The sequence below is a fragment of the Micropterus salmoides genome, unplaced genomic scaffold (assembly GCF_014851395.1).
Source record: "Micropterus salmoides isolate LMB-PRFRI ecotype aquatic unplaced genomic scaffold, ASM1485139v1 Ms_hic_scaffold_22, whole genome shotgun sequence".
Lineage (NCBI taxonomy): Eukaryota > Metazoa > Chordata > Actinopteri > Centrarchiformes > Centrarchidae > Micropterus > Micropterus salmoides.
In genome coordinates, this window is record NW_024041373.1 from 1228742 (window position 1) to 1358928 (window position 130187).

The 130187-nt window shown below is 41.1% G+C and overlaps 2 protein-coding genes across 11 annotated transcripts; one reads left to right on the forward strand and one right to left on the reverse strand.

Moving 5' to 3' along the window:
* Nucleotides 1–62156: 62156 nt before the first annotated feature.
* LOC119917200 (serine/threonine-protein kinase VRK1-like) lies at nucleotides 62157–88597 on the forward strand. 7 transcript variants are annotated; one of them, XM_038737363.1, is made up of 16 exons: nucleotides 62203–62323; nucleotides 62445–62498; nucleotides 63145–63279; nucleotides 64089–64144; nucleotides 68104–68173; nucleotides 68959–69046; nucleotides 71061–71096; nucleotides 71169–71277; nucleotides 71474–71566; nucleotides 72472–72604; nucleotides 77639–77759; nucleotides 78910–78968; nucleotides 81212–81390; nucleotides 85091–85234; nucleotides 87534–87734; nucleotides 88001–88597. In XM_038737363.1, exons 3-16 carry the CDS (start codon nucleotides 63150–63152, stop codon nucleotides 88325–88327), a joined length of 1746 nt encoding a protein of 581 aa, XP_038593291.1. In that variant the 5' UTR covers nucleotides 62203–62323; nucleotides 62445–62498; nucleotides 63145–63149; the 3' UTR covers nucleotides 88328–88597. The 7 variants fall into 7 exon arrangements, with proteins under 7 accessions (XP_038593290.1, XP_038593291.1, XP_038593289.1 ...); XM_038737361.1 differs by having other exon boundaries at nucleotides 62445–62492; nucleotides 63126–63279; XM_038737359.1 differs by having other exon boundaries at nucleotides 62204–62323; nucleotides 63128–63279.
* Nucleotides 88295–112300, reverse strand: fancl (FA complementation group L). Of its 4 annotated transcripts, XM_038737367.1 has the most exons (15): nucleotides 111915–111981; nucleotides 111527–111557; nucleotides 111348–111406; nucleotides 111073–111133; nucleotides 110517–110573; nucleotides 110069–110166; nucleotides 102444–102540; nucleotides 99557–99625; nucleotides 94817–94967; nucleotides 94523–94606; nucleotides 91380–91425; nucleotides 90524–90605; nucleotides 89603–89719; nucleotides 88839–88910; nucleotides 88295–88430 (listed from the first exon to the last, which is right to left on the reverse strand). In XM_038737367.1, exons 3-15 carry the CDS (start codon nucleotides 111389–111391, stop codon nucleotides 88395–88397), a joined length of 1014 nt encoding a protein of 337 aa, XP_038593295.1. In that variant the 5' UTR covers nucleotides 111392–111406; nucleotides 111527–111557; nucleotides 111915–111981; the 3' UTR covers nucleotides 88295–88394. The 4 variants fall into 4 exon arrangements, 3 of the variants coding, with proteins under 3 accessions (XP_038593295.1, XP_038593294.1, XP_038593293.1); XM_038737366.1 differs by lacking the exon at nucleotides 111527–111557 and having other exon boundaries at nucleotides 110078–110166; nucleotides 111915–112296; XM_038737365.1 differs by lacking the exon at nucleotides 111527–111557 and having other exon boundaries at nucleotides 111915–112291.
* Nucleotides 112301–130187: the final 17887 nt, after the last annotated feature.

Here is a 130187-nt window from a genome sequence, read left to right on the forward strand (position 1 = left end):
CCACTTGTACTGCTTTACCTGGGACACATTGGTTTTCCTTTAGGCATACATTTTTTGGGCTGTATTCAACATTTAATTAAGGCATTTATTAATCGTTCGTTGCTGCATTCATTGCATTTGTAGTTATTTATGGTTGCATTTGTTCATTCATTTGTTGTTCAGTAATTATTAGTTTTGTGTGTAGTTATTAGTTTATTGTGTGTGTAGTTAGTTTAATAAACCTTTCATTTAGAAAGGACCTGGTTATGAGTTTGTATGTATAAATGTGTGTCATTGTACACAAGTCAGGAACTCTGTAGGAACCTTCAGATCGAGACAACATTGATTGGCTATCAATTTCCTGTTTTTAAAGGGTGGTTCCCTGAGGTGAATTTATAGTGACTTCTGTTATTTAATGTGAATACTGATTTCTTCTGCTCAGCAAAGTTCACCAAAGTTGTACTTAATGTGATATAGAGTTACGTACACAAAAATTGAAAGAAGCAGCTCAGCAAGAAAAAGTAAAGTTTCTAAAAATATTCAGTTTCCTGAATAAAAAAAAGACGGGATAGCAGCTAGCACGAGTTGAGTACAAGAAGCGACACCTGCTGCTAGCAACAGCATCGCGCAATCCAGACAGCATCTCAAAAGTGAGAACAAAACAAGATCTAACCAAGATGTTGATTTGGACAACAACTGCAGCGCTGCAAGCTTTGTGACTGTGGTCTCTACCGAATGATCTTTTTCTAAACTGAAACTTATAAAATCTTAATGTTACCTGAGGAGCTCAATGGGACAGACCCGTTTATCTGGACTTGCCGCTCTATCAATAGTGAATGCCCGTGCCTTCCAGCTGGGGTTTAATTAAAAACTTTGCACAGCAAAAAGCTCGGAGATGGCACCTGTGATGTAAGTAGAGCGTGTTTATTAATTATTTGATTAATAATTAATCTAGCCTTAACACTTGTGCTTTGTGTTTATACCTTTGCACGGACATGAAACATTTTGTCAATAAGTTCAATGGTGCATGTCACCGATCAAAATAATTTTTGTGTGTCATTGTGCGCTGTCACCATAGGATCATGTTTTCATAAGTGTGAAGGTGCACTGTAAGCTGTTATAGTTTTTCTGTGCAGTGCGTTTCACTGTTACGAGTTGTTTCGAACATGAGTGCTCTTACTTCTGCTGACATTATGTTACTCTGATTGTGATGGGAAGGCCTGCTGTGACCATCTTGCATTGAGGCTGTAATGCATGAAACTGTAATGTTTGTAATTAAAGTCGAAATGAGCAGTGGAGATATTAACGGAATGCCATTTTGACACGTGTGTGACGTGAGGCTATTTCATGCCACCCCTGCACATGTCAGCCAACCCATACAAATATCTGGAAACGCCACTGGTTATTATATAGAATTGTAAAGGGCTACATAAATGTAGCAGTAGTTAATGATCTTTTTGCTGAAAAAACGTTTGTCACATGTAGGACCTTTGTTAACATACATTTCAAAATGCTATAAGACTGGACTGAACTTGTTGCTGAGTTTCATAGACACTGTAAGCCTCTGCAGGAGGATTATATAGCAGCATGAAGAAAATTCTTACACAGTACCCGATGGAAAACTGCCAGGGAGGGTGATAAAAAGAAAAGAAGAGAGAAAGAAAGCAAAAATTCAAAGGACTAGAGAGGGATGAAAGAGGTAGAGAATAAAAAGGAATAAAACTAGAAAGATGGAGGAAGTGGTGATGGGAATTACAGTGCAGAGTCTGATGGGTTGGCTAATCACCACTTTTCCCTGCCTAATGTGGAGCCCCTGTGGCAACAGAACATGTTTTATTCACTAACTTATTACATCCCAGTCCACACTCACTGATAGTTAGCACTTAGCACTTAGCACAAGACAGCACTGGTGCCAAGAAGGAATGTCTTCACAAGCTAACAGCTAAACATACACTGTGAGAAATATTAGATAATATGAGCCTTCACCTACATATACAGTATTATGCTTAATCATTAAAGTTACAAAAGCTTTGCAGCAGCAACCAGAAGTGGCATGTATACAGCACATATACTGTGTATATACGTACATGTTTCTACCTTTTATTTTAAGCCTCCTGTAACCTTAGTTATCCCAAGAGATAGATTAACAGTGTGAAAAACAACTGTGTTCCATAAGTGTTTTTTGGCATTCATAACTTACACATGAAAGGCAAAGCATGTTTTGTTTTGAATTTTTTTTCTCTCTCTTGGCACAACATTCATTGCCCTTCAGCATCTGAATGGGACTTCTAATTTTGCATTTATTAGCCAATACAACCGTCATTTGTTTCTGTTTTTAAACAGGCCACTCCATACAAATTCATTCAGTGCTGTTTACCACGGATCATCTCCACGAGGACACCATAAATGCAATGGGGATCATGTAAAGTGACTTACAAAGTGGAAAAATGTATAATCTCAGTAGCAGACTCAGAAAACGTAGGTTTTAAGATTTAACACTGGACCTATGACTTTAATGTGTAACAGAAGCTTAATGGAGGTAAAGGTTGAGCTGAAAAATGTTCACTTTGCAAGAGATGCTGGCTGAAAGCAAAGTCCCTGACAAACAGAAATGTGTAGGACAGGAGAAAATAAGTGGGAAATGGGGAACTGGATTTAAGATGAGTCTTTACAGGGCGTTTCACATATTTGAGCATGCACTAATTATTTTTGCTGTTAGTAGTGATGTGTAAGTGTGTGTGTGTCATAGTCTGCATGTCTGTGTGCTCACTGGGTATTTTGAGGGGGACATGCTGGCCATATGGAAAAGACAATGAAGCAGAGTAATTAAAACAGAACAAAGAAGAGAAGCGCCGGCACCATAATTAGAACACTGATTAATCAGCTGATAATTTTATCTTGATTAATGTGACTGATTTTCTCTTCATTTTGACCCTAGCCAGTCAGGCCCGGTCCAATTAAATTTAAATTATGCGTCGGAATCTGTCCAGTCCACCTCCCCCTCCCATCCTCCGTCTCCTAATACACCACAAACACACAGACACCTCAACCCACACATGCACACCACTGCATGGAGTAAAGCACATAGATACACATACACACATGTGCATACATGCATGCACAATCACACACATGCACACACAAGTCCTTTTCTTTCTCTTTGACTGAACTTCCATTGAAAATCCATCTCAGGCTGCAACTAAAATCTCACTGTTTTGAAAGGTAATTTTGCAAAATGTGGGTGTGTGCACATACATTGATGTTGTTATCAGGTATAATTTCAGCACTTTCAATGTCATAAAGACTCCATTTCATCATCAACAAAAACATCACTTATTTACCAGCACTGACAGAAGGAGCAGTTCAGTTTAAGGAGAAGAAAACAAGAAAGGGTTAATATCTTGACAGCTACTTCTGTTTAGTCATTTTTTCACAATTATATTTTCCTGTTTTTTTAGTCAGTACCCCGTCATTTTAGATGTCTGCCAAACTTAGATGTCTGCCAAACTGTCACAAACACGCTGCAGCATTGTTTAAGACCCCGTGGAATGTTGGATGGATTAGAGATAGAATATCTATAAATACCGTCACAGTAAATCTGGATAGCATTGTAGCTATTTTACTGTATTATGTAAAGCAAACTGTGTTGTTTAATTATGCCACTTTTTATGAGTGTTAAAAATATGTTTTAACAGCTAAAGTAGTTAATATCTGGTAACTGGTTGCATGATCTAGTAAAATAAGTGTTGCATGGTTAAATTGTGTTTCATTGAATGTTTTCTTATAATCACTTTGCTATTCCTATGTTTCAGACCAGCATTGATAGTGGTAGCATAGTGATGCTGAGAGGATGTGATTCTTGTGTTTAAAACTTCATTCAAATTCACTAGCCAGAAACCGGAGACCTGTGGAGCTGTCTTAAAAGTTTCAAACAAAGGAATAGAGTTTTCAGCCTTAAATGCCTTCCTCCAAGCCCAAACCCCACCTACTTTGGCTAGCTGACAAAAAGAGCCTTACTGACGTTTAGCTTTTCAGCTGGCTCTCAAACCCCTTGAGCTCAACATCTTTTATTTTTTTCATGGTTTTCTGAGATGTCTTTCTGATATTTTTGTTAGCCTCGCCTAAAGACCACACACAATTTCCCTGTTTCCTTAAACAAGCCTTTGAGTGCCTTGCTTATTTTACATATTTATAAACTATCTTTAAGCAATTTTTCAAAAATGTTTTTTAAGGACTATACATAAATTAATTTTTTAATTACTAGCCTATTCATTAATCACTATTTCTATTTTTTGCTCATTCATAGGCCATCCTCCACCTTTTCTTTCCTTACTTTTTCTCCTTATGGCCTACATGCGTAGACTACTTACAGCGATCTAATAATGACGTAGTGTGTGCGTGTGTCAGAGCAGAAAGCCAAATTCACAGCCGACCTGAAGCACGTCATGCTCGAGCGTATGGAAGGGAAATGTGGCCATGATGCCACCCAGAGGATGATGCGCAAAGCAACACTACTTAACCCACAATACTGAGGAAATTATATGAAGCCACCCGAGCGAAGTGCCACAAAAGTAGAACTGGTAGCAGAGATGGCAGCAGCAACACATTAATGTCCGACAATGCACAAGTGAGAGAAGAGGAAGAGGAATCAGGCGCTGGCATTATGCTTAAGAAGAAAAGAGGTTCAATGGTAGCCTTCTTGGGAAAACTGCAGCCACAGCAGCCATGTTCACTGCTGATCAAAAAGCTGAAGCAGAGTTTTAGCCTATAAAGGGCTCTCTTGTTCATTTTTTTCTCATATAAAGGTATTGTAATTGGGAGCATCATTTTTTAATTATGATTTATTGTAACATTTATCATAGCTATTGTTACTTAATCAGAAAAGAAGGAAGTCCCTGCAGGTAGCCTAATTAGCTTCAGCTTTTAGGTTTGTCGGGAAATGAAAACACGCTTTCTTTCACTAGGTGGTACAGTGTGATAAAATAAGGTGGGTGTTTTTTCACGGGAGGTTACATTTATTCATTTAGCTGACGCTTTTATATAAAGCAACTTACAATTGCTATATACTGTATGTCAGAGGTCACACGCTTCTGGAGCAACTAGGGGTGACCGTGTCTTACTCAGGGACACAATGGTGGAAGGGTCACAGTGGGGGATTGAACCCAGGTCTCTCACACCAAAGGTATGCATCTTATCCATTGCACCATTACCACCCCTGTTAAATGTGCTGTCGTGTCTATTGGCCCAGCCCTACCTGCAGCTCAGCAATGGATTCTGGAGACAGGCCTACGCCTTCCGCCTCAACCCTGCACACACTGCAAGAAAGCCAGCGGGAACATCTGCCAGCACCTCAAAACAGTAGGCTAAATCAAGAGTGATGTCAAATAAAATATCTTATTTTATATTACCATTTATTTTGAAAACATCCTTTCTCATGTGTCTTGTGTTACTTTCCTTCCTGCCTTTGTGTGTTTTCCCGCCTGTTTGACTTTGCCCTTTTGAATTTGCATGCCTTTTTTGTATCTGGGCTACTTATCTGGTTTTGACCCTTGCCAGGCTCAGTTTGACTAAACAAAACGATGTCATTATAACAAAGTTGGAAAATTGTTCTCCTTCTGTGTTGTCGAGAAGTTTCAGAGCGACAGTGACCGTTACCCGTAACCATAGTAACACTCTCAATCCTGCCTGGGTGTGCACATTGCGAGAGTAGAGCCAGTAGGCCGGAAGAGCTGCTGACTGAGATGCATGGGAATAAATAAGCAGAGTAGACAAAGTAGTATATTTGTATATTTCTCACTTTCCCCCTGATGTGACGGTTATATTTAATTGAAAATTATTGTTAGGTACAGTTCAGTTGTTGCTAGATATTGGTAGGGATATGTTCCTACTTAATTTTACGCCATATGTTTCCTCAATCAGTTGCATTTACATATGAAGTTACAATGGGTTGACAGCTCAGCGCTTGGCACCATCTCTCGCCTCCCCCCTCGCCACTACTGAAATATTAGGGAGTTTTAAAGTTTGGGAAAATTCGAACGTAGACTGTATAAGAATCAGGTTGGATTGGTGCACCCCTATTGCAAAGCTACAAGTCTTTAATGACACCATATTGGGATTGGGCAAGGCAAGACAACTTTATTTGTATAGCACATTTCGTACACCAGGGCAGTTCAATGTGCTTTACAGAATTCAGAAACAAACTAACAAAAAGTATATATATATAAATTTTGATTTGTAGATTACAGCAAGATGAAGTAAATTCTCAGAGTGACTGGTGGCCAGAGTAATAATTTAATAACTGGTGATTCATATAGGGATGTTTATAACATTTAGGATATTCGATTTTGGCAACTTTGGAACATACAAACCAAGTTGTAGATCAGAGACAGTAAGAAAACCCTGCCACAAGACATCAGATATACCACTGCATACTTTAAGTACATTCATGATTGAATAAATCAACTGCATTGTAATTGTTGAGTTAGCTAAGTGAAAGAAATGTGGGATGCAGTGGAGCAGTTGACCCTTGATATGTTCTCTTCAAGCCAACTTTCCCCCTCTGGTGTCTCTACAGGCGCCAAAACTCATTTCTGTGATGCCCCACAATGGCAGGTGCATTTACTCTGTCAATTAGAAGAAGAGGGAGAAAACAGTTGGACGGCTAAATGAAAGAGAAAATGCTCCTCTACTTTTCTCTTCTTCACCTGTCCCTTGTTCCCTCCCGTGCTCTCTGGCTGTCTTTTTTTTTTCTCTGGCCTTGGCTCAACTGACTGGCTCCACGCCAGGGCCTGCCGAGTGACTTTGGACACGCCTGCCAACACGTGCCAGCCAGTGCCACACAGCCCTGCCGCGCCGATCCTCATGCGCCATCGCTGGCTGGGGCACGGCGGTTGGAGGGCAAACGCTGCTGTCGCCCGTGGCCTGGGTCCCATGGGAGAGAGCACGTGGGGCGAAGGTGTTAATGCCTTCATATCTGGTTAGGAGCAGGGTGACAGCTCTGTTACCTGGGTGCAAGGAAGGAGGAAGGAGAGGATGGGGACAGGGGGAGTAAAGGGCATCTGCTTCCCTTCTAACACTCAGACATCCAACATAAACTGCCACAAACAGGAAAAGGCCGCTAAGGACACTTGAGCACACTTTATTCAACATTAAAGCATATGCTTACACAGACATACTGTATGCTTGAAACTGTATGAAAACCTAATGCTGATGCTGATGCAGTAAGCTTAGCGCAGTGTTGAAGTGAATAACCTTTCTGTACATTAACTGTTTCGGTACCTGATGTTGTGTCTTGTCTTATTGACCCAAGAATATGGAGGACAATAAATCTAACTTTGGTACCACTTTCTAAAAAGGAACACTTATACTAACATGTGATTCTGATCCAATACATGTCTTTTTGTGAAATTCAGTGAATGTCTCCTCACAGCCTTCAAAATCTGGTGTTTGTTCACAGCCCTGACTCTGTCAATGGGAAACAAAGTGGAAGACTATTCCAACCGTTTCAGCCATGATTTCTGTGTTGTTGTTTGCTCCTTTGACTGACTTGGTGAGTCCTAAGGTCAAGTTTTATTGGTCAGACCGTTGTCAGAAAGCTTTTGATGATGTTAAAGCTCTCCTTTCTTGTGCTCCAGTGCTTGCAGCCCCAAATCTAAAGGAACCGTTTCTGATCAAAGTGGATGCCAGCAATATGGGTGCTGGGGCTGTGCTGCTGCAATAAAATGCATCGGGTATTGAGAGGCCAGTCAGTTACTTCTCACGCAAGTTTAACTCTTACCATTTGAACTACTCAGTTGTAGAGAAGGAGGCAGTTGCGTTGATTTGAAGTGTACATAGGTAATGGATGTAGGCCTCTAGTCGTGTGCACGGATCACAATCCTCTCACCTTCCTACATTTGTTACAGAACCCAAACCAGCATTTGATGAGATGGTGTCTGTTCTCACAGCCTTTCCATCTTGATGTTCAGCACATTAAATTTTCTCAAAATGTTATGGCTGATGCATTGTCTAAAGCATACATTTAAAGTGGTTATGGTTCCTGTTCTCATCTGTTTTCTGTTTCTTTCTCCTATGTCTTAAATTGCTTCTAAGGTACAAAGTTGCTGAGTGGGAGTCTGTAAGCAGGACTTATGCAGATGAGGTAATTGTAACATCCAGAGAAGCCATTTTCATGTGATATTGCCTATACTTAAGGTAAATTGTATATTCTAACTTTAAGATTTGAATGTAATTACTGCTCCATAAGAACATTTTTTTATAGAGAGGGGGTGTGATGACCCTGGGGTTGTCTGTTGTGTTGTGCTAGTTTGGTGTTTGTGAGTTCCAGGCTGTCTATGGGCGGAACCAAGGCCAGGGTCGTCAGGCTAAGTGGCTCACCTGTTCAGCCTGGCTGAGATGTATGGCTGCCAACTCTGCCCACTCTCTCTTTTGTTTCCCACAGCACCATACACCACTCCTGGGACACGCCAGCTCTTCATTTTTGACTTATTATGTAACTTTTCCTTTTGCACTCACTACATTTTACACTCACCCATACAGTCATGACTTTCCTGATAATACTGATTTTCACGTCTGTCAAGTTTATGTTTGGTTGATATAATAAAACCATTAAGCTTATGTTTGCGTGACTTCCTCTCTTGTTTACAAACAGGAGCCAACTTGTAACACAGGTAACATTAAATGACTTGCCCACAGACATTCAGCTTACTTTCTCATTTGTGATGCTAGCGGCAGGAAAGTTGTGCGTATCGCTATCTGGAGCCGGTGTGCTGGCTCTGGGGGTGTTTCTCAAAACCAAGAATGCAAAGAACAGACTTGTGTTCTTGGGGAGAACGTTCTTGCTAGTCGTTCTTGGAATAATGAACTTGGAATGTCACGAGCACACAAAAAGCTGCTCGTTAGCTTCCCCCGCGTGCTGGTTCGCTAGCTCCCCCCTGTTGATGGTTGCGGAGCGTCACAACTTTGAAAACATTTGAGCACATTTTCGATTCGCCATTGTTTTTAGTAAAACTGCCAATATTTGACACCCACACAGTTAATTTCTTGCCTCAATACTTCTTTAGTGATGAAATAACTTTCAAAAATAGTAAAAAACGTTCTGTTGTCAGCCTCTCTCTCAGCTGCTTTCCGCCCCTCGTTTGAATGCCGAAATGAATGCTGGGATATTCTCTAGCATGCCGTCAAATTCACACAAGTTACCAACCTATGCAGGCGTGTCAAGAACAAAATGCAAACTTGTGTATTGGAACAGTACTTTGGCCACAAAAGATGATGTTTCACAAGAACACAAGTACAGACAAGAACACAGATTGAGAAAGGGCCCTGGGACCGTCTCGTTCTCTCTGCATGTTAGCTTCACAGCAGCAACTGTAGCGACAGTTTGCTAACCCACAACTCAGCTAATGTTAGTTACATTACTTGTTGGCTCTATATTATGTCATGGTATTGGATTTCTCCAGAATTGCTTACCCCACCTTTAATGACTTTCCCATCAGCCTAAGCTACTAATTAGCAAAGGTTATTGTCCTAACACACTCAACTATGATGGTAACTATCATGCTCACAATATGATCTTAGTTTGGTTTTCTTTGCAATAACATTTCCGGCCTCACAGAGCTGGAAAGTCTAGTGAGACTGTAGACTCTTATCTTGTTAAGACTAACACCATGCTACCTATGAAACTAAAATCAAATTATCATATTAGCATGAATAAAATCAGATCCAGGACATGCATGGATCAGGATGCCCAACATACCATTTGCTTTACAGCTTTCTTGTTTTCTCCAGTTAGAATGTCTCACAGTTATTGGAGACTATTTAGTAAAATAAAGTCCTCTTAAAAAGCAAGCTTCTCACTAGCTGCTGCTTTCACTGTCGGTGGTCAGCAGGTTTTCCAGAGAAATAATGTTGTCTTCTGTCAGCTTCTCTATACCTCCTGTCCGAGGTCCTTGTGCTAGTGTGCCAGCCTGGCTAGGTGATAAATAAATGATGAAATGTGAAATGAATAAAAACATGAATGACTGTGGCGATGACACTGTGTGACAGCCCAGAGATAGGAATTAGAAGCCAAAGCAGCGCTAAAGCTGGGTTATTGGGCAGGGGCCCCGCTAACGAGCCGTGAGATTGAGTTTGACACGTCGAAGAACAGGTGCTCGTTTATTTTCCCAAATAAAAGGACTGCGCCACAACTGTCCAAAATAACACATAATAATGTAAAGCCTTAGACTGTTAAGGTTTGTGTCATTACAAAGCAACCTAATTAAAAAGATTTTTTCTTCAAGAGTGTCAGTTTCATGCCATCCTTGACATCCTCCTTCATGTTGTCGGACGCCTTCCGGCGCTGTACCGGCATTTTGCCGGGCGCAGGTGTGGCAGCGTGGGCAATAACAAGCGCTGAGTAATTACCACAGCCATATCCATAACAGCCCTAAACCCCCAAAGTGTGCTCAGGGTACCCCTCTACCCCTTCATCTCATCCACCAGCTCCCTCCATCCCCTCTTCAAGCTATCACTCTATCTCCAGCTAAATCATAGAACTGGGCTTGGGTCCAGGGGCCTCGCTGCTGCTGCCCGGTTTCTGGCGGGGAGGGAAATAAAGCTGGACGGGCCTCTCGGGATGCTGTAATGTCAGCGTTAATTGTGAGTTATGGGGAAACATGGCGAGAGCGCAGAGGTCAGGCCTGTCAGCAATCACACTCTTCAGGCGGAATTTACCACAACGCTTTCTGTTTATCCCCCTATCATCAGGGAAGAATGCGAGGAAATTAGCATTAGCATACCGATCTGTTCCTATTACACCCCCTAACTCCACCATTCCTTTTTTGTCCTGCTCATCTCAATCCCTCCTGGCTGATTATGTCACCCTCTTGGTTACAGTATGAGATGGAGTGGACCAAAATTTGAAACTGAGTCCTTTTATTTCAGCAGCTTTGGGAAATATAAGATTTTATAATACCTCTGAACATGGTAATACTGTGATGTTATTCATTTAATGAGAAAAACTAAGCTCTCTGGCTCAAAGGTGGAATGAGAGCAGTAAAAGTTCTCATGATGGGCCATTTTTCTCTGTGAGTCATTGCACACCCTGAACCTAGTGTCGATGTCCCAATCTCTCATTAGTTCATCAATACAGAGCCAAATTAGCTAAAACAGACGGTGTTAGACTGTGCAGAGAGCCAACTTCCATGTCATAGATATCAGGATGAAAGCCAGTTAAAAAGCCAATAAGTGATGTATGTTCTGTTTTAAAATAGAATCTATGCAAAGAGCGATGGGGATGATAGAGGGGATCAGAGCTGGCTGGGTATAGAACAATATATTGCTGTAATAATTTCTCTAATTTACAATTTCAATTTCAGTAATTATTACAGTTACCAAAGACATTTTCAAAACCTATATCTTCAATTGTCCAATAATTTGTTGTCTCCCTCACACAGATAGCTAATTTAAATGACACAAGTTAGCTTAATTTCTCTGGTTTGTGTGTGTTAGCTCCTTCTGGAGTGCTATTGCTTTAATTGCATGCTTGAAATAATAACATCAACATGCAACCACTGGCCAACTCAGTGTTATTTTGTGTCCAATAACTTCCTACAAGGTTTTTTTCTAGTACTTAAAGCTGTATTATTTAATCGTTTTGGGCTATTTAGCAAAACAAGCTGAAAACACATCTGACATAGTATGACTTTAAAGTTGTTGGGCAATATCCCAGCACCCACACTGTGTCAGTGGCACATGTAGAAAAAAGATGTGCAGTATTTTCCTGCTTTTTAAAGGGCACATTATTCAGATAGTAAGATGTACCTGTATATGTGGGTTCTAGAGATGCGCAGATCTGCGAATCAGGTGGACCAGGTCAGAAATGTACATTCTGGTGCACTTGGCTTTTAAAGAGAATGGGAGCTGACATTGATTGTCCCAAAACAAACCTATGATTAATTAAGAAACTATATACAACCCCATTTGCGCCTTTAACCTTACTTTGCACCCAGATTATGCGGCATTTAACTAGCAAAACTGGAGTTGGACACGCCCTAAATGCCCTTGTGCCGTGCACTTTAGACCATGCACTATGGATCGTTTAAATAGGGCCCGTTATGTCAAATGTGTTAGCAAATACTTGCCTATTTAAAATCCTGCAGGCCGAGCAAATGATAGTTCAATATTCACTCTTCTTTTAGCTCTTTTTTTTGCTCTGCACCAACTCCAGGAAAATATACCTCACTTGTTAGCTTGCCAACGATCTAATAACTAGCTAACTTTGTCTGTCTGCTGTTTGTTGCTGGGCAAGTAACTGGGCTGGAAACATGGTTGGTAGCAAAATTCTGTGGCCCAGAAAACCGAGGTAGAACAAGAACAAGCTAAAATCTGAGGCTACAGGCAACACCTTTCACATTACACATTTATTTGGGTCATTTAACCCATTCTTAATACAAAACTATTGATGAGTGAAGATGTTGTCATTTGCAGGTCCAGAACTGCTGATCGAGAGATGAGAAAGGTTGGAGGGATAAAATCAGTCCTTTAGCAAAAGTAAATGATCGAGGAAGACTGCCACAGCTAAAGTGATCCAAATACACTGAGAAAAAGAGAAAATTCAAATTCATGACAGTGGGATAACTGAAGTGATGAGAGCCCCGGGATGACAATGTGTTATCATCCTTGCAGCTTGCAGGCCCCTCCCTCCACTGGAGCAGTGGAATGAGGTAGCATTACTTTAACAGCTGTGCAAACACAGCTAATGCCTGCTACTGCTGTTTCCCCTCTCAGTCTGCAATACTGCTAATCATAGCACATAGCCCCTGTGACTTTACCTAGAAGCCCCCAGAAGCAAACCAATACGCACCTCCAAAAATAACGTCCTCCTCCAGCTCCCACCAAATGACTCAGGCATTACAGAGAGGATTAGATAGTCCTAAACCTGAGGGTTTAACTGGAGGCACAGAGTGACTGCAAAACAGGTCACACAACAAAACACAGATAACATCAGATCGACAACTCCGGCAGTTGTTCTGAGGTCATGTTACAAGTACATTTAAAATTTCAAATGACAAATGTTTTAAACCTCATCCATCAAAAGGTTGTAATGTCAAATTTTTGACCCTGGAGAGTTGGAGTGGACACAGAACACAATCACAATACTCAAGTGTTGTTGGGCCTAGCCCTCTTGGAATTATTTGACAGCTTTGGACTGACTTAATTATTAGTCTGCTTATTGACTTGTAAGTGTAATCCCTGGATTTAGTACTGCAATCCTATAACATTGTTGGACTCACAATGGACAGTTTAAAAAATCTAAATCACATGCACTTTATGCATACACATACATTTTAGGAAAAGATAATAGTCATGAAATACAAGTGGACTGATACATGTGTAGGGATTTCTGATGTACTGGACCAATATTTCCCTTTGATTAAAAATGAAATAGTCTCCAATCAGCATTGGAGACCTGAAGTTGATTCTTCCTGGACTCTCACCAAGCGGACACTAACCAGCAGCACTGAGTGAGTCTTGTACATAGAGTTACAGTTTGTTAACCAGACAGGGACGCTGCAGCAGTCATGAATAATACACAAAGGACATCATAGACAATACTGCACACACAACTCAGCTGCCCCCCCGTACACTCCTCTACCTCCTCCCTCTCCTGTTTTCCATAAATCATGCATTAAAAGGAGGAAGAGCTTGTTTACTTGTGGTTTGTGTGGCTCTTCTCAGGGAAATTATTTTCCTCTGTTTGACAGATGGGTCAGCATTACAGCAAGAAGGAGACTTCATTTTCAATCTCCTTCCATGTTTTGTGTGTACAATACTGCAAAGAAATAAGAACTAAAATATCAAACAGATATTCTCCTCCTCCTCCTCCTCTGTTTTTCACACATGCAGAGGGGAATTATAGACAGATCCAGAAGCAAGACTGTCAAACTAACAATACTAGACAAATGGTTAGTGTGTATAGTATAGGGGTGGGGAAAGAATCACTATTCTTATCTTCTAAGATTCTGAATCGATTCAAAACTTCCAAAAATTGCTTTTTTTAAACTTTTTTTCCCCCTTCTAACAATAGTTTTAAATGTCTCCTCGCTGCTGGCAATATTGACTTGCTGTGTGTCTTTTCAGGCTTTTGTAAAACACTGTTGCAGCAAGCAATGTGGCTTGCTGCTGGCTAAATGAAATAAATAAACAAGGTCAGCCACCACTGGCTTACTACCAGGGTTCGGGAGTAACGAATTACATATAACGGCGTTACGTAATCAGGACACAAAATAATAAAAAGTAATCAGATTACTGGTGAAGGTGTAAATTCCTTTATTCAGTCTATGGTAGGGGAGACCAGAGGTGGAAAGAGTACAAAAATATTCTACTTAAGTAAAAGTAGGATTACTTTGATTAACTTTTACTTAAGTACAAGTAAAGTTACTTGTATAAAACTCTACTCAAGTAAAAGTAAAAAGTAGCTCATTTAAAATTTAATAAATTTTTTTATCCTCCTAAAATAACTTATTTATATTGATTTAATATCGTATGCGTATTATGCTCATTTAATTAAACTGCTGTCTTCTGCGATTTAAGGGAACAAAGCCATATGGCGCTTTCAATTTTAGTTTGTTTGACAGATACTTCAAATCAATGGCGAAAAACAATGACATTTTATGTTATAGCGAGAAGTTTGATAATGTTTTCACTTCATTAGGAAACTGGCGGAACAGATTAAACTGTGGCAGGGCACACTGGACTGGGAAAACGGGAAACACTGGACAGGTGGTCATTTTAACTGGATATCATAAGTGTATTATAGGCTACTAAGCCTATAATAAATAACTAGTTACCAGCAGGTTACTAATGCCAACTAACATTGTCATGCACTGATGTCTTTTTGGCTATCTGGAGCAAAGCTTCTTACCAAACTATGAAATCTTACTTTTAACCACCAATGGAAGTAGGCTATTATTTAACTGACCTCTTCAACGATGATGTTATTTTCTCACTGTACTGGAAAATAACAAAATATTTGAAAAGTTTCAGTCTGGTTTCAGGAAGTACCACAGCTCAGTGCTGCCCTACTTAAAGTCACCAATGACCTTTTAATGTGTGCTGATGAAGGCATGTGCTCAGTCCTGGTACTCCTGGACCTTAGCGCTGCTTTTGACACCATTGATCACAACATCATGTTAGACAGACTGAGGCACTGGGTGGGGATCTCTGGTACTGCCCTAGGATGGTTTTCATCCTACCTGTCAAATAGGAAGTTCTGTGTATCTGTAAACAACTATGTCTCTTCATTCTGTCCAGTTAAATATGGTGTGCCTCAGGGGTCGGTCTTAGGACCCATTTTGTTTTCCTTGTATCTGCTTCCCCTTGGACATATTATCCATAAACGTGGCATTTCTTTTCATATTTATGCTGATGACACACAAATATACTTGCCCGTCAGATCCACAGACCCTGGAATGCTGAGTTCACTTAACAACTGCCTTTGTGAAGTAAAAAAATGGATGTCAAATAATTTCCTCCAGCTGAACTCAGACAAAACAGAAATCTTGGTCATTGGGTCCCAGCAGATGGCAAAACAAATACTGCCATCTGCTGGTTCCCTAGTAAATCACATTAAGCCTGTGGCAAAGAACCTTGGTGTTTGGTTTGATAGTAATTTAAATTTCGAGCAGCACACCATAAAGCTTGTTCAATCATGTTTTTATCAACTTAGAAATATAGCAAAAATTCGATCTATGTTAACTTTTAAGGACACCGAGACCATTTTACACGCCTTCATCTCATCACGCCTGGATTATTGCAACAGCCTTTTCACCTGTTTAACCCAAAAATCTATTGATCAACTCCAGACTGTCCAGAACTCAGCTGCCAGGCTTTTAACCAGAACAAAGAAATATGACCACATTACTCCTATTTTAGCTTCATTACACTGGCTCCCAGTATGTTTTAGAATTGACTTTAAAATTCTATTGATCACTTTTAAAGCTCTTCATGGCCTCTCGCCTTGTTACATTTCTGAACTTTTAGTCCCATACACACCAGCACGTACCTTGAGATCCTCTGGCAGAGGTCTGCTGTCTGTTCCAGAGTCTCGACTGAAAACTAAAGGGGACAGAGCGTTTGCTGTCAGGGCCCCGAGGCTCTGGAACAGCCTGCCTGAGGAAATCAGGTCAGCTGAGTCAGTGAACTCTTTTAAGTTCCTTCTTAAAACATACTTTTATAGGAGAGCCTTTCCCGATCTTATTTGACTTTATTTTATCCCTTTTATTTTATTGTATTTTACTTATTTTATATTTATCTTAAATGTGTATTTTAGTCTTTTCAATGTTTTCATTTCTTGTATTGTTTTTGTATTATTGTCTCTTGGGTATTATTGTCTTTACACTTGTTAAAGCACTTTGTTGTTGTTTTTGAAAAGTGCTCTACAAATAAAGATTATTATTATTATTATTATTCAACAGGGGTCTTCAACTACATTTGTTCTAAGCAGACTGTGTGGGTCGGACTTTCAAAAATAATTGCCATATTACTGTTTAATATTTTCAACTTTCACAAAATGAACGTTTTTATTAGCTTAGGCTATGTCAATGTGAACAGACTCCTTAAAAACACGGAAGCCTAAATCCATAATGAGAAATCTACATAGCTACTAATGCTCTCAGACCGCAGCCAAGGAGTTCACTGAGGAGTGATGGTTAAAATTTCTCATCCCTCTCCTCTCTCCTCCTATCACTTCCTGCAGGTGTTTCTGGCTCTGGAGCTGTGGAGTCTGGATCTGTGGTTGCGAGTCACCTGCTGCCCCTGTGTTCCTGCTCGACACCCTTCGCTACAAGTATTGTTACTAGTCCTATTGTTATTATTGTTATTATCATTAACACTACTATCAATATCTGTACCATTTTTCCTTCAGTCTGTACTTTACTGTCTGTACCTCTGTGTATATATTGTTTAGGCTACTTCCCTCCCCTCTCCTCTCCTTCCACCCCTCTCTTCCCCCCCCCCCCCCCCCCCCCTCCCCCAACCGGTGGAGGCAGATGGCCGCCCACCCTGAACCCATGGTTCTGCTCGAGGTTTCTGCCTCTTAAAGGAAGTTTTTCCTTGCCTCTGTCACCTAGTGCTTGCTCTTGGTGGGAATTGTTGGGTTTCTGTAAATATCATCACAGAGTTAGTCTAGACCTGCTCTTTTATGAAAAGTGCTCTGAGATAACTGTTGTTGTGATTTGGCGCTATATAAATAAAATAAAATTGAATTAAAATCTGTAATCATAAATATAACTGATTGGCATTAATTAACCGGTTTTGACACTATTATGCAGCTGTCCGTTATTGTGCATGAGACACCAGTAGCTACTGGTGGTAACAGCAGATGCGTTTTACAGTTTTTCACAATTGCTAAAACACTAAAACCCCATTCTCTGAACCCAGTGCTCAATGGCCTAAACCCATTTGTCGAATCAGTCGCTCTTTAGGCAAAACCTTAAACAGGTTCACGTAGTTAATACACTGTTGGCAGTTCCAGTATCTTCAACCAAGTCCAGTTGCCTTGATTTTAACCTTTGTTGGATAACTATGACCTGGATGACTGAGAATCTTCATAGACACTGTTGGCAAATGTCATCCACTCTTTTTGCAAAACATTTTGCACTGTGATGCACTTGTGTTACAAAACTACAACACAGCTGTCATCTTTTATATACAATTCTTGTTTCTAATGATGTGATCAAACCAAAATGTGGTCATGTCCCTGGCCAGCAAAGTGGCAATGTCACCCTTCGACCAAGCTAGAAGTAAGGGACAGGTTCTCTACTGTCATTCAGCCTTGGGGCCGTACAAAACACTGAACATCTTCTTACTTTTCAGGGCTGTCGTTGGAATTTTGTGTTTGAGCGTGAGCAGCAGAATCATCAGCGGGCACTACATCCTGTCTATGGAACAATGTCAGCTTTCACTGTGGTGTCCTGCTAAGAAAGTGGTTCAACATCAACCAGCAACCAGTGATTCATAAATGTTTACCTTCAACCTACAGTTCTTACTTCAATCCAACGGAAGATTTTTTCTGTGCCTGAGGTCTATGACCGAAATTTATTTACAGTTTTTCTTGATTGGTAAGACACATTTCTTGAAAGCTGCTCTCATTTTCTCTAAACTGTGAACACAAAACCCAATTTTCAAGCTACATTCACAAAACCTCAGACTCTTCTTGCAATACCAAACTTTCACCTCAAAACAGTTCAATCTGTGCTCAAAACTGAACTATGCTGTCAAATCGTGCCCCGAGTCAATCAAAATTAAACACTACCTAGAAAAATAGAAAACACAATGCTCAGGACATGAAGCTGGAGAAATAAAGGTTTATTGTTCACTGTAGGCTAAATGCATGTTGCAAAACAAAAAAAATCTGTGCATTTAGCACTTGTACAAAAAGACAAAACAGAAATCTTGTGCATTTACACGTAGCACTTGTAAAAACAAACAGAAATCTTATGTGTTTGCCACTTGTGTACAGTAAGCCCATGTAAAAATAAAAATAAAAACAAAAATATACAAATAAGTGCATTACTCAGCCACAGCATCATGTCTCCGTACTGGGTCAGGCCACAGGACTTCATCCACATCACAGGCCACATTTTGTCTGGCCAGGCAATGGGGGAAAAAAACCCTGGCATGCCGTATCCAGGCTTGGCATGCCTCCACACCTATGTCACCACAGGCAAGTCCCATGGCTTGCAGGAGATTTACCCTGGTGTAAGGTTGGCGTTCATATACCTTCCACCACCACGAGGAGAAGAATTCCTCAATGGGGTTTAGGAAAGGGGAGTACGGTGGAAGGCAAAGATTGATAAAACCTTGGTTCATATTGAACCACTCTCTAACCTGGAGGGCTCTGTGAAAACTCCCATTGTCCTAAACAACAACATAGATGGGATGCTCATCCTGCTGCCCTAACAGAGCATCTTGCATGTGTTTGAGGGAAATGAGGAGCTGGTGAGTGTTGTAGGGCCCCAGGTTAGCATGATGGTGGACAACCCCATGATTGCTGATGGCAGCATAATGGGAACACCAACAATGGCCCGATGGCCAATCGCATTACGGCCTCTCCTTCTCCTTTTGGTGAGATTAAACCCAGCTTCATCCATGTAGATGTATTCAGGGGTTCTTTCCATTGCATCCAGTTGAAAAACCCTCTGTAGAAATAGATATAGTTTTGTAAGTGATACGGAAAAAGTGATTTAGGCCACTACAGTAAATCACTACTTAAGAGTAATCAACATTGAATGTGTCTGGATATATGCCAACCTGCACATACTGGAATCTTTGCTCTTTGACTCTGTCTGAGTTGCGATCAAAGGGCACTCTGTATAGCTGTTTCATGCGCAGTCTGTTGCGCTTGAGGACACGATCAACAGTAGAGAGGCTGACACTGTTGATACCCTCAAAATTGACATGGTCCTCAATGATCTTCTGCTGAATTTCACTCAGTTTACAGTTTTTCCTCAATTGTTTACACACATTTTCTGAAAGAATGCCTCATTCTCAGAACTCTATACACAAATCAAAAAACACATACACACAATAGGCAAAACCCCTCACTTCTCCTGCAAAATGAAACTTTACATTCAAAACAATGTTATTTCTTCTCAAAATGGTATTTTGTTTTCAAATGACACACACAAACCATAATATGAATAGACCATAAGAACCAGTTGAACACTGATGTGCTCAATGTAAAACACTATGATGAATGGAAAACACTTCTTATCCATTCATCATAATGACTTAGGCCTTTTTATTGTTCAGTGTTACACTTACTACAGACAGTACATACATAAGTGTGTTATAAAATATTTGAGAATATTGTTTTTATACTCAAAAAAACATTTTATTTGTCCCACAAAAACAATGTACACAGTGTACATCCCATTCCCAAACAAAACAAAGTTGCACATACACTACATACAAAACAGAAGAATTGACTGTACACAGTTACAGTAAAAAAAAAACAAACAAAAAAAACTGCTGCATCCTCTCTTCTGTTGCGGTCTGGCCACAGCACCTCATCCACATCACAAGCAATGTTTTCCCTGGTCAAGCAGCGGGGGAAATATGGCCTAGCATGGCGATTCCAGCCATGAAAAGCATCAGCTGCTATATCTCCACATGCATCCTCCATAGCTTGGAGAAGAGGTATACGTGTTTGTGGATTTCGGTCATACACTTTCCATCTCCAGGCAGAAAAAAATTCCTCAATAGGATTGAGGAATTTGGAGGGAGATAAACAACTAAAAAGCGTGGGTGGGCAGTGAACCAGTTACGAACCAGAGCAGCCCTGTGGAAACTTACGTTGTCCCAAATGACAACGTACCTGAGCTGCTCTGGGCCGTCTATCTGATCTGGTGGAATGAGTGTGTTGTGTAGGGTGTCCAGGAATGTGATCAGATGGGCGGTGTTGTAGGGGCCAAGGGTAGCATGGTGATGGATGACGCCGTGGTGGGTAATCGCTGCACACATTGTGATGTTCCCTCCGCGCTGGCCAGGGACTTCAACAATGGCACGCTGGCCGATGACATTCCTTCCCCTCTTTGGTCTTTTTGTGAGGTTCAACCTCATCAATGAAGATGAACTGGTGCTACACTGCAGCCACCTCTAGCTCAAGGACTCTGAAACACACATGACAATATCAGAAATAGATATGGAGTGGTCACTATTGTGAAGCATAATCATTATGATTACAATATTGAAATATGTATAATTTACTGTATACAGTGTTGAGTGTATGCATCAATTGTGGGACTCACTAACACATAGTTATATCACAATTCTTTGACTCTTTCTGAATTGCGTTCAAATGGCACCCTGTAGACCTGCTTCATCCTGAGATGATTTCTGTGCAAGACACGGTCCAGTGTTGAAAAGCTTACCCTATTACCCTATATTTTGAAATATGTCATTGTTTTCTATTATTTTTCTTTGTATTTGTTTTCTAGGACCATGTTTGTGATTTCAGTTTCCTGTTCAGGAGACAGAAGACGTTCCCGACCACCTTGTGTTGGTAATCTTTCAGTTCTGCCAAACAAATAGTAAAATACTGTAAATACTGTGGTGTATAACATATGTGCATTTGACGCATAACAGTTTAACATAGCACTGTAGCAGCTGGATAGAGGATTAGTGACCTTTTAAGGGGAGAGCAGAGGTCAGTGGTTATGTGGAGACTCAGACCCTTATATGGTGTCTAACAGATACCTAAACATGTCCTATATAAGCTGTGTTTGATGTACAGAGAGACAGAGTGGCCGTCGGGCTGGGTCTCTCTCCAAGCTGCTGCAGAGCTTGTAATTGATGCTGAACTCCTTGATGTAATAAACTTTTATGATCAAGAAGAGTGTCAAGCGGATTTCTTCTCAACACATCATCGCAGCATTATTGTTACACCACAATACAAAGTAGGTATACATTTCCTACATACTTCAGTCCTACAGAACAGTCCACAGGCAATACTGTACTACTGTACTCATTGAGTACTGTATTGATATGCAGTACTGCAATTTGCTAGTGAGAGTACATTTCTTACCTATTCTCATTTCGGAAAGTCCGGATGATGGATGCTACAGTGTACCTGCTCAGATTTGGCTGTACTCTTTGCCCAGCCTCCCTCATTGTTAGACCATGGTTGACCACATGATCAACCAAAGTGGCACGGATCTCATCAGAGATTACGGTCCTCGTCGTCCTCGTCCTCGTCCTCGTCCTCGTCCTCGTCCTCGTCCTCGTCCGGCTCTGCCTCTGTTTCCAATGTTGGCATCCATTGCTCCATTGAAGAGCTCACCTGTTGCCCTTTTATGCTAAAGCTCTGATTGCTAATTGGAAAACTGTGTGACGGGTGTTTGCCCTTGTGATGAGTCAGTGTGCATATTTGAATGGCAGTGTGTTCCTTGTGAAAACAAGATATTTTCTGCATGAAACTTGTGCCAAAAGCAGAGAATTGTGTGTAGTGTTTTGAAAAGTGTGTTTTAGAACTTCAATTTGAGTGTAAAGCAGGAATTGTGCTTGTAGTTTAGCAGAATTGTTTCAGGGGGTTGGCGAATGAGTTACATGTTGTGGTCATTGTGTCTCAAGTACCAGAATTTGTGTGTAAACAATTGAGAAAAACTGTAATGGCATTGTTCTCACAGACCATATCAACAATTAGGGTCTCTTGGTGTGGGGAGAACGTACCTGTCCTCCCACCCCCATGTGGCATTCTTTCAATTCTACAAAAAGAGAACATGGAGTTACAAAAAATATACATGGAATACTAGGCCCACAAACAGTTAGACCAACCCTCCATTACAATACTACAGTTCATTGGTACAGTGATGTACTGAAACAGATATTTACTTACAGTATACTGTGGTACAGTATATAGTATGTCATACAGTACTATAATGTCAAAAAAAGGTAATTACCTGTTCTCTTCTCTAAATCTTTGGATTATGGTGGACACAGTGAATCTACTGATGTTTGGTTGTACCCTTTGTCCAGCCTCCCTCATGCTCATACCATGGACAAGAACATGGTCAATCACAGTAGCTTTGATTTCATCAGATATTACTGTTCTTTGTCTTCGCTGACCACCTCGACCTCCTCTCACACAAACTCTTCCTCTCAGATTTTAGCCATTGTAGGGCCTCACAAACCAGTGCTCTCTGAACTGGCTTACTGTATATGTTCCCTCACATCATTAGCCACAAGTGTGATCAATTTTGAGTTGTTGTATTCAAGTGGTGACACCTGTGCTTTAATTGTGTTTGACTTTTGTCACCTGTGCTCACCAATATGCAGCACGGGTGCATCACAATGAAAATGTGTTGGCAAGTTGTGTCTAAACAGGTGAAAAGTGCTTATGGTTTTGCCAAAAGAGTGATTGATTCAATCAGTGGGTTCAGGCAACTGAGCATTTGGTTCAGATAATAGGGTTTAGTGTTTTAGCAATTGAGAAAACTGTACTACGGAAAATCTCTTACGTGCAATGGGATTGGCCTGTGGTGAGATAGATGTAGAGTGTTGTTAGTCAGGCTGCGTCCAGCACTTCCGAGGGTTTTCCTCCTTTGCTTGGCAAGGGACAAGGCTGCATGTGATGTGGATGAAGTCTCTTACTGTATTGACTTTGATTTTGCAGTTGCACAACATTTTTGAGTGTAATGTGCTTTTAATTTATAGTTTTCTTTGTTCTTTGGGCTTACAGATATTCAATACTGTATTACTTGCAGTACTTACAGTATACTATATATTTACTGTACTAAGTTGTGATTACTATACTTTTAAAATTGGAAAATGTATTTCCTCTATGCAAAAAAACATTTTCTGTAACTACATGCCTGAACACTTTGTTCTCAATTTTTTGCTATAGTGTCTAAAGAATGTAAGAAATGCTCTGTAGTGTTTTACCTATTGACTGGCTGTGTTTATGTTTTGAAAGTATTGTTTGATTTTGAGCACAGATCACATGGTTTTGAGGCAAGTGTTTGATTTTGCCAGAAGAGTCAGGGGTTTTGTGAATGTAGTTTAAAGATTAGGTTTGTGTTTAAAGTTTTGAGAATATGGGTGAAGGTTTCAAGAAATGTGTCTTTCAATTGTGAAAAACTGTAATACTACAGGGCACAGAAGTCTGGGCAGCTAAACAAACTATTGTTGGGCAGTTATTGGTATTTTCCATAATTATGTGAGCAGTCATGATCTGACTTTATGCTGTACATGACATGAGTCTGTGAACAGTGAAAGTGAAAGGAGTTGGTTACTTGGCCGAGAAGGTGGAGGTGTGCAGCCTGTCACATGCAGCTCTTTATCTAACAGCTCACTGAGTCTGCTCCTGACTGTTGCATTACTCACTGCAATATTTCAAACTGGTCCGCTGTCAGAAATGACGGTTGTCTTGTGTAGCCACATTGTAGTGTGGTGATAAGGTGCTATACATAGACAAACATACAGTCAACATAAATAAATGTAGAAATATATAAATATGGAATAGAAGAACAACGTTGCAGATATATACATGTGTGTTATTCTGGGTCTGTGCCGTGCAGAAGTAACGCAACGGAAGAGAATATTGTGTATATATAAATATATAAACTGACAACATAAAAATATACAACAATCAACAACAAATATGTGCGACGTGCCAGGTCTGTGCCCAACACGAGATGAAACAGTATTTACATGTGCAGAGACATTTGTATCATTTGCAAGGGGGGAGTGTCAGTAGGAGACTCGGGCCTTGTTAATGAGGCTAGTTGCAAACAGGAAGAAACTGTTTTTGTGGCGAGAGGTTTTGGTCCTGATGGACCGCAGCCTCCTGCCAGTGGGGAGAGTCTAAAACAGTTTGTGTCCGGGGTGGGAGGAGTCAGCTGCAATCTTTCCTGCTCGCCTCAGAGTCCTCAAGGCGTACAGGTCCAGAAGAGAAGGAAGATTGCAGCCAATCACCTTCTCTGCAGAGTGAATGATGCGCTGCAGCCTGCCCTTGTCCCTGGCAGTGGCAGCAGCGTACCAGATGGTGATGGAGGAGGTGAGGATGGACTCAATGATGGCGGTGTAGAAGTGCACCATCATTGTCTTTGGCAGGCTGAACTTCTTACATCCTCTGCTGGGCCTTCTTGGTGAGGGAGGTGATGTTCAGCTCCCACTTGAGGTCCTGGGAGATGATGGTGCCCAGGAAGCGGAAGGAGTCCACAATGGTGACTGGGGAGTCACACAGGATGATGGGGGAGGGTGGGGCTGTGCTCTTTCTGAAGTCCACGACCATCTCCACGGTCTTCAGAGCATTGAGCTCCAGACTGTTCTGGCTGCACCAGGTCACCAGATGGTCGATCTCCCACCTGTAGGTGGACTCATCCAGCCCAATGAGGGTGGTGTCATCCGCAAACTTCAGGAGCTTGACAGACTGGTGACTGGAGGTGCAGCTGTTGGTGTACAAGGAGAAGAGAAGGGGGGAAAGAATGCAGCCACCTGCAGGTGGAGTCAGGCACGTTCAGCTGAGAGAGCTTGTCCTGAAGCAGGGCCGGGATGATGGTGTTAAAAGCAGAGCTGAAATCCACAAACAGGATCCTGGCGTAGGTTCCTGGGGAGTCCAGGTGCTGGAGGATGTAGTGAAGGGCCATGTTTACTGCATCATCTACAGACCTGTTGGCTCTGTAGACGAACTGCAGGGGGTCCAGGAGTGGGTCTGTAATGGATTTTAGGTGGGACAACACAAGGCATTCAAAGGACTTCATAACCACAGAGGTCAGGGCGACGGGTCTGTAGTCGTTTAGTCCAGTGGTCCTTGGTTTCTTGGGGACAGGGATGATCGAGGAGGCTTTGAAGTAGGCTGGCACATGGCATGTCTCCAGTGAGGTGTTAAAAATACACCGGAGACAGCTGATCAGCACAGTGCTTGGGGGACGGGGTGGATGGGGAGACAGAGTCCGGCGCAGCTGCTTTGCGGGATTTATGCCTCCTGAAAAGACCGTTGACTTCCCTGTCTGTGATGGAGAGAGGAGGGGAGGGGGTGAAGCTGGCCAGCTATGAGAAGGGATGGGAAGAAGTCTGACTGAGGCTGAAGCTGAGCAGAGGAGTCACGGGGGATGGTGTCCGATTGACTCTCAAAGCGGCAGTAGAACTGGTTCAGCTCATTTGCCAGGCGAGAATCGTTTATGGAGTGGAGGACTTTGGGTTTATAGTTTGTGATCTGTCTGAACCCCCTCCAGACAGAAGTGGCGTCTTTTGCAGAGAACTGGTTCTTTAGTCTCTCTGAGTACAGTCGTTTAGCTTTTTTGCACCTCCCTACTAAACCTGTACTTTAACGCCCTGCACCCTGCCCTGTCACCACTCCTAAATGCCTCCTCCTTTTCTGCACATATGGCACAACGTATGGCCGTTATAATTGTATTGCAATTCTTTGACTGATTCTTTATCTGAAAATAACAGCTTCAAACCAATTTTTATGGTGACTTGTACTAGGGAGAGGCTGTGCCATTGCCACTCCAGGCTGGGGCACCTGGTAGTGGTACTATGAAACATTGAAATTCAAGGCATACAATGGGGAAATGCTTTACAGCACAACATCACACACCAACAAAAGTCTTCAGCAAGCAAGCTATAAGAAGCAAAAAAAAAGTACATTGTAATGTTGTTCAGTTTTCTCAGTATGGATATCATGGCAGAAGCAGCAAAGAGACTGAAGAAGATGTTGTCAGAGGAAGCGAGGAAGATAAAAGAAAGAGAGACCAGACAAGAGTAATTGACTGTTAAGCTAAAAGAGCTGAATGGATGGCGATGCTGAACTGGCCTTCTCGCTGTTGTACTAGTCAGTAATAACTGTTTTGAAAATAAAGTGAGCCAGGTTCAGGTGTGTGAGGTTTTGGAGACTGATGAAGACAGCATTTGTTTCTTGAGCCTGGCCGAGGAGATACAGTGCCAGTATTCAACATGTGAACACATGCAATGCCAACACCAAATTTGAAGAATACTTCCTTTCTTAGAGATGAGAGACAGAGTCTGACCAATTGACCCTTTGCTAAGCCACGCCCTAAATACACAACTGGCCAATCACAGCGCAGTATAGGACTCGCTCTAACTGAGGCCCGACACTTTCATGGATGTGCTCTAATGTAAAAGGTCTTTTTCTAGCTTTTTTTGGCTGTATTTTTCTAATATGTGGTCAAACGCTGTTCCTGGGGCACTTGTAATAGTTGCTAATAGTCGCTACCCAGAGAGGTTGATCGGAGAAGTACGATTTATTCTCTTTCCAAAACCTGAAATAAATCCAGAAAAATGTAGGCTGTGGGTTGTTCCTATTTAATGTTTTTAGCTAACGCCAGCTAACTTCCTACTGAATGTAACGTAATAAAGCCCTACTGTTCTGCTTTTTAATGATTGTAATAAGGAATAGAGACCTACCCAGCTTTACAGGAACAGTGTTGATCCTTAATATAGTTGTCTTTTGTCTCAATCGTCTGGCGATGCGGTGGCTCACTTTTACTGTGTGATCGGTAGGCTTTAGCTTCTAACTTCCCTTTGGTGCTCCGAGCTCCCAGTACAAGCAGAGTAAGCTAATCTTTCTTTTTTTTCACATTCGTTTGAGTCAGTTTGACAGCCTGAATACAGCCTTCAAATGCACAATGCAACTGCAAAACTGTCTGCTTCTTTCTGAGATCACTTTTTCCAACAAATCTGACAATATTTCTCCGGGGAGTGCAGTAATAGACAGTGGCAGCGCCGACAGAGTGTCAGACTTAGCAACAGTAACTAAGGGGGATGGGGCTTAGCAAGGGGTCAGTTGTTTTGGAGAGTCACAGGCTGTCACCTTTGGCTTACTTTAGCTCAGCAACTGACCCTAACGTGACCTGGGGAAACCTGAGTCATATTATCCCTAAATTCCTTAACTTATTAGCTGGCTTGATATGTCTTATGTTGTTGCGCTTGCTTGATATCTGCCTGTGTTAGCAAAGATGTGGACTTGCTGGTTTTTGATCATAAGTAGTGTAATATAGGGTGACGATATTTTGGTTTTCAGGATGCAGACACCCACAGTGGGTGGAAGGTATGGGCTGCAATTTTTCAAGAAGAGAGGTGGCTAAAAGGAGCACTATATTTGCACAATGGCATCCTGGCTCTGGCTAAATCTACTGTCCACTACAGAGGCTCTATCAACCTGGAGTAACTATAGAACCTAAGTCCCTTCCCTTCCGGTGAACCACCATGGGACCTTACTTCGGATAAAATATGTACGTTAGTCAATGGCAAGGGACAACTAATTTTTGATCCCGTTTGAATTGTACTCTGAATTACACATATGATGATGGTCAATTTAAAATGTACATTTAAAAGTTAAGAAAGTGCAGTTTGATGTAAAACTGTTGAAGTATAAGACTGTGAAATTACATAAAAGACCACAAACCCAAAAGTCGCGTATGTGATGTCCTAACTTTTTCTCTCAGTGACTGAAGCTAACATTACTGAAGCTAACGTCAAAGAACGTACATGAAAGGATGATGTGATAAAAAGACTGAGATTCGTTGGATTAAACACATCAGGTGAGATATATTTCTGCGTGGAACATAGCTCAGTAATCTAGCTAGCAGCAACCAAGCATTGAACATTAGCTAGCATTACCACATTAACATGTTGGTGACGTATGATTGTCTGAGTGAGGGCCTGAATGGAGTTCAGACTACGTTGGATGCAGCGTGTAGGAGAAGTAGATGTCAAAAGCAAGACAAGCGATCAATTAAATGCCACAGCGAAGTAGATAGCTACACACTAAATGTTGATTAGTAAAACTTTCAATTCCACTTCGATGCCGACGGGCGTGTGAGGCGAGCACAACCGCAACAGTTTCACTAGGGGCCCGCTTGTCGTCTTGTGCTCGACCACTTCACCTCACTCTAACAGGGACACTACTGAACATAGACTAAATGCTGCTCCCTGATAAAAGAAAAATGTTTCTACTGATACCTGTTCAGAAAAGAAACAAGAAAACAGATTTAGATATGTGAACCTGTTGCTCAGAAGGTACCTGTTATGATGTTATGATCGTGACTCTAAACTTGTTTTAAGGAGCTAGATAAAAGGTAATGCCCTGGCAGTGGCAAATAGCTTTGGTTTTATATTTGAGTTTATTACATTAATGTTTAAGTTGAGATTTACAAGAAATATTTTATTGCTACCGTGTAAAGGGAATACTGTTGGTAAAAAGCAAATACTTGTTTACAGTGTTTGCAAACCACATTTTATTGCACTTTTGTGTATATAGCAGGGCATTTCAACAGTAGCCTACCTGTACATGTGCAACATTTCAACAGCTTATTAGTTGAGATTCAACTGTTTCAAAAATAAAACCATTTTCTTCTGTCTTTTATGTGTATTCATTTTAGCTTACCTAGCTCTACTATAATATTAATTCCAGATACAGCAGTTTAATTATGGTACATTGTTTTCATTCAATAAATCCTTGTGCAAGAAAAATGTTAGTCTTTTCTTAATTCTCAATGCAAACTTGTCAAAAATCATTCATGCATAATGACAAGTTCAACAAGTGCACGTCAGCCTTTTTCAATGTCCTGCCCCAGTCAGGCTGATTGGTTGGTTCACGAAAAGTGACAACTTTATGCACATGCTTGGATTAAAAAAAGCTGCTGATCTTCTCCCTACTCTGTCTCCGCCAGTGGAGAGGGCAGAAAAGAGTACTGGCAACTTCTGAGAAGTGCCAGTATGCAAGAAAAAGTCCATGTTTGAGATGTAGTTTGACAAATGTTTGTGTAAAGGACGTGTAGGCCTACATGACGACCAACGGTGGGATGTGAGAAGGTGGGACCTAAAGAGCAAGGTCAAAGCAATGAAAAAAGGCACACAATGAATGCCGACTGTAGAAAGCAGAACCCGAATCCAGGACATTTTCTGGCCAGACGCATTTTTTGTGTCCTAAAAAGAGGAAGTGTCTGATAAAAAGAGGACGTTATGGTCACTGTGATGACCCCTGTGGGGCTGTCCTGTGTAATTCTTTTCTGCTTACATTCATTAGGTAAATTGTGAACAACTGAGGGCCCCAGTGTGTGCCGATTACTAAAGCTTGGCAGTAGCTCAGTGTCTTGCTGTCTTCTTTCCCCGTCATCACAGAGGCGTCCCTCTTCAGGGATGTGGCTGAGGCTGTTTTGAGTTCTCTGTTGTTTTATTTCACCTCTTCAACACCTCCACATACACCATACTTTCACTCACTTACACATTTCACTGCTGACTTTACTGACTTTCACACGACATGCTTTGTTTTTACATTCTACTTAAACTTATTATCTTTTGATAAAAATAATTTACTTTGTTATACTTTCAATCTGATGTGTCTCCATATTTGTCACGGTCCAGATTGTGACAGTCACCATCATCAGTCATGTAATGCATGTGTACAGCTGTCCTGAAAAAAACAAAAAAGCCTTACATTATGTTGCATTAACTACTCCTCATAGCATACACTTTTCCCTGACTGCAGCAACGTGCTGGTGCTTCTTTCACACACCAGGGCTGTTTCTCAATCTGCGTTCTTGTCTGTACTTGTGTTCTTGTGGACTTGTGAAACGTCATCAGTCGCAGCCAAAGTACTGTTCCAATTCAAAAGTCTGCATCAAGCCAAGTACAGTCAAATACCTGGATGTGTTCTCGCTCTGCTTGTTTTACCGAGCCTGCATCGGTGGTGACTTGTGTGGACTTCGGACAGCCAGATATCCCAGAATGCATTTCGCAGCCAAAAAGCAGAAATGTCAGAGGAGAAAACTCACAACTGTAAGTTTAATATTGCTGTTCTTGTTCACATATGGTAGTTTTGGTAGGTAGAGTTTTTTTATGTGGGAACAAAGTTGTTTAAACTCCAAATATGTGGTTGATTTCTCAAGACAAAGCTGATTTAAAAATTTGCTACGACGTTTTCGGAGATGTGAGATCCCCCCCGCTAACGGATCCGGCCGACATCAAGTCCGCCGCTGTTCCAATTGCTGAATGAATGACTGCGTGCTCCCGTTCCTGGGAGTTTGTGCTTACGAGCCGAACTTGCCAAGTCCGAGCTTTAAAGTAGAGTTCACTTGGTGAATTCGGTATTGAGAAACAGCCCATCAGAGACTCTCACCACCACAAACCCGCTAGTTTGGCGTCTCATACACAGGTTACCCAAAAGGGGCCCAGCTGGTGTGCTAACCTTACTTAGTAACCTTAACATAGTAAGCCTAATAAAGTATTTGTTCACCTTGATAGACAGAGAAGGGCAGTGGTGGAGGAAATACTCAGATCCTTTACTTCAGTAAAAAGTAAAAAGACGACACTGTAAAAATAATCTGTTATTAAAGTCCCTGCATTTGAAATGTTACTAAGTAAAATTTTGTAAGTATAATCAGGAAAATGTACTTGAAGTATTAAAAGTAAAAGTACTTAAAGCAGAAAAATACCAGCCTCAACCAACAGCTCATCCTCAAAATTATTCCCAATAAATTAAAATGATTAAAAAGAGAAGCAGTAAATCTTCACATTTGTGAAGCTGGAACCATGAAATGTTGCAATAAAAATTATATAACCACAGTACCCTCCAAGTAAAGTACTTTGGGAACACTACAGATGCTCTGGCTCACATCACACACCATCACCCAGAGCTGCTTTAATGCAATTATTTGCCACACTCGCCTCTTTTAACACAGCGCAGATTGGAGTAGATCAAAAATAAGCATCCCTTTGTACTGAATCGAGAATCAGTTTTGAATCTGAAATTATTTTGAATCGTGGATCGATTTTGAATGGAAATGTAATCGAATTGTGAGATACCAAAAGATATGGTAGTCGTCTTTTTACAAATAATTTGAATGTGTGACCCTTCTGAAAGTTCGGAATCCATACAGGACTGTTCAGCAGGAAAGAAAAGGGAACACTTTCTGAGTTTGTTTAACTCACCAGATGCCATACCAACTAGTGAGAAAAGTCCTTGATTGTGCTGACTTTTTCAAACAAATTCCACAATTTTGTTTCCTAAGTAAAGTGTTCATGCAAAGGAAAACACAACTCTGCCAGGGATGCAATATGTGTACACTGTACAGTACCTAGAGACAATTAAAACCACAATCTATAATGAATGAAATAGGAGTCTAATGAAGAGGCTCAGACAGAGCACAGCTGACCCTCTCTGACCTGCACATGAAAAGAGAAGCAGTCAGCAGAATGCCTACAAAGCATCATCCCTTTCTCTTTGAAGTGACGTGGAAAACTCGCCATCTGGCGTGATCATCCCATTTTCACTTTGACAATCCTCGAATTTTCACACTTAAACCAACGGACTGAAGCAGCTCCACTCAGCCTCGCTTCTCCTCCATTTGAAATTTGTGGTTTTTTGTCTGAACAGCTAAAATTTCCTGACATAAGAGACTGCAGATATTAATAGAAAGAGCTTCAAGCAAGGCCCTGATACTACTGAAATGTCAATACAGCATACATTGTAAGTTAAAGTCTTTACCTACATCTACCTGTTATTCTGCTCCATTCCATGTTCGCTGTCTTCTCCATATCAACGCATGCCATATTGTACTAACATACAGAAAATGCTGTTTAGGGGTTCTGTCCTGTGCAGCTCACTCTTACTTTTCTTTCTTCTTCAATTATCACCTAGTCAGAAGTGATAAGATGGGAATCTCAATTTAGCGTAGACAGAACCAAAACGTAGTGAGAAAGATTGTTTAAAAAAAATAATTCTATCCATATTAGCGTCATCATGACCTAGAACACATTGTAATCAGTAAATAGCACCTCATATACACTATGCTTCTTAAGGGTATGTTATGCCACACCACAGTGTATCTAAATATGGCTTGGAATGGTGATGAATCCAGTAGTGTTAAATATGCACAGCGAAATCCATCTTACACTGTTGGCGTAGGTGCGGCTGCCACCACCGCCAACCTGTCCACCCAACCTGGCAACACACTAGTGTGTGAGCCACATTGCTGATCCCTCAACCTGGCAACACAGACGTGTGATCCTCACTTCGAGGTCTATAAATTATTCAGGTCAGACGGTGATGACACACCCATCAAGTTTCCTCTCTTGATGTTGATCAGCCAGCAGCAGACTGGAACTCTCGGCAGGACAAACAATGACGTCAGTGGTGTTTTACAGGCTGCTGAGTGCTGTTCCTGTGTCAGCGCGAGTTGTTTATTTCATCCAATTAAAATTCAACCTTGCAATTTACGGTCATCACCTGTAAAAGCAGGAGTAAAGTGAGGAAATAAGATGAGCAGGCCATTGATTTAATGTAAACACGCTGAGAAGAAAATGTTAATAGGTTCTAGAAAACAGAGCATTCTGGGTGAAGGATGGCGAAGTTGGCTGAAACAAGTCAACAGCTTTACAAGATTTACCAACACTTTTCTAGCCTTCTCTTGTGGAATCAGGTCCCAGTTTGGGTTTGGAAGGCAGACACAATCTCCACATTTAACAGCAGGTTTAAGACTTTCCTCTTTGATAAAGCTTATAGTTAGGGCCTCAATCCTCCTCTCCCTCTCCATCTATATGCATTCCTATCCTACTAACTACTAACTTGACTTCTTCCCTCTCCTGTAGCTTTCTGCATTCTCATCCCTTTCCTCTCTCCTGTGGTTTTTTGCAGGTGTTTTTGGCTCTGGAGTTGTGGAGTCTGGATTTGTGGTTGCAGGCCAACTATTGCCCCCATACACCTGCTGTTACAATTATTATTACAAGTCCTAGAGTTATTATTACTACTGCAATCATTACATCATCGATGTTTGTATTTTTACCGCTACCATTACCCTTATTTTACATCTCTATGTGTTGGGCTATTGTGTTCTCCTTCTTCCTATTCTCTGCCCCTCATCCAATAGGCTAGAAAACAACAAACAACAAGCTAGGAAGGAGCCTTACATTTAGATTATTTTGTCAAACCACTGGAAAAACATTTTGTTTTCTTTTTCAATTTCCTAACTGCATAAAAAGTAATGACAAAAACAAAACAAACTATGACAACAAGTATATAGTACATGGTTTATACAATTAGCATGTTGTAAGGGCTAATGAATTTTTGAGTGACAGCTTAGTGCCCCGGATTGGCCACTGCTATGCCAAAGAACTTGCATTGACAAGTGAAATCTAATTGTCAATCGTCAGTCCATTTCAACATCAGCAGCAGCAGAGTTACGCCCCCAGCATTTTGGACTGAAGGAAACTGGGTAGTCCGCTAGCTTGTTGCTCTTTCTACGGCAGCAGCTCTGTTTTAACAAAACATGTTAGTGTGTGCAGTGACTTAAACCAGTGGTGAGTAAGAAATAGTGTAAGTAGTAATACATGTAATTTGGCATACTATAAGTAGAGCAAAGGTCCACTAGGTTAATTTATGCAGTGTGAAATGCCATTGGCTTTAACTAAAAATGATGAGTAGCAAAAAAACAAACCTTGGCAGTTATTATAAAATTTTATACTTTTTTCTTTAACCTGTCCCACCCAGCAGCCTGGTATGCAGTATGAGGAGCTAAATACCATCTTGTGCCAGACAGATTTTGCTTTAGCAAGGGAGTTTTAATTTACTCCTTTGTCTTCTCTATCACATATTAAATAATGTATTTATATTAAAATGTTCTTAACTTTACTGCACTTATCCAGCAACAATTACTTATGTGTTGTTTTTTTTCTCTTTATGGCCAAAGATGGAGAGCATCAAAGAAAATACCCCCATGACAAAGCAAATAAATAAATAAATAAAAGTCATTAAGAAATAAATGTAAATGCTCCGTATTTGTATAGCGCCTTTCTAGTCTTTTTGACCACTCAAAGCGCTTTTACACTACATCTGCAACCAGGGGGAGCCAGGGACTGAACCCCCAATCTTCCAATTAACGGCCAACCCGCTCTATCTCCTGGGCCACAGCCGCCCCATAAACAGTGTAATGTAATAATATGTATACATTTTTTATGAATAAAATGTTTGTGTAAATACATAAATTTAAATACATAGTAATGGGAGAACAGCAGATAGCTAGATGTGTGGGATAGCAGTGGATATCAATAATATTGCTGTGTACAGTATAGTACAAGTATTGTAAGTTTCCTAAACCAAAAAGTAAAGAAAAGACAAAGCTCTCCACTGGGCTTCTAATACCAAAAGCAGGAGAAAAGGGTGCACACAAAAAGGGCTTCTCACTCCCACTGAACTGCTAGTAGCCAGAACAACAAAAAAAAATCTATATACACTGCAATCAAAATGGCTGTCAAACACAATATCCAGTTAAGTTAAGCTACTCACAAAGTCTAATGTGCTCACTACACAGGTTCTGTACTGAAAGCACACGTTACACAGGCTCATGTTGGGAATGGCAGAGAGAGGAGGGGGAGTTCCTGTCAGATGGCGCTTAAAATGGCTGCTGTCATCCAGGCGACCAATCAGGAGGCAACATTCAGCTCTGCAGGACCAGTCCCACCTGTTCTCCATTACCTGCATACACTCACACTCTAAGGGAGGACACAGCTGACAGTGCAGGGAGAGAGATAAACAAATTACAAAATATGACTCCAGGGTCATAACATAAAATGAATTACAATGTTTGTTCCAAATATTTATCTGTAAATTACTCTTTAAATTAGCAATAAAAAAGCACATTGAGTTATTCTCCCATGGAAGTGATGATTTTTGACTGTCCCACTGACCTTGTGACATTGAACTACATGAAATATTTCCTAAAATCCATCATCAAGATGTTTTCTTGACAATGGCCAGGTCGCGTGTAAGTATCCTTTCATTTTAATTTTCATAGTAATGTAATTGTTGGCTGCTTTCGTCAACCTCGACGATAAACCTGTTAAAATATATTTGAATAGAATTTTACTTTGCTTTATTAAACAGAAATGCTTATCTGTAGCTATCATGCAACTTGTGCTCTGTAGCTAGCTAACTTCTTCTGCGTTATATCATCCTATAGGCTAAATCTGCAACCCTGTTACTTGCGGCCATGTGCAACCCTGATACTCATCATGGGGTAGCAGGGTTGCACAGTAGTAAGGGTTGCAAATCACATGCCTATTGTGTTTGTTTTTTCTCTACATCATCGACATCATCTTCGGTCTCTCTTCTATAATACTTCATAATACTTATGGCCAGCTTGCTGAAGAGTCAGGTTGTTTGTGGCATGGTGCTGTAAAGCAACCAGAGACACAATACTCCCATTACAAGTCAGTGTACCATCTTCACGACCTGGCTTAAAGGAAGATCAAAATGTGGAGACCACACATGACTCTTTGAAGAAGCAGTCAGTTCATCAGTAACGTGTGTAGTGTGTGAATCACCCAAAGTTCAACCAAACCAAGAGTAGAGAGAGACTGACTGCTCAGACAGGTGAGCAGTCACACCAACCCAGATGTCAGCTTTTCTCCTAATGAGCCACTCCCTAGATATCAGCATCTATACAGGAAATTGGTCTTTACAACCATCAAAAGGATTTTGAAGCTGTTATTTGGTGGGGACATGCAACTATGTTACTGAACTTTAATAGAGCCTACCTGTACATTGTAGCACCTTTATTTGACACTGACAGGTACATACCAGCTTTGCAGGGCTAGTTTGTCAAATAATTATAACCATTCATGCAGATTGAGTTCAATATATATATTTGTGTAGCACCACGTCAACCTTTATTTAACGTCCCGCCCCATCCAGGCTGTGATTGGTTCAAGTAAAGTGACATTGATGAGCAACTTTATGAGCACATGCTTGGATAACAAAATCATCCGATCTTCTCCATACTCCGTCTCTGCCGGTGGAGAGGGCAGAAAAGAGTACTGGCAGCTTGTGAAAAGTGCCTAGTTTGAGCGCTGCATATGGGCATTTTTTACACTGTTCAGGCGCCATGTGCCACTGTTGACAAGCAAGTGGCTGCTCTGTCTCTTGGCTGTTGCTGTGGTGATGAGTAATGACTGAGATGCAGTTTGACCAACTTTTTCGTGAAGGACGCCTACATGACCGACCAATGGTGGCGTGCGAGAAGGCGGGACCCAAGGAGAAAGGTCAAAGCAATACAAAAACGCACACAATGAATGGTGACTGTAGAAAGCAAAAGCCGAATTTATGGGCGATTTAGAAATCCTGGCTGGACGCATATTTGTGTCACCAAAAAGAGGACATGTCTGGGAAAAAGAGGACATATGGTCCCTCAGTTAAGGCCCATCATAGCAGTTTCTGAAATTGAAACTGAAATTAGATTTTCCCTGTTAAATAAATTAATTTGATGGAATCTCTGTGACCAGCAGATTTGCACTGGGGCAAATTAAATTCATACAAATCTTCTGCGTCAAGTTAAACGTGAGCGAACTTTATTGCCCCCAAAAAACGAGACATAGTTTGCAGACAGTTGTCAGAATATACTTGAAAAACTGTGTGAATTTATTGTTCCTTTAGCGACTAAGACCGGACTAGTGCTAGCATGTTATTAGCTGGCTAGCATTTTAGTGTGTACCTTGCCAGCTTCTGTAGTTCAACAACTAGTCCTGCCAGTAATCACCAAACTTCTAGCACCTATTTCAAGAACACATACAGATGAACTTTGCTGTCCCACTTTGTTGCATGACCTGGGCTTAGCGCAAGACCATCCAAACAACATATTCATCTTTGCAGCTGCACTTAATCAGTGATGTTGCTGTTCTGAAGGAATGAAAAAATTACAATATTTAGCAAGCTGTTAGTCAATTATTAGTCATAACTTCATTAAATTATTATTATTACTTAATTACTAATTATAACATATCACCAGCACCTCCATCTTGCTTATGATGAGCCATTATTAAGTTCACCAACCATCCCATAAGGCATCTTAGGTAGATCCACACTATACGATCTCCGTCCACACCACCGTTTTAGCTGCCTATCAAAACAGATCTCCATCTATATTAAAACACCTGAAAACGCATGTCAAGTGGCCATTCACATACACTGGGCATGCACTAGCCAGTGTGAAGAGGAAGCAGATTGTCTACTCCGCTAATGCAGATGATTCGGCTAAAGAAGACAGTACTACTAGAGGAAAACGAAGAATAGCGAAGAACCAGAGGTTTTTTTGCATGGACCGACAACGAGGTGGAAAACTTACTGAGAGTTGTCGCAAAGCAGATATAGCAACATGCACAGTACAAGTGTTTGCACATTACAAAATATTGTAATAAAAATACCAAAAAAAAACCTGTTAGTAGCTTCGTGTTTTTTCTTTGCATAACTGATAAGACCCAACTAGGAAGTCAAACGGAGGACTTTACAAACAATCACACAGTCTGTCATCGTTTTCAAAGTCTTCCATTTTCAAACTTCTCAGTTTTAGGTTTTAGTCTGGATGGAATGCGAAAACGTAGCAAAAGTGCTGCGTTTTAAAACAAAAACAAAGTAGTGTGGATGTAGCCACTATGAACTTCCTGCCATTAACTAGGGCACTATCCAATAAATTGTTGTATTGGTTGTAATTCATTACATCTATGTACGTCCATGCAAACTGGCCACACCATCAGTCTGACAGCTAATCTCTGGGAAGTGCAACACAAAAACACCACAGTACTCACATACAGTTATTTTTGATCTCTGTCCAACAGCACCTTGTTTATGTCCCCGTTGCCCCCCCCCCCCAGCATGCCAGACTTTTATTCACTATTCTTCATTTCATGTGCTCTTCATATTTTACCGATATTTCATTTGCCTACTGGGTGTCATTGGAATAAAAATGTCAGTTGCCATCTTCCAATAGATATTACCAGAAGGAATTTGGGGAATAGTTAGGAAATAAAAAACTTGAGATGATTGCGTATGTGCATGCATGTGAATGTGCATGTGTATGTGTGTGTGTGTGTGTGTGTCTAAAACCTAATATGCACATTGCTGAACACGTGGCTGCATGCATGTGTGTAAGTGTGTGTGTGTGTGTGTGTGTGTGTGTGTGTCACGTACGCCGCCGGTCACAGGTGAGTGTCATGTGTGATGATCATTATTGCCATACACCTGCTCCGCTCCCGCAATTAACTTTGCCGATGCAAATGAGCCTTATTGCATCACCGAGGCCTAGCCTCCTCCCCAACAGACTAGACGATGTTCATCTGCTGGATCTAATTAAGGTAATGAGAGAGGGAGGGAGAGATGGAAGGATAGATGGAAGAGTGAAGGAGCAAAAGAGAGATATGGTGGGGGAGTGGGAGAAAGGAGGAAGGTCAAAAAACAGGAAAAGGGGTGAAAGAAGTTGGCGCAAGAATAGACAATAAAGGGAAACAATAGAGAGGTGGAGATTTAGTTGTGTGAGTGTGTGTCTGTGTCTGTCTGTTTGTCTGTCTTCAGTGTCTACGCCTTGTTTTGCATGTGACAATACATGGTTTGCAGGGGAGTGCGGAATCCAACTATAAACAGTAGAGACATGACTAAAAGGAAGGTCCCCTACAGTGTGTGTTTGTGTGTGTATGTGTGGCTGAATTACATGTATCTGTGTTTCCAAGTGCGTATGGAATCTTTTTATAGTGCGTGTGTGTGTGAATTGATGAAGTGTCGGAAGAACGGAAGGAGAAGAGAGGGGAGGGGAGGAGACAGCAGGTGTTCTGACAAGGACAACAGCCGTCACACACACACAAACACAAAACACAGTACAACAGAATTATGCACATGAACATACAAACAAAAACAAATTTTACAAATGCAGGGACACACATGCAAAAACACATTTATACAAAATGCATAGCTTCACTCCTGTACACAACTCCATAAGGACTCAAATCCACATATGTCCAGACACACATTCATAAATGTGACCTCCATACTTTGTAGCTGGGACACGCCTGAATATTCCATATTCTCACCATCACTCTAAAAATACCTTTTCACACCTATCGCACGCCTTAACTCAAACTTGAACATAACAGCAGTTACAGTAAAGAGACACCTTTTAGTTGCCATATCATATCATGCCATATTTATACCAAATCTTTGGATTGACTTTTTCTCACTGAACATGGCCTCAGAGCGACCCCATAGAGGGCCCTCAACCCCAGCAAGGAATTCTTTTCTTCAATGGGGGTGGAAAGTTTATGACCACAAGCCACATGATTGAATGTCCCTCTTGGACTCAATAAATGCAGGATGTCTGGACATATCTGCAGAAGACTGGCTCAGACATGCACAAACATTCTCTCCCAGGTGTATTAGAAGAGAGGATATGCTGTGTGAGGTTGATAAGAACCAAATGCAAAAGACATGATTAACTAGCACTGTTGTACATCTATATCTGTAGCTCTCCTATACAAGTATGTATAGTATCTATACACATTTGTATCGCATTACTGAAATTACTAGTTAAGGAAAATAGACTTCCTGTCTGAAGCAGCACATGAAGCTGGAAAAACATGTCCCTGACTCTCGGACCATCAGCACCGGTTCCCCTCAAGACTGCGCTCTTTCCCCTCTGCTCTTCTCTCTGTACACCAACAGCTGCACCTCCAGTCACCAGTCCTTCAGTCTCCTGAAGTTTGCAGATGACACCACCCTCACTGGGCTGAGTTTGCCCACAGGTAGGAAATAGACCATCTGGTGACCTGGTGTGGTAAGAACAACAATTTGGAGCTCAATGCTAAGACAGGAAGGAAGAACCCAGGCCCAACTGCCCCTCTTCACGCTGTAGCCTCCTCACGTGCAGGAGGCCCAGGGGAACCACCACGTGTGTGTTCATTTCTCTACCATAAGCCATTTACAAAGGCGTTTCAGAGAATTTGGCAGTACATTCAACCGGCCTCACAACCGCAGACCACATGTAACCACACCAGCCCAGGACCTCCACATCCAGCATCTTCACCTCCAAGATCGTTTTAGACCAGCCACCCGGACAGCTGCTGCAACAATCTGTTTGCACAACCAAAGAATTTCTGCACAAACTGTCAGGAACCCTCTCAGGGAAGCTCATCTACATGCTCATCGTCCTTATTGGGGACTCGACCTGACTGTAACTTTGCACAGCCATTGAAGAGAGTGGACCAACATTCCACAGGCCACAATCAACAACCTGATCGACTCTATCCGAAGGAGATGTGTTGCACTGTGTGAGGCAAATGGTGGTTACACCAGATACTGACTGGTTTCCAGACCCCCCCGGACCCTCCCAATACAGTGAAACATTTTCGAGTGGCCTTTTATTGTGGCCACAGAGCCATTCCATGTGATCTGATAGGTGCAATTTTTCAGGTTGGATGTGGACCAGGATAGCGCATAGTCTGTCTATAACATTAGCTATTACTATGTTTCCCACAACTAGGTGACAAAAATGCTAACTGAAAGGTCATCCTCCCTTTTGGCAGCATAAGCATCAAACTAAAACTGCCCGCACTGAATGTTTCCGTTTCCGTTAGTACTGAGTCAGCCTAATCTGCCAAAATTGTAAAAATGTATTCCATATTATTCCATAATATCCGCTACACTCATATTTTGGGTAGCCATTTTTGGAATGCATGCTTCAGTGGACTGCATTTACTGTCAATACTGATTAATTAGACATCTGCATAAAATGTGCCAATTTGTCCCTAAAAGTAGGGTTCTGCAACCCTGATCCATCCATCAATGGTGAGTCACTGCAGAGTAATTTGCGTCTTGTGCTGGTTTATAGATCAGACACAAAGGACTGATTGACACAGAAAGAAGAACCATTATAGTGTGGCCCCAGCTCTGCAATAGTTATGTTGATTTCTACACAGCTAGTTAAGGCCCAACAGGTCCTCCAAGTTAAAGGACAAAATATTCAATTTTAAAGTCTGATATTTTGTTGATCCATCCATCCACCCCAACTTCCTCCCTACACACACTTTTACCTGACTTCCTCCTTTGCTTCCATCATAAATCTTGCAGCTGCTAAGAGGGCTTTGTCCCTTCAACATAAACATGTCATTTTGAGGCACTTGCTGAAATGACTGATGCTGTTGTACGTCTTGTGGGTACTGTTGTGAATGCATGTGTATCCAAAGACGTACCCAACTTCAGTTCATCAAGTCAGCACACATTTTTTGTCACGACTCTTTGTCCAGTGTCACTGTAACTTAGTGAGAAACATATGATAGATCTAAATGACAAAGGCTGTTTTTCTGTTTTCCTGTATTTGCCATATGAGCTGTACATCCTGAGGCTAACCATACTAGTGTGGTCTACCAAACAGACAACAGTCCCACTGCCAAAGCAGTCTGAGTGAGACTCTGACACTTTAGATGACACATGATAAGATGTAGGCCTAGTAAGACTGCATTAGACTATTTTGACTGAATTTAAGGAATTCTAAGGGGGATAAATGTGGGTAAAGGTGAGGTACAGATCATACATGTTACATTCAGGTCACTCGCAGCGCTGGAATCTTTTGACCTTCATCTGTTTCAGCTAACTTCTTCAATAATCAGAATCACTATCAGAAAGAGCTTTAAGGGTTGACCAGCGCACAAGAATTTCCGTCACACACCCGAAGACAGTTGCATACCAACCTGAACGTCCTGCACTCTGAGGGGCAAATACATGTACATTTACTAAATATCCAAGAGCTATCCAGATACTGCAGAATGATGTTTAACTGTGTGTAGTCCCCACACTATCATGTTTTTCTTTCGCTTAAAATAAAAAAGGTAGTCCCTGCTGAGTTTACTAGTCGTGTATACAACATTCACAGATTTAGCAACATATGATTTGATATGATTTTGCATTCAGTTTAAAGGTTTTCTCATTTCAGATTTTGTTGTGTCCTGTCTTTATGCCGTATTACGTTCTAAGGTGTGAGTATAAAACACTACTGTGTATGATTCACCAGGTGGTGTTCTCATCCCATATCCAGTAAACAAGAGCAAATATTTCACATGTATAGTATCTCCCCGTCTCACCTCTAAACCTGTTTCCCCTCTGGTTTTCTTTTCTTTCTGTCAACCTCCACTGGGTTTAATCTGACTAGCTGCTGTGGTGACTGATTGACCAGTGAATGAGCTGTTTATTGGATGCAAGGGAAACAAATTGCAGTTTGACGTGTTCCCCGAGTTGTCTAATGAGAGCCAGGATGAAGTATATTACTCTCTGCTTCTGCTCTTCTCTCTCAGCATGGGCTAAACCCAAAACAAGGTTTGGACCTCTGCCAGGGCAATCTCAATCATTCTGATGCACCAAAGAGAAGCCAAAGACTGTGTGTGTGCATGTGTGAAGATGGAGAAAGACTCTTGTAAATACTTAACATACCTTCTGAATATGCTTTGTACTCACACTCATATGTACAGCCTGCCTTTTGATGACGTTGCTTTCTTATTTAATAGGTTCTAACTTCTTTTTTCTCCCTTAATAGGATGGCACTTCATCAGCTGACTACTCTGAACAATGCACACTCAAATGATTGCACACTAAAAGCATCTCACCAGCCATCGCTAATGCATGAAGATTTCTTTCTCATTTAAAGCTTTTGCACTTTGACAGAGATACAACTCACTGAATGAATGAGATAAATCACCAAATACAATTCAGGTCTTGCCCATCTATTTTAAGTATCCTGTCTCAAGTGAACAGCACACATTTCCAGCAATTAAAAGACATCACCTACAAACAGAAATATCTGAAAACTCTGTAATCCAGGTGAGTCAAGGCACCTGCCTGTGCAGGAGTCCATATCCCACTTATAACAGAAAAGACAAATAAAAATAGTAAATATTTAGTTCACTGAACTTAGAAAACAAAGTATAACTTCTTTTTCCTTAAACTGCCAAATTTTTCCAGGAAAAAACCCTAAAATAATGTATCCATAATGAATCAGGAATAACTCCTCAACCATTTGGCCTTGGGTCACAGGAGGGGTGGGATGTTGATCAGCCTGCAAGTCATCCACCCAGACAAGCAGCGGAGGGAGGCTTCGCCAGACTACACTGGATGCAGTGTGTGGGAGAAGTAGATAAACAAAAGCAAGACAAGCGATCAAATGCCATAGCAAAGTGGATAGCTACACACTGCATGCTGAATTGGGGAAGATGTCGGTCTTAGGAACGTTCTTATATTCACAACGTAGTCGCTTGGCCCCGCAGGGTCGCTCTTTGCTCCGGTGAACAGACAGACAGGGAGACAAGTGTCCATGGCAACATCTTCTGTGCACTACACAGCTGTAGCCTATTTAACTTAAGTTAAAATTATAGGCTAATGTTACATAACTGTACCTTACAGGCTTTCATCTAGTTTTGCGGGGATGCTCTGCCTGCGAATTCCGTCCAGTTGATGTCCTATTTAGTAAACAGTATTAGATTCTGGAAACTCACAAACAGCGAAGATCAGTCTCTCTTCCAATGATCTGTGCTGTGCGTTGCGCACAAAAAATTCAGTTCAACTTCGGTGGTGGGCGTGTGCGTGAGGCGAGCATGACCACGACACTTCACCTCACTCTAACAGGGACACTTGCAACTGAACATAGACTGTTTATGATGCTCCCTGATAAAAGAAAAATGTTTCTGCTGATATGAAGAAAACAGATTAAAATAATATTATTTTGTGAAGGTGCAAGTAAACAGTAGTTAATGTACAAATCCAGCAGACACAGAGCAACATTAGCATTCATTTGGAGTTGTGTTTCTGGTGACTCTTCGATTGTCAGTCCATCATTCACTCTACTTGTTGCTCAGTTTTGTTCTCCACCAACTCCTGCTATCCCCACCAGCTACTTGCTTACTTTATCTTTTGGTGCTGTGTTGGTAGTGTACAGCCTGTTTATCTGAGCTTTTTTGCTCAAAACATTTGCATGCTACTGCTTGAGATTGGTAAGACTCAACCAAAACACAGAAGTTGTGATCTGTAAAACCAAAACAATTAGCCGCAAGATGCTGTATGTCTACATACATACCACTAAAGGTGGGTGAGGAAATAGATTTTTTTGTAGTTTGGGTTTCCTTTGAATCCTTGCAGCTTTTTCTGTGTGTAGTATCTTCGTTCAGTCCCATCCCGTCATGGTGACCATGTTGAGCGTGACTATTTACTAGTAAAGATTTAGTATTCATGCAGCGTGCTTCAGGGTCGCAGCACACTCATAAAAGCTCAGCCTGAGTCCATCACCAAACAAACGGGAGCTGCGTGTTTTTCTGATTTATTAGAGGAGCCCTCCTCTCTTGTTCTCCTTCTCCTCCTCTTAATCTTTCATTATTGCCCCCCCCCCCCGTGTTACAGTGTGAGGGCAGCACATCCACTTTTCTTTGTGTGTGTTGCCGTCATTGTGATCATGTGTGCATGAGTGCAAACATGACGAGTGTGCGTGTGTGAGGATGTCACATGACGTCCTTAATGACAATCTGTCTGTGATCTCACATTTCTCCCCTTATCTTCTCCTGTTGATGAAGCATGATGCTTTCGTTTTGTTGCCCTTAATGGAGGCTTAACGTCTCTACTCACAGATCAATATGACTTGAATGAATTATTTGCTCCGCGGCTGTTTTCTTTTTTCGTTTTCGTAACAGGGGCTACACTTGCTCATTAGCATGCCATCTTTATTAGCCAGGGCCATCGGTGTCTACTTTTGCTCACATGCGTGTGCATGCCTGTGCATATGTGTGTGTGTGTGAACATGAAGCGTGTACTTTAGGTGTTGTGTGTATGAATGGTGGTGTAATTAATCTGCTTGCCCTCAGCTCTGATTAAGCTCAGATTCTTCCACACAGCTGAACACTCTCCACCTCCTGTCTTTTTGGCTTCTGCTCATCAACATGCTGAGAAATACACCGTCAGAAATGATGATTTGTGTTTCTGTGTGTCGAGAAACACAAAGGCTGATCAAAAAAATAGAAAAGAAACATGTTTGAGATTAATTTGGAGGTTTTTCATTCAAAAAACAAGCAGTTTTCCAAAGATTTTGAAGATAATATTCTCAAAAGTGTCCCTGTCAGATGTCAAAGCTCCTTTCTGAACCATGTCAGAAGGAAAAATTAATAAAAACAATCATTTTCCCTTTTATAAAGTTAGCAACTGTAGCTGAAAGAAAAACAACAGAAATACAATTCCCCTATTTCATGGGTGTTGCCCTTTAGGTGATATGCGAAGTCAATAAGCGCTATTGTACAGATCTAATAAAAAGCCGCTCTATGTGAGTGTGTGAACACACACACACACACACACACACACACACACACACACACACTCACACTCCTCTTCCCTTGGCATAATCTGTTATAATTGTAACCGTAATAATCTTGCAAACAGAGGAAAAGGTCAAGTCTGGGAGGTCAATATGGGAGGAATGAGGAGGAAAAAGAGAAGAAACGACAGGAGAGTGATTGAGAATAAGAGGAGAGGTAAACAAAGATGACGGGAATGAAAGGAAAATCGAAAGACAGGAGAAAAGTCAGTGTACGTTGCCGCCTTTTGCCACTAGTCCCTGCTGTTGCATCAAGGATGAATGATCCTCTCCATCATTGGATTGGACACCGCACACTTTTCCTCCCTCTGCTGCCTTTATCTCTCTCTTTCTTGAAAGCCCAAGGTCTCCCAGGCAGTGTTGAATTCCTGTCGAACTACACATGCAGCACTGTTACAGCCCGCACTGACAGCTGTATTGTTCCATTGCAGGGGAAGCAGAAAGTTGTTCACAACAACTGAGCTCCACTAGCCAAGCTTCCTATGGCGAACAAAGGGGACACTCTACTGACAGCATTAGGTGGAGCATCATGCATTATGGAGTGTTGCATAATGTTTACAGTGTGCTCATTATATTGTCATAGTGGGCCTAATAAGTAGGGATGAAGTGGAGGATTAAAGCACCTTTACTCATTTTACTCTCCATGTTAGACTTGCTAAGATGAATGATTTATTTTTAAATACATCTTTTTTGACTGAAAGTGTTGTATTTGCTAAATCATACAGCAGTTGTAGTTGTAGTAGTTGATGTTCAAGTCAACTTGTTGGATCCCGTAAATTAGGTCAATTAGGCTTTTGCAGCGTTCAAGAAGTATAGTATAGTAGCCGGGTAATACTAGCCCAATTTTATCCTTTATAAGCTATTTATTTACAGGTAACTAATGTTTCATAAAATATAGTATAATGTAGTTTAAGGATATTTTTAAGTGTTAATTAAAATAAATTTGTTGTTCTGTTTGTTGTATATTTGTAAGCCTATAAACGTCTTTACATGAATATGAAGTATGTATGTGTTATATTTATGAATTATATTATTATATTTGGTAATTAAGTATTTCTTAATCTATAATACTCTCCATGACAACTGAGCAAACTCCATCAGCTGATAAAGCCCATGAGATGCAGCTGAAAGCTACAAGAGAAATCTAGTAAGTGGACCTTGAGTCAAAAGGTTTTTTTTTACTCCTTTTTCAAAGCACAACATGTAGTCATGAGGTTTGAACACATTTATAAATAGTTGTAAACCTGCCTGTCAATTATTTGTACGTAAGCGCTGCCCAAAAAATACCCCATACATTTTCAAGTATAGTTGTATTCCTTACTTCTTTTTAAAGTATTTCTAACTTCTAAAAACAAGGCTGTTATGGAGAGTCAAGGTCTTCATAAGAAAAAAATGTATAAACAGTCAATACATGTTTTATTACACACTGTAAGGATTTGTTCATGTTTAGTAAAATTATTAAATATGATTGCAGCTATGTCATACTGTGTGATTAATCATTCGTTAATGTTTATACAGCAGTTACAGATGAAATGTTATAATTGTTGACAAACACATTATTCAACACATATGACTGCATTATAGTGTGTTAAGTGTGTATTACTGCTTACAAATACTAAATAAAGGTTAAAGTACAGTGTTACGAGTTCTCTAATACAGTTATTTTTTACAAGAACGTGTGTTTGTTTTGTACCAAAAATCAAGAGACCATCTTTCTTCATACACAGTTAACAATTTGCTATAGGTGTTGTGAATATTACTATTTTAATATTGTTTTAAAAATAGATTAATCATACAAATTTTTGTACAGTATAGTTTCACCTCACTAGTCCAAGGATGTCCATGCAAAATGTTTCATTATGTTGTGTTATTTGTGATTGTTGCCACTAATCTTGCTTGCCTACAAACTGAAAATCAGTCTGGAAAAACCACATGCAAGCTAAACATCCACAAGAAACAGATGCTATTTCACAAAAACAATTGGAAATATATACAGTTGTATTCCATCCAAGAAATTCCATTTTGTGTTTCTTAACTTGAACCAAAATTCATCTAAAAGCACTGTTAGACTGACACACACGTTTGGATGAATTCTGACATCGAATCCCCAAATATTAATCATGTTTTTTCATCAGACATTGATGATGGGTGCTCTGAGACGCTGCTTTCTTTCCATGGTGTCAAGTTATTTCCCCACAGCAGCAGATAAATGGGTCATCACAGATTAGCAGCAGGGATAAACTCTTTAAAACTCTCTATATATGGTGCAAACAGGGGCGAATATTCAGAAATACATGTTCAGTGAGTACTGGCAAAGGTGGTGCTTTTTTAATATCCTTTGGAAGGACAATGTGATCTTGTTTTAAGGACTTCTAAATTAATCAAATTTTTTGAAGCTAGAGTCTGTCATGCAGATGGCATCCTCTTCCTGCTGAACACCGCATTAGGATGTCACAGATGCATGATGCAATCCATTTCACCCGTGTTATCATTTGGAACTCTGATAAGAGAAGGAAAGAAAGTTTGGATCACTGGTACTCGCATGTTTAATAGTTTAAAGGTTTGGCTGAAGTGGATAAGCTGAGACTCATGATCATTAGACCTGTTCGGAGCCATCCTACTGAAGCGTGTGCAGTACTGCTTGACAGAACTGGCTAACTGACTCCATGCTTGCTTTTTTTCTGGAAGTAACCGATGCTCTGTTATGTTGGACTAAACTGGAACAAAGACGTTATGAAATTTATTGAATCACATTTTATATAAAAAACACATAGCTGACATACACGATAAGTTTGTATAAAGTCACTGTCCAGTGAAAACCATTTATCGCCATATTTTTTGGATGCACTAAAGGATTAAATCTTCTTTTATAGATTAAAAAGACAAGACTGGCTTGGTTATTGAATGTAACTGTATTCACAAAGATCAAAGATAATCTAACTGGGGCAAGGAAAAATAGATTAGACTATGCCCTGACATAAGGAGGGGCCATGTCAGACCCTGAGACCCAATTGGAAAAGGGCTAAAAGGTTACAGGTTTATGGACAAAATATATATCTTATATTGTAATAATTTAGCATGGCAATAATGAACTTCAACAAATATCGACTTCATTTGGATTATAAAGTACAAACTTGCTGTACAATTTATGATTTGAATGTTTGGAAGTCTATACAATAACACAAAGGAACTGTATTAATGTGTAATATGTGTTATATTAGTTTAAGTAGGCGTTACAGGATGAATCTGACCTCATTACCACCCTGACATTCATCAAAGTTGGTTTCCATTAGTTCCTTAATGGAAATTATCATAACAGAATATTTTACAGTTATGAAAATGTAGATAATAGGATATCACAGTATTATATAATAAAGCAAGGGAATAACTTTAATGTTGCTCTTTAAAAATATCTCTTATTTACTTTGATCATACACAGTGTGCCCTCCTGTGGGTTGAATGTATGTATAAAGATGATATATCTCCATTCCTACCTCATGTAGACTGTAGCAGAAAGTGACAATTCATAATCAGCTCTTCACAGATGTCAACGTCACATGACTCTGGTACACAAACTTCCAGGACAGACAGACGGAATCTGGCAGGAGAACTTTATGTCAAAGTAAACTTTTGTGGTGTGGAAAGGAAGAAAAGAAGGGAAAGTCATGCAAGGCAAATATCACACAGCGCTGATTCACCGTGTGACCAAACGCTAAGCCCAAGTTGAGACTAATGAAGTCTTTAATTTTGTTATAGTTTATTAATGTCAGAGACACTCCCCCATTAATCATATTATAACGCCCCTGAGTGTGCATGTGCTTGCACTAATGTGTGTATAGCCTGTGCGTGTGAATGTGTGTCTCTTTGCAAGTGTATTTTAACATATGTCTGTGTGTTTCTATGGGTGCTTGCATATGTATTTGCGTGTACGTGTGTGTGTGTGTGTTTGTTTGTGAGAGAGAGAGAGAGAGAGAGAGAGAGAGAAAAGTGTGCGACTCTCCACCAGCAATAATATTGCATACATTTTAAAGGACCGTCATTATCGCCGTGGGTTACCCCGCTGCCCCCCATCACAAACCCCACAAACCATTTTCATTCCAAACTCATTAATATGCAAACTTATTCAAATGAGATTGTAATTAAGCATCTACTGAGTGGAAACCCTTTTCATGATAATTTATGATAAACTCCTCGCCACCTTTGATTGAGATTGATTTTTGGCGCAGGCAAGCCGACCTGAATACAAAGCTACACCTGAGAGACCTGGAGGGAGAATAACACTTTTAAAACAGCAAACTTATTTCATGGCTGATTGTGCCACAATCATCTTGGAGGAGTAACAAAGATTTATTTGAATAATGCATTCCCACTGTGCTGGCGATGTGCGTAGCCTAAAAAAAACAAAAAAAACTTGGGCATATCTGTTCTTGGCATTGAGGTGACAAAGTGATGTGTGTCTGTGTTTGTGTTTTATAATGGAAGGTAAACCAAGCATAACTCCGTTTACCCAGCATTTTATTGGAAGGATTACAACCTTTTCTGACTGGAACTGAGATTTTATGAATTTTATGAAACATTATCAGTTTTATGTTCATATACAGTAGATGGTCGCCTGATAGTGATCATTTGATGCCCACTTTTTTATCGACCATGACTTCACTAATTACGTTATTCTGTGAAAGTCAACATTGCATATGAAATTAATGAATCATAACAACATTTATGTGAGGGAAACACATCTCCGAAGTAAAATTGTGGTATTTTTGCATCGTTTAGCTAGTTAAAAAGTATCAAAAGTAAAGTTGTAGGACTCAGAAGAGACAGATTTTTTTTTAATGGTCAAAATCAGGAGCATTGGTAGAAATATCCTGACCTTTAGTTTCCATAAGGCCAAATTTCTTTCAAACTCCATGTACGCAAGACCTTGCCGTAGGTTTAGGCCTGTGGGATGTGCCTGGCTTGGTTCCCTTCTGAACAAAGGAGACAGGTCTAATTACCTCTCTTACTCCAATGTATAAGTTCAGACCATCAAGACTTCATGACACCATCTATACCTGCCTTGGGTGAGAGCTGTTTTACGCCCTGTCATTATGTGTGCTGGAGATCTCTTGCTGCCGCATAGTTTACTGCTGGGGTCCTCTGTCAGACCCCATATGTGCAAGCATGCTGGTGAGTGTCATATAATGACTGCGGTAGGAATGAGATGCGGAAATGTTCTTATCTCCACAACTCTGCCCATGTTACCTTCCTCTTAGGTTTCTCCCACTCAGTCAAGGACCCCTGTGTGCCCAGCTCAACTGCTTTTGATCTCCTTGATTCCTCCTCGAAGTTCCTTACTTCTTCTTGGATTTCTCCCACTGCTGAAAATCCACCAAACCAACTTTGGTTACAAGCCAAATGTAGTCTATATAATAATAATGTCTGTCTAAAACACTCGAAAATACTGTTTTGGGCTCGTTTCCCCTGCCACCAGTGGGGTCTTCCTCTTCCAGTTCATGTGGGATACTGGCTGTGTCTACCACTGACTATAGCTGGTTCAAAAATACAGCCCTGTTGATATTTCACTGTCAAGTTTTTACTGTATGGATTTACACTGAACTCAGTTACCTGGATTTAATTTCCAAGTTTTCTTGCTTTGCTAAATTACATTAATCCTTTTCTTATTGTACAATGACCCAATCAGGTCCATAACCTTAAAGCTGCACAAATCAACATGTTTCAGCTCATTGTTTTGGTTTTATGGCCCTGTACTTCACATTTTATGGCTCTCATCAACCACGTTTCAAGCCTCAGGAGACATGCAAAGCTAGCAGCTACTGGGTAAATATAGTGGAGCATTTGGCAGCTTAAGGCCCCATCCACACTTCTGCGTTTTCAAATTAAAACGGAGACCTTTTGCTACATTTGCACCTCCCGTCCAGACTACAACGGCGAAAACAAAGACCTAAAACGGAGAAGTTTGGAAACCAACCCCGTTTTGCGCTTCGAAACTCCGGAGGGCGTTTTAGTGAAGACGGGCAAAAACGGAGGACTTTAGAAATGATGACGCAGCCGCTCACGCTTGCCTCGCCGATTGGGTCTTATAAGTCATGCAAAGCAGAAACACGATGCTACTGACAGAGTTTTTGAGAAGGTATTTTTATTAAAACATTCTGTACCGTGCAAATAACACTTAGATCTATCTGCCTACACTTGTAGGCTACTGAACATGTTGCCGTTTACTTTGCAACGACTCCCAGTCTTTCTTCCGCCGCCACAGTCCCGTGTTACATTCAGTAGAGAGTCCCAGCTCGTTATTGGTGCATGCAAAAAAAAATCTGGTCTGATTCTTCATCTGTATTTCTTTATTCTCTCGCCAAAATATTACTGTAACTATGGAATAGACCATCTGCTTCATGTTTACACCAGCACGCGCATGCCAATAGATGTACCAAAACCAGAGTGACTGTTTGACTTTGGTCAGGAGTGCTTATGTTGCTCTGTTGTCTGCTGATTGTTAGGCAGCTGTTTGTTCAGTTAATAAAATTAACAAAATAGTTTGAGGCATTTGAAATTACAGCAATTGTTTGCTAATATTTTCATGACAAACAGGAGAAAATGGCTTCTGCTTCTGCCAAATAGTCTGATTTGTACAGTAATGGCTCTTTTTCTGCTCATTTCACGGCTTTGTTCTTGACTGTTTTAATATTTAAAACCAAACATCACCTCATCTGACATGATAATCCACTTTCTATCTAACTCAAAATCCTCTTCAGAACTGTGTGCGACCCACATCACGATCCTAGCCCACCGTTTGGGATGCAGTGGTTTGGATGCAGATGGTAATCGCCTTTGTAATTAACACTCTGTGAGTACCAGTGGGGGGTGAAGAGAAGGAAGGCATTGTTGTTTGAGGAACAACATCAAAGACAAAGGTAGTCTCTAGCAAATGATAGTTGTGTAATTGCCCTGAGGTACCTGCGAGCCGTATGACGGTACTCTCTGAGCTAGTTAGGAGCCCCAGGTGAGAGCACAGTAGGGCCGGTCTCTGCATCCCCTGTAATCTGCACACACACACACCTGCATAAATTGGGTAGAAACTTTGGGATCAACATCAGAGATGCCTTTGTATTTTCAAAAGTATATTGTTTATTGGGGTCAGAAAGATTTAGGGGCGGTACTTGGGATGAAACAAAAGAAAAGCAAAGTGCTGTTTGTTTGTGCAGCGGCAAACTCTAGTTAGCATAAAGAATAAATCAATAAATTCTTCTCTGCCAGCAGTGTTCCTTTGTTGTTGTGTTGGACGCTTAGTGTTACTGGAAGGAGGTAAAATAGGTGAATCTCTTTAGTGTGAATGGCTTGCAGGCCAGCAGCCTCTCTCCTGTGTGTGAGGTGTGTAAAGCAGCTTCAGGTGTTCACAGAAACAGTGAGGAAACGTGCAAAAGTGAATATGAGCACAGATTTTCTTATTCTGAATGTTTAAGTTTCATCTTAATATTTTCATTTTTCATACTGTTGGCCATGCCTTTTCACACTCATTCATACATTCCCACTTCACATCTTTGTGGAAGAAGAGAAAATGTTTTCTTGAATTTCCTGAATGACTCAGTGGACATCATGTCTCATTTATGTGTCTTGCAGTATGTACCTGCATATTTAGCATACAGAGCTATTGTATCTGTGTACAGACAGGATTCCGGTAAGTAGCGACTTTTTCTCCATTTCAAAATAGAGTAGAAAAGCAGTGTTGCCTGACCTCCAGCAGCACACGTGGAAAACACAAACTGTAACCAAGTTTCTGCCTCAGATTTTTGGCACACAAAAAATCCTCTTCAACAGCTTTCTACTCATTCACATATAAGGACACAATTCATCTTGTAGGCTCAAAACACCGACTTCACTTTGTTGATCCCCTTGAGGAATTTGTCTTTTGACTACCAATTGACCCTTCGCTAAGTCACGCCCCCCTTAGTTAATGTTGCAAAGTCCGACAAAGTGGTGGACCTGTCGGACTTTTAGCACGGCGCTGCCATTGTTTATTACTGCAGTACCTGGAGAAATATTGTCAAATTTTTGGGAAAAAGCTATCTCAGAAAGAAGCAGACAGTGTTGCAGTTGCATTGTGCATTTGAAGGCCGTATTCAGGCTGTCAAACTGACGTGAAAAAAATAATGATAGAAGCTAATGCCTACCAATCAGAGAGTAAAAGTGAACCACTGCATTACCTGACTACTGAGAAAGAGGACAATTATTAAGGATCAACACTGCTCTTGTACAGCTGGGTAGGTCTCTGTTCACTATTACAATCATTAAAAAGCAGAACAGTAGGGCTTTATAATGTTACATTCAGCAGGAAGTTAGCTAGCGTTAGCTAACTAACATTACATTAGGAACAACCCACAGCCTGCATTTACCTAGATTTTGAAAAGTGAATAAATCGTGCTTCTCCTTTCAACCACTCTGGGTAGCGACTGTAACTATTATGCCACAGAAACAGCTTTGACTATATCTTAGAAAAATATGTGATTGGCCAGCTGCGTATTCGGGGTTTGGCTTAGCGAAGGGTCAATTGCCAATGGGTTGTAATGGGTCACGTTTTTTTTAATGGTGCCATATTGTAGAAAGAAGATTTCCATATCTTTTTTGATTAAAAAGCAGGTCTAGGTGCTATATAATAACTGTGAAAGTATCAAAACTCTTAATCCATGGAGAAACACACACAGTCTGTAATCAGAAACTATGCCTTTAAACGAGGACTTCCGTCAGGACTTCTGAAGTAATTAAGGTGAAAAGGTGCCACATGCACATTTAAAGAGTTAACTTCCCAAAACAAAAGACTGAAGTGATGAGAGAAGATTGAATCATGCCTGCATGTGTGAAGACTCAGCAGGGATTATATTAAATGAGAAAAGTTCATCTATAGGTGAAACAGATCTAAAAGCAACACAGAGCACCTGAAAACCTTACTGCATCATATTCCATTATATTGTTATATTTTAAGTTGTCACCTGCCACCTGAATTTTGTGTTTAATTTTATATAAATAAAGGCATTTACACCATAAACAGATGCAGAAAACACAGACATCAGTGCAGACAGTTCCATCAGAATGCAGAAAATGTGTTTAATGCTGAAAATGTTCTGGGGGAAGGTGCCCTGACCCTCCCACTTAAGTGTCACCTCCAATGTTGAAGCAAAAATTACACTCTTGCATTTAAACAACAAAATTACTCCATAAATTTACTAAAATACAAGAAAACAGTCTCTGGAATGACACACATTAACTGAGGGTGGCATTCCCAGATACCTGGTTAGGTTTGGTCTCCTGATTTAGGTTATTATGTATGGAGGTTGGCAAGTATGAAGTTGGCAATTATTCATCATTGCCCATGACTATTGACTTGGCTTTTCATGTATACATGCTTTAAAATTCTGAATTTGTCTGATGAACTTTTAAAACAAAATTGAAGAGTGATGACCCTGAGTCCTGCGGTGGGTAATGTCACAGAAGGCCTACTCGACCTCAGCAATACTGAGTCTCACTCCAAACTAAATTGAAAGGTAGGCTGCCCTTGCCATACCCCATACATGTATAATAAGACCTGGATAAGTCAAGCCCCACTTACCTTGCAAACACTGGTTGCTGCCTCTCGCATAGCCAGACCTATCTCCACATTTCTTTTTAGCACTGTGCCAGCTAGGTGCTGCCCTTCGGCAGGCTTCTGGAAGTTGGCCAATCACAAGAAAGTGGGCTTTTAGGGGACATGCACTAAAACGGAGTGTTTGGACAGAGAGGGAAAAGAGGGGCTGCAAGTCACAATTTCAATTTGTCCAATACTTTGGTTTGAACCACAACTAATGATATTTCCATCAGTCTAACCTGTTTTTGTATTTAGTGCAAATTAGCAAATATTTGCTTGCTAACACAGTAAACTATGATGGTGGCCATGGTAAACATTATACTTGCTAAACTTCTACATAGGACTTTAACCTTTAGCTTAGTATAACCTCACAGAGCTGCTAGCATGGGTAGACTCTTAGTCTTGTTTAGTTGTATACTGTAAGGAAACTGAGAATGTGTGACTGCTTATCTACTCTATCCTTACAAGTCTTACAACTCTTTACAAGTTAAATTTATTTTTGCTTTTTTTATGAATCAAAAGCCCAAAGATAAAATAAAAATGTATTCACAGAATGTATGAATAAATTCTTAATTGTTTTTATCAGGCATTCAGTGCAGTAATGCATGCAGTGCTATATTGGCATGATTTACATGTCTGTTAATATAATGTTGATAATATAAGACCAACATATACCAACCCATGGATATAACAATATTATCTTAAACAGGTATAGACATGTCTCACTTATGAGGTTAAACAGGTTACTTGTGTTACTAAGTTAATTAATCTGCTTTGTGCTGAATAACATCTGAATCATATCTTCTAAAAACCCCTTAGGAGCAATTAGAATGCAAGCAATGACACATGGTTAAAATTAGTTGACAAAATGTTTGTTGCTGGGTGTTGTTTGCCGCGTGATTTATGACTCTTGGCATCCCTAAGGACCAGTAAAGGAAAATGTTGATAAGCAGCTTGAAGAGACTTTCAGACACAAGAAAACATTGGAAGTTTTATGTTTAATGTTCTTCAACAACTGATAAAATACTTCAAAATGTCAAAACAAATACCAAGTCGTGTGTTCTGTGTAGTCCTGTCAAGATGTTAAAGCTCCATGTTTGCTTTAAACAAGTCAGCAGAAGGTAAACATCATCATACTACTGATCTGTCTATTTAATCCTGTGAAATAATTAGAACCACTATAAATATACTAACTGCTTGGTATAAAACAAATTACTATTCTGGGTGGAATTTTGTGCAACACCCTATTGAGGCAAAAAAGTCTCAATTCACTTCTCAAATTCCAAAAGAACAATTTTACGTGTTTCATGGTATAATATTTAGACACATGCATAGAGAAAAATCTTGTGAGCCCCTGTCCTGATTAGAAAAAGTAAGTATATGTATCCAGCTGCATTCAGTGAAGAAGACAATATTCTATCTTGGCCATTTCAAACTGCAGTATTGACACATACTCAAGTCTTAGATCACCAGGGGGCGAATTCACAAGAGAATTGCACATCTTTTGCAGCCGCTAAACCTGCACAAATAAGACAATTAACCAAGTGTATAGTGTCTCAGTGCTATTTGCACGTATTTCAATTAGGTAATATGCAAATGAGCCTCATTGCAAAAAATGTCCAGTTCACAAACACAGAGAGTTGGTGTTATCTGAAGCGTGTTTATAAGAGGTGTCACACCCAGACTTTCCAGTGAATGTAGCATCACATGATCACATGAGCTCAGATGGCATAGACAATACAATATTGTTGATGAGGGAATGAAATTTCAAAACAACATAAAATCTACTGCTGTGAGAAGCGGAGACAATGGTTATACACCGTAATTATACACAGTCCAGTAGAGAGCAGCGTAGAGATAACAGCTCTCTATGCAGCTTTTATACCATTTTGTGTCTCAAATATTTCTTAGCCATGTTGTGTGATATGCTTCAGTAAACTTTAAGAACAAATATTACTGAGCCCACTGCAGAAAATTGCAGAAGAGCATTTAATAGCATATGATGCGCATCCCTCCAGGATTTCGCAGGCCTTTTTTGTGATTGTTGCGGTCTGAAATGCCTGATTTTGCAGCAGCTTTTCTAACCCTAACCTTGCATATTTAAACCAGCTTACCTTGATTTTTTCAGTGCTTGCAGCTGACCGGGATGAAACAGCCTGGGTTACAGTGATTTGACTTGTCTGACGTCCTCCATACATTTCTGCCATTCCCCGCGTATGTTTTGCGGTTGCAAAATGTTTGTCAGTTGACGATTTCCTTTTATGTTCAACCACAATACCCTCGCTTAGAAACTCGCCTATCTCTGTGAATTCACCCCTGAGGGTATAAGTAGGGTATTGATGTGATGCAACAGTGACCGAACTGCCAGACAAAGCCACATTGAAGAGTGAAGGGAGGCATGGTCAAGCCATGGTTTTAGACCATCTCTAATCAATGTTGCTCAAGATGAGACCGGGTGGAGACAGATGAAATGTATTTCATGTATTTTTTCATTTGTTCATCTGAACAGATGAGTTTTGATGAACAGATGATGTGCAGAGTTTCTGCTGTCGTGAAGCCAGTGGAGATTGGGGTGTATGGTTTGACCTTGTCCTGGCTGTAGGATGGGCCTGAGATATTTGTAGCATGGTAGGAAAGCACCAGTGTCTTGAATCAGATTTGAGCAGCGTCTGGTGGAGTGGTGTAGTGTGGGAGAACAGTAGTGAGGCTACAATTGCATGCTAGTGCTAAAACATAAGATTCAAAAAAACATTTCCCCATAGTAACCCTGGTGGTTAAGTACCTTAAAGGATGACTAGGTGGTCTAGTCTGAGTTGTCTACCTCTACTCTACTCTCTGATACAATTCATTATGATTTTATTGCAGAATTGATACATACTGGTTAGTATAGTTGTAGTCATTACATTACATCATAAACAAATCTTACCTATAATAATACATCATACTCTTGATTATATTTAGTATTATTAATCTGAATTGGCAAAGTAACTAATAACTAAAGTTATCACCTAAATGTAGAAGAGTAAAAATACAATATTTCCATCTGAAATGTAGTGGAGTAGAAAAATTGTATTTAATTAGTGCACTTGGGTAAGTGCACTTAGTAACTTGCCACCACTGCCGCCACCAATAAAAGAAAATGATGATAAAACATGAAACTGTCAAAAATAATTAATTTAGATTCAGGTTCAGTCCATTAGTATTCAAACCTCCTCTATGTTCAAACCTTCTTGTACACTCTCTCAGTACTGTGTTTGTCTGGCTAATACACACCAGAGGAAATAAACTCATAAGTGCTTAAACTGTTGAATTCATTGGGAGGAGGTTGCTGAGTGGACCCAGATTAACAGAAATGAACAGTCATAGCATCACAATGCAAATCCAGACGTGCATCTTTGTAGCACAGCCTCTTCAATGGAATGCTTGCATGAAACAAAGCAAATTACAGTTAAACAGCTACATGTCTCAAATTTCTACTTGCTGGGCCACATCAAGAAACATAAGGAATAAATGATGTTTGGTTTGGGGTTTTACATTTCAATTTAGCCCCAGGCCTGGAAGCCATTAAGGCCTAATCTGAATCCTGGTCAGTGCTTGCTCCCTGGAGCAGAAAGTATGGTTTTATTAGCATCAAATCATACACATTATTGAGAATGCGCACACGCACACACGCACGCGCGCACACACGCACACACTGGCATAGACCCAGCCCACGTCCAATAATGGCAAAACAGCATCTCATTACTGGCCATTAGATTTGTATTACTTTCATTTGAACTGGCAATACATCTCGTATTCATAAATGGAACAGTCACAACATAGAATAGTGACACAGCTGCATGATGGTAGCTGAGAGACAAGGCCAGGAACAAATGATTCATAAAATGAAACAGTTTGAAAATGTCCTTTATGATATGGGGCAGAATGTCCGTAATTACTTACAAAATGTAACATCCACTAATGTGCTGACAGGTATGACTACTGTGGGTAATTAAGCACATAAATACATCAGGGTTTTGACTGAATATTATCCAGTTTTTTATTGGAGCCAAAATGTAAATGTATGTGTGTATGAGTGAGAGAGAGGGAGGAAATAGAAAAGAGGGCAAAGAGAGTAAAACCTCCTCCATCTCTTTGGCACAACGTCCATACTGAGTATCTCTTACTGATGGACACAGCACATTAACTGGCTCATTATCAGCCTCCCACCATATGGACTCGGGCCGGGGTGGGTCAGAGCCGCGGCCGCCCTGATGCTCGCCCCCCTAATTAGGACAATTATGCCATCTCCATCACGAGGGCCAGTTACACAAAATGGTGTCACGCCCTCGCTGAGATTGGTGTCACCGAGCCCAGACTATGAGAGGCGGGGAGAGGAAACAGCAGTGTCGTTTGGCAGACACTGCCGAGCTCACAGAGCAATTACCCCGGGTGAGAGGTGGTGGAGTCAGAGGAGGGGGGAAAGAGTGGAGAGAGCAAGAGAGGTAGAGAGCAAGTGAAAAGAGAGAAGACAGCAGATAGAAAATGGTAAAGAGATGGAGGGAGGTGAGGGTTAAAACTGGGACCACAGTGAGAGGTTACAGTATCAATGAAGTTAACATTGGTGACTTTTGGATCGATTGGGTGTGAGGCTGTACAGTGGTATCCTCCTGGACAAGGACAATGACTTAATTCCGTCATTTAACCTCTATTGGTGCCATGGAATATAAGAGCCTCTTTTACTGGAGAACTGGTTAAAGGAATAGTTCAACAGTTTTGGAAAACGCGCTGCAAGGGCAAAACAGCTCGACTTGCTCGTGTGCATACACATATCCTGGGCTGCTAACATCAACACGCGTATGAATATTTAGAATAACAACAGTAACAGTAAAAAAAGTAAGTACTAACTGTGCTTCACTCTGGCCAGCGGGGGGGCTCTTCATTTTTTACTCCAATTTTAGTCTCTATGAATCCAAAAGTCCTTAATCCTAAATTTCCCACAATGCAAGAACTTGCATCTTTGCATTAGATCCACCCAGCCTGGTAAATGCCCACGGCTTCCAAACTGGACACCTCCAGTTTGTAACACAGGGCTTGTGTTATACATGTGTAGTGTCGCAGCCCAAGCTGAAAAGAATCAGGGCGTCAGAGTGATTTTTTTCAGATTAGACACAGCTTCCTCCAGAGGCACCGAAGACAAGTAAACTGACCGTCACATGTAATATCACTTGAGGGCCCCTTTAAGTACTTACTTCATAGATAGAACAGTTATCAATTGGAAAAATAAGGAACAGGTTCACATGGCCAGTAAGTTCAATCTATCCATAGATTTGTTTCCTGGGAAGACAAAACAGTATAAAACTCCATACGGACACCTTGCAGGGCCCCATTACATGTAAATGAAAAATGTGTTACAGTAACATCACGCTGAGTTGATGATGTCGATAGTTGTGAAAAGGACTATGCAATTAAAAGCTTTCCTGAGCCAATTACATATATGCTCAGTTAATAGCAGGGATTCAGATACACCATAGGCTCTATAGCACCACATTCATTGTAAGTGCTGTTCAATTGATCGTTAGACAAACAGCGCACATGACTTCGAGCTCATCTTCAATCCAAAGCAGACCCAGTTTTCCAACAGTTTGCCTTATGACTACCTGATGTTCAACCAGTGATGTTTTGTTTTCTTCCTTTCATAGCAGAATCCTTGAGTCTTAAATTAGGCCCTGAGGGTGCCTGTGGATCAATAGGCTCACTGCAGGTGCACCCCGACAGGAGCAACAAGGAAAGGCATTTTCCCTCTCCTTTCATTGGAATAAAACAAGCTTGATTGGGAGCGATGAGTGGAGAGAAATGTGTGAGTTCCTGTCCACCACTGGTTCCAGTCTTACACTTGTTCATGCAGCCTGTTCATTAGCCAGGCAGGTATTGACCACGTTGTATAGCAAAACGGAGATCAAGCTGGGTTACAACAGGGACGCTTGAATTCCTGAAAACAAACTGTTATTGATTTGTGTAAGTAAGTTGAATAAGGAGTATACAAGAGGCTGCTTTGAAGGCCCAATCCCATGTCAGAATCCAGCACCACCTCTGCTTCCATCTTACTGCCTGTTGCTGCTAACACCGGCTGCCCTTATTGATTACTATTTAGTATCCATGCATAGGTGGAGTCTACTTTTGTACTGAGTGTAACAAGGTTGAACTGGGATCTGTGTGAAACTGGTTTATGGATGAACCCTCAGGTTCAGTCACGCTGGAGGCTGACTGTGTTTTTTACAAGGCTGATACATAGGAGGATATCTTTATTGTTTTCACCGCGTGTGTGTGTTTGTGTGTCGTCATGGCAAAATTCAGTCCTGGAGACACCTACTGTAGCAGGAACTACAACCGAAGTGTTTTTTTTTTTTTTACTACTTTGGAGTTAAGTCACAGAATTAGCTTTGTCAAGATGAAAAAAACAGTCAATATTCATGTTCTTGTCAAACAACTGATTGTTTATTGCCAATAATGAGACATCCTACATTCACAACTAACCATGTTTAATGTTGGACAGTCCATCAAATGATGGATATGTCAAAACTAACATACAAGGTTAATTTGGGGGCGCATTGGTGGGAAGTTCATTATGTTGGATTGCTGCTACACACCTCTACAGCTATAGACCACAGACCTCACTCCTTTTGGCTAGCTGTAGCGATGACCCCATAGCCTGTACTGATGTTGACTGTATGCATGTTTGCTGCAATTTTTTTCCTTGCCTGGGCGCTCACAGCTTGCATCCAATCACAAGGACACGTGCAACAAGTACTAGCCAATCACAGCACAGTAAGGCGGGACTTGTCGAAAATCTGTCAGAAATATAAAGAGAACGCTACCCTATGTGCTCCTCAGCTGCATCTTCTAAATATGGTGGGAAGGAGAGACATATTTTGGTGTGTAGTTGCCATAAAACTGTGGTAGTTACACTTTAAATGTACGGGTCTACTGCTTATAGCTATTGGGTTGTTGAGAAACGTTTCCCTGCACGCCATTGGCTGTGCGGCGTGGCAGAAGGGACAACTTTCAGGAAGTGAGGAAAAGGGTTTGTATGTTTCGCACCGGGACAGTGAGAAACATGTTATGGAAGAAGGCTAAACATTTTAGGAAGAATTCGCTATTAAGTATTAGGTATTAATTACTACAGCTTATTGGTTTGTTTGTAGACAAAAAGCTCAATTGACGACGTAACCTACGGCTTGGATTCCCTTCGGATGCAGGTAACGTTACATGACGTTACTTTATCATGAGTCATTAAAGAGCTTCAGTCTTACTAGCTAAGTTCCTCAACTGTCGCCTGTCCGTTAACTGTCAACGGCAATGTGTTTAACGGTCTGAAGTTGTTTTACTTTACTTTAAGTGTCCTGCTATTTCACTTGTCATTCGTGTGTTTTATGTAACTAACCATAACAAACGACTTATCTGAAAGGTTGTATAGCCGGCTCCTGAAGAGCCCAGTTGACGAAAGTTGACGAAAGTTGACGAAAAAGGACGATGAGAAGGTTTCCGCTATTTGCCAAAGTTTCCCCACCCGAAATCTCAAAATTTCAAATTTGAGTGTGTCTTATAACAGCAGTCCTATAGCCACTTAAATACTCTCCCTCAGGCTGGACAAGTATCAAACTTTAATTTCTAAAAGACCGAGAAAAAATATGTTTATCGGTGACAGATTGTTAATGGTGTTTGTGGACATTGCCTTTAACTTCAACAGAGAACTGTCAGTGTGGGTACAGGGCAGTGTTGTATCAGCTTGGCCAGTTGTTTTCATTTTAGACTGAGTGAAAGAGATGTAACCAGTTTCGCATTTTAGCCTAGTATGTAAAAATATTTTCCTAATATTTTCTTACAGATATTATCTTTGCTCAGTTTTCATGGCACCGCAAAGAAAGAAGACATTACCCAAACCACTCCCAGAGGGCTTTGTACTGACCGACACTGAGAAGAAGAAATGGAGGCTGGGGAAAATCATTGGTCAGGGTGGCTTTGGACTAATTTATCTTGGTAATGAGCACACTGTCTGATGACACATGCACACATTGGTACATTCACACAAGTATGTACATGCAGGCAGGCTTGTCTGCTGCAGATTAACTCCCTCTCCTTCTCTGCCAGATACACATGTTGGTTCTGGAAGACACTTCTCTGATTGATCTGTTTTTCTCTGGGTTGTGAAGCTGTTTGAACAGTCTAATCTATGAAGACCTTTCCAATCAGCTGCAATTCCCAACTTTTACAAATCCACTAGTGCTCAGTACAGAGCTTTGTTAATGTCTTCCTTGTGTTTGATACATTTTATAAATCCAAAGGGCCTGATCTAGTCCAAGAGTTAAAACTTAAAGGAGGGGGGGGTATACAATTCTAATGCAGTGCACATCTTGCGATGAAAAAAAGAGAAGGTATTTGTACACAGCCCTCTGTAAATGAGAAAAGGTCAGTGACACAACACTATTCCAGCAGTGATTTGTGTGTCAGGTTACGTTAAATGACTTGCCCTCAAACATTCAGCTTACTTTCTAGCTCACCAAGACATGCTGTTGTGATGTTAGCTATAGCAGCAGGAGAGTTGTGAGCATCAGTCTGGAGATATTGTGCTTGCTCTGGGACCGTCTCGTCCTCTCTGCATGTTAGCTTTGCAGCTGCAGCTGTAATGACAGTATGCTAACCTACAACTTGGCTAACATTAGTTCCATTACTTCTTATATTATTTCTCTAGAATTGCATACCCCAACTATATCTGATCGTAAAGTATCACAACTTGGTAGCCTTTCTTTTTGTCTCATCCTTCCTCGCTGTCTCCTGTTGTCTCACAGCCTCCCAGGACGTGGACAGACCTGTTGCAGCAGACACTGGCTTTGTCATAAAAGTGGTGAGTACATTTGTGCTGCATGCAGACAGCCTATCCATCTTAAGGGACACAATACTGCTTGTTTGAAGTGCCAGTGTATACTGCAAGATGCCCTTACTGCGCTCTGTGCAGGAAGCAGAAAGCAGCTGTTACGATGGCCACGGACAATAATGCATGTATAAGCTGTTTACAACAACACAAGTGATATTTTCACCAAACATCATGTGATTTAGTTTGAAGTGACTGCGAGAAACGTGAGAAGATTGCCACGTATGATGTAAAAATAACCTTTGACAATTAAGCAAAGTGGAACGGAGTGATGGTTCCTCTAACCTCCCGCATGAGCACTTCTATTTAGGGTTAGTAGAATATCCAAAGCTGGCACAGATGCATTGCCCAGTTGCTTGTTGCTGGGTTGTATTGTCCACATCCACTCCCAATAAGCTGTTTTGGGATAGCCTGTGAACCCTTCCTGCACTAGTGGCTGAGTAAATAAAGGCAGACTTCAGTGGCAAGTTTATTTAAGGCCTTGGACAATGTTCAGATTCAAAGTAGCAAATGGTTTTATTATAACATATGGCTTTTTATGCAAGTGATACATTATAATGTTTATCTGATACCAATATGAGGCTTCACCGTTTACTGCAGCTCCCTCTCTCTCTTTGTGTTATACCCCTGCCGCATCTCAGCAAGGTAACAGTCCACGTCAACAAAAAGATGGAATTTCATGCTTAAAACACTAACTGAAAAATAAATACTGGCCTTGTTTAAGTAAACAGGCTTATAGATTAAAAACAGCCCTGCATTAAAATAATGCAGCAGGTTACCTTGGTGTGGGCGTGTTGCTTCAGTTAGTGGTGAGACATGAAATACGATCTAGGAAGTCCAGTTTGAGTAACTGATAGTGAATTCTTGGCCGAAGCCGAAACTGAATATAATGAAATAAATTGCCGAGCACTGACCAAGTACATTCATTACTATTGCATAAATTAAATAGTCAAAATGTGCTTTTACCCAGTGTTTCCCACAGGATTTGGAGAGACTATGGTGTGTGGGTCCGAGGCCCGAGAGGGTCCGTTAAGTAAATGTGTCCATTCACTTTTAATGGACACATGTAATATGTTTTATAATTTCTGTGAATATAATCCAATTAATCTTATTTCCATCCTGTACAGACGTCTTATTCTGAAAACTGGACATTGTCACATGTGTGGTGCGGCTAGCTTAATCGCATTCTCACAAACGAGTGACAGAAACACTCAAAGCGGTTCTTTTCCAAGAAGTCAGCCACAGATGGATGAATTGTTTTTATCTGCGATTTGCCTGTTACTCATGTCGCCTCACCAAGCTCCGTGTGTTCTCGCATCTTTAATGAACAAAGTGTTTCAAAGTTTTGCGCATTCTTTCAGAGCCAAAGCCAACACCTGTCTGATTCCAACACCAACAATCTGGTCGATCACTTCAATCATATCTGCTTGTCGTCACTAAATATTACTGCTCCTCTAAAGGTTAGGCCTACGTCTAAAGCTAGTAAGCAACCCTGGATAAATGACAGCATTCGCAGCCTAAAAAGGGAATGCAGGAAAGCAGAGCGCAGATGGAAAAAATCCAGTCTCCAAGTCCATTACCTCAGTCTGAAGGATTTATTAATTAACTACAATAACATGGTTAAGGATGCGAGAACACACTATTTTTCTGAACTCATTACTACACATAAACACAATCCCAGGTTTCTGTTTAAGACTGTGGATCAGCTGGTAAACCCAACCCTTCCTTGTGCCTCAGCTGGAAGTAATGATGACTGTGAATTGTTTTTATCTTATTTTAACAATAAGGTGGTGTCAATCAGAGCCTCTGTTACCCCCGTGGCCTCTTACTCAGAGGTTCCTCACCAGCAGCAAGAGAGTTTTAACCAGTTTTATCCCATCAACTTGTCTGAGCTTTTAAAAACAGTATCACAAATGTGAGTGTCCTCCAGCCCACTTGATGTAATGCCTACAAAATTTTTACTGAAAGTAATAGATTCTGTTGGGCCCCATTTGATCTCTGTTTTCAACAGCTCCCTATCTACTGGTTGTGTCCCTGATTATTTTAAAACGGCTTGCGTGAACCCACTTTTAAAGAAACCTGGTTTAGATCCCTCCCTCCCACAAAATTTTAGACCAATTTCAAAACTGCCTTTTATTGCAAAGATTCTAGAAAGAATTGTGTCCAAACAGCTGCTCACTGTACTGGAAAATAACAACTTATTTGAAAAGTTTCAATCTGGTTTCAGGAAGTACCACAGCACTGAGACTGCCCTGCTTAAAGTCACCAATGACCTTTTAATGTCTGCTGATGAAGGCATGTGCTCAGTCCTGGTACTCCTGGACCTTAGCGCTGCTTTTGACACCATTGATCACAACATCATGTTAGACAGACTGAGGCACTGGGTGGGGATCTCTGGTACTGCCCTAGAATGGTTTTCATCCTACCTGTCAAATAGGAAGTTCTGTGTCTGTAAACAACTATGTCTCTTCGTTCTGTCCAGTTAAATATGGTGTGCCTCAGGGGTCGGTCTTAGGACCCATTTTGTTTTCCTTGTATCTGCTTCCCCTTGGACATATTATCCATAAACATGGCATTTCTTTTCATATTTATGCTGATGACACACAAATATACTTGCCCGTCAGATCCACAGACCCTGGAATGCTGAGTTCACTTAACAACTGCCCTTGTGAAGTTAAAAAATGGATGTCAAATAATTTCCTCCAGCTGAACTGACAAAACAGAAATCCTGGTCATCGGGTCCCAGCAGATGGCAAATCAAATACTGCCATCTGCTGGTTCCCTAGTAAATCACATTAAGCCTGTGGCAAAGAACCTTGGTGTTTGGTTTGATAGTAATTTAAATTTCGAGCAGCACACCATAAAGCTTGTTCAATCATGTTTTTATCAACTTAGAAATATAGCAAAAATTCGATCTATGTTAACTTTTAAGGACACCGAGACCATTTTACACGCCTTCATCTCATCACGCCTGGATTATTGCAACAGCCTTTTCACCTGTTTAACCCAAAAATCTATTGATCGACTCCAGACTGTCCAGAACTCAGCTGCCAGGCTTTTAACCAGAACAAAGAAATATGACCACATCTTCATGGCCTCTCGCCTTGTTATATTTCTGAACTTTTAGTCCCATACACACCAGCACGTACCTTGAGATCCTCGGGCAGAGGTCTGCTATCTGTTCCAGAGTCTCGACTGAAAACTAAAGGGGACAGAGCGTTTGCTGTCAGGGCCCCGAGGCTCTGGAACAGCCTGCTCGAGGAAATCAGGTCGACTGAGTCAGTGAACTCTTAAGTCCCTTCTTAAAACATACTTTTATAGGAGAGCCTTTCCCGATTTTATTTGACTTTATTTTATCCCTTTTATTTTATTCTATTTTACTTATTTTATATTTATCTTAAACGTGTATTTTAGTCTTTTCTTTTTATCTTGTATTGTTTTTGTATTATTGTTTTTTGGGTATTATTGTCTTTACACTTGTTAAAGCACTTTGTTGTTGTTTTTGAAAAGTGCTCTACAAATAAAGATTATTATAATTATTATTATTATTATGTACAAGTAATTAATTAGCAATTATTGTGTGATATGTTTACACGTATTTACACCCTTGGTTGAAGGGAGGTAACATATAGAGGAATGAGAGGGATTCTCCTTTCACTTAATCCAATCTAAATGGGAAAGCCATGTTCCGTTCAGGAAGTTTGGAGAGTCCTTTTGATTCCAGGGAATAGACAACTGGAAGAAAGGTTTAACAATGAATAGAATGTACAGCTGGTTTTATTTATACAGTTGGGATGATGCTTCTTTGTTTGGACACATCTCTCACAACCCCACTTTGTGATGTGTACTAAGACATATTTATTTTTCTCTAGCCTAGTGCTTGTTAAACCAATGATAATGAAATGGTAAATGATTTGTGTATGTATGTGCAGGAGTACCAGCAGAATGGCCCCCTGTTCTCGGAGCTCAAGTTCTACCAGAGGGCAGCCAAACCAGAGAGCAGTGAGTAGCACCACCCGCCCAGCGTCCCGGCAGCTCACTGGAGCACAAGTGTGTTTGACTGATGAAGTGGCCGCAGACACAGAGGCTTTGCTGCCTGCCGCACAGTAATTAATAATAAGCCAAAGCAAACATGCACCTCAGTGGCAGTTAGCCCCTCTCTTCGTGCTTGTCTGAGCTCTCCAACGCCTCTGGTGGAGAGGAGCGAGAGAGGGGAAGCCACTCAAACGTAATGATGGCCGGGCCTCCAATGAGCCCCTGACCACCTGCCAGCCTGGTTGAGCGCCAGTCAGGCCAGCCGCCATCGAGCCCTGAGCCAGACCTACTGCTTTGTGTGTGTGTGTGTGTGTGTGTGTGTGTGTGTGTGTGTGTGTGTGTGTTTGTTTGTACCCTCAGTACTGTATGATTGATATTTTCATGCATGCATTAATACACTTACAAAGACTAATCAGAATTATGAACAGAACACTGGCCTACATTTCATAGAGTTTAGGGGCTTTTGTTAGGAGGAGAGGTGTTCGACTGGGGTTAGGTCAAGGTTAGGGAATCATCTGAATCTAATGAAAAGTGTTTGTAGTTGCCAACCATTCCCTTCAGACTCCGTACAGCTAAGTGGTCCAAGGCACTAGGGTTTCTGCTTTTTTAGTACAGCCATTGTGGGTTTGAGTTTTGATTTAGTTGCTGGGTTGAGTCCTATAATTCACCAAATATAAGCACCCCAGGAGTGTGAAAATGGAAATGTGCATACACACAGTCACATAATTATTCCTCTTCTAATCTTGTTCCAGTGCAAAAATGGAAGAGAGGCAGGAAACTGGACTTCCTGGGCATCCCACAGTACTGGGGATCAGGGCTTGCTGAATATAATGACCTCAGGTATTGACGTAGCTAGCATTTGGTGGACAAGATGTTGTCAGATGATTAGATGATTACACTGTATTACATGTCTGCTCCCTTTTTGAGCGTAAAAACAACATCATCATTTTCTCTTCATTTTACAGTATCACCGTGGGTTTGTTTCTAATATGTTGCACCTTAAGATAGCATTACTCTTCGAATGGAGGATGATGTTATGACTGGAGGACTTCATTTCTCAATTGTTTTCATAAACAATATAGCCAAGAGAAAATGTCAGCAGGGGTAAATGATAATAGCAGATTTAGTTCCTACCCATTTACACAGGGCATTAACATGATTTGTATCTGGATAATGAAAAACAGATGTAGGTATAAATACACGCAGAACGCATTGTGATCAGATCAGCCAGTCCACATCTGGAGGTGGCTTGGATACACTGGGATAAAATCCCAGCCAGGTCAGGTGTTAATTCAACTCATACAGCGAGAAATACACCATGGATAAAAGTACTTGGACAAGCTTGTACCAATACTTTGGGAGGGGCTGTCTTGGCCGCTAGATGAGCATTATGACACGTGTTACAAAGTGACACTGATAGGTTACAGAAGTAAATGCTGGACTACAATCGAGCTGTTTTGAAACAGTTCAGAGCAGTGCCTATGGATTTAGAATGGGATGTCATAAAAGTAATGTGTAAGTAAATGTCCCAGTACCTTTGTCCCATTAGTGTATATTCTTCACAACAACACCCAAAAAGCTTAAAGACTAAACTTGCTAAAGAAATGCATTGGGGAGGAACTACAGCCGGTAAATCTGGGATAAGTCATGTAGTTAGTTTTGATGCTCTCGACAATGATTTCACATTCATGGCGCACTACCTAAGCCTTATGGCAGGGAAAACCCTGTTATTATGACCTCAGAATCATTACAGATTATAGGGTTATTTATGTTTGCTTTTTTGTTTTGACCCTCCCTGGAGCTACAAATATTTTTCCTTGAGCCTCCCTGAGGGACTGGGGGAAAATTCATGACCCTCCCTCCACCATAAACAACCATATTTTTATTACATTCACACCAAAAGTAGCTAGTATTGGAGAAAATAAAAAGCAAAGGCTGACCTTTTCCAACTATTACATTTAATAGCAACTCTTAAACCCTGGCCCTCTGACCCCCCTTAGCTTGTAGGGATAAAAGCAAACTACCATCCCTACTTTACTGTGTCCTACCCTATAGTAATGTTACTGCAAAAGTTAGCTATGACAGTTCTGACTAGGAAACCAAAATAAGATGCTTTCTTAGTCAAACCAATGCAATGTGCAAAAAGCACAGAGGAAGTGAGCAAACCAGTAATTCTATTAACGATTACTGGCTATAGAATTGCACCATCACTTGCTGTGTGTGGTTCAGGTGGGGTATGAGGTCCATTGAGGTTTAGGTAGATGTGGGAGATAAGTTTAGTTAAACAATTAACATATAATAACATAAATGCACAATTCAACCATTTAAAAGTTGTATGTCTCTCCCCTATTGCCAAAGTAAAAAACTACAAAAGTCCCTCCCAATTGCTACAAAAATTATTTTACGTGCCTCGCTGGAGCGCACCTCCAGAATGATGATTTTATGATGATATTGTTAACTAGAAATTCAGTATGCTTGTTCTTCAAAGTTATACCTGACTTGATAGATTTGAAGTGTAAAGGATGTTCCAGTGGACCCTATGCTAAAGGAGATCAGAAAGGAAGCATTGAAGCACCTTTCCTTAGCATGTAGAGAATACGACCAGCTGGTCATGTAAAGTTATCTGTCCATCAGGAAACTCCGTAAATCAGAAAGTTGAGGCAGAACAGCCGAAAGTGAACCGTTATGTCAACAATGTTAGTTGCATTAAAGATATTATAGTCATTGTGATTTTCACCTACAAGTGAATAGCTGTTTTAATAGTTTTTGATCAAATTCCACTATAGTATTTCTGAGCACTGAATGTCTCATTCACACCTTGTTCGGTTAACCTGTGTTTTTTTTTTTTTTACAGAACTCTTGGGCCAAAAAACCATCTACATATCAGGAAGTAGGAGATGGTTTGTTATTCAGAACCAGGAAAAAAATTTAATTTGATCTGATCTTCTCCTCTACTACGCAGATATCGTTTCATGGCCATGGACCGACTGGGCAGTGACCTTGAGAAGGTCCTTGAGCACAATGGAGGTAGACTTAGGAAGTCCACCGTGCTCCAACTTGGTCAAAGACTGGTGAGCTCATCTGCCTGTTTTTTTTATGTTCATTGGCTGTTGTTTAAAGAAGGTGAATGCAGCTGGGTTTCCAGCAGCTCAGATAGAACACAGAAGGCCACTTTAACAGATAATGACCCCTCTACCATAAGGTGAACAGAGCATACCTCTTTCATTCTTGTTTTGTGTGTACATGCTCTGTTTTGGCCTGTGCCAGGTGGCTGTGCTGGAGTATATTCATGAAAACGAGTATGTCCATGCAGACATAAAAGCTGCCAACCTCATGCTGGGTTACAGAGACCCTGAACAGGTAAGTCCCCTGACCTCTAATTATCTTGAATGTGCATAGAAATTAGGTCTTCTCTGTTCTGCAAAATAAACACTTGTGCTTGGCTATCTATCTGTCTGTCTATCTCTATCTCACAGTAAAGGGTTATATTTCCTTGTGCACATTATCAGATATCCATTTTATTGAGAATTGTGTCACTTAGGCTATGTTCAGACTGCAGGCCTTAATGCTCAATTCCGTTTTTTTTTTTTTTCCCCAGATCTGATTTTTTTGTTTGACAGTTAACATTGTTGTTTAAATGGTGCCCATATCAGACTCCAGTGTGAACAGTCCGCGGCCTGAAAGTGATCCGCATGCGCAGAAGAATAACACGACGTCACACACAGCAGCACGCTGTTGCAGGCTACAGAAGTAAACAAGGAGCAACCGAGGTTAGCCCTGGTTAGCTCACGGGAGACTCACATTTTTTATTGTCCTCTCACGGGTCACATTTCTCACGAATTATGACAAGTGTTCACAACTTTCTGTCCTTGTCATTACGGTTTCTGGCGTTGTACAACACAACTGCCCCACAACTCCCTCCCTCTCTCTCCCTCCCCACTGTGTCCGCTCGGACAGTGCCAACAGCTCAAAGTCGCATCAATTCCGACCTGAGTGTCCAGACTCAGTTCACATTTCACAAAAGATCCGATCTGTATCAGATTTGGACCAGATATGAAAGTGGCCCAATTCTGAATTCAGATTCAATGTGACTTGGCCTGTTCACACTGTCATAAAAATATCAGATCTGAGTCACAAAAAAATCGGATTTGGGTCACTTTGCCCTGCAGTCTGAATGTAGCCTAAGAAGACAGACAGGATACATTCATCATTTGTTGAATGGCTTTGTATTAAGTAATGTGTGAGCGTCCTGTTCTGTGCTGTAGGTCTACCTAGCAGACTATGGGCTGTCCTACAGATACTGTCCTGATGGCGTCCATAAAGAATACAAGGAAAACCCCAAGAAGGGACACAATGGAACCATTGAGTACACCAGCCTTGATGCCCACAGAGGACTTGGTAAGCCTTCCAGTTTATAAGCAGATAGACACTAGAGAAAAGAAAATTTGACAGAAGTTGATAAATTGCTATTGCACACATTCAGAGAGGATTTCAATTGCTATTTTTATTCTCAAATCTTATTATTTTTATAAGGGGATTTTTCTTTGTCACTGGCTAAAACCTCTTCGGTGGCAAAGATTCCTCTATGCAGGAAAATCCCTGCCATCATATAAAACCCCACTTCACCATTAGCTAGTGGAATCTTGCAGAGCAGTCTCATTGAAGGAGGCGTGTGTTTGGATTTGAACTCATAAAGCCATGAAAACGACTAACTGACATTTCACGCGTATCCTCCTCATGGTCTAAAAACGCAGGTGAGTGAGGTGTGTGTGTGTGGAGGCCAACTGTGTATCGCGGCGCTGTATTCACTAAGCCACGCACACTTCTGAGCAATCCATCACATCACAACTAAACCCCACCTACATATTCAGTTTTATGCGGAAATGTCATATTACAGAAGATAAAGACTCTTACTTCTGTTAAAGAGGTCACATGGGCAGCTCATTTATAAATGTACAAACTTTTGCTGGGATTGAGAGTGCGTGTATTTAACCGTAAGGGCCTTGAGACTAGGATCGAACTTAAAACGATACTCACATGCCATATTCATATTGAAAGAAAGTAACTGTAATCCTTCCATACTGGCCATGAAGCATGACTACACTGTAAAACATGAGCGACAAAATCCATAGTCCTCATTCCGTTCATTCAAAGTCCAGCCAAAGCAAATATGAAACTTCAGCAGTATGTGTTAGCCAAGTCGAGTAGGTAACTTCCAAAGTTTCAATGCTTGTATCTCCAAATTCCATTTTTTTCAGACAGTGTTTCCTTGCCCAGTCGTGGTGGATGTCTCCTGGTAGGTGCATAGGACAAAAGCAATAAACCTTCACTCAACTACCAGAGCAAAGATGGCCCTGATTTGTCTATCTCAGACTGCTAATTTTACTACCATTTTTGATATTGGTATATTTACACTATCTATATTAACCCTTGAATAAGCTCTGCCCTATTAGGTTGCAGACTTTGTTTGTTAATACATGTAAAATAGTCTCTCCGCCCCACAGCCCTCTGCCTCCCTCGCTCATATTGGGAACACATTAACTGGCAAATTGCCTACATGCTCCCCCTCTTCATTGACCATCGATTCTCCATCCGCGGCCCCTGCTGAATTCCTTGGTACCGTCTCTGTTTAACAATTCCCTAATTAGCTGAAGTCATAACCTGCATCGTGTATTCATCCCCCATTAATTAAGGACTTTGATGTTTGGTTAGAGCGAGGCCTGAGCCACAGATAACCTCTATGAGCTCCACACCGACCAACTCCACCACCCTCCAGTTCGATATAGTGAGTTAGCAAGGCTCAGACTGCCTAATCTCCACGGCAGTGTTTCTATCAACATGATCGATAAGTAAAAGAGGGGCAGAAAATGTCCTGTCAGCACTAGCTATCAAATGGACTTCATGTCAATTTTAATCATTTTGAAAGGGAGGGAGGGAGAGCGGAGAAAAGTTGAGCTATAAAAATTGTAATACACCTTTTTGCTATTTCACATTTACAGCCATTTCCACTAGGTTGTCTTATTGGAGCTATAAGAGTGCTGCAAGCCCGCCAGAGATAATCATTGTTTTAAATACAGATCCATGCCTGTATTACACTAGACCTTCAAAGAACTGAACAAAGCTCCAGCAATGGGAAGAAAATATACTGTATAGATATAGTCTATAATCTTAAACACCTGCTTAAAAACAGACATGCGCATGGTGATTATGACCGAGGACCAGGCCCTTATCTGCACTTCTCTGACCTGATGCCACCAATCCCTGCAAAGATGTTGACAGGCTACCATGGTGAGGTTTGGTGAACGCAGCTGCAGACTGGCAGACCTTTGAACCCAGAGCTAAACGGCGTAATTACCTCCATTCGGTAGGCGTCCAGTGGACAGAAGACTGTCTCCAAACAACAAGACTGTGAAGCAGAAGGGTTAAGAGTGTGACACTGCAGCATGCTTTAGGGAATCTGAATAACAATAGGAGATAATTAACAACACCATCACCTCCCTGTCTAAAGCATGTACCGTGAGCAGTGCGTGTGTGTGTGTGTGTGTGTGTGTATTAATGTGGCTGTTCTTTATGTAATGTGCATGTCTGTGTTTTCCGAGCATGTTCAACCTCCCTTTGAGAGCTGTTTAAATGTGTACGCACATGCATATCTCCCTGCACTGTCCTGTGTCATTCCTCATATGAGGGTAAAACGCATTAAACAGAGAAGACCAGCACTATTATGAGCTTCGGCACTGTACCCAGAGCACACAGAGTGCAGCAACGCTTAATGTAGTTGTTGATCTTTTTAATGGTTAATCTATTGTGGTGCTCTGGGAGTTGCAACACTTTTTCCAGCGTCAGTATCACATGTATTTTTCATCTTTATCCTTCTTTTAATAGGCTCTCAGTAGCAATGAAGTATTTTACAACAAAAGGAAGTAATGGTTACTTAATGCATATTTTACACCCACAAGGGCGAACAGGCCAGAGAGTTGTTGAGATGTACTGTAACAGACAATGATAGAATCAGACTACAAACGTTATTTGCCTCTTGAAATGATCACTGATCAGATTAGTTACATTACGCAGTCAGATTCGTATATTGAAGACATGGCACACTACAAGTTGGACCCCAACTAACCATAGCTTGATGTCTATAACAACTTATGCGACATAAAGACGTGATCAGTTTATGAGTCAAAGTACAACTGAACCATTCATTGTTCCTTGGTGGTGAAGTTGGGCTCTGTCAGTCTCACACCAGTGTGTGGGTGCATAGTGTGCATGTTTGCAGAGGGTGGCATCGCACCCAAAGGTGGGATTAATTTGGTATGATACTCCCGACCTGAAGATGATGGTCAAATGGTTACAGGTTCACTGGAAGAGCACTCCATGCTGCTATTGGTCACATCATGAAACATTGTATAAGTTGTCAAATTAGATGAAAGAAGTGGTTCGTTATCTTCCACTAGGACACTACACGGGATAAAACCAAAAATGTTTGCGCCCAACACTCATTTTTGTTGCTCCACATCTTTCGGTTCGAATGGTGCGTGGTAATCTGCATTAGATCCTATATTTGGATAAGGAAGTAGGGCTCTGGACAGAATATTTATAACTGAACATCAATTTTAATTCTTAATAATCTCCTTAAAACACCCACATGAATTCATGCCTTCAAAGTTGAGTTACTGTAAGGTTTCTGATGCCTACATGTAAGGACATCAGCTAGCATCAAGGCCCTTCCTATACAGCCAGTATCAACATCCCGTTTTTAACCACCTCTCCCATTCTGATCATCCTCACTGATTGTTTACCCTCCCTGCTAGGTCCACGCAGTTTAGTGTTCCCAGCTAACCCCAGAGTTTGTTATTTAGGCACAAACCTCAACATGTATTTCATGTCATGTCATGATCAGCACCTACGTCTTGATATTCTGTACCCATGTTAAAAACATTTGGATTACTCGTATTTCATGAACTACAAATTAATAAACGCGTAATCAAATTACTGCCCACCCACTCCATGTAATCTGGTCTTGTGTGTCGGTGACCACGCTTCCTCTTTAGACCAGCCTGTTGGCTTGGGAGGATCAATTCCGGCCATGGCTCGGGGAGGAGATTTCTCCCCTCTGATGGAGCCAGTCGATAGGTAATTTCTCCAGAGATGTGTGGCGGCCGTTACAGTATTGAGCTGCTAAAACTCCCCGGGCTCGACCCCTTTGGATGGACTTGGTCGACAAGTATTGATAGACCTCACACATTAATGTAGACCCATGCGATCGCACACACTCACATAAAACACAAACACACTCTAGAGTTCTTAAATAAGTCTTAGTACATGTGACAACACACTAGTATCATGCATATAATGTTTTATGGCTTCAATTCTTTAATAATAAATTATGTTTTTCTACCTGCCTTCCTGATCAAATATCTTAATCAATGGTTATGATTGGTGGAAGTGTTTACAGTGGATATACACAGTTGTGGATATCTGCATTTGTCTTGACTACAGACACTTTGGTTGGATATTCAGGTGTGTTATGCTAGTAGCGGCAGATGTAGTCTAAAATAATAATCCTAATGACTTTGGTGACCCTGCAACTCTTATAGCACCACCATTTTTAAATCAGCGTGAAATATCTCCCAACGGCTGAGTGGACTGTCATGAAATTTGTTGCAAACACTCATGCCTCACTCACGATGTATTGTGAGACACGTTTCTTCTTTAGCTCCGTCATCAGGTCAGAATTCCCACTGGCAAAACTAATAACATTAGTTCATATCAATAAATGTTCCCTGCTATTTTTTTTTGCATTTGAACATTGTGTTTGCATGCATGTTGGCGCTGAAACAACTACAACACCAACCAATACTATTACATTTGCTTCACCACAGCTGCTAGCGATCAAAGGTAAACTTTGAATCTCAACTATTATCCATCTTTTAGTTTAGTTTTCTTCAATGGACACTGTAGCCTCACAGAGTCTTGCTTATTGATACAGAATTAGATAGGAATTGGGTTGTTGTCTGTATCTTTCCTGTTTTGATATAAAAATGGCTTCAGGTTCTGTCTTTGAAATGTGCAATGTCTAAGTGAATTAGTATCTGTGCTGCAGGGTTTTTGATTTGTTCGTCTGTGTGAATGACATATCTGCTTTAACCTGCCTATGTTGCTGATGGTCCTTGGGTCCGACCTTGACTGCTCAAGGGAAAGATCTGTTGTTTGAAAATGCTGTCCGGTGACTCTTTGTGATACTAGTGACGTTTGTACTGCTGCTTTTCTTTTGTTTTCTTTGGGGAAATATTCCAGAGCACTGGAGGAAAAAAAGGCTGATTTATGACTGATTAATAAAAGAAGCAAGCAGCAGGTAAAATAATTTTAATGGCAGCCAAGTATTAAAAGTATTATGTTTTATAACCACCTCATCTTTCTGTCTCTGTTTAGCTCCATCCAGACGTGGTGACTTCCAGATTTTGGGGTTTTGTCTTCTTCACTGGTTATGTGGCTCTCTGCCTTGGGATAATGTTCTCAAGAACCCAACTCAGGTCCAAGAGGCCAAGGCCAGGTAGGTAGTCACTTGCGTTGTTTCCACAGCAGAAGCTTAATGGTCTGTAATGCAGTGTGTAGCCACTCTCGGGGGAGTGTTGGGATGTGTCCTAGCTTTACATTTATTGGCACAAAATTAATTTCTGGAAATATATATATAATGGGGCCTGTGGATATTATTTGCGTTAACGGTGCAACAGCTTGTTTACAGAAGTAACACAGCATTAAAAAAAGTAGCAGTGGGGTAGTGTAGCTATATTCACAATCTGTTTGTGTTTCCACAAAGTAGCTGTGTAGCGCAGCCGAATGCCATGTTGCTTTATTTAAACAATTGTTACATTGCATTCCAACGTCTGTTGCTCCAACAGATTCTTCACTTGCAATTTTGCATCGTCTGAAAGAGCCACATCGCAACACACACACACACACACACACCCCTCAATTCATTTTTGATGATGCCATTTAATAATGCTAATAATGGTGCTACTTTCATTGTTTTACTGCACTCACCTAAAAAAACCCTGCATAATAGTGCAGATGTAGGCTGTCACATTTTTATTTACATTTATCCAAAACGTCCTGGTTTTTAAAATACAGTGGAAATGTAAGTTTGTTTTTCCCCAATCCTCCACTGTACTCTAGGAAACATTACCTTCTTGTTACCTTTAGAAATTCTTTAAATTATTAATGATTGATAGAAATTCATGTCTGTGGCTGGTGGTAGCCACTTGCAGGATTTTTATAATTCCCTTTATCTCAGGATAATTACTGTATGTCTAAGGTAAATTTTAGAAAGCACTAAAAGCCTACCAAATATCTGCTGGGAAACTGAAAAGTAAATCCCCTGGGTGGACACAATATCCAAGATTTATACAATTTAATACTAGTCGTCGTTCAATAAAATATTTTTAAAGACTGTTTGAGAGAGGTTGATTTCCTGCTGACCGTTATTTTTTCAGTCAAGAGTTTGTACAAATAAATGTACTGACTATCTGTGTTTAAACCTGAAAGATTTATCAACATCCTGTAGGACAGTTTGCTTTGACTTGAATTCAGCTTGTCCTCCTGCTGCGTTCTTCCCACTCTTCTATCTATGCCTGAACTCAGTCACTCATAATGTTTCTGTCCTTGCTTCCTCACTGTATTGTCTCCTCTTACTCCTCTCTCAGACTGATGGATAATCTGCCAGACTCGGTACTGCAGCTGTCAGTGAGCGGGTCCAGCACAGGTAAGCCAGGGCCGCAGGGCATCATTTACTCCTCTTAGGTTAAACTGAGAATTTGGAAATAAGACGGCAAGCCTGTAGAGGAGAGGAGAAGAATCTTGTGTCCAGAGCCAGTACCAATTTAGATACTGGGCTGACATGCACAGGTCATATTGGCAGGGTCTGAATTTAGCATCTGCCAAATCTGGGTAAATTGTACGAAGTGAAATTGTAAAATTGTCTGGCCATTAGTCAGACGGGGAAAACAAACAGAAAGACACATGTAGTAAGGTTATCATATTGTGGCGATCGGCGCATGCCCCTGCATCACACACAACGCACACACCCAGCAGTCAGCTCAGGGAATATCTGTGGCGGCGCTTCAAACCAAACTCACAACGTGGAAGAGGCCCAGTTTGTCCTGAGTGACAACTACAGGAGGCAGCTCCAGTGTTGTCGGAGAATCACTAAGCTTGTGTGTTGGGCACTGACTGTGTGACACACCATGGTGCACTTCAAGTTCTTGTGTGCTTTGTGTTTCTTGTCAGCTGTCAACACCTTTGAAAAACCTGGTTGTTAAGTAAGGTGGAGTGATGAGACATGTACTGAAATACACGGGTCCTTTGTGCACGCAAACATGCATGTAGTGTTTTTATATAAATATATTGAACCTTGAATGAGAACATTATTTACATCAAATGATGCCTACATGAGCTGATTATTCCTTCATTTAGTGCAAACATTTGAGTGGCAGATAAAAGGTCTGGTTGGCAGACAATTGAACGTACCTGTGAAAAGAGTAAATTTCAGACCCTGCATGGGTAAGGGCCAGTCCTAATTCTAAAATGATTATCTCTGGAATCACAGGAATTTATGACTTTATTTATTAAAATGCTCTGATGTTATCCTTTAATTTTCATTAGATTATGCAGTAATGTTTTTAGAGGATAACACTTCCTCCTCTTAAAACTATATTATCCATGAGGTGGAGATGCAGACCGGATCATCTGATGTTCTGTTGGTCAGCATATGGCTCTTCCGAGTGGTTTTACAGGAGCATGTTCACAGGATCGACCTGGGGTTGTTACTGCTCGCAGTGAGAGTGAAAGAATCCAAACACATGCGGCCATTTCTGTGTGTTATTTCAGACATTTGTTGTAACTAGGGGTGTAACGGTACACAAAATTCACAGTTTGGTATGTATGGTATCCCCGTCATTGACTCTGAGCTCTTACAATGGCAGGACGGAACCTCGACTCGAGACCGTGGGTGTTTAGTATGGAAAGTATTGTGCTGCAGATCCAGTAATACAACTGTAATAACGGCAAGTTAGGGTTGGAATGCATTTATGACAGTAGCTTGGTAGGTACCACTACATCTGGTAGCTACGAAACTACTGGTAGTGTGACCAAACGTGTTGTTTCAATCAAATGTGACCAGATTGTGACAAGAATTCTTGTCACATACTGGGATTCAGTTCCTTCAGACATTTTAAAGTGGATTATCGTCCAGGAGTCTGTAGAAACAAGGCTAAACAGCGGTCTAGACTACATGAAGATCAAAAATGTATTCTGCTCCTGAATAACTTTGTACCGAGTTAACAGCCGTCCAATTGACATGCCTTTCAAAGTTTGTCGTGTTTTAATCTCTCCTCTTTATAAGGAGAGGTCACACCTGTGCGAGGGCTTAGTGTGTGATGTATGGTTGGGACCGGGTGCTCCTCTGCTGACAAGGCCCGGCTGCCCGCCTCAGATAAGAGCCAGGGTATGCATCAACTAAGTGTGTGTGTGTGTGTGTATGAGAGAGAGATAGAAGTCCTACCGCAGTATGTGTCATACACGTCATCTGGCCAGTGTGTGATGCATCGCAACTGATTGTGTATGACACTTCCACACACACACACACACACACACACACACACACACACACACACACACACATAATGCATATCCATAGCTATGCACATGCCTAATCTACTCTCTGCGGGGAGATACATTGCCAGGCAGTGTATTATCTGGACTGTGAGACCTTCAGGTTCATCCTGCCTTTGCTGCTGCATGTCTCCCAGAAATGATTTCTTACTGAGCATACATCATCACTGAGGCTAGTGCCTGTCTAAAAAAGTATGTCTCAGTTAGTAAAATCGAACCTGTCTGATAATAGCAATGTGCGACGTATGCCTTTTTTTAATGGCCTGATCCATTATTAAACATACTGACTTAAATCTTGGACATGTTGTTTTACACTCACTCCGTTCCTGTCTTCAGATGAGGTGGCTGAATTCCTCCTTTATGTGAAAACTCTGGACTACCAAAATAAGCCAAACTACCAGCTTCTCAAAGCCCTGTTGGCCAGTGTTACCACAGGAAGACTTGACTTCTCCATGCCTCAAGGACCTGCAGGGAAGTCAACCACCAAGGTAGACGATGCCCCCACCAGGGAAAAGGTGAGAACATGACAAGAAATAATAAAAAGCAGTTTCCGTTTGCGAGCACGCTAGTGTATTCAGACCGTTTCTGTAGAGACCTGTGTCCACAGTGAAACATGTGAACGACGTAATAACAGTTGAATGTACCATATAGTTGTTCTCATTTACATGTTTTTCTTTTTCTGTTGTCAGACAAATGTCTGGAACAGTGATATAATTGTGGCTCACAAACACTACCAGCTAACTGGCAGTCATTCCCAAGATGCTGTGCTACTTGTTCAGGGTTCCCACTCTTTTCTAGAGATCATTTTCCAGGACTTTTCCAGGGATGATCTGGCTGGTATGACAGACGGGGAACATGTCATACACTAAAATGGTCCTCTCTGCTGAAGTCTGATTTTAAAGACTTGCAGTCTATGGCTTTAACTTATGTTTGAAATCATGTATTACATGCATAGAAATGCTGACAAACTGATTCCTTGTTTTAATGCTATGTTTAATATTTTTAATTTTTTGGAGCTCTTTGGGTTTTATGCTCGGCAAGGGCTTTTCTTAGGAATTATACTTTAACCACTGCTGCCTGAAAACCAATATCTGAACAGCCTCAACACAAATACAGGTGCTGGTCATATAATTAGAATATCATCAAAAAGTTGATTTATTTCAGTAATTCCATTCAAAAATGAAACTTGGATATTATATTCGTTCATCACACACAGACTGATATATTTCAAATGTTTATTTCATTTAATTGTGATGATTAAAACTGACAACTAATGAAAATCCCAAATTCAGTATCTCTGTAAATTAGAATATTACTTAAGACCAATCCAAAAAAAAGGTTTTTAAAAATATTGGCCAACTGAAAAGTATGAACATGAAAAGTTTGAGCATGTACAGCACTCAATACTTAGTTGGGGCTCCTTTTGCCTGAATTACTGCAGCAATGCGGCGTGGCATGGAGTCCATCAGTCTGTGGCACTGCTCAGGTGTTATGAGAGCCCAGGTTGCTCTGATAGTGGCCTTCAGCTCTTCTGCATTGTTGGGTCTGGCGTATCGCATCTTCCTCTTCACAATACCCCATAGATTTTCTATAGGGTTAAGGTCAGGCCAGTTTGCTGGCCAATTAAGAACAGGGATCCCATGGTCCTTAAACCAGGTACTGGTAGCTTTGGCACTGTGTGCAGGTGCCAAGTCCTGTTGGAAAATGAAATCTGCAGCAAAACACAGTGGACCAACACCAGCAGATGACATGGCACCCCAAACCATCACTGACTGTGGAAACTTTACACTGGACTTCAAGCAACGTGGATTCTGTGCCTCTCCTCTCTTCCTCCAGACTCTGGGACCTTGATTTCCAAAGGAAATGCTAAATTTACTTTCATCAGAGAACATAACTTTGGACCACTCAGCAGCAGTCCAGTCCTTTTTGTCTTTAGCCCAGGTGAGACGCTTCTGACGCTGTGTCTTGTTCAAGAGTGGCTTGACACAAGGAATGCGACAGCTGAAACCCATGTCTTGCATACGTCTGTGCGTGGTGGTTCTTGAAGCACTGACTCCAGCTGCAGTCCACTCTTTGTGAATCTCCCCCACATTTTTGAATGGGTTTTGTTTCACAATCCTCTCCAGGGTGCGGTTATCCCTATTGCTTGTACACTTTTTTTCTACCACATCTTTTCCTTCCCTTGGCCTCTCTATTAATGTGCTTGGACACAGAGCTCTGTGAACAGCCAGCCTCTTTAGACATGACCTTTTGTGTCTTGCCCTCCTTGTGCAAGGTGTCAATGGTCGTCTTTTGGACAGCTGTCAAGTCAGCAGTCTTCCCCATGATTGTGTAGCCTACAGAACTAGACTGAGAGACCATTTAAAGGCCTTTGCAGGTGTTTTGAGTTAATTAGCTGATCAGAGTGTGGCACCAGGTGTCTTCAATACTGAACCTTTTCACAATATTCTAATTTTCTGAGATACTGATTTGGGGGTTTTCATTAGTTGTCATTTATAATCATCAAAATTAAAAGGAATGAACACTTGAAATATATCAGTCTGTGTGGAATGAACGAATATAATAACCAAGTTTCATTTTTGAATGGAATCAATTTTTTGATGATATTCTAATTATATGACCAGCACCTGAAATAGCCTACAATTGTGCCTACTAACAAAGTCAACATCCAGCATTCCGTTGAACATTACTTTCTAAAGTCACTGTGCTGCACAGCCCAAATCCAGCGTAACGGTACAAAAAGCTATTTCAGACACGTTGCTCTCTGCACGTCACAACGCCACGCTTTATTTAAACTTCACAACTAACTAGGTGCATTGATATGCAAGTGTAATACTGTCAAAAAACTTTATAGGTGTGCAAATATCGAAAATTAAATGATGTTGTAAAGAACGCATCACTATAGGAAATTAAAACAAGTCGTGGTATAAATCAGTTTTTCGCATGTTAGCCCCTTTACTTACGGCCTGACCTGTGCTACCATGTGGCGTGATTTACGGGTGTGTTCACGACGCTGCAAAACAAGCAACCACAACCTAATGTTAAAATAATTTAATAATAATTAATTAAACAAGATTTTCCTGGACAGTTTCTCAAATTTTCCATGTGTTTTCCATGACTGGAAAATTGGTCAACTGTTTTTTTCCAGGTTTTCCAGGATGCGTGGGAACTGTCATTTTATAATCATGACTTAGTCTGACAAATCAGCATAAACTCAGGTTGACAGAGATGCATTTACAAATTTATTTTAGTTTACAAATCCCCAGACCCGTCGCTAGGAAAAGTCATATACTGCCAACCCCAACAGCAGATAGTTGGGAAACTGAAGAGATGACTGTTCAATGCAGTGCTGGTTTAACAGTTAGCCGCTGTAACACGTGATGTTTGATCACGTGCTGATTTAAAACATAAATACAGTCAATCAGTGGAGAATATTTCACAAGAACTATTTTTGCATTCAGGGAACATTAAACAACTTCACAAAATTCCTGTTTCCTTTGTTGAGTCTCTTAACCCCAGAGTGGAGAAACATGACAGTAGTGAAGGGGATTGGGGGGGGGGTGGTTAACCTGCCCCTGACCCCCGCCAATCAGTATGTCAACCAGAGGTGGGCAGGTTTGAAGCTGGAGGACAACGGTGACTCTCCTCAAATTTACCAGAATCACTTCTTGACCCCTTGGGCCCCGCGAGCGCCCTCTCAATGGCCCAATTTGAAGAAGTTGATGACACACACTTTCCACAGCACAGGATGTCTCCAATTATGCTCCTGATTTCCTCTCCTCCTTGTGTCATTTAATTTCCATGCTAAAGTGCTGGCCAGTTTGATCCCTAGTTAAACAGAAGTGGCCATTTACAGGCGGTTTAGTGAGGAGAGTAAATGTCAGCCGAGATAAAAGGCCATTGAACGGGCATGTTCACAGATTCATTTAGTGTTGTATATGAATATGATTACTTTATGCATGATTATAATTATGTAGGGAGGAAAAGTTCTGTTTAAGAGAAACTAATCAAACATTTAAAAAAGCAGCTTTTACACATTTTATGGGGATATTTAGAACACATAACAAAGCCGCACCTATTATAGCTGTACAAGTTCATGATAAAAGTGAGAGTTAAGGTGGTTAAAGGAGCATGAATGCTGAGAGAGAATTAAGCTGGGAAAGCAGTAAGGACATGAAAATGTGAAGATCCAATCATCCACCACTCTCTCAACAGAAAGCAGGACGAGCCAGAGGGTCCTCCAAACCCAAGGCTGTGCCTACAGAGGTGGATCATGAACAGGAAGAGGAGAGGAAGACTAAACCAGTGCCAGCTCGCTATGTAAGAGGACCACCCCCCACTAAACCTCAGTCACAGCTGGTAAGGCCTGAAACAACTGTATATTAAACACCTAGTGAGGTCACTTTGTTTGGTCTGTGTTTGTTTCAATGCCATCAATTTAAGACCATTTGACAACAAATATCTGCGGTCCAGGGTCCACTTATTATGTTTTCAGAATCTTTCAGCCACTTGTAACCTTTAGCAACAGAAGGTCTAGTGGAGCCTTTCTCCCCCTCAGTCAAAGTACGACCTTAACTATATGTAAACTCTTTCCATGTTCATCGGCTTTACTTAACCACATGGAAAAGGTCCTTGAATCTGGCAGTGTTTCCTAATTGCAGTCTTTGCCAGTTAAATCAGTTAGGAACCTGCATGTGACGCTCAGCTGCTCTGATACACTTCTGTCACCGGATTTGACGTCGCCATTGAGTGTCGTGCTGCGAGTGATGCAAAAGACACTTTGAAATCTGATTTGAGTGGCCAGTATGATTGGCATCACATTTCTAACCACCTCCAAATGTGGCTTGGATCCCATTTCACATGTGGATATGCCAAAAAAGGATTTGGGCTGGCAGTCTGAACACAGCCAGACAATTATGGCTAGCTTGATCCACTGTAGCAAAAAGGCTGCTAGCAACTAGATGGAGACTTCTACATTCACTTTCGCTGTGTCAGTGATGTGGTGCATACATAGATATACTGATAACGGAGGTATCTGTGGTTAGGATCAATGGGCTCAAACTGGGACCAAGCACAGCAAGACCTGGTGATGCAGGGCTCGACATTATCAATTGCACGGACGAAGTAAATTCTGTGTCCAAGTAAGAGGAATACTTGCAATTGTACGATTGGCAGTTTGGGATGGGGATTATATGGGCCCTGGGACTAAATAATTAAAGACCATACCTGTTCTTTTACTGGTACTTTTTAACATTTGCATCTCTTTTATAGTAAATGCATTAAGACTGCTCAGAGCCAGCAGAGTTGGCGACTTAATTCTGTAACTTTTTCACTTTCCAAAGACAAGTGTTACAGTATGAAAGTTTTACCTGAACCTATGAAATGTGAATGTTACACAATGTGAGCACACCACATACACAAGTTTATTAAATTGCGTCATACTTTGTGATGTAAAACATTACATAAATAATTCCTGACAAAGACTCATTGACATTTGAGTTCAGGATAACTGACAACATGCAAAGTAAATAAACATTAAGCATTTTTTTATTCATATAGGATGGGACAGATGTTAAGGAAATGCCCATTACTATGGGCAAGTGAAAAATAAATGCGATGTCTTTATTCATTTTCCCATGTTAAAAACAGATATTGTAGTTGTTGCATTTAGCCTACACGTTAACACTAAGCAAGGACACTTGAAATCAAACTATAAATTTGGCAGCCGGCATTCATTTTCCTGCCTTTAAAAATGTCATTTTGGAATAACAGTCTGGAATGTTAAACAACAGAAAAAAAAAAAAAATCAATAAAGAACACCAAATAGTTTGCCCTCAGAAATATTGAGATTAAAAAGGAAACTTTCAGACCAGTCGTATCAAGAAAATGCGACTTCTTCAGTATAATAAAACATTGATGACTAAACATTCATAAATATAGACTTTGAATAATTTATCATTACTTTTGATGAACCCCACAAAAAATAGTATATTATTTTTACTTTGCTGTAGACATCAACAGTGTCTGGTAGTCTTCGCTTTTAGGGCTAGCTGGTATGTGTGGCTTGCTTGCAAGTGCAGATGTTTAATTTAGAATCATCCCAGCTATGTAACCGTTACCTGTTCATTAATTCTAATAATAAAAATCCATGTTGATTTTATTTTATTTTTTAAATAGGCCTATATTTTCCATTTTGGACAAGTATGCTTGGAAGCAAGTAAATATGCCAGAGCAAGTGGCCGAAAGAGCTTAATGTACTGTGATGTATGTTAAGTAAACAATTTGAAGTTGGATGGATGTGGGAGTTTGTTTCTATAGTATAATACAAATTAAAAGATGAGTGAACCAGTAGTTCACTCTTTTGTTATGTAGTTATTTCTGTATATTATATGTTTAGATAATATGAATATAAACCCCAAGATGGTGTACATCTAAGAATGTTATGGAATGGCCAAAAAAACAACTCTTCAAGCTCAATTAAAGACTAAGTTGTAAGGTTGTATAGGTACTAAATTGTTACAATTTTCATTTTAAAAGAGCCTTTTCCGGTGGCCACATTTAGGGTGTTAGCACAGAAACACATTAATCATAGAATTATACATAATGAAGCAAATAATCCAGTCAGACATTGATAAATGAATAATGTTTTTTTCCTCAGAATAAAGATGGAGCTTTGCCTGCTGTCAGCAGATCACTGAGGCCAAGGCCTGAACCTGCGGTGACTTATGAAGAAGATGACAGTGAAGATGAGGATGATGAAGATGAGGATGATGAGGATGATGATGAGCCCAGACCCAGACCCATTGCTGCATGCTATCTGAGAGGCCCTCCAACAGGCCCCAGAGCTCAGCCTAAACAGGTTTGAGGCCAAGACACTAGAGCAGCCAGGCTCCTTCTGTGTGACTGCTTTTAATTTGCTGCAAGTTTTGTCTGGTTTGAACCTGCTTTACTTAAAATGGCTCCAAATCAAGTCTTATTATCAGTAAGCCTTTATAAAGATGATTTAAAACCTTCAAACTTCTTGTTGTGACTCAAGTTCTCAACATTTTTCCACATACAGTTTTAGTGGAGTTGTCCAGGTTATTGGCAGTTCTGAGCAAACAAGTAAATTACCCTCTTTAACAGAAAGAAATATCCAAATGGGCCGGCAGGAAAGCAGACGACCTCTGCGTGACCCCGGGGGGACGGGAACGACGAGTCCACCCGCAAAGTAGGAAATGCATGACAAACTGTGACTCAAAGGACCAAACGCATTACAGGGAAGGACGGGATGAAAGGCTGCTCCACAGAGACCGCTTTGGTGAAGAGGAAAGCTCTGTCGTCAGAGGTCCAGAACGGGAAGCTGGTACCACACAAAGGAAAGAACCGTTTTCCTGGTTTGTCTTTGTAGGTGTCTTCCTATTCTTGGGTGCTGTTCTTGGAGTTTTCCAAAGTGCATTTAAACCCTTTTGACAATAAAAACGGACTTCTGAGTTTTAGCACTGTGGAGATGGAGCTGACGGGAACACAAAGCCACTTCTCAGGACTTCTGGCCTGCCATTTTCACAGTAATAGGCTGAAATAGAAGCAGTCTTCAGTTTATTCTGCTTATTAAATTTTCATTATAGTTTAATGTGGTATGAAGGACTACTTTGTGAAAAAAATGAATCTCTCATTGGAGATGAAGGACTCCCAAGTACACTTATAATCATACACACAAATAAAACTGTCTTTGACTTTGAATCAATGGTGTGCTGTATTTAAATATCCAGTATTACATACTTTACTTGATCCTTTGTCACACAAGAAGTACCTTCAGTAAAAAAAACTGAATGCAGCTTATTGTGAACACACTGAGAATTGCTTTCAGAAAAGAGAAGGCTATGTGATGTATAGAGCCAAGCTAATTAAGTATGCTGAATATCTGAAGGCCTTTATGAAGGGCTGTGAAGGCAGCTGTCAGTCACGCTGTGAGCAGACGTACCTTGCTGCAGTAAGGACACTCTCCAAAAACAATGTTGAAGCTCTGCCTGCTGGAGGGCAGCGCTCGCAGCCACTGAAGGAAAAGGACAGAAGAGAAAAAGACTACTTCATCAAATCATTACCTTGGATCTGATGTGTCGGTGTCAAGTGACAATAATGCTTGCTTCAATGACTTTTATTACTGCACACTTAAAGGTATATTCAAGATTATCCGATACTTTAAAGCGTTTTAAGGGCTTTTATGTGGAACTTTAGAATGTCGTCCTGCCACTTTTTTAGGCTTTAAAAAGGGATCTCCGTATGCTTAGTCTCACTCAACACAGAGTATATAAATAAAATCATCCCTGCTCAGGCAGATGGAGCTAATTTCCTTTGTGCCGCAGCACCAGTCTACCTCAACAATCGCTCTCTTAACTCTTGAGTGCCAAGCAGAAAGGTCTTTTTCCATCCAACAGATCGTCTCTCAGCTGGTTGTGTCAAGTTTTTCTTCTGTGTTTCTGATAGAGCTTTGTCAAATCTGATAAGATAGCCCTGAGGATGTCATCGGGGTTTGAGATTACAAATAGTAACAGCAGCATTCACCCATTTGTGGAAGTGCAATACTAAATCAATTAACCCATTCTTTGTTATCTTCATTATCCACACACACAGATTTAAAGTAAAACAATAAACACATGAGGTGAGGACATCATATGGTGAACTGAAGCCCTGTTGTCAGCTGTTGAGGCAAAGGAAAGCACTGTGTGTTTGTGTGCGTGTCCATACCTCATATAGACAGGCCTGGTGGAAGGGCTGGCCACAGCGAGGGTCATTACACACCTGATCGGGGATCGCAGCTTCAAGACGATAGGAGTAACAGATCCCACACTCTACGCTGAAGCTCTACACACACACACACACACACACACACACAGAAATAAATGTTCAGCATGCACATACACCATGGCTACAGAAGCTGGGAAGCTTGTGCAGGGCCTCTGTAGCCACTTAGTGTTAAACAACCTTCTTCTAAAACCCTGTGCTAACATGAGCCCAAGCCTTCACCCACTCTCTCTCCAGTCCCACCATCACACACTCAACACACACTTTCTCTGCTCTCGTTTGCATTTTGGCGTAATGAGAAGCTCCTGTTTTTCTGGAGCTATCCATTAAGAGAGGATGGCAGGTAAAAAAAAGAAAAAAGAAAAATCAACATCTGGTCAACTCAACTTTTTTGCACTCCTCTGAATGTTAATGAAGCGAAGGCATTAATCACTGCTGCGACAGCGGATAAACACGACGCCCTTTTAACCCATCCGCAGAGAGGGGAGGGGAAAGAACGAGTGTTAAAAAAGAGAGATAAATGGTTTTGCGTGATTAAAGCGATTTGATAGTGCAGAGAATTCTGCCATCTTTGTTATTCTAATGATCTTTTCTGTAAACAACCCAATTAAAGGAGAATTTGTGCCCACCTCATGGAAAAACAAAACCGAGAGAGAAAGAAAAATATGGAAATAGACAGAAAAATAGGCAATAGTGTATGTCCGCCCCCTTATAACTTGAAGCTCAGACAGACACACAAACGGGAGTATGCATGCATAGATGTAAACACACACACACACACACACACACACACACACCTCCTTGAGGTAGTCGTGATAGGAATGGACATGTTTGAAATGGAGAGGGGGCAACTGTGTGACATACAGATTTTTCGTGGGTGGCAGGTGATGGGAATTCGATCTCCAAAACATCCCGGAGGTTGTGCAAGACACTGGAGTCCGGGTTCCTGCCAGCAGACCACAGACAGCTCCTTCACACACTAATTAACCACATGCAAATTAGCCTGCAAAGACACTGGGGGATGATTAGGAGACTTTCACCATTGGTATAAGAAATAAAAAAAAATTAGGATCATTTCTGCTGCTTCAAACTGAACAGTGGTGGAGGGAGACTTCTGCAGACGTGTCACGCACGGAGGCAAATGTTAAAACCTGTGGTGAAATTTTAAATCTGTACTATTATATAAATGAAGCCGTGTTTTTTTCCCCCTTCTCCTGAATGATAAGCAGAGTAGTGGAATTGGTATGCATGGTTTGACTCATGGGACACTGATATTGCACCTGCATGTAATGGTGAAAAAAAATATGTGACAAAATGCTCAAAGTCAACAAATCCCCCCAAAAGACTGAAACCAACAATGAATGTCTCCACTACCAAGTGTTGTGTGTCTATCCTTCTTCCTCAGTGCCACAGAGCTCCATTATTGTCCATTATATTGAGAGATGGACTGGTTTTGGCGTTTTTGTGGGATCTGGCGAAGTTGTAGCAAAAATCACTAAATAATCCAACTGATGTAGATCCAATTTATATTACATGTGAAATCCTCTAAACTCTTCATGTGGAAAACACAACCTTCTGTAAGTAACTACAGCTGGAAAACATTTAAACAGAAATTATTATTATAAATTGGAAGATAATGTGATAATTATATTATTATGACACGACTGCTGAAAGGCAATAAATGATGATTATCACCAAGTCCAAATGGTGAGAACCTTACCACAGGTGCATGTTGGCGTTCAGCTTATTCCTCAGCGGAGTCACCACTGCAGCAGCAAAAGAAAGGGACACACACACACACACACACACACACATTTCAAGCACCTGCAGATACACTAGCATTGTATATAAGCCCTCAGAGAATTAGACATACTCTGCATACCCTCAAACGCTGCCTCTTATTTGACAACAGCGGCGTCACCACTGTCAGATATGAACCATCATTGCCTCCTCTGTTCCACAGGGGAGCTCTGTCTCCGTGCGGCACTCATCACTTTCACTATTTGTTATTCCTACATGCAAAAACCAATATTTCTGCGTGACCCCTCATATTTGAGGGTCGCCGCCTGCCTCCCGTCTTGGTGGCTGAAGTGTGTATGCGTTTAATATTTTTTTGACTTGCATTGCTAGGCAACAGCCTAGGTGTTGCATGACCTTGGGTTTACAGAAACAATGGCCGACAATTGACGGGGACTTAAATAGAAAGCTGAAGCCAGAGTGGTGAGAATGAAAACGTGCATCAAGTCCTCTGACATGATAACAGACAACAGTCAACACAACAAGCCTGGTGAAGTCGGGACACGTGGAAACTCACTGATCTCATCTGAATAATGGTGGGCACAGGAAGAACTGATACTTTATTGCCTGGGTTGATTCTCGGCTTGCAGGTTATCCTGTGAAAACAGGCATCTGACTGCTGTGATTTGGGCTCAGGACAGTTGTTCCCATTACTGATGAAAGAATATCCATTAATTGAATCATCCATCATGTTGATTAATTCTTAATAAATCTAATATCTGAATTAATTCTTAATAAATCTAAGGAAACATGCACACCTCTTTGTTCTAGCTTCTTAAGTGTAAGGACTCACATTTCTCTTTTAACAATGTAAATGAAATATTTTGGGGGTGGGGGATAAGATTTGACTTTGACTACACGATTCATTGAAGACATAATCAACTTAATAATCGATTAAGTGAAATAACCCCAGATTCAAAATGCAACTGCAAGCTCAGTCAAACCAGCATATACAACGGCAGAATGTCTCATCTAGATCAATTCATTTCAAAAGGAATCGCTGAGCTGTACAGATTTGTGAGGCACTTTTACAGAGTTGTATGAGGGTCGACTTGAACTGTTTTCTAATTCAAAGCCGGCTTGATAGGAAGGGCATAATCCCCCCCAAAGTTGAAGTTTGTTTGATTTAACTAATCACTGTCCTCTGACAGCTGGCAAAACAGCCAACATTTGAGTTGCCTTTGATTATTAGCTTGTTTTCCAAGCAGTATTAGAAAGCTTTGTGCGCAGTGCTTGCTGGACTGTTTTTGCCCTGGGTGTCCCCTCTCAGGCCCCATAGGCGCTGTCCTAACCTAATTGATGGAGCTTGTTGAGGCTGAACGCAGCCTGAGAGGAAGACCTGCAGAACAGCGATCTGTGCTTGTTTTGTTTCTGATGACACTGACCAGCTAAGGACAGTGTCCCTGAGACAACAACAGATATTTGGTTTGCTCTTTATTTCATTTTCTCTCCAAAAGTAGAATGGGAGCTCCTCTTCTGTGGAACCAGGTCCCAGTTTAGGTTCTGTAGGCAGACATCATCTCCACATTTAAGAGTAGGCTTTAATGGTGTGTTCACACTGAAAGCGAATCCTGCGTTTTGCGCGGCTGGATTAAATGCAAATACAAAGATGCGAATTCGCTCCGGGAGATGCTGGTTTGCTTGAGTTCAAATTTTTTTCAACTTGAGTGAGAAATTCGCATGACATTATGTTGCGAAAGCCTGTCAGCAGTGAGATTGTCCGGACGTCACAGACAGCTTCAGATCGTCATTTGTAGAGGAGCTGCTAAACTACGGGGAAGTGTAGAAGAGCGAGCCGGGAACAGCGCTGCAGCTTTTGGACAAATAAATGGACTGGATTATGCTCTGACAACTCAGCCGTTTAATAGCAGGAGGAGCTCAGAGTTAACTGCTTCTTAGCTTTTTACTTTAGTTTTTGGGACTACACCGTTGATTTATCTTCACTCGAGCTTCTCAGCAGCTAGCTTCCGCGCATTTCCGTTTCCACTGCTAGCGTTGGTCGGCACCCAGAGCTCTGTTAAAACTACTACTTCATATTTATATAAAAACGGACAAAACTGGACATTGCTTGGACCAGGTAGTTGAACTAAAATGTGTGCCTGTAACTTTATTCCAGCTATTGTTGTACTTTACTGCAAACAAGTTAGCACAGCATAGCCCTGATCGAGCCGAACTCCATTCAGAAACTAACATTTTAAAAGTTGTTGTCCTGCTGATAGACCTGACAAAGCATGAATTCATGTGTCTAACACATCAGCATCAAATTGTAGTTATTTGGACATCAGTTTGCTTTACTAAAAGCTTTACTTTGGGTTCATGTAGCTGTGTGTACATTCGCGTTATTGTGTTGTGCTGTCCAGCGATAAAACCCCGCGAGGATTAAATTAGCATTGTATGTGAACACACCTAGAGATTTTCTTCTTTGATAAAGCTTATAGTTAGGGCTGGCTCAGGCGAATCCTGAACCATCCCCTTAATTATGCTGCTAAAGGCCTAGACTGCCAGGGGACTTCCCATGATGCACCTCTATCCATCTGTATGCATTCTTATCCCATTAATACATGTTACTAGCTCAACGTCTTAATGTTGTATGCATGTTTTTTTTCTGGCTGAAGGACCCCTGACTTTGTCAGCCCCACTTCTAAAATCAAACTTACCCCTCTGCTTGACAGTGCTGCTGACCTTTGAAATATATAGAATGAATAATCCTAAAAGACTGAAGAGTCATATTAGACCAAGCTTGCAGTACCAGCTGTTTCATTAGGAAGTAGATGCACTGCATTGTGCCACTTTCTAGTGTTACCATTTACTTGCTGTCTATTTTGTCAGTTAGTAAAATTTCCATTGGTGTCATCTCACCTGCAATTCCTAAAAGTACCTCAAGAAACGTTTTACTCACAAACCTCACTGGCTCCTGATAACTGCATTCTAAAGAGGAGACGATTTCAAATGCAATTATACAGTGTGTCAGTTTTTGGTGTGTATTAGTGCAGATACACTTCTTGTCCTCTTACAGTGCCTGAAAACACACTTTTAAGTGTTGCCATGTCTCTGGGTCCTACCCACCGTGCTCGGGTCCCAGCAGGCAGCACTCTGGCAGCATTTTCGGGTGTCTGGGATCCACCTCCACTTTAATGGATACGTTATTTCCTGCACACACAGATAGGGATACCCAACAGTTTGCTTTGTTGTCATATGGATTGTTTAGGGTTACTGCATGTGTGATATTCAGTGTTGATCAGCAGCACGATCAACATCAACTTCTGAAGTCCAATGAGATGCCGTGCAGTATGTGATACTAGGGTATACATAGAAACTGTCAGACTAGTCTTTTTGCTGAGGCCTTCATGTGTACCGTACCGATGGCGATCCGCCTCATGGTGTGGGACCGGTTGGGTTTCTCCGGCTCCAGAATCCAGGTCTTACTGTCAATCTCATCTAGGACATCCCAGAACTCGGTCAGGGACTCCAAAACCAGCAGGAACTGCTTGTGGAGATTGTCCAGAGTACTCTAACAAACCAGATCAGAACAAGCACAGCGGTCACTACTGGAGAATTCCTAGGTGCTCCATCAGCAGGGGATGGGTGTCCCAAATTTACTGGCAATTGTTTAACTCATTTAGCCCAAGACCACATGTCAACCTCATGATGGCGTCAGTGGAAAAGTCAGAGGATCATCAAAGTAATTAGGATTAATCATCTGGGAAACATGAATGTTTGTGTAAAATTTCACGGCATCCCTACATCCATGCTGCTAGTATGGCTACAAATGCCAAACACCCTGGCTCCAGCTTCCCAAATGTTGGGTTGGATTGTTTTTCTAGTAGTAAACTGAATTTCTTTAGGTTTTAGACAAAAGAATTACAATACAAAATACAAGTTTTCTGATATTTTATAGATGGAGCTAGTAATGAATTAACTGCAAGAAATAACTAGAAAAAGTGCTCAGCTGCTGCGGCACCACAATGTAGGTTAAATTAAGCTAACCAAAGAACAGAACGCCTCCCAGCTTGGAAACAGTAAACGGTGATTAGGTTCATGTTCAGAAGGGCAGAGAATCCTTTAAATGTTATTATTTAGTGTTGTAATTACATCAAAATACCACACTTAGAAGCTGTGAATGAGTTTATGATACAACCAAATGCAGTGGGCTTCGACTGCCACATCTCATTTGCGGCAACTGGAGTGAACTAGTTGACCAGTTGGTAAGAACTGTAACAACTTAAGGTGCAGTCATGGTCATACGCATTCAGAGAACAGAAAGGGAGGCTGATAGAGGTGGCTGAGAGCAATACAGATGGAACGAGGGGGAAAAAATTAGGGGGGAAAAAAATGAACCAAAAATTATGGGTCATTGTGCCAGCACAGTGCACACAATTAAGCATCGCCCAGGTGCTGAGAGCCTCAGCAATTACAGCCCAATTAATGCCAGTGGCATGATTACGGTTACAGCTCAGGATAACTACGCTAGGCCTAGTTCAGAAAGAAAGAAAAAAAGCTGGTAATTGAATTCCGGCTGTATCTGTGAGAAGAACACGAGTGAGAGCGGAAGGCTGCAAGAAAGTATGAAAGAGACTGAATCTGAGCGGAGATATTATCTATTTATGCTATCTCTGACTGACCTCAATTTAGCTCTTAAAAGCAGCCAGCCTGAAAGAATTCCCTTCTCTTTACATGCACGCCATTAAACGCTACAGCTTTAACCTATTTTCAATAAATTCTTTTTCTCACTGAGCGGCTTCTGATTTATAAAAAAGGCATTAAGAATTATTCACTCATTATTGAAAAAAATGTTTCCACTGCTTCAGACTATTCTCACCTGATAACAACTCACTATATGTTGAGTGAGTGAAGACTTTACATTTGAAAATGGACACATGCATTGTTCATATGTTCAAATAAGAGGGTATGATTGTGTGTGTATGAGCCGTCACTTGGGTGCTTTGGTGTGGTGGTGTAATCTGATTTCATTCTCTAAGAGGTAAGGAGGTTTGATCTCTAAGGTTGTGTATCATTATGTATATTAGCAAATGTACATTTATTTATTACTCATCTATTAATTATTGTTGCCCTTCTGAGATGGCCATGACAGTAAATGTTCACTGGGACTGTCTTGACTTTGTGTTAATGATTTGTTATGTTTGCCATCTTTTTTCCCCCCTCTTTTTTATCCAGTAGCTAAAAATTCTAATAACAAAAAGGTAGAGTTTACAGAGAGCAGGGGTAAAATGTTCTCTCTACAGGATTGGAAGGGGAATCGTTTGGGTACAGAGGTTGCTCTTTTGCTTTGCTGGGTTTATTATGGACACATGGCAGAGTGTGTGCACATAAAGACGACACTTTATAAAATGTATGTTTATGTATATTTGTGTCTTTATCGTATTCGTTGTGACCAAAGCATTTGTCCCAATTCTGACTTGACTAAATGCCACGTAGCACCAACTGCTAAACATTTTTTGCACATTAAAGTGGTCAAATTCAAATGATAAAATATTAACCCAGAACAGTGTATACGAATGGCCAGTGCTGAGACAGTTCATTGAGTGATTGTTCAATAATTTGATTCCAAATCATCAATCAAGCATTACATTCTCAGAGGCATTTATCCAAAGCAACTTTCATTGTTTTCCCACATCTACATATAGTTGTAGGTATTTGAGGTTCAGCGTGTTTAATGATACTTTGACACAGGGACAGGAGGACCTAGGGAAGCGGAACACCACCAACACCCCACCCCACTCTCCAACCTGAGTTGCAGCCATCTCAAAATAAGCAAACCACCTGAAAGAAATGCACAGTTTGAAGACATCTCTTTGTTCACTGGTAACTTGGAATGGGCATCTGTCTTTTTTTTTTTTTAACATTAAACAGACACAACAATGAATCACAAAATGAATCTGTAGATGAACTGATCAATAATGAAGACCATAAGTTTTCGGGGAAGTACTGACAGCTTCACACCTACAGTATCAGCTATGGCCTTCAAAAACATTTATTGGTTGAATTTAAGAAACTTTATGTTGCTTGGATACAACACACACACACACACACACACACACACACCAGCAGCTCAGGTGACCACACTCATGTTCACCTTTATTCACACCGAAACCTTCTCCCCTTCTTAATTCATGCAGTTTTTAGTTGTTAAAAATCACCTTTGTATAGTCTGCAAGCACACAGGACACAAAATTCTCACACACACACACACACACACACACACACACACACACACAGGTTTATTTCGCTTCCCATTCAAATGCACAGAGTGGCATGTCTTGGCCCTGCAACAGAGCAGGCAATAATTACTCATTCAAATGAACATGTCAGGACTGCCGACAGACAGGCCCCCCCCCCCCCCCCCCACACATCAGACAAAAACACACTTGGCACAGATGCAAGCACATACACACACGTATACACACACTTCGTGTTGCAGTGTGGGAGAGATCCATCAACGGCCCAGCAGGCAGACAGGCTCCATACGGTAGTGCTGTTCTAAGCTGGTCCTCACTGTACGCCTGCCATGTATCAGTGCGCCAGTGCACGCGCACACACTCACACAAATATGTGTGCACATTAGCATCTCTCTGCTCAAATTCTCTTTCTCACCGTTCTGATTTTTGCCTACAGTCACACACACACACACACACACACACACACACAGAATGGTCCAGCAATGCTCAGATACAGAGCAGTAGTTTTTATGATTGGTGTGATTGAAAAAAACAACAAAAAAAAAACAAAAAAAAAAACAAAAAAAAAACAAGGATAAAAAATAAGACATCTGTGTGAGTGAGTGAGTGACACACAGACTCAGAGGCAGTGACAGAGATAAAAAGGAGAGCCAGAGTGGAAGAAGCAAGACGGCAAACAACAATAACGAGGAAGCAAAGAGATACAAAGAGCCCACAGCTGGTTTTACATCAAAACAGTTTTATGCCAATTACAGTGGACTACATTTGAGGGGCTGAAAGAAAATGTCTTCATACAGCAGGTGGAGAAGTGTTCTGTCACATTATGCAATAGGTAGAAATGGGATGAGTCAAGTGTATTTGTGTAGCCCTTAATGAGTTTGAGTGTCAAAGGGCCTCAAAACGTCACATTACAAAACATCAAATCCATCCATGGAAACATCAATCCTGGCCACATTGGAGGCTCTGAGGTTTAGCAGAAAAGAATCTCAAAATAGAATCAATCATTATTGTTTACGTGTCACTGTCTCTCACTGTGGCCTCTAAATTTTCAACTGCCAAAATCCAGTTAAGACAAGAGAGAAGTTGATTTGCTCTTCTGAATAAGCTTATTCTCTTTCACCTGTCAGGCTACATGGCTGCCCTACCCTCTGATTGGTGGAGGCTGCTGAGGGCTTATAAAGACCGTATGATATGATCGAGCTCCTGAACTGTTAATTGTTTTGTGATTTTTTAAATTTTTTGTTCAGAGGTCAGAGTGATTTAACCTTCCTACACTACGATGGTTGCATTAGAACTTGATCAGAGCAGCAGGACAGCAGGTTTTTATGAGCTTACAAACACAACTAAGAACTTCAGGAGCCTGAGTGATGACTTACAGATAAGCGGAGCATTGCAAGTTAAACAAAATGAATAAAAGTTTAAAAAATGTGACTTCCTAAGGACATTAGTGATTTTTTTTAATTGAAATTTTTTAGTGCATTATTGTGTAGCTGTTTTCTGGATTTAATCACAGTGGAATGCATACAGACTCAAGCTGCATGAAAGGAAGGTTAATCATTAAAACAGTATACAGTTGCATGGCCTTTACGTGCTTGCTGACCATTTTCATATTTGTAAGCCTTTAAATTGATCCTTGTATCAACCCAAATATTTGACCTCAGAAAGCGGTTATTAATGTTTGATTCACTGTTCAATGTTAATTCTTGTGGTTTTAAATTTTTGATTTAGGCTTCAGTTTTATGCATGCCAGTTTCAGACATTTCTAAAATAGTTTTTGATTGGCAAGATACTTGAATTTTTTTGCTGATGAAAGTTACGCTTTGTTTGTATCAACTCTGCTGACAGAAAAGCAGCATTTCAGATGTTAACCAAAAATTCTATTTAGAAATGCACATGTACATACCTGTGGTGTCCAGGTTAAGGCCAGAGGGACTGGCAGGTCAGCTGAGCATTCAGGAGCCTCTGCAGGGTGCTGTGGGTGTAGAAGATGGGATAGTGGTGTTGCTTAAATGAAGACATCGTTAAAATGTAAAAGCTAATTGATCTTCTGATCCCTCCAAGTTTGACAGGAAGCCAGGGACTACACCTTTGATTTGCTGTGAGAATATGTGAAATGTGTACCCAAACTGTTTCAATAAAAGATTAGGAGAACAGAAAGCACAGCAACAGTAACTAAGGGGGCGGGGCTTAGTAAACATTTAATTACTACAGCAATACATCATACTAAATTTATCAGGCGAGCCATAAAACAGGTTGTTCCGCCCCTTCTTAATGTTTTTTTGCTGGCTTTTATTAGAAAGTTGCCTTTTTTTGTCTGTGCTTATTATTTGAACACATTAGTGCTGGTCAGCTTTAACGTGTTGCCAAGCTTCAGTCAGTACACATAAGCCAGATTTCCTCTCTCTGTTCACCTTATTCATCAAGTTACTTTCTGTCCTTTCCCTGTGCTCTTCCTCTCTCACTTCCCTGCCATCCAAACCTCCACGTGTCCATGCCAGTGCTGCCTCCTCCCTAACTGTGCCTGGTGAGGGATGACCTGGCGCTGGATCTGGTGGAAGCAGCTGGAACACAGGGAGGACTCCAAGCTATTTTTATTCGGTGCCAGAGGGGTGAGGAGGGCCAGGTGGGCAGGTGGGCACAGAGTGGGGTCCCGCCACCCCCCCTTGTCCCTGGTGGATGTCATCTGGGCTTAGGTAAGCATCACCTCACCATGCCACTCACCCACAATGCCCCACTGTGAGATACTTACAGTCCTGCCAGCCACTAGACACTTCATTCTTATGAGTTTCAGAGATCCAAAGAACCTGTACCTTTACTTATACTATAGTAAAATGTTCTAAAGTCTACTGGAATCGTCTGGAAAACAGCCACCATCATACCTGTACCCAAGAGACCCCGTTTTTATGTTGGACTGGCTGTGAAAACAAATCTATCTCTGTGACAAGAAAGTCTAAATCTATATATATCCTTTAAGATTAATACAAGGCAATAACATCTGACAATAATGCAATTTTTATTAATATCCTTTTTACGACAGGACTTTAAGGTCACAATGATTGAATTCATTCTACATTATCAGATTTTGAGCATGTAGATGTAAATAAGGGGTGTAATGATACACATTCATACCTTGGTTCCCCTGTTACATTACGGAGCGACAGTGAACGCAACACTGCAGATGTCACAGACTATCGTTAGTTTCGGTCCACTTGAAAAATTAATCACAGTTGAGGTTATTCAACAACTTTATCACACACACACACACACACACACACACACACACACACACACAGAGAGACAGAGAGAGAGAGAGAGAGAGAGAGAGAGAGAGAGAGAGAGAGAGAGAGACAGAAAGTGGTGGAGCAAGCCGGTGTGTTTGCCATGAGAGACCAGAGGTGCAGGCTCGGTGTGTGTGAGTGTGGGGAGAAGAGAAGAGGAGCAGATTCAAGTAGTATAAATAAACACTAAAATTACCTACAATAATCTACTGTCAATAAAAATACGATATACACTGCCACCCGAATAAAAAAAATAAAACGAAAATCAGTATGTGGCAGTTGATATTGTGGCGGGTCGCCACAAATAAATTAATGTATAGGAAACACTGCCTTTCCTCTGTCGCTGCTGCTCTGTTGTTGCCGCAGTGGTCTGAGTAACTGGGACCAGGCTCTGTGGGCGTGACTGGCCGGCCGCAATAGTATGAACCTGCAGTTTCAGGCATAGACAGTATATTACTGGACGAAGCCACCCCACTGATTTGAATGGAGAGCAGTGAAGCCAGTTTTGGACCAATAAAATACTACTACAGGGCCGCTTCCTGTTGGCACCAGCATGTACCCCCACAATCCTGGGACTGCAGTTCTAGGACCCTAGCTCTTTTGCGACAGCTCTATCTAGTGGAGTGGTGCTTGTAATACATTTTCGATTCGATTCAACTTTGGTAAAACTGCCAATATTCAAATTCTACACAGTTGATTTCTCGCCTCAAAACCTAAATAAAGTGTATTTAGTAATAGCGTCCAAAACTTGTAAAAACGAAAGCCATTCTGCTCTTAGCCTCTTTCTCCATTACTTTCTGCTTCTCGCATGACAGCTTCTTCTTCGTGAGTAGTCTTACAGTCAAGCAGTCATGGCAGACAGTGGAAGCAATACTGCCCTCAGTACTTCCTGCAGTGCATTGCAGTTAGAAATAAATAACCAGAAATGTTCCTAATATGAAGATTGCGTACCTCTACCTAAAACGGCATCTGTGTAATGATGCGTCGACAGTGAAATTTCGCGTCGAAATTTTTTTATAGTAGATGTCGTCAATTACGTCGACTAACTGTTGCAGCCCTACACCAGACTATAATTTACCTTTACCTACTGTACCTGAAGGCTTTGTGTGCTTCTCTCAATAGCAGCGAGCAAAGACAGCCGCTATGCAGATGAGTGTGGGTGTATTGGTTTTCTCTATGCATAGAGGAAGAGTTTTCCCATCATGCTGAGGTCTATGTGGAGATGTTTTATCTGCGCTACATCTCAGTCACAGCGGGTTATCATGTCTCTCCACATCCTCTCCAGTTTGACCTAGATTTAGAGGCGCAGATGTAAATCACTGATTTGCTATCAGCAAATTGAACATCCCAAATGGTGAAGACGGACTGTTTGGATTTGGATTGGCTGTAGGTCAACCTCAAGCTGTAGAGTATTCCATTTGATGATGAATAATTTTCAGCGTGGAAATGATCCTGTCTTTACAGTTAACTGTGTGTGTTTCTGAGCGTGCAGGAAAAGAGAGTGTGTCTTACCTTGGGCTTGAGTTTAACAGTGAGAACATGCTGCCTTCCAGAGGAGTCCTCCGCATTCAGTCTCAACGTTCGGAACTCCGTGTCTATGAAGAGCAGCCTGAAGATTGACGCACACAATACATACACAATAAATCATCATCCATTGAGAGAGAACGTTACACATAACACTGTAAACTGACAGCAGCCATCATCCGTCATTAATCACAGCTGCAGAGAGCAATATTGAGACATCAACTCTGCCTTTAGATTTATCACTCCGGGGACCAACACGGTGACGTTCATCAGGCTACAGCCCCACATCCAACTACAGGCTTTTCTGCTCAAAATTCTAATTTGCATTATTCTCCAGCAAGTGCCTTCTTAATGCTCTAATGGAGGAATATAACAAATCCAATCACGCTGGAGCTGAGGGTATTATTTTCATGCTGAGTCACCACAGGAACACACTGGATTTCTGCTTTCTAATAAAACTGTAACCAAACACACTGACTGCATGTGATGTACCTGAATATATTTCTAGAAAAGAAAAACATTTGAAAAAATGTTTTTGCAGGTTAAGCATAATTCAATGCAAGTACAATGCAATCAAATCAGCCAGACCACATTTGTTGGTGGTACTAATTCATCATTTTTTATAAACAATGGCTCAAATTACTATGTGTAATGTGAACGGGGTCATTTGTAGTGATTACGGTAATTATCACCAACTCTACAGTTCCCTTCAGCTCTCTTTCTCTTTAAGCGCCTTTCAGCTCATTCTTTTGGTTTTTACTTGTTGCAACATAACTGGGTCATCAACCTAGTGTTTAGCAGCAGCAGGCAGCTCTGGCTAAGGAGGAAGAGTTGGTGAGCACTTGTTAGGACCAGGTTAAAATAAGGCATTCATGTTTTGTCATATTGTCAAGGTTGGGTGAAGTATGGGTTTAGAGTTTGCTTAAAGACACAGGACAGAACACACGCCCCACTGACTGCTGGTGGGGATAAACAACACCTCTACTATTTGAGTAAAATAATTTAACACTTCCGACTAGAATAGTCAGATTTAAGCTCTCACAAAATGGTATGTCTCCTGGTGACCATAAGGTGTGTTCACATTTTCAAGCTTGAGTCAACCTGTAAATCAGACGCCCTCCTTCCTGAGCTAATTATAACCTACTGAGGCTGAGGACAAAACCCTGATCTGGCCCGAGCATGCAGCAACACTGTGGTGAGATTTACTGCTGCTCCAGCACACTATGGAGGAGTCAGTTCCTTCCCCTCTCAAGTCCTTCTCTAGTCTACTGAGCCCTGAAGACAAAGGATTTGGACAGTCCTCCTCCAGATTTACAGTACATAACGATGGATGCTCTGCGCCGAGGCTGACATGGCTGTATATCTGCTGAGGATTTATGGAGTATGTTAGAGAGGAGTGATGTGAGCAGGGTGCTCAGGAATGACACACACACACTTAGGGAAGTGATGGAATGATGGGAGACTGTGTCAGATGTGCCCGATTCATAAAAGTGTCTGCTCGCTCACACACTTGCAATCAAACGCAGGCGAAGGGCAACAGTAGTGTGAAGTTGCTGAAGTGTCATACACAATATCATGATCGCACCGATGCGACTGTGTTCCATTCCTGCATGCTGACCTGATAAATTTCTGCTCCACACGCTTACTCGATTTTACAGTCTCTTGAGATCATTTGCATATTAAGATCTCCCAAACACATGGCGCTATCTGTTCCATATAACACACACACACACACACACACACACACAGAGCAACATTTAAGGTGTCAATACCGATATCACCGTCATGTACCGGTCCGAAATATATACCCGCAGCGTATTACTTCTGAAACAGACAATACCCAGTTTACTTTCTATCCTCAGGTACACATTCACAAAGAGTACAGACCCATAAAATACCATTAATGCTAACAGCAATAAATGACCTATGTAGGTGAATAAAGTGACAAGCATCCAAATGAATAAATCAATAAATAAGAAGTTTAATTGTTGAAATAAAGTGATGGTGATTTGATGAATACGTGAATAAAATAATGCCAGTGCTCTCAAAAGGAAAATCTGTTTCTTTTTTATCCTATTTCACTCATGACACCAGAGTAAATCACTGCATATCCTTTGTATGTCTGCAGTTTCCACTCTTTTAGGTCTAATGGGAAAACACACTCTACAAGGTTTTAGCAGGTTTTAAAAAGCCAAATGTTAGACACGGTAACACCTTTTTCAAGCCACCTGGAATTAAATTATTATTTTAGCACCCAGTGCTCTACATACAGGACACTTGCACTTTGTACAGACTGTTTTCACTAGGAAAAGCTACATGACTACATGTATTGAGAGCACTTTATCCAATCCAAATCAAGAACGAAAATAATTATAACTCTAACACTTGTATTCACCTTCAGTTGCATGAAAGTTTTACTTGGTCATTCTCAGTCATTAATCAGCTGGGTGATTTCTGTAGATTAGAGTATCCCAACTGTTTGTCGTCTTGAACTACAAAAACAAGCCTCACTCGCGACTTTAGAGTGGTGGTGTAACGTTTGATTGGTTAAAACGATAAACATGAAACACCTAATCATGGTATCTCCAGGTCAGTGGATGTTAAAGAAAAATAAGGCGAGGTATAAAGTAGGGCTCTCATGGTAAGACACAATAATATTCAGTTGTATTTCATAAAGCAGAGATAATATTATACAATTTATTTCATGGTGTATTAAGAGAGGACAAGTTAGACGAGTACTCAGTATAGTATGAACTTTTAAGGTTTAGTACTCAAACAGTATTGGCAGCGAAAAAGTCTCATTGGTGCATCTCTAACACACACATTTCCATCTCCTCTCCTCTGAGGTCTCACACCCAGGATAGCAGGGACTAGCTGCCGCCCCTACTTGGCCATGATGGAAACAGCGTGACAGTCAGACGTCCTGCTGGGAAGACTGATGAGAGCATCCCCTTTGCAACTCCACAGCCAAGTGAGCTGCTTCCAGACAGTGCACACCACGCACATTTGTGCTCGTGTGTGTGGGTGGGTGAGCGCGTTTCTGAATTTTTTTTTGTGCCGACAATGTGATTAATGAACGGTGAGATCAACACATATGTAGTGCTTGTGGGTGCTGCATCAGAAATTCACATGCAAAACGATGGCAAACAAGGTGCGGCGGAGGAAATATAGGACGATGTAAGTCACATGCACACAAACAATGTATGTGCAAATAAAGTGCATAAAAACACACACACACATCTTATAAAGCACAGAGACACCTATCTATTAATTAGCTGGGTTTGCATTCTAACTGTGCTAACCAGGACATTCTCATTACTTACTGGGCATAACTGCGTAAATCCCAATACAGTTTGTGACTGCATTTACATCACATGATCTTAGGAGTCATTTATTAGCTGGCCTAGTAACGTAACAAAATAAATATCAAACAAAAACCCCATGTTAGAAATCTAATCCCCCAGCCCTGGGCCTGGTTGGCCCAATAGAGCCCTCCTGTCAGAGAGCCGCAACACCATGTGCCAGAGCGATCAGACTGTGATAAGAAGAGACGACGCTCTGTGCGTACACCAAGAGGCTGTGAACATGGAGTGCCAGCTGGGCCCGTAATGAGCCGCGGAGCTTCCAGGGCCACGTTTTTGGGCCACCGAGTGCTGGTGGCTGACCTACTTGACCTCATTTTCCATTAATTAACAAATGGTATGCCATCTCCAGCCAATTAAGATGACCACACTCTCAAATGCAGAGATGGAGACACAGAGAGAGAGCAAAGACACAGCGAAAGACTCACTTACCTGGCCCAATCAGAGGACAGAATTATAGCTGAAAATCCCTGGTGGCTATTAGCACGACCCATACCAATTAAGACGCTAAGCGAATCTCGAGTGCTTTGGAGATTGAGGCCCACTGTGTATAATGCCTCCTAACCGTAACACGACACTGAAAATGATGTTGGTCCCATTTCTAGCATAACGCATACCTTCACCCCCCTCCCCCTCCTATTAAAACCTGAGAGTCTTCAATTAGAGCCATTTGCATTTAGCTAATATCATAATTGTAGCCGTGGTCATTAATAGGAAAGTGGAAAATGAGTGTAGTAGTTAAGGCTTAATTCGGGCTGGGGGAGAATAGATATCTTCCTACTTACCACCACCCCAACCCCCCCCATCCTTCTCTCCTGACGAGTGGAGACGACGGTATTAGCTGGGCCTATCACCGCACGTGTGCCGAGAGTTATTAAATGTGACCTGGATTTAACTGTAACTCAATAACTAAAAATAAGGAAGTCATTAAGAGTCATTTGTTAATGTGGAGCTGTGCTGTTGCAGACTCTCCATTCAGTTTAGACTGCTGGGAAAAAAAACAAGGACTGCTCCATAAAGCAGTAGAGGTTTCCCACCCTATATAAAACTTGGTACGTTAATCTTACCTCGGGGGGAAAATACACAAAAGTAAAAAAACTATAACAATAACTTACAGTTTCAAAAATAACTTCTCCTTGTCTCTGGTTAGTGAGTCTTACAAATACAGCAAACTCTGTAGTCTACAGCAGAAGCAACAAAGTTCAAGGTGTAGCTTCTATGAAGAAAAGCAGAGCCACGGAGTTGAGATCTAAATCACTGTGAAACAAGCTCCATCAGCAAGCTACTCTGCAGAAAAAAGGCTTTCAAAGTATCCTGGGACAAAGTAAGTAGGGATGGGACCCCCTTGAAAACACACAGTGCACACCGAGCGATGCTTTAGTATGCATCAGATTCCAGCATATGGGTCTGATCAAAAAGACTAAACTCACTCAAAAAGCTGTGCATGGACGTCACATTAATCACAGGGATGGGCATTTGAAGCACCGTCACTGAGAACTAGTCAACCATTTTTCGAAGACACTACCAAAAATGGAACCCATCTCTAATTCAGTTGACTGAATTCTTAAACTTCACAGCAGTTTGTTTAAAAGTAGTGAGCAGAAGGAGCTGAGTGACAGCTGGTGATGGAGGAACCCTCTGTCAGATACGTGAAGCAGAGCTGAAACGATTAATCAGCTGTTTGTTATTTTAAAGATAGCGATTATAAAGACAAAGAATCTGGGTGAAAGAATGTATTAGCACACGCAGCGTAGCAGGGATCGTCTGAGCTACAGAGAGAGCTGGAGACAAAGTAGCTGCCTGCTCTCATTGGCTGAATGTGGATGTCATGTCAGCCGACTCCTCCAGATGCTAGATATCTGGCAGACGTCGGCGATGTGTCAAAAATGCGTCAGGGAGCCGTTTTGATGCGTTGAGTAGTTTGCACATAACGAATGGCAGCTGCTGGTCAATTACTGATTTACCCCTGATCACAGCCTGACGGTCGCTGAGCTCACCGACTGGCAAATCAATCATCATTGTAAACTGAAAATCTTTTGGGTTTGGACTGTTGTTCAGACAAAAAAAAAAAGTTATTTAAATGTGTTACATTTTGCTCTGTGACTGTCTCCTGATTTCTACACAAAATGATTGATCGCTCATCAGGAAACTAATCTGCAAATTAATTTATAAAAACAATAATTTGTTAACGTTGCTATTGTGAAGGCAATGGACGGCTGGTTTAGATGGCTTAACATTATATTTTAGTTCTAAACATAAAACAAATACATAGGAAATTACTTGTGTACCACATTTGGCCCCACTGGAAAAAATAAATAAAGAATAATCCTTTTAAAATCAACCTACGAATCAGCAATTGGAAATCATCTCCAATTGCACCTCCATGCATGCCAAAGTTAGTCATGGAGTTCCTCAAGGATCGGTCCTCGGACCAATCCTCTTCACTTTATATATATGCTTCCTTTAGGCAATATTATCAGGAAATATTCCATAAGCTTTCATTGTTATGCAGATGATACTATATATCTATCGATCAAACCAGATGAAACTCATCAGTTAGCTAAACTTCAAATGTGCCTTCAGGATGTTAAAACCTGGATGACCTGTTATTTTCTAATGTTAAACTCAAATAAAACTGAAGTTATTGTTCTGGGGCCTAAGCACCTCCGTGACGCATTATCTAAAGATATAGTTTCCCTTGATGGCATCGCCCTGGCCTCCAGCACCACAGTGAGGAATCTTTAATCAGGACATGTCGTTTAAGTCTCACATTAAGCAAATTTCAAGGACCGCCTTTTTTCACCTACGTAATATTGCGAAAATCAGGAACATCCTGTCTAAAAATGATGCAGAAAAACTAGTCCATGCATTTGTTACTTCTAGGCTGGATTACTGCAATTCCTTATTATCAGGCTGCTCGAAAAATTCCGTTAAGACTCTTCAGCTGATCCAGAATGCTGCAGCACGTGTTCTGACAGGAACCAGGAAAAGAGATCACATTTCTCCTGTCTTAGCTTCTCTGCATTGGCTTCCAGTAAAATCCAGAATAGAATTTAAAATCATTCTTCTTACCTACAAAGCTCTCAATGGTCAGGCACCATCTTATCTTAAAGAGCTCATAGTACCTTACTACCCCACCAGAGCACTGCGCTCCCAGAATGCAGGGTTACTTGTGGTTCCTAGAGTCTCCAAAAGTAGACTAGGAGCCAGAGCGTTCAGCTATCAAGCTCCTCTCCTGTGGAACCAGGTTCCAGTTTGGGTTCAGGAGGCAGACACCATCTCCACATTTAAGAGTAGGCTTAAGACTTTCCTCTTTGATAAAGCTTATAGTTAGGGCTGGCTCAGGTGAGTCCTGAACCATCCCTTAGTTATGCTGCTATAGGCCTAGACTGCCGGGGGATTTCCTAGGATGCACTGAGCTCCTCTCTCCTCTACTTTCTCTCCCTCTGTATGCAACCTCATCTCATTAATGCATGTTACTAACACAACTTCTCCCCTTTCTGGTAGTCTTGTGCTTTCTCGTCCCTCTCCTCTCTCCTCCTATCACTTCCTGCAGGTTTTCTGGCTCTGGAGCTGTGGAGTCTGGATCTGTGGTTGCGGGTCACCTGCTGCCCCTGTGTTCCTGCTCAACACCCTCTGCTGCAACGACTATTGTTGCTAGTCCTATTGTTATTATTGTTATTATAATCATTAACATTACGATTGTTATCATTAACACTAATATAAATATCTGTACCATTTTTCATTTAGTCTATAGCAACATCACCTTTACCGTCTGTACCTCTGTGTGTATATTGTCTCTCTCTCTCTCTCTCTCTCCCTCTCTCCTTCACCCCAACCGGTCGAGGCAGATGGCCGCCCACCCTGAGCCATGGTTCTGCTCGAGGTTTCTGCCTCTTAAAAGGAAGTTTTTCCTTGCCTCTGTCGCCTAGTGCTGCTCTTGGTGGGAACTGTTGGGCTTCTGTAAATAGCATCATAGAGTACGGTCTAGACATGCTCTTTTATGAAAAGCGCTGTGAGATAACGGTTGTTGTGATTTGGCGCTATATAAATAAAATTGAATTGAATTGAATCTCTTCTATTGTAGATACAATTGCTACCTTCAACACTTAGCCACAAATAATACAGGTGAGCAGTCTGTCACACATGTAGGCCTGGCAAGTGTGGTGGCAACATCTATACGCTTAGTGGCTTATGTTCCTTTAAAACCTGGATCCAGATACTGTGTTAGTGCTCTTAGTAGTCACTTACTTGACCCACCCAAGGGTCTCCATCTCAGAGATGAGCTGAGAGTAGTACTGTGGAGGCGGGATGGAGCGGCACTCAGGATGGCTCTTCAAACCCACTTCCTGCAACAGCAGAGAGAATGCTCCTTATTTTAAGGCCAGATTACTGTGCGCATCATATCACAACTTCACCACTCTGCACCATTTCTTTCTACTAAAAGCAAGCAACATAAATACAGAAAAAATGAACCAGGGCCAATAAGTCCTAAGCCCATGTTTGGTGGCAAGACCAAAGTTTGTACCTATTATATCTAATAACATATATATATATATATATATAAATACATGTGTACCTCACATTCAAGGATGTTGATGGTGCCTGAAGGTTACCACTTACTCCCTATTCATAAAGCAACAATGTCAAAATAATGTCAAAGTGACCGTGCTAACCACTATGTCATTCTCCTCCTTACCAAGACAGTCTTCAGCTCCAGAATGAAACTGACAAGATCAGTCGACTGCTGCAGCCTCTGTGAAAAGTCAAACAAGAGAGAGAAAAGACATCCTTGAATGGGAGGATAATGAAGTGACAGTGTCTATTTTTTTCCTCTAGCCAGCCATTCAAATCAAACACAGTGTTTGTGATTAATGGGGGCTGCCACCAGCTTTAATAATTAATGATAGCTTAAAGGCTGTGAAAATAATGAACTTTGCAGCCCGGGGTGAAATATCAATCTCATCCAAATAACCCTGAGGGGCCACATAACAAATAGGGACATTTTCCAGGCGATGTTAATTAAACAGTGAAAAATATTTTTCTCTGCTTCTGAGTGAGGCCGGCCTGATGGGTGACAGAGAGTACAAGAACAATGCCAGGCGCGATGCAGGGAACACAAAGCAACCAAAATGACATGACAAAAAATCCACACAGAACAGTCAACCTGATGTCAGTGAGAAGCTTGCAGACACAACAACAAATACTATGATGTAATTTGCATCAAAATACAAGGGGCTGTATGGAGAGTTTACCTGCTTCACAATGTGCTCATACCCACGCAACAGGTGTTTTAACTGCCAACAGCAGTGCAGCCTGCAAGAACACAGTGATGCATGGTTACAACTAAAATAATAAATAAAACACATTCAGTTTCTGCAGGGGCTTATAGTTGGACATACACCTCAATGGCATAACGTTACTTACTTGAAATTTGGGGGGTATCAGTTTGTACAAGGAGCATGATTTCTAACATCAACATGTCTGGGCTAGATATCTTGTAAAGAGAAGGTGAGATGATCATTTATACCTGGCCCGTTTAACTTGGCGATCTGGTGGTAGCAGTATTCTCATTCTGAAGTCTCGTTCCTGTGAGAACCACAACATGCCAGACACAAAACAATTTTAGAAATAAAACTGAGCAGTGTTAACAGTCAGGAGTGCTAACGTTAGCCAGCTGCATTATTTAATAACCTTAATTTTACTTACTCAAAAGAAGAGGTGCACTTGACCTGCCAAACTTTAATATAAAGGTCTTATTGGCAATCTGCACTGTGAATCAACACTATCAACTCTTCAGTTCAACAAAGACCATAACTTTACAAAGCAAGAAATAAATATATTTGAATATTAACGATACTAGTAACGTTGACTAACACGTAGTAAATGAGCGTTAAAATCAATTATACAAGTTTTAGGAGGACTAACTTGTTAACGTTTGCCAAATAACGTTAAGCCAGCGGTTCGTAGAGATTCACCAAATGTTTAACGTTAAGTTCCATTCTACCAAGCATGTCATTCGATGGATATATTTAGAAAGTAGATTGGAGACTCGTTATTTGAAGAATAACGTTACCTCACTGACACATTAACTTACTTGGACTGTGATGAAGCCGTCATAGACAGTTTTCTCCTTGTTAAGAGGTAAAAGCAGTGGGCTGTCTTTTACCAGTGAACTCTCCATCGCTTAAAGTTTAACTTAACGTTAGTCAAACCTCCCGACAACTTAAGGAGGGCTGCTTCCTTAAAGTTAGCAAGCCTGACAGGAGAGACTAGCAGTGACTTTTTAAAGTACTCGGAAGCAAACCACACATTTAAACTTAGATATGTCAATTATGAGTGCTAAGTCGCTGAACATAGGACAACGTCTCTCGGTTTTCGCCAGGACACACAGTTCGCAAACTCGAGGCTTCCTTCCAGAGACTTCAGCCCCACATCCCGCCATGAAAAACAAATCAGGCTACGTCGACGTCACACGGCTGCCTTCAGGGACTATGAAAACATCGGAATTTCAACGGAGACCCTTGCTGGTGTTACGTTTAAAAGTCTATGTGTGTAAATGATTTCTACGTTCTTCTCACATGCTTGTATAAGTTTCCTTTACTCATCGGCCTTTTACTAGGCTTACTTTTTACATTGTCCTCTGCTCAGGTTATTACTGCATGGGTTAGAGCGCAGGTTGTTCCTGAAAGGAGAAGCTGTAACTGAAAGCTGACTGAAAGATGAATAGCGACAGCCCAGTCAAACTATTCATGATATGTGATATCAGGTAAAAGCAGAATAAGCTTGCTTGTGGCCTAAAGCTATGAAACTGCAATAGAATTAAGATATTAATAGGATAAAGAGCTATTTTGCTCATAACAAAGGGATATAGATTTAATTCCAAATACTCATACTCATTGAGGTTTTGTAGGTGTCATCTTCAGTTTATAAATGTCTCTCATTAAATGTCTTTCTCACTTCTGTCTCACTTTCACCTTTCTTGTTTTTAGAATAATGTTGTAATTAAACTGACAACCCACTTTAGTGCGTGGTACAGCTATGGAGAATGATTCCCATCCAAAAGTATTTGTATTTGTATTTTTAATTTAAATAATTGACATAACATATGAGTTTGAAAGAGTTTGTTGAACAGATAACTAGGATACAGGTAGCATCCCCTGCAGCACAGAGACAGCAGAATCCTACTAAGAAGCTTTGGAAAGCGGCTTGCTATTCTTTATCAGAGACAGGGCAGTTAATTTGATGTACATTTGCCAAATCAACAACTAAGTCTTCAGTCTTGAGGATTTAGAGCCGAGTGTCCTCTTTCCCCAACTCTCTCTTTGCAGACCATGAAGCCACGTTCCTACACTTTTCAATGGCAAGCATCCAGGACTGTCTCATCCACAGTGTGGGGTAGGAACAGGCAAGGAGGAACCAGTTTTGGTGTTTAATGACACACTGTCTCTCTATGTTACCCTGTCTCATCACATGAAGTGGCCATCATGACACCCAGCAGCAAGGTGCAACTCAGCCAGCTACATCTTACTGTACCATACACTACAGGTTGCTGCTATACACCTACTCTGATTCATCATACAATAGAGCGGAATCTAGCTATCTAGCTGAGAAAATGGTTAGCAATATGACTTGATTAAAATAAAATGGCAAGTTTAGACAACTAATATCATAATTGTTTAGTTGGCATTGGTATTCATTTGGAGTAGTGCTTCTGGCGACCTAAAGAATTTAGTAGCCACTGTCCTTTCATCTCTGTTTTATGATCTCCACCAGTTCCTTTAGCTGCTAAATGCTCCACTAGGTTCACCAGCTAGCCGCTAACTTGGTCTGTCTGCGCTGGGGCGGTAGTGTACAGTGGGTTTGTCAGAGCTTTTTTTGTGAAAACAACACCTGCTGCTGCCAGAAATGGGGTTCATGAGAGTGGTGAGAGTAAATTGAAAGTGTAATGTTAAAACAATGACCTGAACGATGCTAAAAAGTTCTGCAGAGCTGAGGGTACCTGCCGAGTTGACGATAATTCTCTGTGGGTTCTTCAGTAAGAGGGACACCTTTCACATCACACATGATACTTTTTTCGATTGATATGAAAAATATTGATTAATGCACCGTTTTTTGATTCAGTCTCAACTTGATCTTGACAACGCTCAGACTCGTCTCAGACTGCATGGCTGCAGCCCTGCTATTTAGCATTAACCTATAGGTTCTTGTTTGGGCTAGAGAGAACATTCGTATGCACAAAAACACAGTACAGGAGGTATAAAGTGATTTAAAGCGGGAAAACAAATCAAACGGACACCTTATGATTCTGGCTAGTGCTTATTGTCTGTCTCAAACTTGCATCCATCAGCCAATGTCCTCCCTTAATCAGTGTGCATAAAATTGCCTCAACATATGGCAAATGGAACTCTGGAGATATAGCAAATTCCCATTCTAACCCAATCAAAACATGATTACAACAAAAGCACACTCCAACAATGCACACTTGTCCTTCAGTTTTCTTTTGAGCCCATATTCATTTGTGGAGCTGTGAGGAGAAAATAGGAATGTGTGATTATACTGTATAGAGCTGGTGAGGGGAGTGTGTCAAAGCGTGCATGCCACACAATGTGCCTGGAGAGATTGATGTTTTTGTCATCCACCTGCTTCAAAGCTGTAAAAAGCCGGCTGATGCAAATAGAGAAACCTAGCCAGGCAGGCTCACAAACAAAGGAGGGAGAACCTCACTGCTCCTCTTTGCACATCTGTTTTGGAGGAATATCTGAGGTTTCTGTTGTGACGCACACTGGGCTCAAATGAACACTGAATCTGAGTCTAGCGTCTGGGAGTGGGTAAGTGTTGAATGCCTTTTTTGTTCTCTTAGGGAAATGGGAACAATTTAAGGCTTTTTGTTTTGTTTTTTGAATACGATGCATCGGCACAGTGGCAGTGGGAGAAGTAAGCAGCAGCAGCAGCAGCAGCAGCACTCTTCCCTCCCTCTTTCTCTCTCTTTCTCTTTGGCTCACTCTCTCGCTCTTGTCATGGAGAGCAAATCTGCAGGCGGGCAGCACGGCCGGCTTTAATGGCATTCCAGTTGCAAACAGGGCGTCAAAAATGTAGCATCAGAGGATAGCAGAGGGGCAGATGCATATAGGCGGTGAGCTCTCTGTCGTCTTCTGTCTCTGTCTGCTTCTCCTTCTCTGTCTGTCTGACCGCTCTCCCTTCCGCTGCCTCCAGCGCCGGGCTCCGTCTGGGAGAGGAATGATCTATGGTGCTTTGTTTATCACTGGCCATGGTCACTTCTCTGGAATGCAATTGGCTGGAACTACACCGTGTGGGTCCTGCACCCTGCGTCTCTCTCTCCCTCTCTCTCTCCCTTCCTCTCTCTCTCTCTCTCTTTGAAGCAAGACATGAGCAGGGGTGCCTTGTCCGTTGTGCCTTTTTATCTCTCTCTCTCTCGTTCTTTTTTTCCCTTCTTTGTGGCGTTTTGCATGCATCTGAATGATAATGGGGCATATTGTTCCGTGGACCAGTGATTGATTGAATGGCTTGACAGCAAAATGTGTTACAGACATTCAGGAATTTGTGCATGCCCAGTTGTAAATTATCTTTTGTCCCTTTGAAAACCATTTTGAATATGCACTTTGTCTTTTATTTATTTTTTGTGTTTTTTATGTTGAATCTGAATAATATATTGCATGATTTTCTAACCGCAGTGGGAGGGTTTGCAGCCTATACTCTCATTTCTCTCTCAAGAAACGAATTTCTACAAGCCAGATTTTTGTGTTCTTATTAGACAAAGAATCTTCTGTAACATTTGTCAAAAATCGAGCAGACACACAGGCACTCAATATGTGTTCTCTCTGACAAGAAACACACACACACACACACACACACACACACACGTTGTATATATATATATATATATATATATATATATATGTAATCCAGATTTGAAGTTTCGATTTTTAAGGATCCATTTCAACTCTTTTTTTAAAGCATCTTTAATGCTCAACAATGAACAACATTTTCATGTTTATACTGATTCTTCCTTTATATAATTTACTGTAGAATATCTACAAAGACAAATTCAGTGAAGCAGCCACCAACTATCTCTCCAAGTATGTTTATGAGTGTGTGTATGTGTGTGTGTGTTTCCAGATAAGTGGGAGCGCAGTGTGTGAAGTCTTGGCCGTGGATTACAGGCCTCACAGATAGGCTTGTATCCAGACTGCTGTCTGACGTGAGTTGATGGGATTACAGGAGGCGGGCGTCTGTCCTTCCATCCCCACCCACCCACCCCATCCCTCACTGGGTGGAGGAGACATTAGGTGGAACTGGGGGTCACTGTGTGTGTGTTTGTGTTCTGACGTTAGCGTTAGACAGAATTAAACCATTGATGCTGAAACTATAATTTTGATTTAGGCTGTGAATGAAAATGATACTTTATGCAACTTTCAAGTCAAGTACACTTGACTGCATTTACTGGAGGTGCAAAATGAATACAAAATAAGACATGCATGCTATGTGACGTTTTGCTTTGATTTTGACACAGGTCAAAATCTGTTTAGTAACTCTCACCTCTCATTGTATTGTACTTGATTAATTTCAGCTTCCCTGGCCCTATTGCAGATTTTTCAACTATTGTGTAGAACTGACACAATTAGTCGATTAATTGATCAGTTGATCAACAGAAAATGTTTTGAATTTGATTTATTGGCAAGTTTGTTTAGTCAACCAAAAATTCAAAAAAGGTTCCAGCCTCTTAAACATTGAAATGTGCTTCAGTGCGTCTTATATTATGTCAAACTGAATATTTGGTGGTTTTGGACATGTGAAGACATCCCCTTGGGCTCTCAGAATGTGCAACGTGCATTTTTCACTTTTATGACATTTCATGGATTAAATGATAAATTGAAAAAACCTTCAACAGATTCATGGATAGGGAAAGTAATTAGCTTCAGCCTTATTATTGAGACTGATTATTTATAGTCTCAGCCTACTTTGTGTGTATTATTGTGTTTAGTGTGTTGGTTTGGTAGCAAAGCATTTAGAGGCCTATAAGATCAACACAGCCAGCATTGGAGGAGTTTCCTGAGAAAAAGGACATTGTATGTACTTCCACTCACTCTTTGAATTCAACACTCTATTTTATTTTTACCCTTATCCATTATACCTCAATGGACTCATTACAATCACAGATAACTTTATCTATTGATACCATCCAGATCATTTCATAATCTACGCCAGGGCTCGTCTCCACGAGGCGGAAACCAAAACGCAACGATACGGATGCAATGCAAGTCCACTTGAGCTGATTAGTGTGTGAAGTGTGCTTGTTATATATCCAGCCCTCACGCTTGATCACTGCTCGTGCTTTACTACCAGCGGCTGTGTACCGAGACGCTGATGGGATCTGATGTGTCCGGTGACTAATGGAAATTGGGAAATATTAGCAGCTCCTGTTTTGAAAACAAGACATTTAAAAGAAAATTGAAAACTGAATGAAATTAAATGACAGGTCCTTCAGTAATCCCACCATCCCACCTCATTTAACCTTATTCTCTTCCTTACATGTCCTTCTACTCTCTTTTTCTCACCCTCTTTTGTACTTGGCAAAAAAACTTGCCAATTGAACATGTTATTCCATATGTTGTATTATTGGACATCCTCCTCCATAATGCATTTCAACAAGAAGCCCTCAGTAATTGTGCAACTGAATCTAATACGGGTTTAATATACAATGTGAATATTTTGGGGGAGGGTGAGCTAGCCTGCTGTGATTCTCCATCTGTCCTGTGCAGTATTGGAATGGACCATCCTCCTTTACCATGCCGGCCCAGAATAAGCTTCACTTTAAAGGATCAATGCTTTTATTATTGAAGTCGGTCTCGGTAGTGCAGGCTAATACATTCTGCATTGATCTCTCTCCCTCCTCCCCAAAACCTTTATTGCCATTCCTTCCAGGGAGGCTCACATTTAAAAAGATATCTTCGGCAGAATAAAGATTTTACAAAGTGACTAGAGGACAAATAAGCCTATAAACTGGGGTATTCACATCTTAGTGGGAAGGAAAGACAGAGAAAAATAAGGAGTCGGAGTTGCCAGCGGGCATTTTGAATATCATTGCCAGCTTTGCTGGGAGAAATTGAAATCATAAGCATAAGGAAAGTACCTGGTAATTAAAACTGTCTCGCTGCGCCAAGGCTTTTGATACCTGCTCAAGAAAGTGTAAAGTGTGTTTCTGCCTGGATGTCCATACTGTATTGTGGCTGCACAAAATTCAGTGAGGTTTGACATAAAGCAGAGGATGTGAGAGTGTGTTTTGCTCTTTTTAGTCCTCAGTCAGGAGGATGTCTGTTGATGCTGTATGTGTGTGTGTGTGGGGTTGTGTGTGTGCGTGTGAAAGCAGCCATGGGTTGCTGTGGTTTCTGGCTCTATCTCTTATTACTATGCACATTCCTCTGACCAGACCCGTTTAGTCTCCAGGTGATGTTTGCCATGAGTGCTGAGGCTGAGTAGGAGTAATGTGTGTTCAAATTCAATAATCATTTCTCAACTCTGAAATCATAGGCATCAGCACTGTTTATTAATTGCAATTTATTGTAACACTCGTAAAGAAGGAAAACACATGCTACCATCACCAAATGTGTCGTAGGGTTGTGGCCTGTGGAGCAGCCACAAACTGTTTGATTTGGCTGTATCAAAATTAAACCCTGAAGCATGCGTGCCAGACCCTTATTGAACAAATTTGCGCCAGTGAAGCCAGCAGTTGAGGACATTAATGATCTGGACCCACTGGGGTCTGGTGCTCCGCGCCCACAGGCTAGCTGCTCGATCCCCAATCAATAGCTTTTTATTAAAATTGTTTGCGAGGCACCACAAATCCATATTGTTTTGCCTCGGACAGGGGCGCCCATGTGAAATATGTCGGACATATTTATATATTTTTTCCAGATGAATGCAGAAAATGATTGGTTGATATGCATGAGAAAAAAAAACAGAGGGGCAGTGGTTTGGCATTATTGGAATATCCATTTCAACATTGATTTTCATAAGAGAAGCATTTGTGATTATCTTATTTTCTCTTCCCTCTACAGGGTTGAATTACATATCATATTATCCCTGTTATTAAGGCAAAATTAATAACACAAGTAATTATAATACTTATGTCTAATGATATGCTGCGAGGGCCCTATTGATTCAGTCGAGATGCATCTAGGCATCTAGGGGAAATGGCTTGGAGCTCTGCCTGACGACAGGCGCTGCTGGCGTGTTCAGCTCTGTGTGTGGAGTGGCAAAATATGATCAACAGCAGAACACAAGCCTCAATCCACAATCCTCGTTCAGTGTCATTTCATACTTAAAATCCAATCTGTGGCCAACGATTAAGCTTTGTTATCTTATCTGCTTTCACCTGTTTTCTCATATCGCGCCTCCAATGTAACTCTCTGACGCCAGTTAGTCCAGGCACTGATTGCATATGAACTTTAGATTTATTCAACAGTATGTCCCCCTGTGTTGCACTGCTTTATTTATTTCTTCTTTTTCAATCATGTGAAGATGAACAGGACAGGACAGCCATGGATTTAATATTATTTTGTTTCATTTTTTTTGCATTCACAAAAGCTAAGACCTCACAAGAATTTTTCTAGAGGATCTTTTTTTAGTGCTTTTATTAGATTACCAGGACGTGCTCTTCATGAAGACACCTGTCCAGTGTCTAAAACGTTTTACATTTTATTGTGGTAATGGTTATGTGTCCTATTGCTATTGCTGAATAGACATCTCTCTATGTGCCGAGTGGTTGTATAAATTGGTCCTTTAGAAATTAAAATCCAATATGGCTTGCGTTCTCACAGAGTTCTGCGGATGTCTGTTCCCTGTGATCGAATTCTGCAAAAAAGCTTTTAAATACGCTGCTCCTTCCACCTGGAAAAGAGTACAGAAGCACTTGAAATTGACAGAAGTGATTACTGTTGGTTGAATTCAAGTCCATTTTAAAGGATATGGAAAAATACTGTAGCACTCTTGGTCAGTGTTCTATCTTCTAATTTATAAGACAGTTTCAGAAACAGTTTGCATCTTAACTGGATATCATTTTATTCTTTTGTAGCATGTAGCAGTCATCTTGCAGTCAGTTTCTATTGTCTGTGTTGTTTTTACTATTCTTAAGCTGCCTTATTGACCATGTCTCCCTTTTTAAGGGGCCTTTCCCTGATAAAATAGAAGGTGAAATGAACATTTGGTGAGGAAATAAGGCTGAAATGTGTGAAAGAGTGGGGAGACAAGATTAATAATGTAAATGGGTTTCTAAATCAGGCGGAAAACAAGCCACCATTTAAAAAAGAGCCATCACATTGATACTAATCCTGATCAAAATGTTTTACAAGCTTACAGACCTATATGTGTATGGCTGATTCCCAGATAGGCAATAGAGAGCCTCTAGACGTGCATGTCTGTAAAATTGTTGAGAAGAAAACACATCACAGAGTTTGCTCTACTTGCTGGTGCCTTGAATCTCATGTATTTTGAATTTCTCTCCCCCTCAAGAAATTTTGGCCAGATTTTAGACACCTCAGCCAAACATTAATTTCCTGCTCATATATTAAATATAAAAATTATTTGTCAACGTATTGCTGGTTGCTCCACCACTTAGCCTTTTTGCCCACAAAAAGGGAAGACAGGCTGAGATGTTGCCTTTGAGGTGAGGACAGTGAGGTGCAGTTGCAAACACCCACCAAAAGAGGGCAACATGATGTCAGAATTGTCCCCCCCCCACCACCACCACCACCACTACTACTACCTTCTTCCACAGAGCAAGCCAGTGAACATGGAGGAGGGTGGGGTGGGGTGGGGTGGGGTGAGGTATGCATGGGAGGGGTGGGGGGGTTTGTAGGTGCTGGGTTAAACGTGTAAGTAATAGTAATTTACATTTACGCCTGGAACGGCTTTCCCTGCGCTGTCAGTCTGCAGTTCAAAGCTCTCTTCCACTCTCCTGGCAACAAAGCCAGCCGTCTTGTCACGCAGGCGCCAGATAGTGCGGCGGAGTGGATGAAGTTCTTCACAGTCAAGGTGTCATTATGGAAGACCTTGCCTCAGTGCGGCGGCCCGCTTCAAAAAACAAAAGGGATGGCGGTGCGATGGGTGGGGGGGAAATTAAATATGCCACTCTCCCTTCACTCACTCTTCGCCCTCGCTCGGAAGCGGGGGTTCCAGCCCCCTAAAGGTGGCTTTGGGCCTCAGCCAAGGACGATCAGATGCAGAGCAGCTTCATGGTGCTGAGCTGATTTGAAATGTTGATTTTGATTTGACAAATATGCATTTGCTCTTGCACTTTGGAACCATTTCCCATTCTTTTCCCCCTCGCTCTTTGATGAGGTGAAGCACAGTGGCCAGCGCTCATTGAGAAAGGCACAAAGAGCAGCAATAGATCACATGCTAACTGATACCTTTTGCCATCCCTTGTTTTTGGGCTGTAAAAATCCCACAGCCCATTTGTTCTATGATGTGACAGCATTGATGATAGGATGACAGATGTCTTACCAGCCCACTCCTCAGTGCCAACAGCCACCACCAACCGCACCTCCTGCCCCCCCTGCCCACACACACACACACACACACACACACACACACACACACACACACGTGGCTGAAACAGTTTGCCCCCGTTTGGCTGGGAGTCGACCTCAGAGCACAGCTGCATTGCTCCAGTTCGGCAGAGCCCCCTTAACCCTGCCCCCCTCTGGAAACCTTCCCTCCTCTTCCTCCCTCTTATCCCCTCTGGAGGAGAGAGTGATAGGCCTCTTTGGCACAGCGCTGCCTCTTTGTTTCCTGCCAGGTCGGCTGCAGGAGGCAGGGTCAGCTGTAATTCACGCTCTGGCCAGTAGAGGACGACGTGCCCTACACGGCAACAGGGGTACAGGGCCTGGAGGAGCAGCGGGGGAGCCTTGGTGGTGACATTTAGTCTTCTTATTAAAAGCAGCTGCTTATATCTAACACTAGTATTTGTTAGCAGTTATTAATAGACACAAGGCCTAATTACATGTTCTGTAATTAGTTTCACGCACATACACAATAGTGTAATGGTAACAACTGTAACGCACAATACTGTAGCACTGCCTGTAGAACAATTCAATTACGTTGGACATGCCGTACAATTAGACTTGTGGAATTCAGCTGGAAATGACTTACATATATGCAGAGATGCAGGGCTGAAACAATCAATTAGTTGATTGACAGAAAGTTAATCAGCAGCTGTTGTGATAATCAATTCATCGTTTAGGTCATCTTTATTTGTTTCTACTTCTCGAATTTGAAAATGTGCTGCTCGTAACGGTTTCATATCATTATAAATGCAATATCCTCCTTTTGAATGCTTATTAAGATAATACAACTTGAAGCTACAAGCTACATTGAGCTCTTGAAATGTGTGATGGGCATTTTAAAAATTTTCTGACGCTATATACCACACAGTGAATCAATTAATCCAGAAAATAATTGTTAGATTAATCAATATTGAAAATAACAGTTACTTGCAGCCCTTCAGAGATCATTTTCATTTTGTGTGTCTGCATGTTTGTGGGCAGTGTGGGGCTATAACATTTAGCATTATCAGGTTTATTTATTAATTAGGTTTTGGGCTCTTGGCCGCTTAAAACATGCACATTGAAGACGTGACTTTGGGCACTTGGGAACTGTGATGGGCATGTTTCATTGTTTTCTGGTGTTTTATTGACCAAAACATTTAATCAGTAAATTAAGAAAGCATTCGTCAGATTAATTCATAATGATTATAATCACCAGTTGCAGCTCTACAGAGATAATTTTCATTTGTTACTCGGAAAAACAAAATGGACTTGCAGTACGAGGTCTCATCCTGACACTCTGCTGATCTCCCAGGCTGTCTCTCTCTCTCTCACACACACACACACACACACACACACACACACACACACACACACGCTGTTGTTTCTGCAACTCTCTGTTCCACCTGCATCTTCTCCTGTAATATTCTTAATCCCACGCACACTACACAGGCAACATCAGGTGTTTAGGCACTCTGTATGTAAAACAAAGTCTTTCTTATTGTACGAACATTTGAAACAGACAAACTCATTAGAAATACACATCCTGCTCCCTTCGTGTTCGTTGTGATATTTTATCTGGGCTAATGCGGTATGGATATTCAGCGCAGACTTCTGCTGAAGTCGTCATTTCGCTTCAACAACATACACTTTGTGTGTGTATATTTATTATTACTGCCTTGATTCCCTCTTGCCAGGTTTTTGTAGAACATTTAGCTAATTGATTATCACATACCTTGGCCTTATCAGCAAACCGTTATTTTGTAAATGAATATTCAAGAGAGATTTCTCCTCTCTTTGCTTTGTACTACATTATTTGTGGACAAAATATGCAAACAGAGAGAAAGGCAGCTTGCTTTTCTGCCTCACTGCCTAATTACATTTTGCGCTTGCACCTATACAGAGGCACGGTGTGTATTTATAGCAGAGGAGAATGAATTCACACACTCCCCCGGCTGCAATCGTATGCCAGGCATCTGCTTATGAAGTGGCTCTTTCTTCGGGATGGTTCTGCAACTGCTCCCCCCTCCTTCTACAAGAGGAAAAGAGAGATCCAGCTTGGGAGAAAGAGAGAAAGAAGTGAGAGAAAGGAGCTTAATCGCTCCTGTCTGTTTCATGGCCCCCTCCCCTCCACCACCAACCCCTCAAAAATCCTGCGCCTGGCTCATCTTCTGTGTGATCAATTTGACTTGTTTATGTTTATGCGCCGTCGTTCTTGTCGCCGTCGCCATCTTTGTGAGGAGCCTTGTCGGAGGGAGAGGAAATGGATGGCAGCGACAGAGAGGAAGAGAGGAGAAGAGAAGGAGGGAAGGATGGACTGACAGGTGGAGACGATGGGTAGGGTGGTGGGGGGGGGGGGGGGGGGGAGTGCTTGACAGACAGAAAGCAAGAGAAGATGGGGGGGGGAGGTATCAGCGACATTCCTTGTCATCATATATGTAGATGCCTTTTGAAGTTTGCAGTGTGTTCCTGTGCCTGGTAATGTACCGCTGTACCACTAGATTGACTAAAAAACCCCGAGCACCTTACTGCGCCCAGTTAGGCTGCGGTGGCTAATCGTTCTTGGCAGAACACACTCTGCTTTAATTTTAGCCATAATGACGATCAGAGAGGCGAAATGATACTTTAAAGAGCAGAGGAGAGTGGAGGCAAGAAAAAGAGGGGATTGCAAAGAGTGAAAAAAAAGGACAGAGAGAAGAGGAGAGGGAAAGAGAGAGGGAGTGAGAGAGAAGCTGTGAAGGTGATTAGTTGTACTGGCGGATCTTGGCGGTGGAGGAGGTTGGAACACTAATCCTTGCTTTGGTTGGAGACATTTTCGCGCAGTAGGTCCCTTCTTCCCGCCCCCTCTCAATTTTAAGCCCCGTGTCAAGCTCAAGCCCTTCTTTTCCAGCGCTCACTTGCTCTCATTTCCTCTGCCTTCTGGCAAGCCCTGCTATTTATAAGAAAAATCATTTTTCTTTCTCTCTCCCGCTCTCCCTCTCTTTCTCCTTTAATTCTTTCCTGGCGTGTTTGATTTTCTGCCCTGCTTAGAGAAGGTGCCCAGATGAGTGGCAGCCAGCCAGGGCTCGTCTCTTCTCCGCTCTTCCTCCCTCTCCTCTCTATCCTCCTCTTCCTCGTCCTCCCTCACATGTGGCTTTTAACAGGGCCGCCGTAAGCACACAAACACATATCAAATTTACATTGAATCACAGTAGCAGGCTGCTGCTGTTGTATATTGATGACTTGCTCACGTTCGGAGCATTCCTGCCTTTTTGCATAACCAGTGTAGCAATGTGAGTTGGCCCTCTGCCCAGACAATAAGCCATAGATTTTACAGTATGACATCATTTATCCAGTGCATTATTTGATTGTTTTGGCTGTTTTCTAATTTGATGGATCTCACTGTTGTCTCTTAGAATCATCAGCATCACTTTTTCTGCTTAATCCGTTCAGCTGAAAAAAGGAGGCAAATATATGTATTTAGCACACCGCAGCTGTTGGAAGCTTTACTACTACTACAACTGCTTCAAATGCACGTATTGAGCAACGTTAATCAGGACAAAATGGCATATATTGTAGCTTTGGCCTGCCTCGCTGCACATAAAGAAAACTGCACTTTTCACATTTACATTCATGCCAAACACTCCAGGGCCTGTCAATGCTTGGGGCCAGATATCATCCAAACTGCCATTGATTTGTTTGTCCTTTGGCCCTTTTCCATGGTTTGGGAAATGAATCATGGCTTCTTTTTTTTTGTTGTTGTTCGTCTTGGCATCATCTGTTTAATCCATACACTCCTCGTTTTCCATAAATAACAGGGCAGAACTCGGCTTGGACTGGCTTGTAACGCTGAGTGCTTTTGTTCTCTCAAAAGGATGACAGCAGCGCTCGAGGTGCTTCACACACAAACACACAAACACACAAACACGTCCTTAACTGCGTTTTTAGAGGTAAATTGAATTTAGAGAGCACCAAAAAGATACACTTCTATATCTGCGAGGCTGCAAGTTCAAATTTTATAATGTGTGCACGGCAGTAACTGAGGAACACATGAGCGTTTGAATCATGGAACTAACTCATCAACTGTTTAATAACGAGTTTAAAAACTTCTAGTTACACAGGATATCTTACAGTATTCATAACCTTTCTGGCCCTCTCTGTTTCCTGCTCCTTTTCTCATTCTTTCCCTTGCAACAGTGGGCAAAATTAATTTTGCTGACCTTTGCATGGCCCAAACAGCATGGGGTCAAATTCCACCATTCATTACACTGCTGTTTTATTTCACCATAAAATGTGCAACTGGATAATGAGAGCTCTGGGAATCCATGTATAGATTTTTGTTTCATGATCCTGGAAAAAAAAAGAAGAAAATAATTAAAGGAGAATCAACAGCCACCTGATCAGATGGGGGGTTGACACAGGAACTGTAAAAAATGACTGAAGTGGTTGGGTTTGACTAATGTGTGTGTGTAGGGGGGAGATGTGAGATGCAACATATGGACTTCATGTGATGGTAGAGGTTGTCAGTAAACGATCTGCATGTCTTTTTGTGTACGTGCTTGAATGTAAATGCAGATGCACACATATGCAGACAGTTTAAAGGCACTCAAGCTTTTTTGAAAATCTCATTGCCTGGAGGCTTATTTCAGCAGCGGGATTGTAATGTTTCTCTCTGTAATCTAGCAAACTAGCTCTGTTAGATAGCTGCTATACATCAACCTCAGACTTATTTTGCGCCCTTTTATTTTTCAGGTAGGGGGGTTGATGCCTTATATGCATTTTCTAGAGGTTGGTTTAAACGGTAATGCACACCAAGGCAATTGTGCCAGGTGTTTGCCATGAACGTAAATACTTTGTAAGCACGATAATTGTGCCACTTAGCAAGCAAAGCTGTGTGGGTTTACCTCCAGATGACCTTCCCCAGCCATGGAACCTGTGGCCAACAGCTGCCACGCAGCAGTGTCAGGACTCAGAGCTCTGTAATTTTTGCAGTGTTTAGGCTTACAGATATAAGAAGGCAGATTGGATATATGGATAACCCTGTAGCCTGAATGCGGTAGAGCTGCTCTTAAGACAGAATAATGTAACTGGTTTTAGCTCTGTGGAGCCAGAGCAAGAAAGTTAGCTAATAGCTTAAATGGCAGATGAGTAGCTATAATGGTATCAACTTCTTTTTTATTTTAATTTTAATGTCAGCAGTCTAGATGACTATTTGTCTTTGATAGTTGCTAGTACTGATAGTTTGAACTTCGACAGTCATCCAGGGTTTCTTTTCTAAATGCACACTAGAAAGTTAGCTACTGGATAGTCTTGAATGGCAGGGCAAGAACTAAAATGACAATGCCTTCTTTTTTTATTGGTCAGCAGGTTAACCAGCTTCTGTTCTTTGATAGTTACTGGCTATTGTTGCAAGCTTGAACTTAGAAAGTCAGCCAGGTTAACTAGCTAACGTTACGTGGCTAGTATTGTTGTTCAATTATATTTTGCCAGATAATCTAATCCATTTTATTTTGATGAGAAAACTAAAGTTAGTGCACCCATAATAGTGGTACTAATTCCTCAGTGTACAATTGGCTATTTGCCTATGTTTTGTTTTCCAAATAAGTTAACTCGGGTTTTGTTTAAAACCTGTCTGATTCTCCAACTGCTTGTGTCTTACCCTCTTTGACTGTATAGCAAAGTCATCATGTTCTCAGATCTCAGTAAATAATAGTGCTGTGTCATTCACAAACGCAAATCTTTTGGTTGAACGAACTGAATCACAAACTGAAACAATCCGTTGTCTCGGTCAGTTCTTTTGAGCTCTCGGTCAGTTGTGAGTGAACATGATAGGAGTCACTCACTCATTGAGTGATTCAAGTCATTCGTACACAGCTGATTCAGGTTTCTAACATTGAGCTGCAGTGATTCAACAACAGTAGTGTTGGACTGCAATCCAGATGTATGACATTATCTAAATTGATATTATATGGAATGGCCAACATTTAACGTTACTGTGCACATTGTTGTGCACCCGCACACTCACACATGCACACACACACACACGCACGCACGACACACACACACACACACACACACACACACACACACACACAATCTTGCAGCTATAAGGATTTACAGAATTAGATATTTTATCCAGCACCATCACTGTTTGTTTATAGCGGTTGCATTGTTGTGCTCATACCAAGTTGTGACACAATATGAGAGATGGCATAGTATCATAATGTGCATAAATAAAATTGCTGCATCGATAAGTTTGTCATTAGATTTAGAATACATTTAAAATGAGCTTGGTTACAACGCCTGAACTTTTTTTAATCTCACCACCTTTCATAGTTTATAATGCATGATGAAACCTGCAATGTGAAAAAAAGCGGTGGGCTGAGCCTGAGTCTCAGATCCTTTCACTGCGAGAGAACGCTGCATGCTCACTAATTTGTTCGCTGAACAACATACACAGTGAGCGTGACTCCTGAGTGATAGACAGTTGCTGAGTCACTCAAGCCAGCCCCCTCCCTATCCTTCCCTGTCATGTCTTGAAGTCTGGAAGTATAAAGTAGGACCAAATATTTTATTTGCTAATAAGTGACTGTGAAAATATACTTTGCAGCTTTCAGTTTGCAAATGGTATCTTTATCCAACAAAATTCTCAGCTCACTGGCATCTCCTTCACAAATGACTGTTCTCAGTTCACGAATTAGCGAGCTGAATGGAACTTTCAGCTGCGTTTCAGCTCAGTGAGGGGGTCTATGGAGTCAAGCACTGAATGATTCGGTGAACAATCTTTATAACAAACTAATTCTAATGACCCCGTACTCTGAAAAGAACTGCTTTGCCCATCACTAGTAATTAACTTACCGTAAAACTTCAATTAATAGCCAAGTCCCAAATAGCTGCCTAACCCTTTTACTGGCCTGGTGGGGAACACATTCTGACAAATAAACACAGGTCTCCATTAAACGCCTGGTCTGGTTTTTATGTAAGTTCTTTAGATATATAAAATCTCTTAAACCCGCCTGGATCGCCCACTTTAGCTGCTTTGCTGCTTAGATGTTAATACAAATATTAATGTTTAAACGTATGATCAATATGTCAGTATGGACATGCTGCACATCGTTAGATCGGTTAGATTCTCCACAATTCAATCGTTCAGTTCATTTAACGGAAACAACGAGACCCAAAGTCTAATTGTTATAGATTTACCGGTGTAACCGCGTGTTAGAAAAAAAAAGTGCCGACTCCCTGTTACCTTTGAAGCGCTCCGAATGTGTCCGTTCCTTGATTATTTATCTTCCTTTAGTCTGTAAGGGTCCACCGATCAAAAGAATCAAAGCTTTTCATAAAAATTAATCCTAGTTGTGAATCCTGTCAGGTGAAGTCCATCGCTCTCTGCTAACTTCTCTCATCCTGCACCGTGTTGTTGTTTTCGTTACATTGCTGCCTTCAAAATAAAAACGCATATGCCGTCTGTCGGAGCTAGATCAAATAAATGACGTGTATTTGATATTATTTGATACTTTATCATTTTTAACAGTAATAATCTGTTATGAAATAAATAAACTGTTTCATAGTAGCCTATTTCAGTTTTGTGTAAGAGGAATTAAAGGCCTGTCCCAAATATAGGCAGGGTCAATTCAGTGATTTTAGCAAATAAAAGCTATTAGGCCTATTTATCAAAGTTTTACGGCAAGTAAGTAAGGTGTTGCTATAACTTAAAGGAATTATGAATAATGAGGAATGATAAAATAATACTTTAACTGTTATGATTCGATTCGATACCACGGAGTCTTTAACATTTCACTCTACCATAAGGATGGATATCAAAACTGAATTAATTAAAACATGAATTCCAGCATTTGCTCAACCTTTGAAATCACCCTGGCCTTTGAGAAATGTTTGCATAAATAAAGTCTGCTACAATATGAAGGCTATTAAATAGGCGTTACGATTGAATTGTGATCGACAAAGAGCCCAGTGTGCTGTGTACAGTACAAAAGCATGCAGCGACTGCATTCACCGATCTCTAGATTATATACAGTGTAACTATAACTGTAGTGCTAAGGTCCATATTAGCTGTCATATACAGGTAATTATAAATGTTCTAATGATGATATAGGCCCTACAGAGGTAGATAGGAACACACACACACACACACGCACACAGACAGATACGCCCTACACATTATCATTGTCTAAAAGACCTGAACAAGAACATCCCTTCAAATTTGTCAAAATGTCAGTCCCTCCAGACAGTAATGGACTCTGTAGGTGTCGGATACTGCTGATTGATATCTCCCACTTCCCCTTTCCCAGTCCAGAAACTGCAAACTATCCCTTTCCTCAAGTAACTTTACACATCAAAAAATAGAGAAGCATATCTCTCTTAATCCTGTCACCTTTGCATGCCTGGTAATGACGCAAAGTGAATAATGTGCTCAGCCTGCTTGCAAAGAAGTCATCCAGTCCAGGAATTTTCCCTTTAATGTCTTTTATCATTTTTTTTTTTTGGAGTGACCACTGGGCTCTTAAAGTCACCGTCTGGCTGTGTCCTTGCCAGCCCGAAAACTCCATCAAGCTGTTCCGACAGCTCGGGCCGGAGGAGCACCGGACGATAAATGGAGTGAAACTTTTAGAGGTGTGTGTCAAGGGAGGTGAAGGGAGACGGAGGCAAGAAGAGGAGGAGGAGGAGGAGGGGTAGTTAGTCTTCATCTTTTAATGGCAGCGAGTGTGTGAGGAGAGGACGTCGAAGGAGGAAGGTTGAGGGAGAAAGAGGGAGCATTTAGTTCTGATAGATATTGATAGAGATTGTAATGAATGTGGTGAGGG

What these genes read in the sequence shown, in the direction of transcription:
- fancl (XM_038737365.1), bottom strand. Translation starts at nt 112,001, where the DNA reads ATGGAGAGTTCACTGGTAAAAGACAGCCCACTGCTTTTACCTCTTAAC. An exon ending in CCTTAACCTGGACACCACAG is followed by an intron (nt 94,968 to 99,556) that starts GTATGTACATGT and finishes CTGGTTTGTTAG; the next exon opens with AGTACTCTGGACAATCTCCA. An exon ending in CTGCCACCCACGAAAAATCT is followed by an intron (nt 89,720 to 90,523) that starts GTATGTCACACA and finishes GTGTGTGTGTAG; the next exon opens with AGCTTCAGCGTAGAGTGTGG.
- LOC119917200 (XM_038737362.1), top strand. Translation starts at nt 63,150, where the DNA reads ATGGCACCGCAAAGAAAGAAGACATTACCCAAACCACTCCCAGAGGGC. An exon ending in CTGGCTTTGTCATAAAAGTG is followed by an intron (nt 64,145 to 68,103) that starts GTGAGTACATTT and finishes ATGTATGTGCAG; the next exon opens with GAGTACCAGCAGAATGGCCC. An exon ending in AGTGAGCGGGTCCAGCACAG is followed by an intron (nt 78,969 to 81,211) that starts GTAAGCCAGGGC and finishes TCCTGTCTTCAG; the next exon opens with ATGAGGTGGCTGAATTCCTC.